General features: G+C 40.0%; 3 protein-coding genes and 9 gene segments (V, D, J or C); all 12 read right to left on the bottom strand.

Moving 5' to 3' along the window:
* Positions 1–775: 775 nt before the first annotated feature.
* On the bottom strand, positions 776–20,212 carry LOC117493846 (M1-specific T cell receptor beta chain-like). Its single transcript, XM_034144414.1, is given in 9 exon segments — positions 776–1,052; positions 1,711–1,817; positions 2,427–2,450; positions 2,535–2,730; positions 2,732–2,883; positions 5,733–5,782; positions 19,538–19,547; positions 19,656–19,949; positions 20,068–20,212. Coding segments are annotated over 9 exon segments (990 nt in total). The 5' UTR covers positions 20,198–20,212; the 3' UTR covers positions 776–1,025.
* Positions 16,383–19,006, bottom strand: LOC117493838. The segment is given in 4 exon segments: positions 16,383–16,970; positions 17,328–17,778; positions 18,123–18,571; positions 18,916–19,006. Coding segments are annotated over 3 exon segments (606 nt in total).
* A 501-nt stretch (positions 20,213–20,713) lies between the features above and the next one.
* Positions 20,714–21,604, bottom strand: LOC117493839. The segment is given in 2 exon segments: positions 20,714–21,276; positions 21,400–21,604. Coding segments are annotated over 2 exon segments (504 nt in total).
* Positions 21,605–25,205: 3,601 nt separating this feature from the next.
* LOC117493842 lies at positions 25,206–26,264 on the bottom strand. The segment is given in 2 exon segments: positions 25,206–25,796; positions 26,154–26,264. Coding segments are annotated over 2 exon segments (411 nt in total).
* A 2,683-nt stretch (positions 26,265–28,947) lies between these two features.
* On the bottom strand, positions 28,948–29,741 carry LOC117493840. The segment is given in 2 exon segments: positions 28,948–29,507; positions 29,631–29,741. Coding segments are annotated over 2 exon segments (492 nt in total).
* A 6,879-nt stretch (positions 29,742–36,620) lies between these two features.
* Positions 36,621–38,168, bottom strand: LOC117493841. The segment is given in 2 exon segments: positions 36,621–37,093; positions 37,449–38,168. Coding segments are annotated over 2 exon segments (456 nt in total).
* A 1,729-nt stretch (positions 38,169–39,897) lies between these two features.
* LOC117493807 lies at positions 39,898–40,544 on the bottom strand. The segment is given in 2 exon segments: positions 39,898–40,388; positions 40,468–40,544. Coding segments are annotated over 2 exon segments (537 nt in total).
* Positions 40,545–42,362: 1,818 nt separating this feature from the next.
* Positions 42,363–43,027, bottom strand: LOC117493806. The segment is given in 2 exon segments: positions 42,363–42,853; positions 42,933–43,027. Coding segments are annotated over 2 exon segments (537 nt in total).
* Positions 43,028–47,815: 4,788 nt separating this feature from the next.
* On the bottom strand, positions 47,816–48,381 carry LOC117493805. The segment is given in 2 exon segments: positions 47,816–48,195; positions 48,277–48,381. Coding segments are annotated over 2 exon segments (453 nt in total).
* Positions 48,382–48,538: 157 nt separating this feature from the next.
* On the bottom strand, positions 48,539–49,781 carry LOC117493843. The segment is given in 2 exon segments: positions 48,539–49,378; positions 49,700–49,781. Coding segments are annotated over 2 exon segments (402 nt in total).
* A 3,391-nt stretch (positions 49,782–53,172) lies between these two features.
* LOC117493879 (solute carrier family 2, facilitated glucose transporter member 1) lies at positions 53,173–59,942 on the bottom strand. Its single transcript, XM_034144460.1, has 10 exons — positions 59,928–59,942; positions 59,461–59,559; positions 58,285–58,445; positions 57,818–58,058; positions 56,772–56,934; positions 56,260–56,444; positions 55,822–55,923; positions 55,122–55,223; positions 54,026–54,229; positions 53,173–53,352 (listed from the first exon to the last, which is right to left on the bottom strand). The coding sequence occupies exons 1-10, from the start codon at positions 59,940–59,942 to the stop codon at positions 53,173–53,175; spliced, it is 1,452 nt and encodes a 483-aa protein (XP_034000351.1).
* Positions 59,943–66,459: 6,517 nt separating this feature from the next.
* smoc1 (SPARC related modular calcium binding 1) lies at positions 66,460–118,226 on the bottom strand. Of its 5 annotated transcripts, none has more exons than XM_034144449.1 (14): positions 117,982–118,226; positions 99,690–99,855; positions 99,380–99,463; positions 96,702–96,814; positions 96,438–96,537; positions 92,831–92,878; positions 90,043–90,132; positions 89,178–89,258; positions 83,410–83,602; positions 81,644–81,762; positions 79,201–79,306; positions 77,819–78,063; positions 77,255–77,308; positions 66,460–68,818 (listed from the first exon to the last, which is right to left on the bottom strand). In XM_034144449.1, the coding sequence occupies exons 1-14, from the start codon at positions 118,063–118,065 to the stop codon at positions 68,802–68,804; spliced, it is 1,500 nt and encodes a 499-aa protein (XP_034000340.1). In that variant the 5' UTR covers positions 118,066–118,226; the 3' UTR covers positions 66,460–68,801. The 5 variants fall into 5 exon arrangements, with proteins under 5 accessions (XP_034000340.1, XP_034000343.1, XP_034000341.1 ...); XM_034144452.1 differs by having other exon boundaries at positions 81,644–81,726; XM_034144450.1 differs by having other exon boundaries at positions 83,410–83,596.
* Positions 118,227–121,896: the final 3,670 nt, after the last annotated feature.

Below are 121,896 nucleotides of genomic sequence, written 5' to 3'. Positions count from 1 at the left end.
CTTGTACAAAGTAAAAACAAAACATATGATCAGGATTGTCTTCACACTAATATCACGATGAAACTTCCTCAGTCCATAACTGACATTAACAAAGTTGTAAATAAATATCCCCAGTTTGCTGAAATGTTATGTTGAAATATGCAAATGAGACATTGATGCTAACTGTTGGTGAACTTAGGACGAATCTACAGAATCATAGAGACAACGTTTGTAAGAAAATGTGTGTTTTTAACTCTTTCTTTCCCCTATCTAAAAAAAGATGTTGAAGCAAAATCTTAAAAAATATAAAATCTTAAAATATAAAAGTTAGTTAATCAAGAGATTTTAAAACGTCATAAACGTCTCTCGCTTGTGCAAAGGGGAAAACATAGATATGACTTCAATTAAAAGACTTAAAAAAGTGAAATGATTTGATCAGAAAGATGTTACCATGCAGATTATGACCTCAGGCACCTCTCAGGTCGATCAATGGAAACACGTCAGACACAAAAGACATGTTTCCACCGGATGACACACGAGTGGCTTCTCAGAAAAGAGGCGAGCAGCTAAAAATACTTCACCCTGTCTGTGGAAAAAGTGATGTGTGAGATGTGAGGAGAGATGTGTGCACCATTTGGAGCAACTGACTTTAGATAAGACCTTAATCCATTCACGTTTAACACTTGAGTCTAAAGTTAGTGCATAAACTCTTGTGCTTCAGAAACATACTGTATGTAAACCTGATCATCATTTTAAGAACAGATCGTCGACGACATTAAAGGACCAATAAACAATATAGTTGACATACTTTTATTTGAAAGGAATTAAGCATCAAGTACATAACAACCAGAGACATAAAAGGTTTTCCTATTGCCATGCTAGCTTTAATATCGTCATAAGAATAATGTTGGTCTAATGGAAGCAGAATTTAATTTGCTTGGTTATATATAAAAATGCAAATATGCTGTGACATACAGAGCTTTGTGAATATAACCACATTAGGCTCCACAGATCCTTTTTACAGACGCAGACACGGAGCGGTCGGATCAGTGGCTCTGCTTTCCGGCTGAACTCTGCAACAGACAGAAAGGACACGTCGTCAGAACAGTGTTTTATTACTCGTTCATCCCCAAATGGAGATGTATGAAACCTGTTGATTTGTAAACAGCACCAGTATAATAGTGATGAGTTAGATCACATGTGTCAAACTCAAGGCCCGGGGGCCAAATCAGGCCCTTGGTGGATTAAATTCGGCCCGCAGGATAATTTCTAATTACTATTCGATCTGGCCCGCCGGTATATTGCACGCACACCTTCACTCAATCCTGAGGGTCTCCTCAGCTCAGAGCCTGACCCCAAACATTGATGAACTTGCACCCAAGATGAGATGCCAAGTATCTGAACTAGCATCACAGAGCAGCACACTGAGTTTCAATGGATGTTTCCTTCTGCACTTTTTTTCTCACGACAACAGGGCATGTTTGGTTTTTCTTTGAGGGAAATAGTTTTTTTGAAGCTGTTAAAAATGTAATCATAAGAAATGAATGCAGCTGATTATTTAATGTTGTTTTTATAGGCAATAATTTAAGCTTTGTTAGTTCTAGGTTTAATATGTGCAATAAGTTCATTTCAATAAGTTCAGCAAGAAACATTGAACCAGTCCGGCCCTCGACTAGTACCGATTTTTTAACACTGTGTATTTGAGTTTGACACCCCTGAGTTAGAGCTCACCTGCAGCCTCCACAGCAGGAAGGCCACGCCGGCGCCGTAGATGCTGCTCTTCACGATGAACACAACGTACGACAGTTTGGCCGCCTGGGTCGTCTTCAAGTATTTCTCTGCAGAAGATCAAACACTGACATTAGTGACATGTAGAGGAAACATCCAGTGGGGTTATAAGAGAGCAAATACATAAGGGCTGGGGAAATTGCTCCTGAGTGAATAATCCTAGACACAGACTCAAAGTTGTGTCTGGTATAATTAGGATTTCATAAAAGATCTCACTAAATACCAGTTTTTCATGCTTGTTGGGTACAATTTAAATTAAAAGAATCGCAAGTTTGTGAAATAAAAAGGCAGCTAGCCAAGCCTCATTTATATAACGGGCAGCATTTGTGAGAGAAAAAAAAACTGGAACTTGTTATTCTTGGAGTGGTGCACATTTGTTTGTTGTTCTAAAAATTGTTTATTTGTGCAAGTTAAGCACGAGTTAATATGAACTTTTGTCTTAGGTTTGCTTTTGTGTTTTCACATTACTTCAATTAGTTGATAAAACTTCTAATAATCTTTACACTTCACTCAGCTTCCATGTTATCATTTTCCACAACGCCTTATCAGCGCACTGGAGTAGGTCCTGAATATAGCTCTTCTGCGAACCCCTAAAAAACACACCAAATTGAATTTATTGATACATTGATGTTTCAAGAAATACAACATAATATATTCACCTCTTGTCATGACTCCTTCTTTACCTGATAAAAGAAATGATGGATTAGACGAGGACAGATGATCACTTTCCCTTAAATGAAACATTGAGATTTCCCAAATGAACTTACCTTCGACCCCAACCACCGTGTCTTCATAGTGGTTGGTTTGTGTCCCGTTGAAGAAGCTGACCCTGCAGGTGAACTTCCTGCCCGGTGTGAACCAGTCTGAGGCCGAGACCCTCAGCCTGCTGCTGATCCTGTAGGTCTTGTCTTCCCGCAGGGCGCTGCTGTCGGTGGCCACCCCGCTGCTTTCGGCCCCCCCCTGCCACCTGCCAGGACACACTGACGTGGTCCGGGTAGAATCCGCTGGCCACACACACCAGGGTCTTCCTCCTCTTATGGTCTTTCTGGTTCATGCACTCCTTTGTTGACGGAGGGAACACTTTGACTGTCGGTTTAGTGACAGCATGGTCTGGTTCTGCAGAGACAAAGGACCGACATCATTCTGTATTCATGGAGCCGACTGTTACAGGACTCAGCCTGTGTTTATGCGTCTTCTTAATTATTTGAATACATGCACCAAACACCAGGGCAAATTCCTTATAAGTGAAAACAAATTAGCATTAAACCTTATTCTGATTGACTAAATGTTAAGGTGTCAGAACCCTGGAGGTCTGCAGTGAGACACAAACATTTGTTCATCTAAAAACAACGTGGTTTCTGAGGGTTTTTCTACACAGATCTCCAGTTTCAGCTTTTGCATAACGTTTTAGTAAACAGTTAGTATGCAGTATTGCTCATGTGGACCATAATCACCATTTAGCTCAGTGTTTTTTGTACTAAAAGTTGTTACCCCCCCCCTCACTTCTTCACTAATACAAGTAAAGACGTTTAGTTTTGCAATTGAGAAAATGTTGCCTGTTGTAAATACTTTTAGTGCAAATGCATTTAACAGAACGAACACATGACAAAGCCTGGCGTTAGGACCAAAGGCTTACCGTACGACTTCGAGATATCATTTTGACAACACACCTACTCTGCATTCACTCAACAAAAATAATATTTTCTTTTTTTGCAGATTTAGGTTGAATGAAGCTCAGGAACAAACATTAATGCATATTCTTTAAAAATAATAGTCTTACCGAGCACTGTGAGTTTGGTGCCTCTGCCAAAGTAAGCAGGGTCGTAGTTGTTCACACAAAACAAGGCTTCAGGAAAACTGCTGCGCTGAAGCCTCGCTACTGTCTGTGCTGTTTTTACTTCAACTGTGTGCACAAACTCTCAAAGAAAAGCTTTGCCAAATGAAATCTAAACATTATCAACTGCTGATTTAAACTACTCAGGAGAATAAGATTAAAAAACTACTAAAACAAAGTTGTCCTGTTATATATTTTCATATATTACATCAATTTATTTGGCATCATTTTTCCTGTTTTAAGACGGTGAGTTTAGTTGCCGCTCCAGAGAAAGCTCCTGACTGAACTCAGAGCTGATCAGAAGTCGCCGTGAGAGAAATAATCTGGAGCTCAGCCAGAAGATTTACTGATGTGCTGTTTTACTGCTAAACAAAGACGAGGCTAGTTTTTTACAGCACAAACTAACTATTAACACGGTTTTAACGTACAGTTTTTTTCACAACTATCAAATGAAATTCCTACTTAACATATTTGTATCATTGCCTATTATTTTAAAGTCAAATTAAAGTGCTCTGAGAGACGTTTCTCCTGCAGCGTTTCTTACCTAAAACAGTGAGTTTAGTCCCAGCTCCAAAGTAAGCCTCGGAGTATGAGCACAGAGACTTTCCACTGTCACAAAAACTCTCCCTGGTGTCTCTCTGTCTCACTCCCTTTCACTTGTTTCTCTGACATGTGAACACTTTGACTTTAACATACTCTACTGTGCTAAAGAGAAAACATTCCTAAATTAACTTTCACCCCTAAAACATCAACAAACTTGCTTTAGGAATAATTACGAATCTATCGAACAAAATGTAATAAACTTTTAACATTTTCTTACCTAAGACTGTTAGCTTAGTTCCTCCACCAAAGTAAGCCTCTGAGCTCTGGGTCACAGTGAACCTGATCAGTGTCTAAAACTGCTCCACATGCTGCTCTACTCAAATATAGTATTATTATCTAGTATTATATCTAGTATTATTATCTATTATTATTTATAATAAATGCACCTTTCTTGTAATCTAAAAACCAACAGCTCCTGCCTCACACGCTGTCGTTTTTTACACAATGTATGCAATTCAAAACGGTCTCTCAGTGACCAACCTGTCAGGCTTTTGAATGTTTTACTAAGTTAATGTTTGAAAGAAACGTAGAGCTTTTACTCACCGAGAACAGTCAGTTTAGTTCCCTGCCCGAAATAAGCCTCGTACTGACACAGCGTTTGAGCTCGAGAACAAAAAGCTCTGAGCAACTTAAACTTTAAAACATTTAAAGATTTCCAGTACAGTATGATTATTAAATTACCACACCATGAACAGCACTTTGAACATTTCCCATCTCATCATAGACTTTATATACAATATATATATTATGTCTTACCTAAAACAGTTAGCTTAGTTCCTCCACCGAAGTAAGCTTCACTAAAACCAGTGTCACAGTGAACCTGATCCGTGTCTAAAACTGCAGAACACTCTGCTTTTAGATGAAGTTACCTTTAAAACTACTTTACCGTGTTAACATTGTTATTTCTTAATTTTTTTTACTGCATTGCACTCAAGTTTTTAATTGTAACACACAACTTATGAACGTAGAGCTCTTACTCACCGAGGACAGTCAGTTTAGTTCCCTGTCCGAAATAGGCTTCGTAATTGGCACAGAGCTGAAGCTTGATATCAAAAAGCTCTGAGCACAACTCGGACTATAAAAACCCAAATACTTTGCTTAATGCACCGAGTTATTTACAAAACTTTACTAAATACATGTGAGCCATCCTTACCCAAAACAGTCAGTTTGGTTCCTTTTCCAAAGTAAGCCTCGCTTGCTGTGTCACAGTGCAGAAACACTGAGCATCAAACTATTTCTCTATCAGAATTATCTTTGGAAAGTTTTTACTGATACTTCCGTTCATAATGGAACTTTAAAGCACTATAAGATTAATCAAAACGCAGTAATAAAGTTAAATATTTACCTAAAACTGTCAGTTTGGTTCCTTTTCCAAAGTAGGCCTCGTTTCCCAAGTCACAGTGCAGAAATACTGAGCATGAAACTCTCAAGTATTTCTCTAGAACTATCTTTACTGATAACTCTGTTTGAAATAATATTTTAAGGAAATGTGACATTTACCAAAACATAGTGTTAGTGAAATATTTACCTAAAACTGTGAGTCTGGTTCCTTGTCCAAAGTAAGCAGGTTGAGTGTTGCTCACAGTGTTCTCCCTTCAGGTCAATATATAGACTCTTTCACAACAACAGTTTTTTCCTTCATCCTCATGCACACGTATACTTTGTAAAGTTTGTAGCATGACACTGAAGCAGGGAGAGAAGCTACTTACCTAAAACAGTGACTTTCGTTCCCTTTCCAAAGTAAGCTTCAGCTCCAGAGTCACACTGAGAGTCTCCTCTACCAAAAAGTCTCCAAACTCTCCAGAATCAGCATGTTGAGACTCAGAGTGATAATCCAGAGGAGGAGGAAGGCAGACATGCAGGACAGGATTCATAATGTCATAAAGTTCAAGGTTTCTGTCGAGACGAGAAAGAGAGGCATCCAAATGCTTCACATATAAATAATAAGATAATTATTATATAAAACTGTCCACATGAATTGTCTTTGTACTGCCAAAGTGTGCAGTGAGTTTGAACCCTTGATATCCGTCCTGTCCCCCCCCCCCCCCCCCCACAGGGAGCCTGCAGCAGGAACACGGGCTGTTAATGGAGGAGGTTTTTGTACAGCGGCTCTATAGGATTGTATCACCGTGGCCCCCTGTCCCCACGGTGAAAAAGCATCAGACAAAAACCTGAAGTCTCTCTGCTTCTCTCCCCCCACCCTCCCCCCAGCGCCTCCATATCTCAGCCTCCATCTCTCTGTGTGGTGCGAGTGTGTGTGTGTGTGTGTGTGTGTGTGTGTGTTTGTCTACTGCTGCTATTTCTGTGACAGCTAAGAAAAGAAGAAGGAGGAAGGAGAAGGGAGAGAGGTGTTTGTGTTCAGAGGGAGGGACATCTCTGCTGCCCACCTCTTCATCCTGAAGCGTCAGAGACACGTCACTGAGACACACACACAGATGTGATGTCACTGAGATAAACACATTCACCTATAATGTGAAATATTTCGCTTGTTTTGATGAATTCATAGATAATTGTTATATAAACCAGCTGTATGTGACATCTTAGCATCTTTAAGATCATAATGTTTTGCTTTTTCATCTCTGCTCTCAGCGGGGCGGTAAAAAAAACCTGGATAAATGCAAAGTGTGCGACTAGCTCTTAAAAGTGTAGCTGAACAAACGGATCGTTTCCGTGGATGAAACCGAAACAGAAAAGTGAATATTAAATAATCTTTTATTTTGCAAATGAATGCAAATGTTGCTCCGTCTGTCGCAGCTGGATGTGTAAACGTGTGTTCTGCCCCCCAGTGGTCAAAACATCTGTCAACATCTGCAAGATTACCAAGTTAAGTATAAGTTGTATGAGCTGTATAATATTATGATTTGACACAACATTTATTTTGTAATGGAAATATATAATTTATTGAATACCTTTCTAACAATATTGTGACCATGCATCATTAACCAAAATGTGTTTATAAAATCACAACACTAAACATCATTGTACACTCTATTATTCTTATGAAATCAAATCAAAAATTCTATTAATATGTAACAAATATATTCCATTTCAGAGCAGAAGAAACAGCCTTCAAGGGTCAACTCTGCACATCAATTGATTGGTCAGCCGGCTGTCCGGTTATCACCACCACCTCCTGGTGACGGCCACATGGTCTGAGGGGTCGTGGGCGGCCCCATGGTCTGAGGGGTCGTGGGCGGCATGGTTATAGGGGCTGTAGATCTCACTTAAAAGAATAAAAAAGAGATAAAAAAGCTGCTTCATATCACCAAGTAGAATACACTTATATTATATAATTACATACATAATTCATGCATACATTGTTTAACCTTTTATCACCCACTGCACAGTTTGCTGGACATTAGCACTAAACAGAACTGCTTGTACACTGAAGTGTTACATATGAACCTGTAATATATGTACCAATAAACTGTATTATAAGACACGTGATCAAACGTTTGTAATTTTTTTAAAGTAGTCCAGTTTGTGCAAACACTTCAATGCAGTCAAGCATTCAATGAAAATATTTATGTCCACATTTCAAAGGGATTAATGATCGTCATATTTGAACAATTTGGTGAATATACCCCAAAAGCCAAAAAGATTACTCTGTGGACTAAATCATTACATTAATACAGTGTAAAATGTACAATAATACAGTCATCATATGTCTTGTTCCTCTGGGGATACATTCACTTAATCTTAAAAGAATGTTATATATAACAGAGAAAAAAGTTCAGACTTACGGTTGTTGTTCATATTGTAAATCAGCCCTCCAAGTAGCATAATACACAGCAACACAAGACCCACTGTAGTAATCCTGAGGAAAACTAGTCAGAGGAAAATAAAATGTTATTATAATTGACCAGTATGATAGTGTTCCTGTTCATGAAATTTTGTATTTATATTAATTGAAGTATACCTTACCTAATTGAGATACCCTTAATCCTCCATTCATTGGAGGGCGTCTGATAGTGATGTATCTGTCGGTAAGAGGAATGGAAGGTGGAGCAGTGGTCGGGCTTCTGGTGTTTTGATGCGGTTTGACAATTACAGGTTTCTCTTTTTTCAACTCTTCTCTCTTCTGTCCTCTTGAATCTGGGCCTGAGTCATGCTGGCTTGAATCCTCTTTTCCGTTAAAACCAACAACAGGTGTTTCTCCATTTTCATAAATGTCTAGTTCCAACCATTCATCTGCATCCATTGTCATGTATTCATCGAAAGCGGTGTCTGCTGTTTCAGGCCCCTCGTTTGTTAGTTGCATCTCCATCTAATGTTGTAGTATGTATGCACAGAAGACCTCACAGAACAGATAGCTGTGGATATACTAACACATTTTGAGACCAATTTGAATGAGATTCATTGGAAAGAATGACACAGAACTGTCACCTGCCTAAAGAAAACTCTTCCTCTTTCCACCCTTATCTTATGACCATGATTTACATTTGTAATAGACCCGATCACCAGGGGAGAAAGGGAAAATGCATGATTCAACTTTTTGGCAATTATTTTGGGTAAATAGGAGGCTTGTTTATAATCTGAAATAGTTGGATAAATACAAATATTAATAGATGATTAAAAACACTTTAAAAACCATACACACTTGCACAATATAGGTTGTACATGCTACACATTGATAATATTAGCTGGAAAATATGTAATGAAAGAAAAAGAAAATACATTGGAACAGCCATAAAGGCATGGAGATGATTTGCCTTCAATTTGTATAAAGAAAATATGTCAGCATGGTCGATCTAGGTGTTGATAAGAAGCAGGGCCGTCCCTCCCTACAGGCCGATCATGCAGACTGCGTGGGGCCTCACCTTGCGGAGGGGGCCTCATCTTGCAGAGGGTGCCTCAACTGAGCCGAAAATGCGGCGCACCTATGCGCTTATGCCGCGCAATTAGTGTGGCGCTCGCGACACAGAGGGCCTCATCATATAATTTTGCCTCATGTTGGCCAGGGACAGCCCTGATAAGATATAGATTAGGTTTCATAAGTTAAAATATCCTTGTAGTTACTGTAATGATTGTATGTAAATGAGACCTACAGTATTCACATGACATGGCTATCTTTATAGTCGGGTTGTTACCAGAGGTGGGAGAAGTACTTATATATTGTACTTGAGTAAAAGTAGAAGTACTCAGATCTTGTACTTGAGTAGAAGTAGAAGTACTCAGATCTTGTACTTGAGTAGAAGTGCTCAGATCTTGTACTTGAGTAAAAGTAGAAGTAATCAGATCTTGTACTTGAGTAGAAGTAGAAGTACTCAGATCTTGTACTTGAGTGAAAGTAGAAGTACTCAGATCTTGTACTTGAGTAGAAGTACTCAGATCTTGTACTTGAGTAAAAGTAGAAGTAATCAGATCTTGTACTTGAGTTAAAGTAGAAGTACTCAGATCTTGTACTTGAGTGAAAGTAGAAGTACTCAGATCTTGTACTTGAGTAAAAGTAGAAGTACTCAGATCTTGTACTTGAGTAAAAGTAGAAGTACTCAGATCTTGTACTTGAGTAAAAGTAGAAGTACTCAGATCTTGTACTTGAGTAAAAGGACTCAGATCTTGTACTTGAGTAAAAGTAGAAGTAATCAGAGTGTAGGAATACTCTGTTACAGTAAAAGTCCTGCATTCAAAATGTTACTTAAGTAAAAGTAGAAAAGTATCTCTGTCCTTTTATTAATATCTTTCATTTTCAAGAAAGAAATCCGCAGGTTTTTCTATATTATCGCCCTGAGGGGAGCAGGGAGGAGGTTATGTTTTTAATTTTTAATTCATACATGACATTCACAGTTTTTAACTTTAATATAAATACCACCATATTCAGACCACTTCATAAATGTGTTGCTCAGTTTAAAAACATTTAAAAGTCATTACAGCCCAGATAAACTACCCGGTCTCAGTGTAGTCCCACACGCACCCTGCAGAGGTCAGTGTGTGCAAACCTCTGGAACCTCTCTCATCTTTCCCTCCTGGCTGCACACACACTTAAACCTTATACTAAAGTGCAGCCCTGAGCCCAGAGGGACTCAGAGGAGACTCTGTACAGAGCACTCATGTTGTAGGAAGGTTCAAATCCTCCAGTATTAACACCTGCTGACTTATCAAACACCATCAGCTCTGTGGCTTTGTGGACTTCCTGTTCATTTAATAATCTACTCACTTTTTCATCTTTTTTATAGGTTTTGGAGGAAATTGCTGACATCTCTGCGCATGTGTCCTCCTTTTTAAGGACATGCATGGACACTGACAAAGAACAGGCATTAGTTAAAAACTTCATTAGAGCTAAAATAGAATAGAGACCTTTGTTGTCCAATAATGTGTGTACATTTGGCTTTGGCTTCACAGATATACATACACGGTAACACATCCTCTGCCATGCGTTAGACTAAAGATGACACTTTCTACATAAATGAAAGCCAACCATTGTACCATCGTGTGTCTTACCCTACTTTCAGATCTGAATAATGTCTTCATTTTCTTTGGTACCATTTCAGTACAAAACCAGATAAGCCCAGCTCCAGCTGCAGCGGCCTGTTATCTGTACGGGTTTCTGCTCTGAGTGCAGCACTGTGTTTGGCAGCACAGTAGTAAGTGCTGCTGTCGTTCAGCTGCAGCCCACTGATGTGCAGAGAGAAGATGTTTTTGGACGAATCGATAGAGGACACTAAGTTCCCTGCAGCCTGGTCGTACTCTTTAGTGAGGAACAGCAGTGCAGCTCCAGGGCGGTCCTGCCGGTACCAGAGCATGGTGTTGCTGCTCATACCCAGCCCATCACCCATCCTGCACTCAAAGGTCACATTCGACCCAGGCTGGGACATCTGATCTCCAGACTGAAGGACCATCGCAGTGAGACCTGCAGCACATGGAGGGTGACGTGTTATTGACGAACTTAAACAAAAGTATACGATGTGTGAATGCGAGAGAGGTAAACCCACCTGAGTGTAAAAGAAGCGACAAGTGAAGGACTGTGAGAAACATTTCAGTGTCATCGATGAGCCTTCCTCCAGCTGAATGAGGCTCACATCACTGCTCAGCACACACACACACACACACACACACACACACACACACACACACACACACACACACACACACACACACACACACACACACACACACACACACACACACACACACACACACCAGAAGGTCACATGATCACATAATTAAATATGAATCATCATTCACTGATAAGGAGTTCTTCTGTCCTTTTTATTTTTAAGGTGGATGTTGTCAGAACTTTGCGGTGTTATTCAATCAATACATTTGATTTTTTTTTTACCATTTAACATCATAGAAATAAAAACCAATGGTTAAATTACAACATTTTCAAAATCATTTTTTCTGTGAATTGTCAAATGAATTGCAGTCTCTTAATTAATCCATGATTGACACCTGCTGACCCTTGCTGGAACGTGATTGGTCAATCAAGTCGTTTTATGTCGCATTTCATGAAACCAGTTCACTGCCAACAGTTCATTATTTCCTGTTTTAGGGACGCCATGAACTACAGTTTACTCTGCTCGGAGCTGCTCCTGTTGCTAGGCTACGGATTGGCGGTTGGTCCTCCTCACATCAACGGTTGGACACTTGAAGACTGAACTTAGGTTTCCTGTCCTTTTGTGACTCTTCCTAAGGACTTAACTCCTCTCTACAATGCTGGAAGATACTGCTTACATCGACCAAGGTAAGACTTTTGTTTGCTATGCTAAATATGTAACCTTAGTTGATTTGTAAGCTTTGTTTACATTGTGTATGTATGCTAGGCTAGGCTAGGCTAGCGTATGGCTAAGCTAACGGTCTAGTTAGCTAACTTCCTGCTCTGCCGCTGAGTTGTGTTTCATGTTCTGATGTTGGCTGCTGAGTTGTGATGGCTGTGAGATTGTTGACACTGATGAACATTATCTTTCATTTGGGTTGGATGGTTTGGTGAAAGCTAAATAATCATCTGTACATTAGGGCTGCTCAATTAATCGTTTTTAATCGCAATTACGATTTTGGCTTGCAACGATTATGAAAACAACATAATCGAAATAAAACGATTTTTTTTAAATGTATGTTTAAATTTATTTTATTTTTTATTATTGTTTTTTCAGTTGAATTATACTTAAAGTTCAGGGTAATCAACTGTTAAAAACATACTGTTCACATTTTTTTTTTCAATAAATGGATGTTTTCAAAGTAAATGGATAATCGTTTTTAATAATCGTGATATCAATTATTGACCCAAATAATCGAGATTATGATTTTTGCCATAATCGAGCAGCCCTACTGTACATGCATGCAGTGGTGTAAAGTAGATTTACTCAAGTACTGGACTTAAGTTCAGGTACTTATTTAATACCTTTAATCAACTTTAATCAGACTTTAGTTCCACCTGGAGTAAATTCACAAGCTACCCTGCAGTATACAAAGTCATTCAAACTAGCTGCACCTTTACCAGCTTTGAGAACACTTTAATGATCAATCATTATAAAACATATCATATATATTATTCTGAAATGGACCAATCTGCACAATGACTACTTTCACTTTTGCTACTTTAAGTTTCATATTTATTGCGATATATTGTAGTGCAATGCACATCATTTTACATACATTACCTTCTTATTTGTTTTTTTCTTTTCTTTTTTATGTTCAGCTATGTCTTGTAAAAAACAACATTGTAGAATTTGTCTATATCTGTTCAGCCCAATGTCTTAATATTATGATCTCTCTGCATGCAGATATAGGCAGTGTCAGGATCTTGAACATAAACACACCAGAGAAAAATGAGAGCAGGGTTTTAGTGAGGGAGAGGCATTAAACCACATCACTGTGTACTGGCAGCGCAGAAATACACAGCCGAGTCTGATAGATTTAGACTTTGAATAATCAGAGCTCCTCTCAGCTTGTCTGGTCTTGTTATCTCAAACCGCTTTTCAAACTCCTTCTCATAGCTGGGATCACTACCAGAGTAGCTGTATCCAATTAATTTCATCAGACCTCTCTCTGTTTGTTGGTACCACAGCATTACATTCATGCCGTTATCATTGTGACTGCATTTAATTTCTTCCCTGGCTTTGTCGTTGACTATTCTGGGATGAGTCGGCTCAAACTCCACACTCTCAGCTCCATCTGTGGGGAAAACAATAGCAAATAGAGAAGCTGCTTTTAAAAAAACATCACTATAATCGCTGTAAAAATACACTTTGAAATAGCTATTTTTGCAGTTAATTACATAACATTAGGGCTGCAACTAATTATACATTTCATTTTCGTTTAAACCACAGATTAATTTCTCGAATAATCTTTTGGTCTATTAAATGTCAGTAAATAGTGAAACATGTCCAATCCAAGTTTCTCAAAGTCCAAGATGATGTCTTTAAAGGTCTTGTTCCCTCAGTCCAAAACACATAGGTGTTCACTGTACTTAATGAACAGCCATGTGTTATATTGTTGCATCGAAAGTTACTCAAATAATAGTTACATTACATGATAGTGAGATGAGAAGCAATGCGATGACAGCTGGAGACATGGTCCAGGTTCTCTGTGCTGCAGGAGGAACTGTCTTCACTGAGAGTCTGTATGAAGAGACCATGTGAGAGAGTTTTAGTGAGGGAGTGGCTCTAAACCACATCACTGTGTACCCTGGCAGCGCAGAAATACACAGCCGAGTCTGATCGATTCACACTGGGAATAATCAGAGCTCCTCTCATCTTGTCTTGTCTTGTTATTTTAAATCCATTTTCAAACTCCTTCTCATAGTTGGGCTCACTGCCATAGCTGTATCCAATTAATTTCAGACCTCTCTCAGTTTGTTGGTACCAGAGCATTACATCCAGGTTGCCATCATTGTGACTACATTTAATTTCTACCCTGGCTTTGTCGTTGACTATTTTTGGATGAGTTGGCTCAAACTCCACACTCTCAGCTCCATCTGTGGGGAAAACACAGAATAAAAATGTAGTTAATACAGAAGTGACGTGTAAAACATTCTTAAAAATTGTACTGTCAAGAAATCTTCAAATTTAAATAGTTACTTAGGCAGTAAATTGCATTTCCAATCAATCTGCTGATTACTCTCTTAATTAATATTTTGGTCTATAATATAGAAAAATGTCCATCCAAGTTTCTCGAAGTCCAAGAATATGTCATTAAATGTCTTGTTTCCTCATCCAAAGCACATAGATGTTCACTATATATAATGAACAGCACTGTGGGATATTCCTGCATGAAAAGTTCCTTTAATGATAAATTGGTCATCATAGTTACATTACATGATAGTGAGAGGAGAAGCAATGCAATCACAGCTGGAGACATGGTCCAGGTTCTCTGTGCTGCAGGAGGAACTGTCTTCACTGAGAGTCTGTATGCAGAGACCATGTGAGAGAGTTTTAGTGAGGGAGTGGCTCTAAACCACATCACTGTGTACTGGCAGCGCAGAAATACACAGCCGAGTCTGATGGAGTCACACTGGGAATAATCAGAGCTCCTCTCAGGATGCCTTCTCTTGTTATCTCAAATCCATTTTCAAACTCCTTCTCATAGTTGGGCTCACTGCCATAGCTGTATCCAATGAAATTCATCAGACCTCTCTCTGTTTGTTGGTACCAGAGCATTCTAACCAGATTGGTATCATTATGACTGCATTTAATTTCTACCCTGGCTTTGTCGTTGACAATTTTTGGATGAGTTGGCTCAAACTCCACACTCTCAGCTCCATCTGTGGGGAAAACACAGAATCAAAAAGTAGTTGATACAGAACAAACTGTGAAAACGCATTCTTAGAAATAGCTTTTTCTGCAGCATATATTTTTTTTACATGAAAGCAAGAAGAGGAGAAATGCTATCACAGCTGGAGACATCCTTCAGGTTTGTGCTGTAGCAGGAGAAACACTGCTGCCTCTGATGGTGTGTAGAGACACGCCTCCTGTGAGAAACATTTCAGTGTCATCGATGAGCCTTCCTCCAGCTGAATGAGGCTCACATCACTGCTCAGCACACACACACACACACACACACACACACACACACACACACACACACACACACACACACACACACACACACACACACACACACACACACACACACACACACACACACACACACACACACACACACACACACACACACACACACACACCAGAAGGTCTTATGAAAAAACTCTCAAAATCATTTTACTGTGAATTCAATTGACAAATGAATTGCAGTGAATTCTCGCTTAATTAATCCATGACTGACACCTGCTGACCCTTGCTGGAACGTGATTGGTCAATCAAGTCGTTTTAAACTGACGTCTCCCTGCCCACTTTGTTAAGTTTCCCAGCTGAAGGTGTTGACCGTTAAACTCCTCACTAGGTCAACTTAGGTTTTCATTGTTTTTTTACGTCAACAAAAACCCGTTTAAACAGTTACTACAGTTTATGTCGCATTTCATGAAACCAGTTCACTGCCAACAGTTCATTATTTCCTGTTTTAGGGACGCCATGAACTACAGTTTACTCTGCTCGGAGCTGCTGTTGCTAGGCTACGGATTGGCCGTTGGTCCACCTCACATCAACGGTTGGACACTTGAAGACTGAACTTGGGTTTCCTGTCCTTTTGTGACTCTTCCTAAGGACTTAACTCCTCTCTAAAATGCTGGAAGATACTGCTTACATCGACCAAGGTAAGACTTTAGTTTGTTGTGCTAAATATGTAACCTTAGTTGATTTGTAAGCTTTGTTTACATTGTGTATGTACCTAGGCTAGGCTAGCGTATGGCTAAGCTAACGGTCTAGTTAGCTAACTTCCTGCTCTGCCGCTGAGTTGTGGTTCATGTTCTGATGTTGGCTGCTGAGTTGTGATGGCTGTGAGATTGTTGACACTGATGAACATTATGTTTCATTTGGGTTGGATGCTGATGGTTTGGTGAAAGCTAAATAATCATCTGTACATGTAGTGGTGTAAAGTAACTAAGTAGATTTACTCAAGTACTGGACTTAAGTACAATTTCCAGGTACTTATTTAAAACCTTTAATCAACTCTTAAATCAGACTTTAGTTCCACCTGAGTAAATTCACAAGCTACTGTACCCTGCAGTATACAAAGTCATTAAAACTAGCTGCCTTTACCAGCTTTGATAACACTTTAATACATCAATAATTATAAAACATATTATATATTATTCTGAAATGGACCAATCTGCACAATGACTACTTTTACTGTCGCTACTTTAAGTTTCATATTTATTGCTATATATTGTAGTGCAATGCACATCATTTTACATACGTTACCTTCTTATTTGTTTTTTAATTTTATTTTATGTTCAGCTATGTCTACAACATTGTAGAATTTGCCTATATCTGTTCAGCCCAATGTCCTTAACATTATGATCTCTCTGTGCATGCTGAGATCTGTTAGGCAGTCTCAGGATCTTGAACATGAACACACCAGAGAAAAATGAGAGCAGGGTTTTAGTGAGGGAGAGGCATTAAACCACATCACTGTGTACTGGCAGCGCAGAAATACACAGCCGAGTCTGATAGATTTAGACTTTTAATAATCAGAGCTCCTCTCATTGTGTCTTCTCTTGTTATCTCAAACCGCTTTTCAAACTCCTTCTCATAGCTGGGATCACTACCGTAGCTGTATCCAATGAATTTCATCAGACCTCTCTCTGTTTGTTGGTACCACAGCATTACATTCATGCCGTTATCATTGTGACTGCATTTAATTTCTTCCCTGGCTTTGTCGTTGACTATTCTGGGATGAGTCGGGTCAAACTCCACACTCTCAGCTCCATCTGTGGGGAAAACAATAGCAAATAGAGAAGCTGCTTTTAAAAAAACATCACTATAATCGCTGTAAAAATACACTTTGAAATAGCTATTTTTGCAGTTAATTACATAACATTAGGGCTGCAACTTATCATACATTTCATTTTCGTTTAAACCGCAGATACAGTTCTCGAATAATCTTTTGGTTTATTAAATGTCAGTAAATAGTGAAACATGTCCAATCCAAGTTTCTCAAAGTCCAAGATTATGTCTTTAAAGGTCTTGTTTCCTCAGTCCAAAACACATAGGTGTTCACTGTACTTAATGAACAGCCATGTGTGATATTGTTGCATCGAAAGTTACTCAAATAATAGTTACATTACATGATAGTGAGATGAGAAGCAATGTGATGACAGCTGGAGACATGGTCCAGGTTCTCTGTGCTGCAGGAGGAACTGTCTTCACTGAGAGTCTGTATGCAGAGACCATGTGAGAGAGTTTTAGTGAGGGAGTGGCTCCAAACCACATCACTGTGTACTCTGGCAGCGCAGAAATACACAGCCGAGTCTGATGGAGTCACACTGGGAATAATCAGAGCTCCTCTCAGGATGTCTTCTCTTGTTATCTCAAATCCATTTTCAAACTCCTTCTCATAGTTGGGCTCACTGCCAGTATAGCTGTATCCAATTAAATTCATCAGACCTCTCTCAGTTTTTTGATACCAGAGCATTATATCCAGGTTGCCATCATTGTGACTGCATTTAATTTCTACCCTGGCTTTCTCGTTGTATATTTTTGGATGAGTTGGCTCAAACTCCACACTCTCAGCTCCATCTGCCGAGAAAACACAGAATAAAAAAGTAGTTAATACAGAAGCGACGGTGTAAAACATTCTTAAAAATTGTACTGTCAAGAAATCTTCAAATTTAAATAGTTACTTAGGCAGTAAATTGCATTTCCAATCAATCTCCTGATTACTCTCTTAATTAATATTTTGGTCTATAATATAGAAAAATGTCCATCCAAGTTTCTCGAAGTCCAAGAATATGTCATTAAATGTCTTGTTTCCTCATCCAAAGCACATAGATGTTCACTATATATAATGAACAGCACTGTGGGATATTCCTGCATGAAAAGTTCCTTTAATGATAAATTGATCATCATAATAGTTGCATTACATGATAGTGAGAGGAGAAGCAATGCGATCACAGCTGGAGACATGGTCCAGGTTCTCTGTGCTGCAGGAGGAACTGTCTTCACTGAGAGTCTGTATGCAGAGACCATGTGAGAGAGTTTTAGTGAGGGAGTGGCTCTAAACCACATCACTGTGTACTGGCAGCGCAGAAATACACAGCCGAGTCTGATGGAGTCACACTGGGAATAATCAGAGCTCCTCTCAGGATGTCTTCTCTTGTTATCTCAAATCCATTTTCAAACTCCTTCTCATAGTTCGGCTCTATACCAGAGTAGCCATATCCAATTAAATTCATCAGACCTCTCTCAGTTTGTTGGTACCAGAGCATTACATCCAGGTTGCCATCATTGTGACTACATTTAATTTCTACCCTGGCTTTGTCGTTGACTATTTTTGGATGAGTTGGCTCAAACTCCACACTCTCAGCTCCATCTGTGGGGAAAACACAGAATAAAAATGTAGTTAATACAGAAGCGACGGTGTAAAACATTCTTAAAAATTGTACTGTCAAGAAATCTTCAAATTTAAATAGTTACTTAGGCAGTAAATTGCATTTCCAATCAATCTGCTGATTACTCTCTTAATTAATATTTTGGTCTATAATATAGAAAAATGTCCATCCAAGTTCTCGAAGTCCAAGAATATGTCATTAAATGTCTTGTTTCCTCATCCAAAGCACATAGATGTTCACTATATATAATGAACAGCACTGTGGGATATTCCTGCATGAAAAGTTCCTTTTAATGATAAATTGATCATCATAATAGTTGCATTACATGATAGTGAGAGGAGAAGCAATGCAATGACAGCTGGAGACATGGTGCAGGTTCTCTGTGCTGCAGGAGGAACTGTCTTCACTGAGAGTCTGTATGCAGAGACCATGTGAGAGAGTTTTAGTGAGGGAGTGGCTCTAAACCACATCACTGTGTACTGGCAGCGCAGAAATACACAGCCGAGTCTGATGGAGTCACACTGGGAATAATCAGAGCTCCTCTCAGGATGCCTTCTCTTGTTATCTCAAATCCATTTTCAAACTCCTTCTCATAGATGGGCTCACTGCCAGTATAGCTGTATCCAATGAAATTCATCAGACCTCTCTCTGTTTGTTGGTACCAGAGCATTCTAACCAGATTGGTATCATTGTGACTGCATTTAATTTCTACCCTGGCTTTGTCGTTGACAATCTTTGGATGAGTTGGCTCAAACTCCACACTCTCAGCTCCATCTGTGGGGAAAACACAGAATCAAAAAGTAGTTGATACAGAACAAACTGTGAAAACGCATTCTTAGAAATAGCTTTTTCTGCAGCATATTTTTTTTTTTACATGAAAGCAAGAAGAGGATAAATGCTATCACAGCTGGAGACATCCTTCAGGGTTGTGCTGTAGCAGGAGAAACACTGCTGCCTCTGATGGTGTGTAGAGACACCGCCTCCTGTGAAAATACACAGATCTCGTGTTCAGGAAAGAGAGGAGGGTTTTGGTAAGGGAGTGGCATTCACCACATCACTGTGTACTGGCAGCGCAGAAATACACAGCCGAGTCTGACAGGTTTGCTGAGCGTATAATCAGAGCTCCGCTCAGCGTGCCTTCTCTCGTCAGCTCAAACTCTTTTTCAAACTGACCCTCGTAGGTTTGGCCGGTTGCATATCCATACCCAATGAGGGTCATAGAGAGACTGTCTTTTCTCTGCTGATACCAGAGCATTATGGCAAGGGAAGAATCATCATGGCTGCATTTAATCTGGACCTCAGTGCTCTCCTTCACTACCTGAGCAGGAGATTGTTTAAATGTAGCAGCGCTCGCCTGACCTGTGGAGTAAACAGATTTTAGTTTACACTCATATTGAAGCAACCGACCAGAAGATAATACGTTATTTATAGCTTTCAAACACTAGTTTCATATTCAGGTTGAGATACAAAGTCTTACATGGAAACCAGATGAAGAGTAACCAGAATGTGTGCACATGTGGAGACATGGTGAGGCACTGATGTGAGGAGGAAGAGGGGAGGCTTTGTGCTCGTTCATCATCATCATCATCTTCATCATAAAGCCTCATGCCACGTGCTGTGCCTCCACCTGTTGGTTCAATTTAAACATCTTTCTTTATGCTTTACATTCACACGTGCATAATTCAATTGGGACTGCATCTCTGTAAATATTTACAGAAGTTATATAGGTTTTTTTAATAGTATTTTTAATATTTGTAACCCAGTTCCTCTATACACATTTTTATTCAGACACATTTTACATGTTGTTAATGACATTTTTATATGTTAAATATTATTAGCAATAATTTTGTGCAAATTAAATTATATTGTAACTTTTCTTCTAAGCTTTCCTTTTAATACCGAATTGTTTTCATATTTATCGTGTCATTTTATCTTTTTGACATCTTTTAATTTTAATTCAGAAACATTGGTTCTGTTTTTCGTTATATAATTGTATTTTTCTTCATTTGTTTTCAGATCTATAGAAGATATTTTTTGTTCATATTTATATATATATATAATTATATTCCTCATACGCTAAAGAAAACTTGTACGTAATAATATAATAAACTGATTTCTGATTCTGAAGATTCTGGACAGTAATTTGCACAACCTCAGTTAGTCGGGAAAACACAAAACAATCAATAATCCTTTTATTTTAAACAGTTTTTTCCCTTTCCTTCACACATTCCTCACTTCCATTTAACACATGCGTCTAGTCCCTGATATGTTCTCCTCCACAGTGTGTGTGAGTTCCTGTATGTGAACATGATGGCTGTTCGTCGGGCAGCCTCTCGTGTGGCAGTGAGTTTTTGTGCAGGCCTGAGGTCTGTGGCAGCACTGTGCAGACTGGCAGCGCACAGATAAACAGCCTCGTCTTCCTCCTGAACGCTGCTGATGCTCAGGGACCACAGCTGCTTCTCCTTCACTTTCACTGCCTGGTAACCAGATTTAAACCCTTCTTCATAGTTTTCAAAGCCAGCTACTACATACGCCATTAACTGGAAACCCTGTCCTCTCTGCTGCCGGTACCAGTACACATAATCATAGTTGGTTTCGTTCTGGTAGCAGTGCATTTCTGCTGAACCGTTGGGAAGCCTGGAGATGTAGTGAGGCCACTGAGTGATGAGCACCGACTGACACACATCTGGATCAGAAAACAGACAAACTATTACTAAATCACTCTATTATTATTTAGTCATTAAAAGGGCGTGTATTTCACCCTAGAAACATATTCACAATGTATGTTGTAATCGTTTAAACACTTTACCTGCAGCCAAAAGCACAAAGAGCGTGAAGCAGGAGAAGCCTGGGATCATTGTGATTCAGGAGGGGGAAGTGAACTGAAGGAAAATACAAACGGCCACCTCTTTAGTTCTTTGTGGAGGAAATGACGTCAGAGTCTCTGCCGTGTTAGCTGGAAGTGAGACGTACAGAAAGATGTTGATGAAGCTGAGTTATGTTTGCAGTCTTTAGGTGCGCAACAACGTGTAACAGTCTGTCTCGTTTGTTTTCAGTTCATCTCACGTATTACTTATTTAGATTTGTATTCAGTACTGCTTGCAGAAAATAAACATTTGTAGGTTAGGCTAGCGTTATGGTGCACATACATATAAACATATACCCTAATTATGAACATGTACTGTATGCATCTGTACACACCTACACACAAAAAAATCATCATATTTATTACATTTTTTCAAATATTGTTCATTTCTGATTATAAAGGCTTATTTCTAAAATGCTGTTTACATTGACTTGAAGTCGTTGAATGAAGTTGGAGTTGGTTTGACACACTGATTATTTTTGAAAGAATATTTTTGATATGTTTTCTGTATTATAGCTGCAATTCTACCCTCTATCTCCCTTACCTGGACCATGTTAATGTGATTCAGTATGTTGTCAACCTAGAATAATTCATTGGGTTTGGTTCATGATAGAGATTATAATGTGTTCCTAGAATGTTTTTAGCTACACATGACTTTGTCTGTCCTCTCAGAGCAGGGATATAACCCTCCAGCAGCTGAGATATTCCCTCATGTCTTTAGGATCAGCTTATGTCTGATGCAGGTGTTTTCACTGCAGCTTTTTGTAAAGCAGGCGGAGGAGGTGACACACTGTGCTCCTCGCTGCGCAGAAATACTCTGCACTGTCTGCCGGCTTCATGTTGGAGATTGTGAGCTGAGCTCGGCCCTTTGAGTGACCTGTGATGTTGAAACGTTCCGTTGCAAAGGTCTTCTCTACGTCTGCGTTTTCATAATGAAGCAGTCCGATCAGATCCATGTCTCTCGGCCGACCTCCGGCTGCTGACCTGTGCCGGTACCAGAGCATGTAGGGGAAGCTGTTATCGCCGTGAAAACACTCCAGACGGGCTTCCTGTTGTCCAGGCTTTATCAGCAGGTTCTCAGGTGATTGTTGGATCTTAAGTGATGATAACACAACGTCTGGAGGACGAAAAATAAAAAGTGTGAATAGGCCTTTCTTTTATTAATCTGAAATAAGGCCTTAATTGTTATTATAAAGTGTTTAATCAATGATTTAAAAGTCTTATTATGCTAAAACATGGGATTAGGATGATAATTAGTTTATCTGATTTAGCATTGTAATGCAGATCAGGATAACGGTAAAATTGCATTTAAGAATTGTTCTTAAATAAAATTCAAACAGTCTTTATCTTAATGTCTTAAAATCTAACTTGCCCTGAATCTGATTTTTGTTTTGTTTAACAACAAATACAATCCTGTGACTCTTACCTGTGAGCAAAGACATAGAAAAAACCAAAATGAGGAACATTTTAAAATGTACACTCAAATCTGAACTCAGAGACGTGCAAAGACATGAATGAAAACACACTGTTGTGAAATCTTCCTTTTATTGTACATTATGATGAGGAAGGAGGAGGAGCTTCCAGCCCTCTTCATGTCGGTGTGATTTCACTGCTCCCTGCTGTTCACTGCTTTCATTCTGAGCTCATTACTAGAACTCGAAATATATATATTCTTGTAACTATTTATGACCCATGAAGAGAGCTGAGCAACTGATCGAAACATTCATCGATGACTGATGAGTAAAACATGTACATATCCCAGGGTTTGTGCAGCACAGGACTACAGGAGATGTCTTTCAACATTACATCTACACAACCACTTGTGCAAACCAATGATTTTTAATATTTGAAACATAACAACCCCCAGTCAAAGTTAAAAACAACAGCTGGTCAAATATAAAAGAGACCGTGTACATGTATTGCTCTGGGTATGATGGAATTCTGTAAAACGTGTTTTGTTTGATGTCATTTATCTGACATTAGGTTGAATGGTAAAGGCTTTGATATAGTTTTTTAAAAAAGTGCTTGAATTTACTAGTTGTACAAACCCTGATATCACTCTTAAGATTCTCAGGATTTAAAAAATGATTTCTAGTGCTTTAAAATAAAAGGAAAATGTTACTTGAATAATTTTATTTGTATTTGACTGTAAAAATGCTTCGATGCAGCATCTTTACACTTAGAGGGATATTAACATACAGCAACTGAACACACAGATAGCTTCAGATTAGGGCTGTGCAATTAATCGTATTTTAATCGCAATTACGATTTTGGCCTGCCACAATTACGAAAACATAATCGAAAAAAACGATTATTTTTAGGTAAACCCACCTGAGTGTAAAAGAAGCGACAAGTGAAAGACTGTGAGAAACATTTCAGTGTCATCGATGAGCCTTCCTCCAGCTGAATGAGGCTCACATCACTGCTCAGCACACACACACACACACACACACACACACACACACACACACACACACACACACACACACACACACACACACACACACACACACACACACACACACACACACACACACACACACACCAGAAGGTCATATGAAAAAAAAAGGCCAAACAATAATTATTCAATTTTGTCAGTCAATAAACAAATGCATTAACTTTTATAAATTAAAAAACTGAAAAAACAAGAAATCTAATTTTCTTTTTACCATTTAACATCATAGAAATAAAAAACATTGGTTAAATTACAAAACTCTCAAAATCATTTTACTGTGAATTCAATTGACAAATGAATTGCAGTGAATTCTCGCTCAATTAATCCATGACTGACACCTGCTGACCCTTGCTGGAACGTGATTGGTCAATCGAGTCGTTTTAAACTGACGTCTCCCTGCCCACTTTGTTAAGTTTCCCAGCTGAAGGTGTTGACCGTTAAACTCCTCACTAGGTCAAATTAGGTTTTCATTGTTTTTTTTTACGTCAACAAAAACCCGTTTAAACAGTTACTACAGTTTATGTCGCATTTCATGAAACCAGTTCACTGCCAACAGTTCATTATTTCCTGTTTTAGGGACGCCATGAACTACAGTTTACTCTGCTCGGAGCTGCTGTTGCTAGGCTACGGATTGGCCGTTGGTCCACCTCACATCAACGGTTGGACACTTGAAGACTGCACTTGGGTTTCCTGTCCTTTTGTGACTCTTCCTAAGGACTTAACTCCTCTCTAAAATGCTGGAAGATACTGCTTACATCGACCAAGGTAAGACTTTAGTTTGTTGTGCTAAATATGTAACCTTAGTTGATTTGTAAGCTTTGTTTACATTGTGTATGTACCTAGGCTAGGCTAGCGTATGGCTAAGCTAACGGTCTAGTTAGCTAACTTCCTGCTCTGCCGCTGAGTTGTGGTTCATGTTCTGATGTTGGCTGCTGAGTTGTGATGGCTGTGAGATTGTTGACACTGATGAACATTATGTTTCATTTGGGTTGGATGCTGATGGTTTGGTGAAAGCTAAATAATCATCTGTACATGTAGTGGTGTAAAGTAACTAAGTAGATTTACTCAAGTACTGGACTTAAGTACAATTTCCAGGTACTTATTTAAAACCTTTAATCAACTCTTAAATCAGACTTTAGTTCCACCTGGAGTAAATTCACAAGCTACTGTACCCTGCAGTATACAAAGTCATTAAAACTAGCTGCCTTTACCAGCTTTGATAACACTTTAATACATCAATAATTATAAAACATATTATATATTATTCTGAAATGGACCAATCTGCACAATGACTACTTTTACTGTCGCTACTTTAAGTTTCATATTTATTGCTATATATTGTAGTGCAATGCACATCATTTTACATACGTTACCTTCTTATTTGTTTTTTAATTTTATTTTATGTTCAGCTATGTCTACAACATTGTAGAATTTGCCTATATCTGTTCAGCCCAATGTCCTTAACATTATGATCTCTCTGTGCATGCTGAGATCTGTTAGGCAGTCTCAGGATCTTGAACATGAACACACCAGAGAAAAATGAGAGCAGGGTTTTAGTGAGGGAGAGGCATTAAACCACATCACTGTGTACTGGCAGCGCAGAAATACACAGCCGAGTCTGATAGATTTAGACTTTTAATAATCAGAGCTCCTCTCATTGTGTCTTCTCTTGTTATCTCAAACCGCTTTTCAAACTCCTTCTCATAGCTGGGATCACTACCAGAGTAGCTGTATCCAATTAATTTCATCAGACCTCTCTCTGTTTGTTGGTACCACAGCATTACATTCATGCCGTTATCATTGTGACTGCATTTAATTTCTTCCCTGGCTTTGTCGTTGACTATTCTGGGATGAGTCGGCTCAAACTCCACACTCTCAGCTCCATCTGTGGGGAAAACAATAGCAAATAGAGAAGCTGCTTTTAAAAAAACATCACTATAATCGCTGTAAAAATACACTTTGAAATTGCTATTTTTGCAGTTAATTACATAACATTAGGGCTGCAACTTATCATACATTTCATTTTCGTTTAAACCGCAGATACATTTCTCGAATAATCTTTTGGTTTATTAAATGTCAGTAAATAGTGAAACATGTCCAATCCAAGTTTCTCAAAGTCCAAGATGATGTCTTTAAAGGTCTTGTTCCCTCAGTCCAAAACACATAGGTGTTCACTGTACTTAATGAATAGCCATGTGTTATATTGTTGCATCGAAAGTTACTCAAATAATAGTTACATTACATGATAGTGAGAGGAGAAGCAATGTGATGACAGCTGGAGACATGGTCCAGGTTCTCTGTGCTGCAGGAGGAACTGTCTTCACTGAGAGTCTGTATGAAGAGACCATGTGAGAGAGTTTTAGTGAGGGAGTGGCTCTAAACCACATCACTGTGTACCTTGGCAGCGCAGAAATACACAGCCGAGTCTGATATATTCACACTGGGAATAATCAGAGCTCCTCTCATCTTGTCTTCTCTTGTTATTTTAAATCCATTTTCAAACTCCTTCTCATAGTTGGGCTCACTGCCATAGCTGTATCCAATTAATTTCAGACCTCTCTCTGTTTGTTGGTACCAGAGCATTATATCCAGGTTGCTATCATTGTGACTACATTTAATTTCTACCCTGGCTTTCTCGTTGTATATTTTTGGATGAGTTGGCTCAAACTCCACACTCTCAGCTCCATCTGTGGGGAAAACACAGAATAAAAATGTAGTTAATACAGAAGCGACGGTGTAAAACATTCTTAAAAATTGTACTGTCAAGAAATCTTCAAATTTTAAATAGTTATTTAGGCAGTAAATTGCATTTCCAATCAATCTGCTGATTACTCTCTTAATGAATCTTTTGGTCTATAATATAGAAAAATGTCCATCCAAGTTCTCGAAGTCCAAGAATATGTCATTAAATGTCTTGTTTCCTCATCCAAAGCACATAGATGTTCACTATATATAATGAACAGCACTGTGGGATATTCCTGCATGAAAAGTTCCTTTAATGATAAATTGGTCATCAAAATAGTTGCATTACATGATAGTGAGAGGAGAAGCAATGCTATGACAGCTGGAGACATGGTCCAGGCTCTCTGTGCTGCAGGAGGAACTGTCTTCACTGAGAGTCTGTATGCAGAGACCATGTGAGAGAGTTTTAGTGAGGGAGTGGCTCTAAACCACATCACTGTGTACTGGCAGCGCAGAAATACACAGCCGAGTCTGATGGAGTCACACTGGGAATAATCAGAGCTCCTCTCAGGATGTCTTCTCTTGTTATCTCAAATCCATTTTCAAACTCCTTCTCATAGATGGGCTCACTGCCAGTATAGCTGTATCCAATGAAATTCATCAGACCTCTCTCTGTTTGTTGGTACCAGAGCATTCTAACCAGATTGGTATCATTGTGACTGCATTTAATTTCTACCCTGGCTTTGTCGTTGACAATTTTTGGATGAGTTGGCTCAAACTCCACACTCTCAGCTCCATCTGTGGGGAAAACACAGAATCAAAAAGTAGTTGATACAGAACAAACTGTGAAAACGCATTCTTAGAAATAGCTTTTTCTGCAGCATATTTTTTTTTTTACATGAAAGCAAGAAGAGGAGAAATGCTATCACAGCTGGAGACATCCTTCAGGTTTGTGCTGTAGCAGGAGAAACACTGCTGCCTCTGATGGTGTGTAGAGACACCGCCTCCTGTGAAAATACACAGATCTCGTGTTCAGGAAAGAGAGGAGGGTTTTGGTAAGGGAGTGGCATTCACCACATCACTGTGTACTGGCAGCGCAGAAATACACAGCCGAGTCTGACAGGTTTGCTGAGCGTATAATCAGAGTTCCTCTCAGCGTGCCTTCTCTCGTCAGCTCAAACTCTTTTTCAAACTGACCCTCGTAGGTTTGGCCGGTTGCATATCCATACCCAATGAGGGTCATAGAGAGACTGTCTTTTCTCTGCTGATACCAGAGCATTACTACAAGGGAAGAATCGTCATGGCTGCATATAATCTGGACCTCAGTGCTCTCCTTCACTACCTGAGCAGGAGATTGTTTAAATGTAGCAGCGCTCGCCTGACCTGTGGAGAAAACAGATTTTAGTTTACACTCATATTGAAGCAACCGACCAGAAGATAATACATTATTTATAGCTTTCAAACACTAGTTTCATATTCAGGTTGAGATACAAAGTCTTACATGGAAACCAGATGAAGAGTAACCAGAATGTGTGCACATGTGGAGACATGGTGAGGCACTGATGTGAGGAGGAAGAGGGGAGGCTTTGTGCTCGTTCATCATCATCATCATCATCATCATCATCATCATCATCATCATCATCATCATCATCATCATCATCATCATCATCATCATCATCATCATCATCATCATCATCATCATCATCATCATCATCATCATCATCATCATCATCATCATCATCATCATCATCATCATCATCATCATCATCAAGCCTCATGCCACGTGCTGTGCCTCCACCTGTTGGTTCAATTTAAACATCTTTCTTTATGCTTTACATTCACACGTGCATAATTCAATTGGGACTGCATCTCTGTAAATATTTACAGAAGTTATATAGGTTTTTTTAATAGTATTTTTAATATTTGTAACCCAGTTCCTCTATACACATTTTTATTCAGACACATTTGAAATGTTTTTAATGACATATGTATATATTCAATATTATTAGCAATAATTTTGTGCAAATCAAATGATATTGTAACTTTCTTTTACACAGCTTTTCATATTTATGGTTGTTTTTTCAATTTTGTATTATCATTCTTTCTATACACCCATTTTAATTCAGACACATTGCACCTATTTTATAACTTCAAATGTTCTTTTTGACATCTTTTCATTTTAATTCAGAAACATTGGTTCTGTTTTTCGTTATATAATTGTATTTTTCTTCATTTGTTTTCAAATCTATAGAAGATATTTTTTGTTCATATTTATATATATATATAATTATATTCCTCATACGCTAAAGAAAACTTGTACGTAATAATAATATAATAAACTGATTTCTGATTCTGAAGATTCTGGACAGTAATTTGCACAACCTCAGTTAGTCGGGAAAACACAAAACAATCAATAATCCTTTTATTTTAAACAGTTTTTTCCCTTTCCTTCACACATTCCTCACTTCCATTTAACACATGCGTCTAGTCCCTGATATGTTCTCCTCCACAGTGTGTGAGTGCCTGTATGTGAACATGATGGCTGTTCGTCGGGCAGCCTCTCGTGTGGCAGTGAGTTTTTGTGCAGGCCTGAGGTCTGTGGCAGCACTGTGCAGACTGGCAGCGCACAGATAAACAGCCTCGTCTTCCTCCTGAACGCTGCTGATGCTCAGGGACCACAGCTGCTTCTCCTTCACTTTCACTGCCTGGTAACCAGATTTAAACCCTTCTTCATAGTTTTCAAAGCCAGCTACTACATACGCCATTAACTGAAAACCCTGTCCTCTCTGCTGCCGGTACCAGTACACATAATCATAGTTGGTTTCGTTCTGGTAGCAGTGCATTTCTGCCGAACCGTTGGGAAGCCTGGAGATGTAGTGAGGCCACTGAGTGATGAGCACCGACTGACACACATCTGGAATAGAAAACAGACAAACTATTACTAAATCACTCTATTATTATTTAGTCATTAAAAGGGTGTGTATTTCACCCTAGAAACATATTCACAATGTATGTTGTAATCGTTTAAACACTTTACCTGCAGCCCAAAGCACAAAGAGCGTGAAGCAGGAGAAGCCTGGGATCATTGTGATTCAGCAGAGGGAAGTGAACTGAAGGAAAATACAAACGGCCACCTCTTTAGTTCTTTGTGGAGGAAATGACGTCAGAGTCTCTGCCGTGTTAGCTGGAAGTGAGACGTACAGAAAGATGTTGATGAAGCTGAGTTATGTTTGCAGTCTTTAGGTGCGCAACAACGTGTAACAGTCTGTCTCGTTTGTTTTCAGTTCATCTCACGTATTACTTATTTAGATTTGTATTCAGTACTGCTTGCAGAAAATAAACATTTGTAGGTTAGGCTAGCATTATGGTGCACATACATATAAACATATACCCTAATTATGAACATGTACTGTATGCATCTGTACACACCTACACACAAAAAAATCATCATATTTATTAAATGTTTTCAAATATTGTTCATTTCTGATTATAAAGGCTTATTTCTAAAATGCTGTTTACATTGACTTGAAGTCGTTGAATGAAGTTGGAGTTGGTTTGACACACTGATTATTTTTGAAAGAATATTTTTGATATGTTTTCTGTATTATAGCTGCAATTCTACCCTCTATCTCCCTTACCTGGACCATGTTAATGTGATTCAGTATGTTGTCAACCTAGAATAATTCATTGGGTTTGGTTCATGATAGAGATTATAATGTGTTCCTAGAATGTATTTAGCTACACATGACTTTGTCTGTCCTCTCAGAGCAGGGATATAACCCTCCAGCAGCTGAGATATTCCCTCATGTCTTTAGGATCAGCTTATGTCTGATGCAGGTGTTTGTCACTGCAGCTTTTTGTAAAGCAGGCGGAGGAGGTGACACACTGTGCTCCTCGCTGCGCAGAAATACTCTGCACTGTCTGCCGGCTTCATGTTGGAGATTGTGAGCTGAGCTCGGCCCTTTGAGTGACCTGTGATGTTGAAACGTTCCGTTGCAAAGGTCTTCTCTACGTCTGCGTTTTCATAATGAAGCAGTCCGATCAGATCCATGTCTCTCGGCCGACCTCCGGCTGCTGACCTGTGCCGGTACCTGTGCCGGTACCAGAGCATGTAGGGGAAGCTGTTATCGCCGTGAAAACACTCCAGACGGGCTTCCTGTTGTCCAGGCTTTATCAGCAGGTTCTCAGGTGATTGTTGGATCTTAAGTGATGATAACACAACGTCTGGAGGACGAAAAATAAAAAGTGTGAATAGGCCTTTCTTTTATTAATCTGAAATAAGGCCTTAATTGTTATTATAAAGTGTTTAATCAATGATTTAAAAGTCTTATTATGCTAAAACATGGGATTAGGATGATAATTAGTTTATCTGATTTAGCATTGTAATGCAGATCAGGATAACGGTAAAATTGCATTTAAGAATTGTTCTTAAATAAAATTCAAACAGTCTTTATCTTAATGTCTTAAAATCTAACTTGCCCTGAATCTGATTTTTGTTTTGTTTAACAACAAATACAATCCTGTGACTCTTACCTGTGAGCAAAGACATAGAAAAAACCAAAATGAGGAACATTTTAAAAAGTACACTCAAATCTGAACTCAAACAGAGACGTGCAAAGACATGAATGAAAACACATTGTTACTGTATGAAATCTTCCTTTTATTGTACATTATGATGAGGAAGGAGGAGGAGCTTCCAGCCCTCTTCATGTCGGTGTGATTTCACTGCTCCCTGCTGTTCACTGCTTTCATTCTGAGCTCATTACTAGAACTCGAAATATATATATTCTTGTAACTATTTATGAACCATGAAGAGAGCTGAGCAACTGATCGAAACATTCATCGATGACTGATGAGTAAAACATGTACATATCCCAGGGTTTGTGCAGCACAGGACTACAGGAGATGTCTTTCAACGTTACATCTACACAACCACTTGTGCAAACCAATGATATTTAATATTTGAAACATAACAACCCCCAGTCAAAGTTAAAAACAACAGCTGGTAAAATATAAAAGAGACCGTGTACATGTATTGCTCTGGGTATGATGGAATTCTGTAAAATGTGTTTTGTTTGATGTCATTTATCTGACATTAGGTTGAATGGTAAAGGCTTTGATATAGTTTTTTAAAAAAGTGCTTGAATTTACTAGTTGTACAAACCCTGATATCACTCTTAAGATTCTCAGGATTTAAAAAATGATTTCTAGTGCTTTAAAATAAAAATAAAATGTTACTTGAATTATTTTATTTGTATTTGACTGTAAAAATGCTTCGATGCAGCATCTTTACACTTAGAGGGATATTAACATACAGCAACTGAACACACAGATAGCTTCATAGTAGGGCTGTGCAATTAATCGTATTTTAATCGCAATTACGATTTTGGCCTGCCACAATTACGAAAACAACATAATCGAAAAAAACGATTATTTTGCTTTGCTTGGTTGTGACAGTGCAACATATTTGATCTAATTTATTTTGGTCTAATTTATTTGTATTTATCATATTTATATATGTTTAGTAGCTTGTGGAAGTGCGCTCTAAAATATTTGTTGATCTTGTTTATTGGTATTTATTATTTTGATATTTATTTAAATGTATCATTTATTTTATTTATTTTTGTATTGGTTTTTCAGTTTAACTATACGTTCAGGGTAATCAACAGTTAAAAAGATACTGTTCAAATTATTATTTGTATTTGTTTTAAAGTTCAATAAATGGATGTTTTCAAAGTCAATGAATAATCGTATTTAATAATCGTGATATCAATTATTGACCAAAATAATCATGATTATGATTTTTGCCATAATCGCACATCCCTACTTCAGATATACATAATGCAACCTCCGTGATGTGAGAGAGAGGGAAATCCATTCAAGTGCTCTGTATCTCTGATCTAGGGATGCTCCGATCGATCGGCCGCCGATTGTTATTGGCCGATATTCACTCTTAATAGTGTGATCGGTGCTCTCTATAAAGGCCGATCAGGAGAGCCGATCACATGATGCAAAATACATGAATACACTTTTCTCTGTGCGGCAAAACAAGCTCGCCAAAATGGCTTCACCGGTCTGGCAGTATTTTAAGGTGTCCGGAAAAGACAATAAAATAGCGCTATGCAACGTGTGTGAAGCAGAAATCCTGCAGCTCCACCCGCTGTGACGGACCGGTGAGCGGAGCAACACACACACTAAGAGTTAGACCTAACACACTTAGCTATTGTATCTACCTCTGGAACAAGCTAAACTAGTTATAAATATATTTATTCTTCACTGTCGGGTCACTCATTACTGGATCAGTGAGCTGCATGAGATACTGACGGGAGAGAGAGAGAGAGGAAAAAAGAGCCCTTCCGCTCATTTCTCCCGTGTTATTATCCAAAGTTAATGTAAACTTGAATTATGTACTTCATTTGAATGTAATAATTATGTTGTTTGTGGAAGCGCATCATTTATTGAAAAATGTATCTGAACTTTTCGATCCGTTACGATTATAAACTGAAGCAATATAAAACTGAGCCCCATTAACTGAGTTTTAAACATCACTTTAAATGGAAGATCCCCATAGCCCCCACCCACCCTATGATCGGATGAGTACTGTTAAATGTTGGGGAGTTATAAGTGTCAGTTGATATTCTGAGGGCTATATACTGGTTTCAGTGGTTTGTTATCTTCTGGATCCTCCTGCAGGTTTTTGTCTGAGAGCCTCACTGTCTTTATGACTGTGCCTACTTGCCGCTCCAAAATACTCTGCGCTGTGTTCAGGGTGTCCCAACTTCAGGATGTGGAGATAAACTCTTGTCTGTCCATTCCCACTCACGTTAAAGTGGCTTTTGAACGACGGCTCCACGTTAACAGTTCCATAATACATGTAGGCGATGAGCTTCAGAGACGTGTCTCCTGCTGAGCGCTGATACCACAGAATAGTGTCGTAGCTTGGGATCTGATGCTCCAGACTCAGCGTGGCTTCACTGTTTGGTTCCTTTATCAGTTCAGAGGGAGTCTGAAACACTTTGTCATTACTGAGGGAAACTCCTGGAAAGAGATCAAGATGCCATTAAGTTATCTGGCACTTGGAGCTGTTACATTTACTGGAAAATCAAGAGCTTTGATATCTTTCACCTTGACTGGTGAACTTGTGCCTAAGTAAGACAAAATGGCTTTATTAATGTGCAATACCTTTAACCCAGAAGACGATGATGATGGAAACGATGCATTGAGATGGCTTCATGTTGAATGTGAAGAAGCAGCTACAGTCTCTCAGCTTTGTGGATCAGGAGGAGGGACAGGAAGTGATGTAAAGAAATCAGAGAATAAGTTGACACTAAAACACTTTCTATCATTCAGTCAGTTTGTTCTTTGGGGAGGAAGAGTCTGCCTGTCTTTTTGTTTTGTCTCCTCTTCCTGAACAATGGGAGGTGGATTAACCTGTGACAGTAAAGCCTTAATTATGCTTGACCGAACCCAGTCTGCTCTGATTGGTTAGCTGGCCCGCTATGATGTGATTGGTCAACCGTTTGGAGATGTCCCGCCCCTTAGCCTATTATGTACGATGTGTTGAAGCGCTTGCCAATAGAAGCGTGAGTGTTGCATTGTGATGTCACTATGATCCTGAAGTAAACAAAGGTTTCCAATGGTATCAGAAAGCTCCCAGCAGGCAGAAAACGTAACTGGTGTTTAACTATTTCGTACTATAACGCTTAGTTATTGTCTTTTCTGTTTTTGTGGCTTTGCTCCATAAATAATTATATATTTCTGCCAAAAATAACAGCAAAGGAGGAAATGGATTCATTAGTTCAAGAAAGAATACTAAGGGTGGTGGTTCTCTTTGATTACTATTCACTCATATGACATTAATATACGCTTTTAACAAGATAAATTCATCTGCATCTAACGTGGAACTCAACAGCTTTAGATGATGGTGTGCTCCAAACGGTTCATCAACTTCACTTCTAAAATAGAAACAGAATCCGCTGATGATGAAATGATTGCATCAAACCAAAAATAATACCACAAATGCAGGTGTGTCTGTGAGCAGTTTATTCCACGTCTTATTAAAAAGCTCATGAGTGAAGATAGTTCAGAGTTTTTGTAAAGTTCAGAGGGGATTCCTCTTCAAATGGCTGCTCCATTGTGACAGCTTGGTAATTCAAATACCCGATGAGTTTCAGAGCTGTGTCTCCAGGTGAGCGCTGGTACCAGAGAATCACCCTGTAGTCCGTTCTGTCATGGCTGCAGGAGATCTGCACTTTGTCTCCAGGTGATTTGATGAGATCAGAGGGAGACTGACGCACATCAAGACCCAGACTAACACCTGGAAGAGAGAGAACATGTATTTAAATCCTGACTGATTATAAACTAAACCATTTTGACAGGAGGAGGTAATTGTCTTTAAGTTATTACCTGACAGGCAACAACAAAAGAGAAAACGGATCATTTTGACTTCCTCGAAGTACAGTAGATACTCAAATGCTTTTTCCAAAGTTTGTGTCAAAGACTTTTACAGATTCATAATACTGACATCAGGTCAACCTAACTACTGATGATGTCTGCAGGAGATAAGGGTATCAAGTCAGAAGAAGTTTTAGAAAGGAAACACCATTTGCTGTTTCTGTGTCACATGGTTTCTTGTTGCCACGCCCCTTTAGCAACTAGCAGCAGTCTGAGTCCTTTATCTCCAACCAGAGATGTGAAACACAGATTATTGCACATTTGTTTTCTTTATAGTCAATAAAATAAACACTTGACCCATTTTTCACAAGCCACATAGAGAGGCGAAGTCCCGCCCATCTACTTCCGACCCATGGGACCTTATTTCGGAAAAATGATGTATTGAAGTCAATGGGGAGAGAAAGATTATCTTTCGATCCCGTTTGAATTGTGCCACGAATTACACATATGATGTTTGTCAATCTTAAAAAATCATTTCCATGTCAAAAAAGTCACAGTTTGTCGTAAAACTGTTGAAATATAAGACTATGAAAAATACGCAACTACAAAGACTACAAATCCCAGAATCCCGGTCCCGCATGCTGGCTCTTACGGAACCGACTAACTCCCCTTGTGTGTATGTACAGCTCTCAACATGCCCAGACTTGGAGTGATTTTCACCTCTTTTACTACTTTCCGCCTCATTCTGAAAGAAAGAAGTGAAATGTGCCAACGTGACGGCCGTCTTGGTGTGTGGTGCGAGACGGGAGATGTAGTTCATTGAGCGGTTTCACACAAAAAAATGTGTTACTTCACAGTTTTACGACACATTTTTATTTGTTTGACTTGTAAAATTATCTTTTAAATTGACAAACATCATATGTGTAATTCGTGGCACAATTCAAACGGGATCGAAAGATAATCTTTCTCTCCCCATTGACTTCAATACATACTTTTTCCGAAATAAGGTCTCATGGAGGTCCACCGGAAAGGGAGGGACTTCGCCTCTCAATACTGTCAGAACATTTTGACACTAAATGGCATTTTTATGAACAACAAATCAGGAGAAAATGTCTGAACTGTTTCATCACGTAATGTGGGTCAAAATCAACTAACGTTTGCAAACAATGTAAGTTAACGACTTTGGTAATGCTTAACATTTTGGTTAGCTGTATTGATATCTGATGTTAGCAAAATATGATATAAATATAATGTAAGCAGATGAAAGTGTGCATGCAAGGTTTTTTATATTTGACAAAGTTGTTTAGTTATAACGGTTTGAGTATTTCTTAATTTTCACTGACGTAGATAACAAATCCTGCCTGATAATAATACATTGGTCAAAAATAAAATGTAGAAGTTGGATTTATTTTGACCAAGTCACACAAATAATGCTTGATGAAACTTAGACTTGGTGTTTAAAATCAGAATACTTTATTCAGCCCAGGGGAAATTGTTTTTAGACAGATTTAATGAAATAAAATTAAAGATAAAAATATAATAACATTTATACAAACCTTAAGATTAAAGCAAGAATGTGCAATAAAAAGTTAAAATAAAATAAATATATGCTTACTGTATAAAACCAATAAAGTAACATTGGAATATACAAAATTAAATAAAATAGAACTTAGAAATAGAAATGTGCTAAAGTAACATGTTTATTGTATTGATTCTGGCTCTTACTTGAATGACTCCCAACAGTAACGGTAGTTTTTGTGTGAGCAGGGGGTCTGTGCAGTCAGTGTGCGTAGCTGGCAGCGCAGAAATACACGGCACTGTGCTCCTCTGCCTTCAGCGTGTCTATGAACAGAGACGCGTTCTTCGCTTCGTCTCCACTCAGGTCTCCAGACATTTTAAAATGTTCTTTGAAAGGCTCCTCGTATTCTTTGTTGCCAAAGTTCAAGTGTCCGATGCGTTTCAGAGCTCTCTCTCCGGGGGGTTGTTGGTACCACTGCATGAAGGTGAAGTCGGCCTGCTCATGGCTGCAGACCAGCTGCACCTTGTCTCCTGGACTCATCAGGAGCTCTGCAGGGGTCTGCCTCACCTCAACACCCAGACAAACACCTAGAAAAAAGGGAATTAATCAACTAGAATCTATATATACAGCTGTTTTCATTATCGGTGAATCTGCAGATTATTCCCTGGATTTATCGATCAATCAGTTGGTCTAAAAAATGTAAAAAAACACTTTCAATTCCAGTTTCTCAATTTCCGAGGTCTTTAAATGTCTTGTTCTGTCAGTACAAAGAGATTAGTCTGATACAAAACAGAGAAAAGCAAGACTTCTGCATGTGAGAGAGACTGAACATTTTCCCTTACTTTTGCAGGAAAAATTACTCAAACGATGCATCAATTATCAAAATCAAAATGTCAATCATTATTTGGTAGATTCAAACTGTACTCCTAAAAATGTGATTACCAATGATCGATGATAGAAAGAGTAATGTTGGCATGTTGTCCTCCTCTCTGAATGAACACAGAACGCTGCAGAAACTCGACTGAACTACAGACCCCTGCAGACTCTCATTAATGCCCCCTCCCCTCATCATATCCCATAGTTCTGCATCTATGTAGCTACAGCTCCACCTGCTGGGATGATTAAAAAAAAATAATAATTCAAGTTACAGTTTTAAGGGAAAGCTTAATGGAGCACTTTAACATGAGAAGCAGCCACAGCAGACGGGATGAATATCTGCGTAATAATCTCCCATCGCTCTCAGAACCACCACTGTTCTGAGCGGGTTATTCCAGGTGCACAGAGCTGTTGCACAGAGATAAAGGCAGCTTATGTTGAGGAGGTTTTTGCACTGAGGAGCAGTGACATGCAGCAGTGTGTCCCAGACTGACAGCACAGAAGAACTCTGCACTGCTGCTCTCACTCAGCCCTTCAATGGTTAACGTGCAGTTGTATCCCGCGTGTGCTCTCCCCCCGATCCTCACACCCAGGCCAGGCTCCGGCGTTCCCGCTTGAGCTGCTATCAGGTACCCGAGGAACTGCAGTTTTGTATCCTTTGACAATTTGTACCAGAGGACTAAGTTGTAGTTGTCAATACTGTGAGTACAGCTGATTGTGGCTGTTCCTTCGTGGCCGATGATCATCTCAGCTGGAGTCTGGTGGACTCTGTCACTGTAAGAGGAATCTGTGATGTGAAAGACTCTGTGTCATTGCAATGAATGAAGCAGCTATTTGAACCCCCCTTTTTTAGGTTAACCCTCCCTAGTCATAGGTGGGCGGTGACATTGTGCACGACACATCTTACCCCTCAACGAGATACTCACCCCGTGTTACCATGAGTTATTGGTAAAGTAAGTCAATTACAGATCTAAGAAAGGTCTTGTCGATTGGATTATCCAAGTGGCTTTCAACAACAATATTTTTCACAAACTCACACAATTCATGCAGTAAAATACCAGTCCGTCAATTCTCAGTCCTGCAACTGTGATTATGTTCATGTTCATTGATATGCAAATTAATCTCCAGATTAGTTAATGAATCATTTGGTCTCTAATTCCTTCTATACTGTAAACATTAAGAGAACTATCTTACGATTATAACAGGAAGTTACATTTCTCTGCAGGAAGGACGACCTCCTGTTATTATAATCTCTGATGGTAATCAGCAGGAACATAGACATTGGTTGGAAGTGATGTTCCAGGTGCACACAGAGCTGTAAATGAACCGTGTTGAGGAGGTTTTTGTACAGGAGGTGCAGAGACCTGCAGCACTGTGTTGACGGGCAGCACAGAAATAAAGTGCACTGCTGTTCTCACTCAGCCTTTCAACTGTCAGTGTGCAGTTCTTATTTATATTTGCATCTCCATCCATCTTCACCCCCAGGCCAGGCTCTGGGTTTTTATGAGTTGCTAAGATGTACCCGAGGAACTGCAGTTGTCTGTCCTTCATTTGTTTGTACCACAGGATTCTGTCGTAGTTTTCAATACTGTGAGAACAGCTGATGACGGCTTCTTCTCCGAGGTTTTTGTACATATAAGCTGGAGTCTGTGAGACGAGGTCACTCAGAGAGGAACCTGTGGAAAAACAATATGCTATCATGGGGTTTTACATCAAAAACTGTGATTATTGATAAGAAATCTTTAGTTCTATTACCTGAAACCAGTATGACATGAAGGGCTGTGCAGAAGAGGAGGATCATCTTGTGTGTTTTATGACTGACTCTAAGAACACGTTACGCTGTGTGTTCATCACTGTATGTGCTGTTCTATCTATGGTTCTACTGAAGAGCCTCCCATCAGGAAACCTTTCTTCCTGGGGTCATACTCTCACTACACACCACAGAGATGCTGTACTGCCCCCTGTTGGCAGGAGACCAGACAACACAGACCTGAAATGAACCCTGGAACTCAGTTTGACCATACAGTAATATTATATAGCGAACATGTTTCGGTTTGACTTGACTTCATCAAGATTTTTAGACTTATATTTTATTGAAAATGTTTATTTCAAATTATGAACTCCTGTCAATAGCTTTGTCAATAATTAAAGAAATAACCAAATATACGTAACGTAAGCCTACGCAGTTACTCTTACAAAGACTTTCCCTCAGATTTAGGCCCACATGTTCCCATATGAAATGTAACAGAATAAAAACTATTTGTAAACAAACCAAAATATACGAACAAGACTGAAAACATAATTTCTTGGTATTTTTGCACAAACACAATATGATAGAATTGAATAGCTTATCAAAATAGACAGCTTTTTTTTCTGTCGATCTACTAATCGATTAACCACAAATCGTTGCAGCTCTAAAACTGCAATATATTCAATTATACTCGACTGCATGTAGGACAACTAAAGTAATATAATTATATTTAGTCTCGATGGTGATCCTGTTAATCCTGAGTCTCTAATGCCGCTTGTTATAACAGGAAGTTACATTTCTCTGCAGGAAGGACGACCTCCTGTTATTATAATCTGTGATGGTAATCAGCAGGAACATAGACATTGGTTGGAAGTGATGTTCCAGGTGCACAGAGCTGTAAATGAACCGTGTTGAGGAGGTTTTTGTACAGGAGGTGCAGAGACCTGCAGCACTGTGTTGACTGGCAGCACAGAAATAAATTGCACTGCTGTTCTCACTCAGCCTTTCAACTGTCAGTGTGCAGTTCTTATTTATATTTGCATCTCCATCCATCTTCACCCCCAGGCCAGGCTCTGGGTTTTTCTGAGTTGCGAAGATGTACCCGAGGAACTGCAGTTGTCTGTCCTTCATTTGTTTGTACCACAGGATTCTGTCGTAGTTTTCAATACTGTGAGAACAGCTGATGACGGCTTCTTCTCCGAGGTTTTTGTACATATAAGCTGGAGTCTGTGAGACGAGGTCACTCAGAGAGGAACCTGTGGAAAAACAATATGCTATCATGGGGTTTTACATCAAAAACTGTGATTATTGATAAGAAATCTTTAGTTCTATTACCTGAAACCAGTATGACACGAAGGGCTGTGCAGAAGAGGAGGATCATCTTGTGTGTTTTATGACTGACTCTAAGAACACGTTACTCTGTGTGTTCATCACTGTATGTGCTGTTCTATCTATGGTTCTACTGAAGAGCCTCCCATCAGGAAACCTTTCTTCCTGGGGTCATACTCTTACTACACACCACAGAGATGCTGTACTGCCCCCTGTTGGCAGGAGACCAGACAACACAGACCTGAAATGAACCCTGGAACTCAGTTTGACCATACAGTAATATTATACAGAGAACATGTTTCGGTTTGACTTCATCAAGATTTTTAGACTTATATTTTATTGATAATGTTTATTTCAAATGATGAACTCCTGTCAATAGCTTTGTCAATAATTAAAGAAATAACTAAATATACATAACTTAAGCCTATGCAGTTACTCTTACAAAGACTTTCCCTCAGATTTAGGCCCACATGTTCCCATATGAAATGCAACAGAATAAAAACGATTTGTAAACAAACCAAAATATACGAACAAGACTGAAAACATCATTTCCTGGTATTTTTGCACAAACACAATAGAGTGGCGAAGTCACGCCCATCTACTTCCGCCCCATGGGACCTTATTTCGGAAAAATAATGTATTGAAGTCAATGGAGAGAGAAAACTTATCTTTCGATCCCGTTTGAATTGTGCCATGAATTACACATATGATGTTTGTCAATCTTAAAAAATAATTTCCATGTCAGAAAAGTCACAGTTTGTCGTAAAACTGTTGAAATATAAGACTATGAAAAATACGTAACTAGAAAGACTACAAATCCCAGAGTCGCGTAAGTGATGTCACAATTGTTTTCCTCCACTAAGAGATAGCTAAGATCAGCGCCATATAGATATAATCTATCTATATGGCGCTGGCTACGATAAGATAACTTTAACAAGATGCCTGTGTGCTTAGTACCAGGTTGTTATTACACCAGCAATGGGTCTTGCTCGTTCTTTTGCTTCCCGTCTGATGAAAGGACCAGGAGTGGCTTGATCAAGTTAGCTACCTAGCTAGTAGCTAGCACGTTAGTTAGCATTACAGCCTTGTCATTTGTATTAGCCTTAACATGAAGTAACATTAAGTAACCCAAAATGTTAAACAGTAAGAGTAGTAGTCATATTTCGTGAACCCTTTGAATAGTACTGTCACCGGTGTGATCATTCTATAATACACCATTTAAGCCCGGGGGAGAAATGCTAACGTTAGCATCGGCGATCTTCTCTACTTCATGCTATCTGCACAAATGGTTGACATTAAACATTAAAACGACCAGGCAGTTCAGAGAGAATCAAAGGAAGGCAGGCAGGCAGCTTTGCATGACATTCTTCTGGACGTGTTTCATTGTGGTGATAGTGAGGGTAGTCAATCGTTTTGTTGACAAGACAGTAGTGACGGCCATCTTGGTGACATGTGTTATTCTGTGAGACCAGAGATGTAGTTCATTGAGCGTTTCACACAAACAAATGTGTTACTTCACAGGTTTACCACACATTTTTTTTTTTTTGACTTGCAAAATTATCTTTTAAATTGACAAACATCATATGTGTAATTCGTGGCACAATTCAAACGGGATCGAAAGATAATCTTTCTCTCTCCATTGACTTCAATGCATCATTTTTCCGAAATAAGGTCCCATGGAGGTCCACCGGAAGGGGAGAGACTTCGCCACTCTATATGATAGAATTGAATAGCTTATCAAAATAGACGGCTTTTTTTTCTGTCGATCTACTAATCGATTAACCACAAATCGTTGCAGCTCTAAAACTGCAATATATTCAATTATACTCGACTGCATGTAGGACAACTAAAGTAATATAATTATATTTAGTCTCGATGGTGATCCTGTTAATCCTGAGTCTCTAATGCCGCTTGTTATAACAGGAAGTTACATTTCTCTGCAGGAAGGACGACCTCCTGTTATTATAATCTCTGATGGTAATCAGCAGGAACATAGACATTGGTTGGAAGTGATGTTCCAGGTGCACAGAGCTGTAAATGAACCGTGTTGAGGAGGTTTTTGTACAGGAGGTGCAGAGACCTGCAGCACTGTGTAGACTGGCAGCACAGAAATAAAGTGCACTGCTGTTCTCACTCAGCCTTTCAACTGTCAGTGTGCAGTTCTTATTTATATTTGCATCTCCATCCATCTTCACCCCCAGGCCAGGCTCTGGGTTTTTATGAGTTGCTAAGATGTACCCGAGGAACTGCAGTTGTCTGTCCTTCATTTGTTTGTACCACAGAATCTGGTTGTAGTTTTTAATACTGTGAGAACAGCTGATGACGGCTTCTTCTCCGAGGTTTTTGTACATATTAGCTGGAGTCTGTGAGACGAGGTCACTCAGAGAGGAACCTGTGGAAAAACAATATGCTATCAGGGGGTTTTACATCAAAAACTGTGATTATTGATAAGAAATCTTTAGTTCTATTACCTGAAACCAGTATGACATGAAGGGCTGTGCAGAAGAGGAGGATCATCTTGTGTGTTTTATGACTGACTCTAAGAACACGTTACTCTGTGTGTTCATCACTGTATGTGCTGTTCTATCTATGGTTCTACTGAAGAGCCTCCCATCAGGAAACCTTTCTTCCTGGGGTCATACTCTTACTACACACCACAGAGATGCTGTACTGCCCCCTGTTGGCACAGACCTGAAATGAACCCTGGAACTCAGTTTGACCATACAGTAATATTATACAGAGAACATGTTTCGGTTTGACTTCATCAAGATTTGTAGATTTACATAGTGAACGTCCCGCTCTCAGCGTCAGGCTTTGTGGCTGAGAACTTGTCTTTGCTACTGAATTCTCCAAAATCATGATGATTGACCCCAGATCTTGTGAACACGATTAGCTCCATAGTTTCTCCTGGCAGCTGTCTGTACCAGTACATCTGGAAGTAGCTAGCATCCTTTGTGTGTCTGCAGCTCATGGTTGCATCTTCACCTTTGTTCCAGTATCTTAGTCTGGTAGACATCATTCCCATCAACAAGACCTGTGTTTAATAATAACAAACCTTCATTCATTGCTCTGTTACCTGGTTCAACTCCCAATAGAACCATTTGTTATAGCAAAATGTAATGTACATTCTTTGATATTAACAGTTGATGTTATTGTGATTTACCTGTCGTCCACAGCAAGAACACTGACAGTATGAGGAGGGTGTGTTTGATGAGCATGTCCATGTTGTCAGACAGAGTGTGTGAGTGTGTGTGTGTGTGTGTGTGTGTGTGTGTGTGTGTGTGTGTGTGTGTGTGTGTGTGTGTGTGTGTGTGTGTGTGTGTGTGTGTGTGTGTGTGTGTGTGTGTGTGTGTGTGTGTGTGTGTGTGTGTGTGTGTGTGTGTGTGTGTGTGTGTGTGTGTGTGTGTGTGTGTGTGTGTGTGTGTGTGTGTGTGTGTGTGTGTGTGTGTGTGTGTGTGTGTGTGTGTGTGTGTGTGTGTGTGTGTGTGTGTGTGTGTGTGTGTGTGGCCATGAAGAGCTGTAGGGGAGGGCCATGAAGAGCTGTAGGGGAGGGCCTCTGCTTTAAAATGATCAGTATAAATGATAGTGAAGGTCCCCCTGCTGTTCATCATGAACGTAGTCTCAGACAGATTTTGTGATGATCTTCAAAGGGACTATGGAAAATGGTTCTTTACCATGGCGTCGCAGTGTAATTAAACTTAAGTTCAAATCTGTTAATATAATCCTTGATGGAGAGGTTTGTGTGTTTTCTACCAAAAATTTGAAATCTAAACAGACTGTAGGAAACAGAGTGGTTTGGGTGTCCAGCTTTTTGCCTGTTACTCTTTTCAGACACCATTAGTCCTATTATAATTATGACCCACACATGTTCTGTAACAAGATGCATAAGTCATACTCACAATATTTGGAGTAACGAAGTAGAAAGGAGAGCCTGATTTTAATGTTTTTTAAATACAGGAATTATCATGAACATTTTCACACAATGTCCTTTTCACACGAATACTGTATCTGTGCGGCTGGCCTAAATGTTATGTTTGTGGATTAAAAAAGGCATGTGACCTCTGTGGGATCCAATGAGAATATTATTTATATTAAAGTGGACCTATCATGGTATATTTAAATGATATATTATAGGGCCATACCTATATAAGGTATATGTATACGTTTCTGTTTTCAAAATACCAAACAGATCATGCATTTTAGCCATGCCTCATTTCGCTCAATTTGCACTTTTTTTTAGCTCTGCTCTGCAAGGGCAGATTCAGTGAGAACAGCACCATCTACAGGCCTGGCATATGTACTACAGCGTCTCCAGAGCTTTCGAACGGCAATGGCCGTGGCTGTCTCCTCCTGATTGGTGGAGTTGGCCCAATAGCCGTAGCGCCACCGTCCTGACGTCAGGACAGTGTTCAAATCTGGATCAGTTTTTATCAGATCCGTTGCAGCCCCTTTTTTAGAGATTTGGGTATGGAGGAAAATAGAGAGGGTTGTGTTTTCTGACACTTGGTGAGTTCCCTGGAACACCGGGGACACATATTCATGTATAAAAGACGTACAAAAGTGCATTTTGCATGATAGGTCCCCTTTAACATAAAGCAATTACAATATGTTTAAGCGGAACTATGATGTATTTTTTGTGATAATTACCATAGAAAAGGTACATAAGAAAACAGTAATACAAAAGCCCACATTTTAATGATCAAACATATATCATATGTAACGATTATATACTATATCATATTCATAATATTAGGAATGTATATAGGAAGAGCCCTCGTGAAAATACAACCATATTTTATTTTAGATACAATTATTTGATACTCTTGATGTTATCGTGAATGTCGATAACTGTGGTAACTGTGACATGACAGTTTCACAACACTTTTATACATCAAATAACTACATAACAAACCAGGAAAAGAGAGAGGAAAACAAATACACAAATTGATAATAACCTTTAGGGTGTAGCTCACACATAATGGATACTATATTAAAGCTCCCATGTCATGCTTTTCCGGTTATTACCCGTCCCCTTGTGTGTTATGAAGGTTTTTATGCATGTAAACGGTGTGCAGAGTCAAAACCCTCAAAGTACACCCTGTAGCGAGTAAAACTCTAACACAGAAAATACCTCCCCAAAACGCCTCGTTGGAGATACGTCACTGCCCATTTGATTCTTCCGGGTACCGCATGATGTCATGCGGTACCCGGAACGAAATGGACCAATCCCGAAGAGCTATGGCCACACCAGCAGCGGCGTGTTCCTCCTCCAGAGGTTCGAAGAACCGGCATTTCACAGACGAAAGCTTCCAAAACATTGCCCAGTTTGAGGCCGGATATGCACAGCTTGTTTGGACCGTTTGGAGCAGGGGAAGATCTGGGTATACAACCTGTAAGTTTGCATTGTTATTTGTGTATTTATCAAACAAGACTGTTTAAATGTGTAAACTGTGTTGGACTGCTAAGCCATTGACACAGTGCTAACTGTGCTAACTAAGTTGCTAGAGTTTCCATATATCAACTCTAATATCAGCAGATGGCCTTGCATACATGTATCTCATAGCAGGAGAATGTCTGCATTCACACACAAAATACCTATTGACAGTATACTGCGGGTGATTTGCCGGTCAGTCGCGAAACGTAATTACATTATAGCTGGCGTAGCGATCTAACACACGGAGCTAGAGCTAGTTTTGGTCAGAAAAAACATTTTTGTGATGCTACGTTGCTAGCGTTTAAATATATCAACTACAATGTCAGCAGATGGCCTTACATGTTTGTCATGGCAGGAGAATGTCTGCAGTCACACACACGGAATACTCATACAGTATACTCCGGTTTACCGTACATTGTGACCGTACATATACTGCATGTAGCTAACGAGGCTAGCTGTATGCTAGCGCAAAACAATGTATTCATGCAAGTTACATTGTATGGTAGCAGAATACCCGTATACGATTGCAATTATAAACACGTTATTGCTAGCCTATTATGAACCACTAGCTTTTGTTCATAGTAGTTTTATTACACTGCATTATAGTTGCCTTTCCTCCAAGCTAACGTTCATATCGTGTTAGCTACCAAGGTAAACAAAGCTAGGTTAGCATATTAGCAGGCAAGCTGTTCATTACACAACTACTACTAACGAATCTAAAACAACTAAGTTTCTCTAATATTTTGTGATTTGCATTTGATTTCGTCCAGCCAGATCCTGGCGGACAATCCATGACGGGGAAGGGATTCTACTACTACTGAGGCCTCGTGCTAAAAGGCACCGCACCGCACCGGCTGTGCGCAGGCAAGAGGAGGAGGAATGGATGATATACCGTGTATATATGTATATTTATGTTCATTTTGTACATTTCTAAAAATAAAGTTTAATGGAAATACTTAGTAGGCCTATCCTTTCTTCCCTGAATTCATATATAGCAAACCATGATTTGATTTCTCATCAAACAGTAGTAGTTTATAACGGGTAAAAATAACTTACTCTTTGTTATGAGAGTAGCTCGTAGGCCACAACGGAAAGACAAGGAGACATACACGAGTTTACAAAACCACGGCACATTTATTGTGGTAAATGCAGAGACAGGTGGTTGAGAGGATCGCAGAGTTAGTCTTCCTGCAGCCGCTTTGGAGAGAGACTGGGGCCGTAGTGTCCGGAGGTGTCCGTGATCGTGCTGATTAGCCTCTTCAGCTCCACCCCATCGTAAGACAAAGGCCCTGGGGCCGTCACACTCTTCTATAACAACAGTTAAAAATATATATGTATATAAAATATACCGCTGTACCGACGCCATGATAAGACTGATGTTACGCTGAGAGCAGCCGGGAAAAGCACTGACATGGGTGCAGCCTCTCTGGTGGTTGACTAATCAGAACGAGTGGCCGAGCTGACCAATCGGAGCACACTAGGCTCACAGGGAGGGGGGGGCAAGAGCTCCAACGAGTCGTTTAGTGGAGAAAGTGAATACTGCTGAATACACATGCTTGACAGAGATGCTGTATGCGAAACCAATGTGAGTTTGGAAAATTGCACAGTATAAATCTATTTTAGTATACCTCAACAATGTAATTATGATCAGTGGAAATGGCCATGACATGGGCCCTTTAATACGTACATTGATTGTCACATCTTACCACCTGGTTATTATACATGTTTTCGGTTCTATTCTTTCCCCCTTTTCCCCCATCTTCATCATGGATATTTTTTCCATTCCCTAAAATTCCTGTTGTTTCATACCCAGACTAATTATTAAACTGTTGCACTACAGCGTGACCACAGAAGAGGTGAAAGCAGGCGATAATATCTTTGGCAGTGGGGTTGATGCAGCCGGTGTGCAGGTGCTGAGCCTCAGCTTGTTGTCTCTGACAGACGGAGGAGAGTTCTTGTATTGAGCTGAGGGGAATCTGCAGCACTGTGCTGACTGGCTGCACAGAAATACACACCGCTGTCCTCTGATGACAGACTAGAGACACTGAGGCGAGACTGAGAGTGTTCACTGGCATCTCCATCAAAGCTGATTTTTCCTTTCACGTCGTCCTCTAGAAACGGGTACTTCACATTCAGATATCCCAGTAACTTCATATTTTGATGTTGGTCTTGTTTGTACCAGAGAATGCGATCATAGCTTGGTATGCTGTGTGAACAGTTGATCTCCCGGTCCACAGACTCTCCACTTCTCTTCATGATGAACGGAGGCGTTTGGAAGACGCTGTCGCTGTAAGAGGCACCTGTGGAAGAAGCAGGAAACATTTTAAATTATGAGCCGTTCCAGCTTCTTTGTTTCTTTTTTATATTCTTGTGTGTCTCACCAGTACTTCCCTGCAGTTGAAGGAATATACAAACGATAAATATCATGATAAGTTGGTTTGTATTGGACACCATAGTACTTTGTCAGCTCAGCTCCTGTGGACGAGAAGCCGTCACTCTTAGAGTCTAATAAAGAAGGGGGTGCGGGGGTGCACAGAAGAGTCTACATCGTCAGCAGGGAGGGGTCTTAAAAAAGTCATCTCAGAACTGGCAAAATCCTTTAGCTCTAACCCGAATGCATTTATTCTAAGCCCCACCAAAACCTAATTTGTATTGCATTCAGTTGAGTTTTGTACTGAACATAAAAGAAAACCTCAGAATTTGCAATGTTTTTAAATCTTGTAAAGACCTATTTTCTTTGTTGAATTCTTGTAGATACAGTTTTTATGAATTGATATTCACCACACGAGCCGTATAACATCAAGCCAGCCACACACACATCCCAGGTCATCACAAACAAGAGTGGAAACTAATAACTTGAAAGATAACGCGTTCAAAATGTCTGTTTTTAAAAGGCGTCTAAAGTGGCCTATAGAGGAGGGAAGCCGTGACACTGTGTTCAAATTTAGTTTAGTACTTTGAGTAGAGCGAGACCTTGTTCAGAAAGTCAGAAGACACCACTGATAGTGTAAAAACAGAGAGAGTTACAGGCGACATAAAAGATGTGTGGGGTAGTCAGAGTGTAGCTGAGTGTTTGCTGTCCTCCAGCCCCCCCTACAGTCTGAGCTGCAGGATGGAGAGGTGTAGCAGCAGTGAGGGTTTTTGTTCAGCCTCCTCCTGTGTGTGTGTCACTGTGTTGACTCACAGCACAGAAGTACAAGCCTTTGTCTCCTGGCTGCAGATCCTTCACTGTGAACGTCCCGCTCTCAGCGTCAGGCTTTGTGGCTGAGAACTTGTCTTTGCTACCGAATTCTCCAAAATCATGATTATTGACCCCAGATCTTGTGAACACGATTAGCTCCATAGTTTCTCCTGGCAGCTGTCTGTACCAGTACATCTGGAAGTGGCTAGCATCCTTTGTGTGTCTGCAGCTCATGGTTGCATTGTCTCCCTGTGTTTTCCACAGGATGTCAGTCTGGTTGACATCGCTGCCATCAGTTAGACCTGTGTGTGTGTTAAATCAGATATACAAACATTAACATAACTTCAATGTACAGTGGTTAACTTGTTTCCAGCGCCAAGCACTTGAAAGTTGAAGTTCAGTGTCATATTTAACATAAAGCAATGTTTAGAGATACCATAAGATATGATGATGCATCACAGCGTCTCCATTTACAACATCAACAAATACTTTAAACTTAGCATCACAATCACTGAGGACAACACAGTAAAGACCCTTTAACAGACATTTGATCAAGTACATGTTTACATTATTGAACTAGGCTTGGTCATATTTAGATGTATTTCTTTGTAATTGTAACTTACTTGTAGTCCACAGCAGAACAACTAATAGTCTGAGGAGCTGTACCATGTTTGTACCACTACCCATGTTTAGTTGCACACTAACGGTCAGTCTCGTAGCACAGAGATATGCAGCTGCAGGGGGAGGGTCTCCTCGTTGTGTGATGTGGTGTTTGAGCTTCCGTGTGCACGTCTCCTCTGTAATGAAGGTAAAAGCAGAGCTGGAGGTCCCTCTACAGTCGATCAGGATCCACTGCATTCATCGGGTTTCAGACAGGCTGTTTGTGTGCGACGTTCAAAACATGAATGATTTCTGAACGTCCAATAATAGAAGATGCTTTTGAGGTTTTTGAGTTTTATCACCATAATCTTGGTTAAATTCTTTAAATCTTGTAGCCTAAAATAGAAGTTTGTAACATTGATCAGAAAGCCATAGTCGATTTGAGCCCTTGAGCCTTACAAACATGTTGATATCTTTAGAAGAAAATAGTGTAATAAAACTGCCATCAAATTAGATATTAATATGAACAAACTTCAGTTCTGATCCAAACTCCCAAATATTCATCAATATTTAGAGTTTTAACCCTTAAAGGTGGGGTAGGTAATTTTGGAGAAACCAGCTCGAGATCGCTAGAATTTGAAAATACACAGCCGGAAAAAATCTGCCACTTCCTTACAGAGCCCCTCCTCCAACACACACGAACGCGCACATGACCAATGAGGGCACGAGATAAGTTTGTGCACAGATGGAAGGCTGACAGGCAGGTAGGCCATCCAGTTATTTTAGCCGGGCCGGCTAAAATGATTGGTCGTGCTTTTTACAGTATTACGGCTTCCACAGATGACATTTATGTATGGATTTTTTGTCAAAGCACTTAAGATATTTATTGCTATCGGGATGTTAAGAGCATTCCATGGAATATAACAAAAAGTGTATCTCGAGCCGGTTTCTCAAACTTACCTACCCCACCTTTAAATGCCAGTTTGGCTACATAAATCTACAATGTTATGAAAAAAATCCCCACAAAAATATTAAAAAAATTCTGTTTACTAAATGCTAAGGTACTTTTACTTTTACATGTCAGTTATTAGCATTGACATTGTTATTCATGCAAGTTTTTCCTTATTTTCACTAAGTTTTGGAGTCTTAAATTGGTTGTCTCAATGCTATAGTCAGATACAACCAGTTACAAATAACAAAATAGATGCGAGTTCATGGCTACTATAGACAACGTTCTTGTTGCTCTGTGTTGCGTTGTTAATGAGTGAGACACACCGGAGTTGAGGATCATTGGGGTTTATTCTCCCAAAAATATAATTTACAATTTACAATTTAGGCATTTAGCAGACGCCTTATTCCAAAGCGACTTACAATGACCAATTACAGGGACATTCTCCCTGGAGTAACAGAGGGCTAAGTGCCTTACTCAAGGGCACACTAGTGGTGGTGTTCCAGGCGGGATTTGAACTCGCAACCTTCCGATCATCAACATTTTTAAACACTGAAGTGTACATCATGTCTAGATAAGAATATCCCAATTAAGAAAAATGTAAGAAGGTTGTTTTGTTTGAAATTCTCCAAATAAGTCTTTATATGACAAACGTGTTGCCAATGCAAAAAAGCTGAAAGCTTCAGTTACACTTTTATGTTTTAACATGAAGCAACATGAAGATGACGGTAATGTAAACAAAGTTGGTGTATAATGTTTTGATTATGAGGCTTGATGAACCAGTAGGTGGAGATTGATTTTTTTTTTGTACTCAATTTTGCTGTACATAGTAACATTTAGAAGTAGTGCCCGCAAGACGACTCCAAAACTCCCCCCAAACACACAGAGCTGTAGTTTAATAGATGTGTATCCTCTCCTACACTAGGGTGCACTGTTTTCATACTTTTGCAGAGAGTCAGAATTCAGAGTTTTAAAACAGTACATTTTGCTCATTTCAAAGAAACACATTTAGACCATAATGAGTTATTTGGTGCTGCCTTGCATCACCACAGTCAAAAGGACAACCCCCCACCCCCCACCCCCCACTCCCATTGCCCCCCGGGCACTGTACAATAGCTGCCCACTGCTCCTGGTACTAGGATGGGTTAAATGCAGAGGCCAAATTTCAGATTTCCCTCCTGATCTCTGGCTCCTCTTCCTCTGAGCTTCCTGCAGGTCATCGTGTTGGATGAAATATGTATTCTCACAGCCGGGGTTAGTTTTCACGTCGTACATGTGTACACAGTTCAGAGATATGTGAGATTTCACAGACCAATAATGAACTAGGAGGCTGCTGGCAACTTAACATTCAAGGAAAGAATGTTCGATGCGGGCACTGCTGTACTGCTGCTGTGTCATTCAGTCTAGTCATTATTACATACTGTACACTATGGTAGGGCTCTTTAAAAGTGCTCTGTTCATTATTATTATTATTTAAATCATTTTTTCCCTTTTTTCAAAAATCTAAATCTAATTAAAGACACCACAGTAGCATGAATCCAACTTATTGTTAGCAAAGATACATCAACCTTTTTGTAAAAGAAACCCATTATATTTACATCCCATGCTAAATCACTAGTGTTCAATGCACCTTAAAAAGGTACGTGTATCCTTGGTGCTTCAAGTCCCCGACACATATTGTAGCCCCAGCAATCTATACATGCTCAGCAGGAGTCCATTTCTGAAATTGAAGACCCCTGCACTTTGGCATTTATCGTTTTTAATTTGATAGTCTGATAAATCACCCAAAAGAGCAATTCCAAACAAATCATTTTGTATATAAAAAGTGTAACCACAGTCCATGTCGAAACCTTCCTCTACTCTAAGATGATTCAGTTAATGAACAAGAGCTCACATGATATTACATTATGTTTATTTACACAAACAACATCAAGTAATGGACACACAGAGTAGAATGTCTGGAACCTTCTTCAAATCAGCTTTTCAGTGCTGACATGAACTAACAACGTGAGTTTTTCATGAACGTCGTAATAGTTCAGCTACAAAATAAACCTCCGAAAACTAATCCAGTCGATCATTGTCTTTCGTAGGTTTTCTTCACGCTACGTAACTCATCTTGTCTGCCTCTCCATTTTTACAAAATAACAATACATTGTTTACAAAATGCCTCAAAACATACGTTAGAAATATCATTCAGACACACTTTCAATTCTTATAATAAGAACCATATTTATCGATGAACAAACAACTGAGACCACGGCAGCTTCTTCAACACTCTTTGGTTTTTGGTGCACTTGATTTTTAAGGATGTCTTTCCAGATGTAATATTGTTGTCAATTACGATAACTCCCGTACATTTTTTGCCTTTGGAATTTGTAGTGAGATGTGAGGATTGTCCCGAGTAACTAGGACATTGTGAATTAGATAACTATTCTTAGTTTAACAACAAAAATACAACTTTTGCTCTCGTACCACTAATATTTGGTGATAAAATGATGGTACATTGGTGAACTGACCCAGTATGACCAGCTAGCTGACAGAGGTGCATCAGGGGAACGTGTTGAACCCAGCCTTGTTGTGCAGAGGGATTTCCTCCGCTCCTCTGAACTCCTCCGCGATATCATCGAACGTCCGTCCTTTGGTCTCCGGGAGGCGAAACCACGTGAAGGCGAAGGCCACCAGAGCCACGACCATGAAGAGCAGGTAGACGTACGCCCCGCACACTTTCTATGGGAGGGGGAAACGAGGGCATTATTATATACAGGGTATTTTATCTGTAGTTACCTATATGGTCTCTTAAAGTCAAAACCTTGTTCCAGAAAAGGCAACATATAAAACAGTATCATTTAAAAAGATAAGAAGATACAAGAACATCAAAAAAGCAAATGTACACGCTTACTTTAAAAAAAAAAAAAAAAAAAGTATTATTTGGGTAATTTTTTTCATAAATTGTAATTTTTTTCTTTTTTTTTTCTTTTCTTATGTTCTATTTTCTTTTTTGTTCTTTCTTTAGTTAAACTATGTAGATACAGCTATATTGCAAAAAAACACGATAAAACAGAAGCCAAAAGTATGAAAATGTTTGTATAAACTGAAATAAGTAAAAAGTAGAACAATAAAAAAGATGTTTGATTTAGTTCGTTGCTCGTTGCTCGTTGCTCGTTTCCGGTCGGCTGCCATCTCTGCAGCGCTATAAGGTTCCGGTGCTTCCCAGGCTAACTATTCATTTAATTACTATTATTTCAACCTGACGTTAAAGGATTTAGCAACAGATTCATACATTTAACATTTCAGATGAATGTCTGTTACAGTACATGTTGTTTAAACCAGATGTACAGCCTGTATTTAATGTGTCGGAGATGAACTGGCTCACACAGCAGCAGGCAGACAGTAAACCCACCAGTAAGGGAGGGAAGAGCAGCGCCAGGACAAACTTCCCCCCCCAGTTGAGCATGCTGGTGAAGGCCATGGCGATGGGTCTGGCCGGCTGGTCGAACAGCTCGGCGCCGATGAACCAGGAGATGGGTCCGGGGCCCAGCTCGTAGGCGGAGATCAGGCAGAACACCAGCAGCACCTGCAGGCTGCCCAGCTCCGGCACCAGGTGCTGCAGGAGTTAAGGGCGTAGTTAGTGTTGGGGAAATATTTTCCTAGGCCCATAACTTTGACCCAGTTTATCATCAGTTTCCTCATTGAGCAGAACCTTGGGCTGCTCTCAGTGTTTTTGCCTGTTTGCGTCAGCTGATAGAGGTGTTATTATAGTGCTTTATCTTGCTATGCACTATGTTGATTATTCTCTCAGAACCAGCTAAATACATGGGTCTGGGGTAGAGATTTTCCGAAACAGAACACATGTCTTGGGAATTCTCCGGCCGAAGCTCGAAATAAACCATCAGTGTTTGCCATCAAAGTTCCTGCTCTTCCCGTGTCTCTCTGAGTCTCCATTGCTTCAGAAGTTTCCATCACAGTTAGCAATGAAAATCTTTAATTCCAGCCTCCTCAAACAATCAGACACTATATGTGCTTACATTATTCTCTTTGTTGTAGATGTGGAAACCAGGTAAGCGTGAAGCTATGTGAACATTTCCCTTTTATTTTGGCCAAACAATTGCAAATCCCGATATCATGGCATGGCAATATTCATAAAAATTAGCTTATACATTTTGAAATGGCACAAAAACATACCGTACATTTAGTTAATGTGAGGTCTTTGACTGAGCATGATGCCAGGAACTCATCTAAAAGTCATCATAAATAATTTACCCCAGCAACTATTTTTTAAATCTGCTCCACTTCTCACTTCTCTAACATGATGTTGAGCTTTTTCAGACACAACTCATGAGGCTATAAACGGTTATACTGATAATATAGATTCATTTATCGTCCCCTCCCTCTTACCAGGTTTGTCAAACATTAGCTTTCCTGGTAATATGCAATCATTGAAATACATTTTTTGGGCACAAATGAAAAATACGAAATCACACTAAGGTTCATCTCACCACCACAGAATCCACGATGGTCAGGAGCAGGTTGCACACGGCGATAGAGATGAAACCCGTCAGGAGCAATCTCCTCCGCCCGGCCCGCTCCATCAGGAAGAACTTAAAGGAAAAACAACACAGTGGTATCTCTGCTCACAGTCACCCTTTTTTTGGCTGCAACATTTTAACATTTTATAAGGAAATGGAACCTTATAATCCAAGATGTTTGTACATTTTGCCAGATATTGGACCAAGTGACACAATTTGCTGAATAATGTCCTTCAAATAAATTTCACCCGTAGTATCTTCGCCCTAATTTGCTTCATTTTTAAAGACATTTTCATTCCATATTTTCTGAGAATTATTTAAATTACCTTTAAAATTCAAGGTGTTAATATTCATTGCCAATCAATATATAAAATATAATATAAATACCAAATATGAATCAATTACATTTGAGTCTTTTATCATCCTTACTATTATTATTAATTATTATAAATAGCTGCTTCCACTTTAAAACTTTTACATGTTCTTCTAAATGTTTGTTATATCTATAGCCCCACAGCCCCAGAGGCACTGTATTTTTTTTTTTTTAAACATGCCTCTAACGGGGAGTCATGACATTATAAGTAATTTTAATCATTTCGTATTTTAGGAATATTTCAGACATGTTTTTGTTAATCAAATATGAGCTAAGACTCGAGGTTTTTGCACTCACCGCCACCAGAGTGAAGGTCAGATTGACGGCCCCCACCCCCAGCGTCAGGTATTTGGCCTGATCGAACTTGGCCTGGAACACTCTGGTGGAATAATTGATGATCTGAAATAAAGAGCAGAGATGTATTTTAGTTTAGTGGGTTATGGGACTTCTCTTTGTGTTATGGGACGGGGTATTGTCCCGACACACTGCCCCAGAATCTGAGTCAGAGTGCTGATCCTGAATAATGCATTTTATAAATACTACAGCGCTGCAAGTGAAATATTCATCAGACTGTGAGCAAGCCACGCTAAAATAGAATACAGTATGAGAAAATAACAACAGTTGGCAGTGTCATGAATTAAAACATATTGCTAGGAGACTTCAAATTCATTTTTTACGAGTATCTTCGTCCTATTTTTATTATTTGTAATCTAATTGCGTTTTTTGGACACTGACCGCGTTGAACCCGGACAGCTGGCTGCCCAGATTGATGATGAAGACGATGATGATGGGCTGCTTGTATCGGCCCTTCTTGAAGAACTCGTGGACGGTGACTCCGGTCTGAGTGTGTGCCGCCTCGTACTTCATCTCCTCCAGCTCAGAGGACACTTTCTCCGAGGATCCTCTGAGCCTCAGCAGCGCTGCACAGGTACAACATATTCATACTCATTCATATAGGAGCTGTGATACTCAAGCGCATTGAAAGCATTGTTTGTTTTTGATTCCTTGAATTCAGCCATGCATCTAAAAACTGATGAAATAAGTTCTTTAGCTCAACTCTCTCTCTAAACTGTGGCTGCAGTCTTCGTTAGGATCATTTTCTGCAGCTTCATAAACAATGCCATTAAGTCATTGGTAATGAATCTAAAGTGCCAGCACGTTGCTCAGAACTTGGAAATTCTGCCCTGTTGGATATCTCTTTGCTATAACTTCAGCTTAATGACTAAAGTATTAAAGCGTGTTCCCACCCGCCTCCGCTCTGCTCTCCTCCCCCCGGTTGAAGAGCAGGTAGCGGGGGCTCTCGGGGCAGAACGGCAGCACCATGTACTGCAGCAGGGCCGGGACCACGGACAGGGACAGCATCATGGCCCAGTGGTGCTCCGTGCCCAGAGCCGTCTCCAGACCGGCCACCTGCACACACAGGAACATCAGTTTCACTAAATATCCAGGTGTTAAAGGTCCCCTATTATACTGTTTTTCATCAATATATTATAGGTCTCAGATATATACAAAACATGTCTCTGAAGTGTTTGGCTCCAAATACCAAACAGATCATTGCAGCATCCCATAATCCCCTCTGTTTCAGCCCTGTTTCCAAAGTGCTGATTCTCTGTCTGTTACTTTAGATGAAAATAAGGAGCCACTTCAGGTGATAAGGTGGGGGGGGTTACCTTGGTTGGTGATTGGCTAATGGATACACAAGCCAAAAAAATCGTTATGACATCATAAAGTGGCCAAAATCTGATCAGCTCATTTTCAGACAGGTTTTTATAAAAATGGATCAGGACAAAAAGAGAGAGAATCTTTTTTCCTGAAACTTTCAGAGTCTCTTTACACAGAGGGGACACATGTTGATGTAGAAGAGACATGAAGAAGAGGGGACACATGTTGATGTAGAAGAGACATGAAGAAGAGGGGACACATGTTGATGTAGAAGAGACATGAAGAAGAGGGGACACATGTTGATGTAGAAGAGACATGAAGAAGAGGGGACACATGTTGATGTAGAAGAGACATGAAGAAGAGGGGACACATGTTGATGTAGAAGAGACATGAAGAAGAGGGGACACATGTTGATGTAGAAGAGACATGAAGAAGAGGGGACACATGTTGATGTAGAAGAGACATGAAGAAGTGGATTTTGCATAATAGCTGACCTTTAATACATCTTATCACTCCATTTGGTCAAATGAAAGTATCAATCGACATAATGTCCGATTGTCCGTACAGAAAACCACCATTTTGTAACAAACCCTGGACAAGCATCGTCATATTTCTCCTTCTCCGTCCTCACCATTCCCACCAGGATGCCCGAGGCGAAGGACACCTGGTTGAGCGTGGCGAAGGCCCCCCTCAGGTTGGTGGGCGACACTTCCTGTATGTAGAGCGGGTTCAGACTCATCACCAGGCCGCAGAACAACCCGAACACCAGGCGCCCCAGGATCAGAACCTCGAAGGAGCGGCAGGCTTTGGAGGCCGACATCAGAGCCGCCCCTGCCACCGAGAGGCAGTTCACGATCAGGATGGAGTTACGCCTGCAGGGGGGGGGAGAGTATCACAAAGACAGAACAGCGCTGGAAATTAAGGCTGTTTAGAAAGATTTGTTTTGGAGCTGCACAGATTTCGCGCCACAGCCTCCCTCATAATAATGACGCAAATATCATATTAGCAATATCATTCAAAAATAATCATCATCAATTATTTTTTCCAATTCTCGCAGCCATAATGGAAAATATAGGAACAAAGTGTATTTTTTGTAACCTTCCGTAAGAGTCTGCCAGGTATTTGACTCCCAGTGATCCCAGTAAGGCTCCGAAGTCTTTGATGCTGACGGAGAGCGACCACAGCAGCGTCAGGCTGTGATCTGGCATCGACTGGTTGTGCCTGGCTCTCCATGTGTGGTTGAAAAACTCTTCGATGATCTAAAGAAAAACACATTCGACATTAGAAAACATTGTAACAATTCATTTTCATGTCATTTTCTGCAGCTAGGGGTCCTTTTTAATAAAAATGATAACAAAATAAGTCATTTGGTTGCTTGCACATAAGTAAACTATAGTAAACAAGCATGGTATGTCATGTATGTTGTCCCTTTAAATGCACAATCTGTATTTTTTGCCACTAGGGGTCTCTCAGTCTAAACAAAAAAAAAGCTGGAGTTTGCTGGTGTTGTCAAGAAGTGTGGGATCATGGGAGTTGTAGTCTTTCGCTCCTCTTGGTGAGGATTCCTTCAGTGTTCATGGTTCAGGAGGTTTTGATACAGAGCAGTAAATACAGTGAATAAAGTTTCAGTTTGACGTTAAAAAACAGCCTTTCTCCTGAACGTTGAACGGCTGCCGCTAACGTTAGCTCAGCTTGTTTTTCTCTAGATTTAGTTGTTTTTAGACATTGGTAACTTGGTTAAAAAGTATTTAAGTATTCTGTGGAATTTGACAGTAGTTCTGCCTCACTTGCAGACATGTAGTGTAGTGCGGTGTAGCTGTGAGATAGTAAACTCTGGCAGAGCTGGAGCAGAGCCGCACAGTTTCAGGTTGTTACATTTATTCAGTGTTTTATTGAGAGAGTGAGATATTTGTTTAACGCTCACTCACCCCTGCATCAACCTCAGCAAGATATTCAGAGTGTTTTCATACGGAGAAGAAACCAGGACTCGCTTGTCCACTGTCTTTATGCAAAAGTTTAATCAAATGTCATTTTTCTTTTTCTCTATACTTCATTTGTGGCCTTTCTGCAAAGCTTTGTAGAATGCATATTTTGTTTTAAATGTTTCTTATTGGAGGCATTTGTGCTAAATACCACTACAGGGGTCCTGTGATAACTAAATAAAAGTATTGATTTCATAATAAAAGGCTCTAAGCAGGAAGATTTCACAACATCTCTGTGTTAAAAATCTGATTTCTGATAACATAATGTCTTTATTCCCCCCCAGCTGCTCACCTTGGCCGGAGCGTTAACGTTCCCGGTGTGGTATCCGATCTGCAGCGACCCCAGCACCACGGCCAGGATGGAGGTCAGGAGGGTGGCTGTCAGACGGGTCTGAAACAATGGAGGTCAGTCACATTCAGTTCTTTGTTAAAGGAATATATCACCTTCGCCATGACTATTTATATATCTGTTACTCACCCCATGCTATCTTTAATTTGTATAAAGACTTCAAGGTAACATGGGGTGAGTACATTTACAAATGTCAATTTTTCTAATTATATTTAGTTATAATTTAGTTATGTGAGCTCAGTGGTTTCTGCAGACATAAGCCACCCTACGACTGCTTGTAAAGGTCAAAGGTTACCTCAGTATTTTCACACACTGGCAACATGTACAATGTTAATGAGTACACGTGGTTGATGGAGCTCCTTCTGTCAGACTATGTTCATTTGTTATAAAGTGTATTAAAACAAACAAACCTCCTGCGACGCCATTGGTGGATCTGAGACGTTAAATCACTCCCTCCAGATGTTTGTGCATTTATCCTCGGACTTCTGTCGCTGATGAGACAAAAATATTTCACCAGTATTCAGAGTAGTAAAGGATTTTGTCATTGATATTTGATGAAATTAAATATCAACGCATATAGCAAGGAGACTATTCTCACACACATTGTATTAAAATGTGTAGACTTTCACTTCTAAACAAATATGTAAAAAAAAAACGGGTTATGATTGAAGCATTAAATAAAAACTTGTCAATTTATTTGATCAGATCCCGAAGAAAACATAATATATTTGAATCAGAAATAATTAAACAAATCAAAACAAATGTTATACTTGCAATGTACAGTTTGTTTCAATACCTGTGCTGCTGTGGAGGTGAGCAGATCGTCTCCAAAATACAAATCCAAAAAGTGAGAGAAAAATGTAAATCCAGTTAGTGGTCGCTGGGAGATGAACAACCACGCTTAAAACCCTTCACGTAGCTTGCTGTCATTAAAAACCAAATAGTATACCCGTTGTTTCACATATTGAATATTAATTTGAAATGTGAATGAACTTGGAGGGTTTTTTCTTTCTTAACAGTTTCATCTGTATTTTTTAAAAACAAGATTAATACTGTACAGTACATGGCGACACCTTTGCAAAATGCAGACTATGCAGCGATATACTGTAATGTCGGAAAAGTTAAAAACCAAGACTTTGAAGAGACATCACTGTAGACTTATTTTAAAGACAATTGATTAATCTGAAAATGATCTCCAGATGAATCGATATGATTTTCTTTCAAGTTCTCACCACTGATCCGTAGTGTCGTACGTTGATCCCTTCTTCATCCCTGAGTGTCAGATATGACCGTGTAAATGTTCCTCAGTGAACACACACACACACACACACACACACACACACACACACACACACACACACACACACACACACACACACACACACACACACACACACACACACACACACACACACACACACACACACACACACACACACACACTCCCAGTGATGAAGTCTCACCCAGCTGGTGAATTTGTTGCCGTCCTGACAGGAAGGCCTCTGGTTCTCAGGATCAGCTGATCCCTGTCCTGAAACTGACTGAGGATCAGTTCCTCTGCTGCACACACACATCATATTATCGCTCAAAGAAACAAGGCGACTGGTCCCAGGTCAGTGCTAACAGGCAGCTCATCTGCATGTAGAACACTGAGTTGGCATTTTGGCAATCGCACAGACACGTGCTTTGTGTGTGTGTGTGTGTGTGTGTGTGTGTGTGTGTGTGTGTGTGTGTGTGTGTGTGTGTGTGTGTGTGTGTGTGTGTGTGTGTGTGTGTGTGTGTGTGTGTGTGTGTGTGTGTGTGTGTGTGTGTGTGTGTGTGTGTGTGTGTGTGTGTGTGTGTGTGTGTGTGTGTGTGTGTGTGTGTGTGTGTGTGTGTGTGTGTGTGTGTGTGTGTGTGTGATCACTTCAATGGAAATGTCACGAGTGTCTGATGAACGTGCGTCTCATTAAGCCTTTCTAGGGACTGTAACACATGTCTGATGTCATCTATGGAATACTCCAACAACAGCTTTCGGTCTCATAGGATTTTCCAAAACACCCTACAGTAACTGATCTCCTCTACATTTGTAGGATAATTTGAGTGACCTATACTTAATATTACAGCAAATATGATGAACAAATAATATATTATTATAGATTACGCTTCACCTTGCTGTCACAGGACTTTATGTTCACCACCAATCTGTAGCACAGAAAAAGAGAGTAAAACATAATTAGCACGGGGGGGTAAAATGCGTCGTCCACCTGTGAGCAGCTGTGTTCCTGCAGCTCTGCATCACCGTGACGATACGCCTGTCTGCAGCGTGAACTCTGACCCCTGACCCCCCCCTGCAGGCAGACCCCTGACCCTGCACAGGCCCGGCTGCAGGGCAGGTGCTGGGCATCACCCCCCCCCCCCCCCCCCCTCTACTGCTAATGTTTAGCTATCACAGGCTAATTGCCCTCTGATTACCTGTAATGGTGTTTGATTTGTTTCTAAGTGTTTCAATGCAACCAAAGGAGAAACTACTGAATACAATCACATCCAAAACATGTGGAGATGTGAAATATAAGGTGTGCTCTGATGCAACTCTAACATGTACAGATATCCTGTGTTCCTCCATGTTCTTTGTTCAAATTCAAGACTGTATCCCCTCCATTTAAATATGCAAAATTAGTAAACATTTTCTAGTAGTAGTTCTGAGTAGAATCTGTTAAAAGTACTTTTTAAACGTACAAAATTGATTGTTTTTCCAGGAGGGATACAAACAGTTTTGAAGGGAAAATGTGATGTTAAAAATCTGAGTTTGTCCTTCACGCTGTTCGGCTGCCGCTATCGTTAGCTCAACGTGTTTCTCTGATGACTTCAGATCCAAAAGTGGAGGAAGATTTAACTGGCAGCCCAATTATACACAGATGTCTCCTTTTTACCGAAACACACAGACTCAAAACAATTGAATAAATAAGTTTCACCTTAAAAATCTGGGTTCTTCTGATGCAGTTTGGTGGATTTAGGATGGAGAGTTTACGAGCTTACCGCTAACATTAGCTCAGCTTGTTCTTCTGATAACTTCAAATCCAGATGTAGGTAAGTATATGATACAAATGTGGATTAAAACTTGATAAACAGTGCAACAAATGAATACTCAAAACAGACATGACAGGAGAACAGAGGAACTTTACTCTATTACAATGATACTGATTTCTCTGAAACTACACAACTCTACTAAATATATAGCATAGGTTTAGGTGTTTTAATGCAGAAATGCTACATTTTATACCTTATAAATATCCCCACGTCAGTTAGGTAAGCTAAATGTTAGAAACACAGCTTGTCGACCTCCTGAAACATGACTGCAGCACCTGTACTGCACGCACGTCACTTTCTCTCAAAACCCCAAATTCCAGTCCTCACCTATGAAACCCCTTCCCTCCACCCCACCTCCAACAAAGGAGAGAACACACACTCTCTAAAAACACACACACACACTCTTACATCCCTAAGCAGCTGCGTCATTACAGACTCTTTTGAACTTCACACTGGAAGTCAAAAGCCACATGTGTCGGTACAAGACAGATGTACTGCAGCTGCCTGTGGCTCCAGTTTCATCTGTGATACAACCCCCCGCCTCCCCCATTCAGAAACCCCCCCCATCACCAGAGCCCCCATCCCCCCCCCCCCCCCAATGCCTCCCATCATGCACTGACAACATCCGCACCTTTGAAGTCCCATCACTAAATCAGCGAATCCATGTAATCAAATGTTTATTAAAACAGGTTAATTTCAGAAAATGGAAATTGTTTTCACGTTTAAGTCGTTATTTAAATGTTTTCTTGACTAAATATATATTTTCTCTAGTTCTTTTCTCACACATATGTTGTTCTTTCATAAGACTGTTGTCTTCTGATTGGTTCGTTTTGTATCTTAGTGTCTGTGTGCTTCTTGCTCTTATTAATTTTTCTAAATTATTTGACCTTTTTTACAATTTCTTCTAATTTCTTCTTAGTTTTTTAGTTATGGTTTGTTTGACCCACTACATTAAGGGTAGTTTCGTTTATATAAGACACATTTATTATGTGTATTCATCGGTTTTTTATGCCTTCTTAAAATATCCTCCATCTATTTTCTAGTCAGCTTTAGTGCTAGGTCTCCAATAAAAAGTTACACATGAGTCCCCATTAAAGTTCGAAATATTGCAAGACATATAACATCACATTCTGTAAAGATATTTATTGTCAGTTCCAGGAATTCAATGTGTTGACTGTAGCATGTGTTGAATACCTGCAAACAGAGGTCAATATGTGCAGTCTGCAGGGAAGCATTTGAACCTCTAGGGGGCAGCAGTCAACGCTTTCTTCAGCTGCACAGGACTGAGTGTAAACCCAGTGCAGTGTGATTAGATGTGGTAAAAAACATCTATGAAAAGTCAAGTGGGAAGAGAAGAGAAACATTGTAGTTCTTGAAAAAAGAAAGGGGGAAATAACTTCATCATTTATAAACGTATTGTTAAATAACCGCATGTTAAAGGTAGGGTAGGTAAGAATGGAGAAACCAGCTCGAGTGCACTAGAATTTGAAACTACGCAGCCGAAAAAAATCTGCCCCTTCCTTCAGACTTCCTTACAGAGCCCCTCCTCCAACACACACGAACGCGCACATGACCAATGAGGGCACGAGATAAGTTTGTGCACGAGATGGAAGGCTGACAGGCAGGTAGGCCATCCAGTTATTTTAGCCGGGCCGGCTCAGATGATTGGTCGTGCTTTTTACAGCGACACGGCTTCCACAGATGATATTTCTTTATGTATTTATTGTCAAAGCATTTAATGTTTTCATTGCTATCGGGATGTTAAGAGCATTCCATGGAATATAACAAAAAGTGTTTCTGAAGTGAATTACCTACCCCACCTTTAAGTAAAAATAATCCCTGGTATGTTTGTGTTTCAGATGTCCTGATGAAGGGCATCTGCAGACCTTTTTCTCGTTATGGACACTTCAAATGTGTGTTTCAGTTCAGAAAATTCCCAGAAAAGTTTTACAAACCCAGGTGTCTGCAGCTGCTGTGTGCCAGGATGCACTTCATAAAAGGGTTTTATTTTTACTCTTCTTTTGTTCTTTTATCAGTGTATTGGTTCACAAAGATCAGGCCATAATGCGGCCTATGATAAAGCAGTAAAGTATTGTTTGTGCACAGCCATACATCTGCACCTCAAGCCACTTAATGTGCATCGACCCAAAGACAACACGCCTCCGAGTAGATCTCACTTTTAGATGCTTCTCAGTGGAAAAGTTACCAAGAAGCTCAGCAAGACAGTATTCTAATAATTCTGCTTTGAATTGTTGTACTTTTACTCCACTATATTTCTTAACAGCTGTAGTTACTGTAGTCACACATTTAGATTATTAGTTAAAGGTCCCATGTCATGCTTTTCTGGTTATTACCCGTCCCCTTGTGTGTTATGAAGGTTTTTCTGCATGTAAACGGTTTGCAGAGTCAAAAACCCTCAAAGTACACCCTGTAGCGAGTAAAACTCTAACACAGAAAAGACCTGTCTATGCTGCCCCAGAACGCCTCGTTGGAGATTTCTCTTTTTCCATTTGTTTCTTCCGGGAACCGCATGACGTCATGCCAAAATGGACCAATCCGCGGAGCTCCTCACACACCAGGACCTTTAGCGTAAATGTTCAACTAACAGGGAGTCCCATTGACTTGCATAGAGCTCCCTGCTTGGTAATAGACGAGTTGGGATGGCGGAGAAATGCTCTCCGCAGACCCATTCTCACAGCGTTTATAAACCTTTTTCTTACTCAATATCAAGCCACACTTATTGTTTTTACTTCGGCTGTGAGTGTCCCGACCAATCAGAGCACACTGGGCTCACAGGGAGGGGGGGGGCTGGAGCTCCAACAAGCCGTTTAGGACAGAGAGTGAATACACATACTATACAGAGATGCTGTATGAGAAACCAATGTGAGTTTGGAAAATTGCACAATATACATCTATTCTAGTATACCTCAACAATGGAATTATGATCAGTAGAAATGGCCATAAAATGGGACCTTTAATACAAAATATAACTGACCAATAAACTTTAATTATAAGTTAAAAATATCCAGCATGTAAAGTCATTTAAATGAGTGGGAGAGAAATATCCTCTGGAGGGAACACAGGGATTTTAGCCTTTGCAGACCATTTACATGCACACAAACCTATATTACACACTGCAGGAGAGGGAAACCACTTAAAAAATAATAAAAGGTCTTCTTTGAGTGAGATTTTCAATGCAGGATATTTTCTTACTGAGTATTCTTTCAGTTCAGTTTTGCTACTTTGACATCTGAAATCTTCTTTCACCACTGCTCCCCGTCAGACTGACAGTCATCTGTAGGCCACATTCGCTTCAACCCCCCCCCCATGATTAGCAGTGATTACTAGCCTGTTAGCATGTGCTCTGCTGCTGGTCTGGAAACGTTCAGCAGACACAGCGCTCAGTGTTCGCCCTCCAGCAGGAACACGTTTCTCTTCTCTACTTCTTGGCAAAACCGTCCGCTTCCAATGAGACGTGACTGGATTTGTGATTGTAGTGGATTAAGCAGCAGATAGACACTGTGTGCATTCTGCAGAGAGTGTCGTGATGACAGGAGTCGTAAAACACCAGCTGAAATAGTCAAATAACCCCGGCGCACATTAAATAAACAGCGCTCAGAGAACATTAAACACAGACTGGGCTAAGCATTTCACGTGAATTAGCTACTGTAATGTTTGACTCGATGTAAACACACAGGAATTATTTTCTTACAATAAGTCAGACTGACAAAGAAGTAAGTGACATATAGCCCATAGTAACATTTAGTTAAACAATCATTATGTACAATGGATTTACTCTTGGAGGTATGCAGATGAACACACAACTTCAAAAACAGGACATTTAAACCACAAACTCACCAATATTAAAAACTCAATTGTTCCCAAATGTGAGGAAGATTTTTTTTTATTTACATTCCAAAACATGTTTATAAGGTTATTTTCAACTTTCATTTCTTCCTCTGTCTTTTCCCTCTTATTCAGACACTCTGGGGTGGCACATCTAAGTATGTTTTACACAGACAATAAATGAGCTTACATACACAAAATATACTCCGGTGTTTCTTGGGACACTCAAATATTTATTTTAGGACCGGGCTTTTAGTGAAGGCCACATCTTGTTTACAATAACGGGAGAACATGACGGCAGATATTAACGGGACACTGAGACGTGTAAACATCTTACTACATTTACTGTCTGGGGTTAGTCATCTGAAACACCTCATTTTTCCCGGTACTTAAAAGAAAAAGTCTCTGCATCGTAACCTGTTTTGGAAAATCTAATCCCCACCAGGGGGTCTGCGTCACGGTTTGTTGACGTTGTTGCGATTTGTAATGGGAAGACTGAGTCAGATGATAAAAACAAACAAACACGACATGCAGAATCCACCACTAACACATTTAAAATAGTCAGGTTTGATTGTGTAGAAAATGCACATTAACTAATTAAAGTAGCCACATTGACGTAACTACACATAAACAACAGAGTGACAAAAGATTTCCTTCATTGTGGTTTGACCTTAAAGCTGCATTAGTCGATATTATTTTATTATTAATAACACATTTTACAAATTAGTTGTTTATTGGATGTATGTAGGAACTCTTTGCCTGATGAAAATGAACTAAATTAACCTTTATTTTGTATATAGACAGTAGAGCAGTGATGTAATGAATAGTGTTAGCTCAAACTTGATACAAAAGTACAAAAACAATGAAGCCCTTGATGCATCTGTGCAGACAACATGCTAATAACATACAACATAATGGTCCTGCATTGCTTTCTGGTTGCACACAAGTACTTCATGTATCTGTGTGGTAAGAAATTAAGTGCTTACATCTTTGCAAAAACAGTCTGTGATGAACAAAAACAAACACATGTTTAAGTCAATTTCCTTCATTGTGGTTTGAACTTAAAGCCATCTTAATGAATACGATTGTTAGTATTAATAACACACTTTACAACGTGGTCTCTGATTGCCTGATTTATGAACTTAAATTGTATTTTATTCCTATAAAAATAGAGACAGTAGGACAGTGATGTGTATCCGGACATCATTTAACACCAGCTACTGTAGAAAGACTATTTCTTGTTAGCACAAACTTTATACAAAAGTACAAAAATAACAAAGGCGTTTTTTGCAGACAACATGCTGGTTACACACTGATCTGGTTGCACTAACACCTTTAAGTATATGTGTGGTAAGTTATTAATGAAGTTATTTCATTGAGCTTTTCCCCAAAGCGATAGGTACTGAACAAAAACACCTTGTTGACAAATCTGATTTTTAGGCATCTTTTTCATGATGGTTTGAACTTTTAGTATTAATAACACATTTTGTATTTGATGAACACGGGCGCTGATTGAAAATGAACTTTTAGAGGGACAGTAGAGAAGTTGCATCAATAAAACCAGCTACTCTAAAAAGCCTATTTCTCAATTGCCCAGACTTTATACACAAGTACAAAAACAATGAAGTCCTCGAGGCATTTTGTGCAGACAACACACCAACATGTGGATGACACACCACATGTTGGTGTTGCATTGCTTTCTGCCTGCACAAAAAGTACACCTTTACTAACTGTGTTCTAAGATTATAATTTTTTCAGCTAACTTTTCCCGACACAGGTATAAACTGAGCAAAAACACATTTGCCAAAATGTTAATTTATCTGTACAGTGCAAGGGGATTCAGACAGCTTTCTCTGTGCTGACACATTAGACTTCATGGTCACAGTTTAATTATCATACTCATTAATGCTCACACACAACATTCCTCTGAATTGTTCTACATTATCTTAGCTCCTCCTTCTGAGTGTCGAGCATCATTCTGACTCACTGTATGAGTTACCGCTGGGCTCATATATGTAACGGGGGAAATGTAAATTTAATAGCCACAAAATGTGCCTGTTGTGAGGCAGACTAAACACGAGGGGAAACGTGGAAACATCCTCCAGTGGTCTTCTTTTTACAAATATATCCTCATTCTTACCTAGGCCTTTTTCAGTCACTTCCAGAGAAAAACAACACGTACAAACAGAAAAATGTCAAACATAGGGAGGAGAAAGTGCAAATATTTTGGCGCCGCTTGTTTTTTTTCTTGTGTTTTTCTGGAACTTGTAAATTTTTCTGCTCCATCTTTCTCTTTCCTGTCAGCAAGCGTACAGATGCCTTCCCTCTGTGCCCTCTGCTCTCGTCTCAGCTCTGGGATCCTCCTCTGCTCACACCAGACGACCTACTGGGAAAACACAAAGAGGGGGGGGGGGGTCACTCGTCTGGTTTTTAGTTTCCGGCGTCCAGATGCAGACACACATCGCGTGACAAGACAATGACAGGAGCTCAAAGACTCACACACACACATTTAGTAATTTATGTTACAAACATAAACCATATCTAGTAATGCAGTAAAACCATCATGGTGCGCATGTTGCTTATTTTGAATGACAATATGTAAAGCAGATCTGCCATCTGCAACTAAACTATAGCTGGAAAAACGGATCTATAATTGTCAACAAATAAATGAACCCCAAACTGTTTTGAACATTTATTTATCTATTTGGGTTTTCAGTATTCTCGGATTTCAGCTTCTCAAATGTGAATCATTTCTAGTTTCTTTACTCGTACACATGAGAGCAACCCATCAGGTACTCTCCCTTTACCTTTATGGCCCCGCCCCTTTTTTGGTAAACATATCTGTTATGATTTCACTGGCGGTAAATACAAATGCTGAGGTCTTCAGATCAAAACTAATGTACAAAATCTTGCATGTTTTTTTCTACAAGGTGCCCAGATATGATGGTCAGTTAGGCATACAGTTACAGCATATCATTGGAGATCAATGAGCGGCGTTGATAAGCTGAAATGAAAGGCATTAAGGAATGGATGCAGGCAGCAGCTAACACTGAAACTGGGATTTGACTGTTTACTGTGACGATTGACATTAACTGACAGAAAGGAGAGGAGGCCTTGGAGTGGAGCAGATGGGTAAAGAGTTTAGATTGCTTTCAGATGACTGTCAGAAGGGTGTGTGTGTGTGTGTGTGTGTGTGTGTGTGTGTGTGTGTGTGTGTGTGTGTGTGTGTGTGTGTGTGTGTGTGTGTGTGTGTGTGTGTGTGTGTGTGTGTGTGTGTGTGTGTGTGTGTGTGCTGCACGATTTGACAGATATTGCGATTTGTTTTGCGATATTTGTTTTTAAGCGACCCAACGGAAGTTTATTGTAATCAACGTGCTCCCGTCTCTAGCACCCGAGCTACGAGTGGAAGAACTAAACTAAACTTACATGAAACTTCCGTTGGGTTGCTTTAAAGTCAAGCTTCAGTTTAAGATTCACCCTGTAATAGATGTGAAACATGTGATGGAGCATTACTAACCTGACTCAGATGGTTTGTTTCACCAAACCCTCTAGGAAAGCTCCATTGGAAGCCATTTGGAAAAGTATTTCAAAAACACTTGGCAGGTGATTGGATCAATCACCTTCTATCATGGGCCACTTCTGATTGGTTAACAATGGCTGGTACATGTGGAGCACAGCACTTCTGATTGGTGTGGATGACTGACATACAATAAAAAAAATAAAATGTAATAAAAAAATAAAATCGCAGGCTTTGCGATTTTATAATCGCATAATTTCAAATTTCGATTTAAAATCGATTAATCGTTCAGCCCTAGTGTGTGTGTGTGTGCTCTTTCTGTCAGCAGTGAAACAGTCCGGCTGATCCCTGAGTCTCAGACCGTGCAGAGTTTCTGTTCAGACTTTAAAGCTTCACCTCTCCTCCGTGGCTCCATAAATCACAGATTAGCTTCCAGATGAGCGAGTCCTGCTCTGAATGCTTTACCTATACTTTAAGTGTTTTAAATAAATATTATGACCTCTTCTGTCTTCCATGACGAGGGGGATCCACATGGCTCCTGACTTCGCTGTCTCAGCCGTGACATTTTCATATAAATAAATGTTCATTTTTGTTACCGTCTAATACACTGAAACAACTTGTATCCACCCAGTTCATAAAATATTTAGCTTCTCTAAACGTACACATATGAACGACATTACCTGTAAACGATATAAAAGGAAGGTTTCTTTCACAATATCTTTTATAAACACAAAAAACGTAATCCATGGGGCTATGTTGCTACGTATAATAAGCATCGACTGTATGTTATAAAGTCATGATTAGTAAATCCATCGACCCACTGATTATGAACAGTTTGTATAAAAGTAAGAAAATGGGACTAAGGGGAACTTATTCTGCTTTTTGGGGTAAATATTGGATTTGATATCATTATGTCTTCTTGTGATAATATGTTAAACATTAATCGAGCAAGTATTCTAGATTGTTTGCTTGGTTTGGACCCTATCATCGGGAGGAAGAGTGAAAACAAACATTGCTATCCTTTGTTCTGACAACTTTAATTTAGGTGAAAACCGGAATTGTAGAAAACATGGAGATATTTTAATACTAAAATATCTTGTTCCAGGATTCACACCAGCTGTTTTTTCTACTGCAGTTTTTCCTAATTTTTTTTAAGGCGATATATAAACAAGATTATGCGACGGATTAAAAATAATTCGGTGCATTAACTGTCATAAACTTCAAATGTTACAAAGAAAAATGATCATACTTTTTGCAGATAATCTTTCAATCCGACTCTGTATCTGCATAACGTTTGACGTGAGATATTTTACATTAGCGAAGGGTCTGAATATGCTCCCCCAGCTGATTGTTCCACCTGTTAAACTGCAGAGATACATTTCCCTCTCCTCTCTCGGTGAAGTCATGCCGCTCCTCTCTTCAGCTCAGATAAATGTCTCTGTTGTACGGAGCCTCAGGAGCGCTGATGAATCGCCTTTGCAATTACGAGGCTCCAGAGCCGCTCCCCCCCCCCCCCAGTCACTGAGGACACTGTCTGCTGCATTAACAACACAAAGCCCCCCGGCCTCTCCCTGGACACCTTGGCCCCACTCGTGATAAAGAGCTGAAAGCAGAGCCTGTCTGCTGGAGAATCGCCTCGCCTCACCTGGGACCGCACGATACAGACGCTTGGCCCGAGAGCTGGGAATCATGGTAAACCTGAACATGTGGAATCTGGGAGAGAAGGCTGAAGAGAGACCGAGTCACAGCAGTAGTGATGGTGAGGAAAACACTGTTTCCCTTTGCTCTGCAACCCTCAATAATCTAAGATAGTGTTTTTCAATAAAGTAATCCCTTTGAAACTTTCTGACCAGCACACAAATATTTTTGGTAGCCAAAAGAATCCTAAACAGAGAGGATCAGTACATCCCTGCTCCATCAGTGTTTCATTTACTAAACTAAAACCTTCCCTAACTACACTCACACACATTTCCCTCATAATAATATTCCTACAACAACTTTCTACTCTCCATCGTACTCGCCATCAACTGTTGTTGCTCACTTTCACCCCGGAGCAACCCCTTGCCTTAAAGGGGACCTATCATGCAAAATGCAATTTTTGATGTCTTTTATACATAAATATATGTCCCCGGTGTGTCGGGGAACTCACGCAGCGTCAGAAAATAAAACCCTCTCTCTTTTCCTCCGTACCCAAATCTCTAAAAACGGGGCTACAACGGAGCTGATCCAGATTTGCGTCCGATATGACGTAATATCGGAAATGTAGGCTGGCTTTACACCCACGGCCCTATCAGAAACGTTGCTATCAGAAACAATGCCGGACTGTTTTGGACGTAATATGGTCGGTGTTGACATTAGCATCGCTAACACTCAGAGCTAACCTGTACTGGAGAGCATGTGTGTGAAGAAGCAGGAAATAAAAAGGAACTCACCTTGTGGTATAACCGGCAAGAGAGAAAGCCTTTGAGCTCCATACTGTTTCAGAAATAATCCTTGATAATCCATGATATGGCGTTTCATCACGGCAGTATTTAGTTTAGACAGTAGCTGCCGGGTCCCGCATGAGCTCAGCCCCCTCTTTTTTTTTTTATCAATTTTTTTAAAGCTTTATACCCCAAATCAGCACTTTTGAAACAGGAAGTGAAATAGAGGGATATGAGGCATGGCTAGAATGGGTGATCTGTTTGGTATTTTGAACAAAACACTTCATAGACATGTTTTTTATATATTTTTTTATTCTTTATATATCTGAGACCTATGCTATTGCCTAAAAATAGCATGATAGGTGACCTTTAAACAAAGAGTATATTTCCAGTAGGTGAGAAGCGCTTCTGACATCGACAAACTCCTGTTGTGTGCTCCATGTGTAAAAGGAAAAGACTGGACAACCTCTTCAGACATTACCGGAGTTCATAATGAGCAAACGTCTCCAGTGTCACAGCTCTCTCTGTTGACATCTTTACCTTCACCACAGCACAGTGTGGGCAGCTGATGTCACAGTAATTAAAACACTGGTGGAGAGGAGTCATTACTGTTGGCTCTCAGAGGACAAACCTCTAATGGTCCTGCAGCTCCACAGCCAGCTCTGCCCCATAATGCCTCCTTTCATTAACTGCTAATGATGGACAGAGCCAGGACAAACAGGAGAGGAGAGAGGAAGAGGGGATGAGAAGACGAGTTTGACAGAAAACAGCAGACGGGAAACAAGAAGCAGAACATGTCTACCATCTGATGATGTTGTCAATGCAAATGTCCCTTAAGAAAAGAGCAGAAAGACTTAAATGGTCTTTGTCAAGTTAAGTCAGTGTGGAAAAGGTATCCAGGTCATTTACTTTATAGTAGTAGTGTGAAGAAATGCTTCTTCAACTGAAAGTCCTGCATTCAAACTTTTGCATAAAAGTATGAAAAGTTAACTCGGAGCTGATTTATTTGACTTACAGCTGGGTTTTAAAGTGTTAGTTTGAAGAGACTCAACAGTCAAGGCAGTGTAGACCATAAACTATATTACATTAAAACAATTTCAATGGAGTCTGGTGTCTTTAAAGAGAGCAATGATAACAGCTTTGATTCCCCGTTAGAAAGGACTATCTGAATGCACGGTTAATAGGTAAACATATTAAAAATAAAGCAGTCCCCTTAGCTTACATTGATTCTTTTTTTGGTTTCTGTCCACAGCAGTTTATTGTTAGCTTCCTGCTGGTACTCCTGTTTCTACAAACTGCATCTACAGGGGGCGTGCTAGTGGAGCACGCTCATGTACTGTCAAGTCGCATAAAGCAGACTCTTCACGTTAACGAAGGATCACTTCTTCGTCAGGGCAGGGAAGGCTACTGTCCCGCAGCTGCTGCCTCTCTGTTGGACTCCGGTACTGCACATTACTCACGAGAGGTTGTAAAAAAAAAACGAGTGGGGGGCGAACGCACTAACCACTCCGCCAGCGCCACAGCGCGTGCCGGATGAGAATGTCTGGCGTGCCAAATTTGGCCCGCGGGCCGCCAGTTGATGGTCACTGTCATACAACCTCACTTCAAAACATCCAAACTATTCCTTTTATGTTCAAATACGTGTGAAGCGGTGCATTATAATGATTATCGGACTGTTTTGCATAGCAGCACGTTCTGTATTTTCTCCGCAAAATACGCAACAGCTGATGCATCCTCACACAAAAAACATTTGTAAGCCCTCACAATAAACTCTCTAATATCTTTATAATTATGTTTGGGTTTTTTGTTTGTCTATGCAAGCATTCCTGCATGTGTTTTAACTTATTCAATAGTCTGTTTTTGTCTCTAAATGGGTTTAAGACCTTTAAAAAAGAACATTGTGAACCGTCGTGTCAGGACCCATTGCAACAGATGTATTCGTTAAACTGTTTGTGTTTTGTTTGTTACAGTGAAGGAGACAACATGCTGGACTTCCAGTGCTCTCTCCGGAGGATGGATGCCACCCTCTGCAGCACCTCAACCCTCACACAAGGTATTCACATGTTTTTCTCCTGCCCACATGTGCAGATTCTCGTACAGATGTGCTCCCCTGCTCCTCACATCTTTCAGCAAAAAGCACGTTCTGTAAACTGTAAATATGTCCAACAACAGTCCAGTGACGCTCCTAAGCTGCGACAGAGCATGATAAGATTTAACGTCTGGCAGCGGCAGCTTGACTTAAAGGGATCCAGGCCATTGAGGATCAGCATACCTGAACACAATGAACGTCTATCTTAGTCAGGGCAGAATGCTACCATATGTTCCAGCACACTCTTCACACAGCTTCCTCTGCTGTTCTTGGCTACGGTCGAATTGTCAAAAAAAATCTGCTCCTATGTCTTTTCCTAACCGTTTTTTCGCTTAAGGAAACGTCATAGGCTTAAGGAAAGATGTGAAGGAGAATTCATGCGTTCTTAGTGTTGTTTCATGGGGGATAAATAAACGTGGACAAGATTGCAGAATGAAAGGAAATGTTGCTCACGCTCCTGTCCACATGAATTAGGATGACTGTATGAAATGATTTAAATAAATAATAGGTAATACAATATATGCATTACTTGTTGGTAGGGCTGCTCGATTATGGCAAAAATCATAATCTCGATTATTTGGGTCAATATCACGATTATTAAAAACGATTATCCATTTACTTTGAAAACATCCATTTATTTAAAAAAAGAATGTGAACAGTATGTTTTTAACAGTTGATTACCCTGAACTTTAAGTATAATTCAACTGAAAAACCAATAAAAAAATCAATAAAAAAAATCAATACAAATATTTTGATTATGTTGTTTTCATAATCGTTGCAAGCCAAAATCGTAATTGCGATTAAAATACGATTAATTGAGCAGCCCTACTTGTTGGCCTGCACATCTATCGCTGAGCATTTCACCATTCAAACATGTTGAATAAACGATTTCCTGTTTACAAACCTCTATCTACCCCAAGCCCCCCATGAAGTGCGCCGGACATTGACGCAAATGTTCATAGTAGCCAAGCGGTGGTACTACTTTTGTGCCCAAAAATACTTTCCCCATTGACTTACTTTGGGAAAGCACGGTCTCTCCTCCATCCTCTATCCAGTTCTCTTGACAAATCAATGATCTACTCCCTCACTCGCTCCCAGTGTTAGCATGAGGATCTGCAGCTCTCAGCATGAAGGTGAGAGATTCAGAAACGCTCCTCTGCTCTTCCTCGCTGTTGACCCTGGCAGCGCTGCCGGGTCATGATGTCATGCAGCCTCTGTTCTGCAGGCTGCTGGGTAAACACATGACCTCAGAGCGATGCTGAACCCACCGGGCCAGAGTCAACAGCACCACCAGGACCGATGATCACTCAGAGAGGGATGGATCAAAAATACCTCAAATGTTTCAAAGGCTTGGTTCCTTTTTAAAGAGTCTTGAAAGGACTCAAACATGACAAATGTTTTTAAAGATGTATTCTTACGATGCTATTTGAAATCTCGAAATAGTTGGTAGCATCTTTTTTTGTTTTTTTATACTTGTCACGCTGATAGTAGGGATTTTATTTTTTATTTATTTTTATTTTTAAACCTTTATTTAACCAGGTGGTCCCATTGAGATCATAAATCTCTTTTTCAAGGGAGACTTGTCCAACATGGCAGCAAGTAGGTTACAACATGAACATAAAACAACAGATAACACAAAAGGACATTGTATTTACAGGGCTACATTTACATACCTAGAGACAAGTACCAACAGTATATGTATATCTCGCCCTGTCAATAAGCCTCACCTTCTTGGCAAAAAACGGTATTGTTTTTGAAGTGGTGGAGAGACAATGCACAGTTTGACCCACTGCTGTCACCCATGGCCAAAGCATATCTCTCTGTCCCAGCAACATCAGTACCAAGTGAGACAGTTTTTTCCACAGCAGGGGATATTGTAAACGCCCAAACATCCCAGCTTCTACCTGGAAATGTGGACATGCTCATATTCCTAAAAATAACCTGTCTGATGATGCTGAGTGAGTGAGTGAGTGAGTTTGAGTTGAGTTACTTGAAAAACTAAAGTGAAACTTGATTTATTTTATTGCAGGGTCTGATTATTATATTTTTGACACTTTAAAATACTACTATCCTACTAAAATGCTGTACAAATCAGATTTATTATTTAATAAAGAAAATTTTTTCAAGTAAAAAAAAAATAATGTCAAAGAAAATTTGTCAACATTTCTTTTTTGAAAATGTTTTTTTTTCTTTATTTTTCAATATCGCGATAAATATCATACCGTGGACTTGTTATCGCGACATTATCGTACCGTGAGTTTTTGGTATCGTTACATCCCTAGCAGATAGTTTTGATTAATGTAGACTTCAATTTAATTCCAAATGGTGTTAAAAAAGTCCTAACTTGCCCAAACTTAAATGATTAAGATGAAAAGGAGACAGACTCAGAGATAAAGAGACCATCAGCATAAAAGCATGATCACTTTTCTTTGTAACATTGTCGTTTTTTGTTCATTTTCAAACATTATTGGCCAATTTCTTGTTGCCAAAGAAGTGTAACTATGAATTACAACCATAATAAAGTATACTTAAGATCTGAGTCTAAAACTGCAGCAGGACAGATGACAATACACCAGAGTAGCCATGGACACACACACCTCACATGACTGCACATCCATGCTGATACAGAAGGACAAACACCTCACACTCACTCTACTCATGTAAAGCTCTGCATGCTGTGTCCACTATCTGTATCTGCATTTCCCCAGCATGCACTGTGTGTTCATATGTTACACCATATCCAATCCCCAGCGTTTAAAGACAAAGTTAGTGAAAGTGTTTAGTTTGTCTTACTGAACACTTTGGTCCCTTGCCTCGACCCTTGGCTGCCGCTTGTCGTTGAGCTTCCTGCAGAAGAGGAAAACAAAGATTCAACTCCATGAAGGTGGACTTTTTTCATTAAGGCAATGAAAATTAATTAATGCTAGGATACAAAATATTCCCAGCACACTTTAAATCGATTTTATTTTTTTTCAATGGATCAGTACAGCTACCTGTTTTCAAACTGTGACATGATTAAAAAAATAGTAAAAAAAACTAATGTGAGAACAAATAGAAATAGTTATCTATGTTGTGGTTTACACAACACCACTTTTTAAACAAAAGACAAATGATCATCTTAGCACAACCATGTTCCTCTTTCCCTCTCGTAAATCTTCAATCTGACGTTTATAGGAAGGTTTTATTGACCTTGAAGTAGGCGTTTAACTGTAAAACATTAGTTATTCACGCCAAAGAGCATCTCCAACTAGATGTTAAAGGAGGGAAGGTTTTTCCCAGCTGGCTTTAGGTTCACACCGGGGTCGTGACCTCTCTCTGTAACCTTTACTCTCTCCCCTTGTTCCCTCTCCTTCTCACCCTCCTTGCTGACGCCCAGGCAGCCCTTCAGCTCCGACAGGGAGATGGCCCGGTCCTTGTTCAGGTCGCAGTAGTCGGTGAACTTGCGGGCGCACTTCTTGGGTTTGGCTTTCTTCTTCAGGTACCTCTTAAAGGGCTTCATCTCCTTCTTGTTGATGTCCTGGCTGCCGTTGTTGTCCAGCTGGGCGAAGTACCAGTGCACCACCCGCTCCTCCAGAGTCTGGCTGGGGTCCGGCTCCACAAACCTGGGGAGGGAAGAGGAACAGAGGGGAAAACATGGAGGTTTAAAAAGCTGGCATGATGAGGGAGGTAGCACGATAACTCTAGTGAAAACTAAACTAACTAATAACTAAAAACCTTTTCACCATAAGTTATAGCAACAGCACTACTATAAAGCATATGCACAAGAATTAACTGGAAATACAAAGGTGAAAGTTAACATAAATAGACCAAAGATAACAATTTCATGTGCATTTTAGAAGGGCTAATCATGTTGTATTAATCCTGCATGACACAATTTGACATTTTACATAAAATAACTTGACCTTGGCCCTTAATTAATATACATGAAATGACAAAATCTTAAATCTTGACTTTTCATGGCAGTTTATGTTAGAAGCTGAATGTCGTTTGTTACAGTAATACAATAACATCATTTTGAAATCAAGAGTTCATTGGCATCCCAAATACCTTCAAGTCCCATCTGTTTCCAGTTTGTGTTATCCCCTAGAAAATTGTTGTAAATCTGACATATTTTAAATCTATCCGGTCATAGTGTCCCGTGAAAAGAATTCCCTCCAACCACAAATTGAATTGTAGCTTATCAAAAGCATCTTAAATGAAATCTCTCTATCTCCTTCTGTTTATTGTTCTTTTTGAACACACTGGTTGCATTAAGCGTGATAAACTGGGTCCATGTTTCAAAACGAGTGTGGTGAATTGCCTGCAAAGCTAATATCACTAAAATGAAAATGATGACGATGATCCTTCTGAGTCTGAGGTCTGAAAGATCAGCATTATTCTTTCTATAACCAGCCTATTCTTTGTTATTAAGTTCAATAAACCCAAATAATTAAACTAGAATTCCTCCCATTTCTCCAGAAGCTTAAAATAATCTTCGGGACATGCGGACAGATACTGATTATTTATAAGGGAGACTGTGGAGTATAAAGTTGTATTATAATATTAGGTGAACACAAACCCTGTTAGTCTGTGCCAAGAGCTGTGCATGCCAGAGTTAAAACATAAGCATTACATTCAGAAAATCCGAGGGGAAAGATTTTTGGAGGAAAACCCAAAAGCAGTTAAACAATCACCCATAATGCTTCATGTTTTGGTACAATATTCACACTAATTCAGGGCTACATCATGAAACTACTTACCTCCCACCACCAGAGGGGGCCGGTGAGTTTATGGCTTGCACCATGTCTGTGGTGAGGGCATCTAACAAGCTTGTAATGAATTCCACTTTCTTCCCCTCTGGGCAGCCTGGCACAAATCAAAGACACAAAAAAAACAGCAAAATTACCTTCCACGAGTAATTGGAGTCATTACGGCTCCGCGAGGCCGAAGTGCCTCTAAAGCCTCGACGCCGGGAACCAGCGTGACAGATGTTGGCTGTTACTCAGTGAAAGAAAGCAAACCTTGTGCGCAGCTTAGCGACAGACCAGGTGTATCTGTTAATTGGCTTACGCTTACAATTACCGGTGAATCATTTCCAATGGAGGTGGAATACATAGTTTGGCTGTTTTGTAAGAAAGCAGAGCCGCGGCACATGGCGGGAGGCGGGCCGAAGTGTGCGGTGATGAGAGAGTTCTGTTGAGCAGTGCAGACCTGTTAACTTTTATGACACAACTCTGAACACCTTGGGTAGCTATGTTTAATTGCCCAGATGTATGGCTTTAATGGCACGCTAAACCAGTGCAAATGTTTTCCTCCTAATTGTGTCTCTTAAAGGGAAACTTCAAACGCAGCTGCGTAGTAAACTAATCTTCTCATTCTTTTAGTTTTTTAAGTCTCATTTTGCTCCAGTCTCTCCCCTCCTCCCCTTCCTCTCGGCCTCCTTGTTCTGCGCTCTGCTCACGTCTTTCTGTTCTGTGGGAGGTGGTCTGCTGCCCCTCCAGGTGAATCCAATTAGCATTTCCTAGGACATGACAAGCAGGGAGAAGCACTGCCTTGCTGCGCCTTAATCCAAGTGTTAAATTGGGGGGTTATGGAGCGCAGAATGGTTGTATGCTGTGGCGAGGTGTCAAGGCACGGTGTGGTCCAACGTATGAAAACACACTCAAGCTGCACCAAGCAAACTTGATTTAGCTTAAAAACGTTAGAAATAAGCAAAGTTTAACTGTGGCACATCTTCACAGGTTGCATTCGCTCCTTACCTCTGAGTAATTTAAGCCAAGAGATATTTCAGTTTCTACCACTTTAATTATCTTTAGTGATTTATGAGTATTGACTAAATATCAATAACAGACAACATTCTGATATTTTGTTTTTGCTTTTTTAAAGACACAATGAGTAGGATTTGGTGGTTATTGTTTGTAAACCCCGCCTCAACGAGGGTTACGGTGTGAAATCCAACTTCAGATTCCCTCTTGTTTTGGTCTGATTGCCATATACCCTTGTTTCCTGTGCTTGCCATTTTCATAGCTTACTCTTGGATTCGTACTTATGATATTTCATTTTTCCCAACTTCCAACTATTTTCCTTAGTCTTTGCCGACCATTTACATGCACACAAACCTTTATAACACACTACAGGAAAGGGTAAATCCCAAAAAGCATTAGGGCCCCTTTAAGCTGCATCTTTTTTTTATGAGTTTAAACTCTTAAAAAAAAAAAAAATCTCTTTGCTAACGTGCTGCTAACGTGCTACTAACACGCTGCTAACGTGCTGCTAATGTACTGCTAATGTGCTGCTAACGTGCTGCTAACACGCTGCTAACGTGCTGCTAATGTGCTCCTAACGTGCTGCTAACGCGCTGCTAACGTGCTGCTAATGTGCTGCTAACATGCTGCTAACGTGCTGCTAACACGCTGCTAACACGCTGCCATCTCCAGCATTCTTCTCTCCTCTGGCCTTGACAGATGTGACGACCACGAAATATTGAGCTTTTTGTTGTGGCGGTTCAGAACGTCCCTCTACAACAGTACATAAAGAAATCTCCACTCAGCACCCTGTGGTCTCCCAACACCCCCCCCCCCCCCCACACACACACACGGCCTCGGCAGCACCACACCCCCAACACTCACACCTTCCATAAAACATGCCACACATCTGCTGCACAGTCAGGAGTCATGCTCCACTCTGTAAACTCACCAGATGGGGAATTAAATAAGAGTTACAATGCAGTGATGGGGAAACAGAGGGGCAACAAAAGTAAGTGAGCAGCGCAGGAACGAGGGCAGAGGAGGTTACAACCTCTGCTTCAGAAGAGCCTCTCTGATCTCTGCTGCCTGGGAACCCTACACCACAAAGTGTGACTTGGTCCTTTCCCAATAAAAACCCTCTATCTGGTCAGTTAGTGTGAAGTCTCTGAGCTTCAACGCTTTTCATTTATCTTTTTCTAAAGCCATCTTCTGGTCAGCGAGTTGTGCAGGAATGAGTCCTAAAACCCCAAAAGACTTATCCAGTTCCCTCGTCTCGAAGTCAATCGTTTTTTGTTATGTGACACAACATTTTTACAGACTTGGAAGGGAATATTTCAACTTCATCATTTTTCAGAACATGGGTTGAGCAAGTACAATTATTCCAAGAATCTTTCTGATACTCCCTAAAAACCCCAAAAGATGAATATAACTAGAGTGAAAAGTGAGAACCACAAACCTGGCAGGTCTTTGACCAGGAAGGGGTCTTCAGCGTCTGAGACGTGAGAGCGGGCCGTGCTGTCACACTCCGGCGTCTGGTACCTGTTACACAGAGAGGAGAGGACAGCGGGAACATGGCTGCATGAGACACAAGAAGGAAAGAATAAACCCGTCTTAGTAACGTGTGAAAAACCCCAGATATCAAAGGAGACGCTGACACATTGAATCAGAGAAAAATAAATGAACAAAGCGTCAAACTGAAGATAGAAACCCCAACAAAAAAAATATAGGAGAATATATTGTGAAAGCACTCTCCCTAATCTTTTCCCAGCATGCATTTGTTTTATGGCTTCTTAAAACTGCACCTTATTACTATAATCGATGACAGTGAATGATTACCCTTTGTTTCTATATGCGCCGAATACATTAATTTGATGTGACGTGCACACAGCTTTGTTTTCGGAGCCATAACAAACTGTTGGGCATTATGCGTTGCATGACTCGTTTTTTTCCTGGCTATTGTATCAGTTCTCCATGAATAGGATGGAAAATTGAGCATGTGCGTCTCATTTGGCTTTTTTTCTTCAATTTCAAAGTAAAAGCAAGTTGTCATTTCTTTTTTCTGCAAGGCCACTGATCCAAGAACGGATGTCTGATGCATGACTCTGCACGTTGCTGTCTAGAGGAAAGAAATTGAGGTCTAGTCCAAAACACAATAAATTCTTATGTGAGGAAATAATCGCCTCGAGGGTGTCATTCAATACCTCAGAAATGCAGATGAGAATTTGGTCTGTTAGTGATCTCTTTTAGCTTTTTTTGGGGGCTGTGGATATGCTCTTATTAAATTGATTTAAAACAAATCCTGCGTTCTCTTGCATTCAAGCTTTAATAAGGCCACCAACTAACTCTTTCTGATGGTCTGCAGCTCAGACTGTAAAACATAAACCCTCTTTAGAGAGAGCGATGATGCCCCTTCAGAAACAAAAACATCTCATCTATTCACCGGTGCACACTGACAGATTTTTTTAAACATTCAATCTCTCTCCCTATTTCGAACGCTGTGTTTCAAGTTGTAATATTCCTATTTTTAAACAACCAAAACATGAGCAATGAGGATCATTTATTCAACATTGCATCATCTCCATTCCTTTGACTTTCAGCTCTGGCAAAAAACCATTGTGCCTCCACCATTTCCCTGAAATCAAGATAAACAGAAAGCTGCACTGGGAACCAACGTCATACCAAGCGCTGTGTTTATGGTCAGTTATATGATTTTCCCATCAGGACTCGAAGTTAATTGTTCAAGTGAATCAGCAGCAGCAGCTGAATTTCTCAAGAAATGTAAGGTCTTAACAGTTAAATTAGCTGTTAGCCGTTAGCTCTAGGGATTTCCATATTGGTCTGCTGTTTGGTTGGTCCAACACTTTTGTCCAAATCTTTTTCATAGATCGCTCTGAAATACTTTACCATACTTCATGATTAGTTCTAATTAGATAATGTTAGCATGCTACCAGCTAAACAAAGATGGACAACATGGTAAACATTATACTTAAAAAGAACAAGCGTTAGCATTATAATTGTGACCATATTAGCGTTCTAATACGCATTTTGCTTGAAGAAACGTTCAAGCTATGACAACATCAAATAGTCATTCCCACTGGCCATTTTCTGATAAAATATATAGCCTTGTTGTCAGATGTTTTGATCTACATCTATTCAAAGAGCAACTCGAATCAAACTTGTCTTAAGCACTCGTTACCGAAGATCTTTTTGAATTGATATTACCTGGTGGATGTTCCAGGGATGGGCCGGCCCGTGTCCACCATAACGCACCAGCAGTAGCCCGTGGACTGGTGGCACTGAACCGCTTTGTAAATACCCTCAGGGCCACAGTCCGGGATGAAAATGGCCTCTCGAGGATTCTGCCGAGCCTCGTCCAGCGCACTCTCTCGCTCCTGGTCACAAGAGGGAACTTTCTCTAAAACCGTGAGAAACACACTCAATACCACAACTGGAAATATACACACACAGAATTAGTATCAGTCACAAGAATAACGAGGAAGCTGACAACACATTGTTGACTTTCTGGTAACTAATATTTCGTAAAACCTGATTCAGGATTATCTACATCATGATTGGCGGAGAACTAACCCCCACTTACTCCCTACTTTATTTCTAGTGGGAAAGGTTATCACTGGAATTCAAACTCTACAGTAGTTACTGCATTTGTCGGAAACATGACACACGTGTAGACAATTATTATCATTTATTTATGTATTAAACATACAATAAGTACGTTCTCCTCCATTGTCAGAAACTATCATTTCACCTTGCTGATTATAGAAAAAAAACCTTTGTAAGAGAGTTGAATTACACCAGGGGTCTCCTATTCAATACTTGTGTACCCAAACAAACCTCATCAAGACGCATCTACCTTTCTGTTTCCACTATAAACTATTAAACCTTTACAAGTCCTCCTCAGGTTGTATAACTTTACCCAGCACAATCTGTCATATCTGTCTTTTGTACAACAGCCCTCAAGTTTTGCTCCTGCTACACCTTGATTCACCACATTTGTGTTTACATTCACATCCATTTAGCCCATCACTCACTCTTAAAACAAGTACAACAGAGCTGCATGTTAAACTTGTAACCATGGGGATGAAGTGTGCTTTTACCACTCCCGATCCATCCTTCATTTTACATTCAAGTGTCCTGTAATGCAGCGAGGAATGACGTTATATTTTCACATTGTGCCGCCTATTAGATCCAAAGCGTCGCTGCTATTTTCACACAATTCTAGTAACCAAAGAATAATGAGAACAATACGGCGTAGTGACCGCCTGAGAAAACACGGGAAGGAGCTTGTGAAATAAAATATGGCACTAGGTATATTCTGTACCCAGCAACAATGGTGGGGGAAGTGTCAGATCCTTACAAAAATGGTTTGATCAATATGTCCTTATTAACACTGGAATACATGACTACTTATATGTGCGGTCTTCTTGCTTACGAACCCACAATTATCTACCGAATCTGTATTGTTCCACCCAGTTCTACGGGTAGTTTCAGTGTCTTTTAGCCCCATTTCTTGGTTCTACGGCCGGTTAAGTCTCACTGCTCGTATCAAATAGTTTTTAGACCCAGCAAGAAAGTTCAGGAAAGTAAAAAAACCCAGCAGCTAAAGAGTTAGTAGGGACCAGAAACAGCTAAAAGTAGTAGCAAGTTTTGTTTTCCCCTTTTAATAGCTATTATAAAAAACAACCAATGCAAAGTATAGAGTACACAACGTTTTTAGGGATCACTGGATGCAATACATTCTTTGTGAATTGGCCCCTAAGTCTCAGGCCTATTCATAGGCCTGGGCTCTTTAGGTCCTAATTTATATTGACCCCAGTATAAAGACTATACATGCTGGACAAAAATAAGTAGACACACCCTTCACATGGCACACATTACACGTTGCTTGTTAGACGCTTTTATCCAAAGTGACTTACATACTCAATACTGTGGACAATCCCCACAGGAGCAATTTGGGGTGAAGTGTCTCAGGGACACAACGACATGCTGACTGCAGTGGGGTTTGAACCTGTGACCCCCTGATCCGAACACCAACGCACAACCCACTGCGCCACACACCTCCAAACAAAACCTTTTAAACTTAAAATCTGTCTCTTAATGTCAAGAAGTCCTGGGGGGTTTCATAAGGAATTGGTCATTTACTAGTTTTCTTAAAGACAATCATGATTTGTTAAACACAACAGTCCTTTGTCATCCTCCATAATGTTAATACTGATTGGAGATGGCAGTAGAGACCTGAGGAGTGTGTGTTGGTGTGTGTACGCACCAATAGGTTTTCCCCTGCACAGACTCACTCTCAAGTGTTGTGAGCGCTGCACCGCGGCTCTGCTGCTCGCCAAGCTTCCTTCACATCCAAATTATTTAGCACTGTTTATTATACAGAGGTTATGCTGGCGCCAGGCACTAGGGTTCCCAAAAGAAAATTGTTTTTATACATATTAATGGAAAAAGGCTGGACCCTTGCAATGCAATCCTCTCAGTTGTGTTTGGAGTTGAAATGTAATCTACGCCTCCTCTGCCTGCTTTTGATATCTGCATCTCTGCTCTTTATGTTCTATTTGTGTTTCTTTTTCCCTTTCATTTCTCTTCCCTTCGCAGGAAGCGAATGATGAGAAACAAAAACCTTCGGAAAACAAATATTGTCCTGAAAAAAAGGAAAGAAACCCACACAAGTGGATGAATGTCTCTTCTTGTTGTTGTGGTCATTCCTTCTTCAAGGCAAACTGATAACTTCAAAACATCTGCTGTACAGGCTCGGTGTTTTAAACCTTCCTCATCCTCCAGGCTCTGAGCCAAATGAATTTTTAATCGCCTTCTCTTTTCTATATTCTCACTTTCTTCTTTTATCATTTTGTAACTCTTCCCATCCCTTCCTCCTGCCTCTCTCAGCCTTTGTCTGTCACTTCTTTACTTTCCTTTTTCTTTCTCTCCCTCTCTGGACCCCCACCCAGCTCCCTCTCCTCTTCACTTCCCTCCAATGGCTTTCAGCTGTCGGGTAATCACTGCAATATTGTCTCTAGCAAGCCTCCTCTGCAGTTAAAATACCGGAAGTCTTAGTAATGGGGGAGCACTGTGAGTAGGTCTGTAGGTGCATCTGTGTGTGTTTATGATTTAGGGTAAAACAAAACCAGAGATGATGGAGAAATGACTCATAAAATAGATATTGAACGCATCATTCGTTAGCAAATTTGTTCCGGTCGTGTTACTGTCATTGCTAATAGAGCTGAAGAGTCAAACCCAAGTTCATGCTGCTTCAAGCAACACATGCAAACAGGACTGATATAACCAAGATCCCTCTGCCTGCATCGTTTATTATGTAGGATCAGTAGACGCGATCATGTTATATTCCTGCAACCTTTTTTGTTATCCTCTCTGCGTCCAGACACTTTCACAAATGAGCTGCATGTCTGAACTCTTCCCCTCCTTACAGCATTGAAACAACAGCATGTCAAAGTCTGGCAGCAGAGCATCTTTTTGAAAAATTGCCTCTGCATTGCTTTGCCTAAGCAAACACGTTTCACTAACACAATCTCAGCTATGCTCTAAATGATAATTACGGGGTATCCATCCACAGACAGAGGGCCAGAAACTGAAAAACACAAATGTTTCCTGGTTTTAAAGGCTGCTTCACAGTACTGGATGTACTTTTCTGATCTTAACAGACTGCTCTTGTTTGTACTTTTATTTGCTTTTAGCCACTCAGCCATCATTGCTGAATATTATTTATCAAAATGTGTGTTAGCATCAACAGTCAAATCTACAGTATCCTCACAATCTCAGCACTACTTTAAAGGTCACCTATCATGCTATTTTTAGGCAATAGCATAGGTCTCAGATATATAAATATATATAAAAAACATGTCTATGAAGTGTTTTGCTCAAAATACCAAACAGATCACCCATTCTAGCCATGCCTCATATCCCTCTATTTCACTTCCTGTTTCAAAAGTGCTGATTTTGGGTATAAAGCTTATTTTTTTTTTAAAGGAGGGGTCTGAGCTCATGCGGGACCCGGCAGCTACTGTCTAAACTAAATACTGCCGTGATGAAACGCCATATCATGGATTATCAAGGATTATTTCTGAAACAGTATGGAGCTCAAAGGCTTTCTCTCTTGCCGGTTATACCACAAGGTGAGTTCCTTTTTATTTCCTGCTTCTTCACACACATGCTCTCCAGTACAGGTTAGCTCTGAGTGTTAGCGATGCTAATGTAAACATGCACCGACCATATTACGTCCAAAACAGTCGGCATTGTTTCTGATAGCAACGTTTCTGATAGGGCCGTGGGTCCACATTTCAGATATTACGTCATATTAGACGCAAATCTGAATCAGCTCCGTTGTAGCGCCGTTTTTAGAGATTTGGGTACGGAGGAAAAGAGAGGGTTTTATTTTTACGCTGCGTGAGTTCCCCGACACACCGGGGACACATATTTATGTATACAAGACATCAAAAAGTGCATTTTACATGATAGGTCCCCTTTAAAGTATCTACTGTCTAAAATGTATAACATCGGTCAAACAAAATAAAAATGCAGAACATTTCCATGCACACATACATCTTCACACACATTCTTTCACTAACACACAGATATTCATAGACACACACACACGCACATGGAACATACTGTATGCAATCACATGCAGATGCAGACACACACATCGCTCATGTCTCAAGAGTGATGACATCTCCCTGCAGTCGGCCTTGTCGCTCAGTCTTTGAGGACACCGGATGCTAATTGGAAACAGGAAGCTATGTTTCAAAGAGCTGTCAGAGTGAATCTCTCTCATCTGAAATACAGTCTCTCTCTCCCTGACCACAGCTCCCCCCTCCCCCCCGCACCGTCATTCAGGAGAGAGACCCCCGTATTACAATCAACTAGGAGGGAGCTCACTGCATCCTGAATTATAATGCACACGTGTAGGAAGCCGTGTATTTAAGTAAACATCTGTAAAATCAAAATTGATCAGCCTTTGCTTTAGGAATATAAAACTTGATAATTGCTCCATCAGAGTGGCAAGCTAAAAGACATTACTAAAGCAAAACATAACAACGGCATTAGTAAAGACTTCATTAAATGCCCTTTCTGCAGAATATTGAATAGAAAGCAAACATCCGTTCAACATGTTAGCTAACCAATAAGACCTTTCACACACAGACACACACTTCCCCCTGAACACATTCACTCATTGATCGCTGCAGAAGCGTGAAAGGCGTCCCGCTGCCCAGAGGGAAGAGAACATGACGAGGTGTAATTGAAAAGGAGACAGAGAAAGCCAAACAAATTACACCAAAGGAAAGCAACCAGGAAACATTATCCCAGTGACGAAGGGCTGTTTTCAGAATGGAAACCAGTGGCTTTGAAAACCAGTTACAGCGGAGACAAGTTGATACTTTCCGAGTGTTCCTATTTATCCTTTGCTCTGTGCTACTTCACTGGTATAAGATTTATCTTAATATTTATATTTCTCATAATTGTGTCCTGAAAACAGTGCACTGGTGATCTTTAAGAGGGTGTACTTTCTTTAAGGAGAGGTGGGTTTAACATTGGATACTCGCAAAAAAAGCCAGTAATTTTATTTTAGTTATCGATTTTTCTGCGCATAGTTTAGTAGATTGATTTATTAAATGTGCAAAAATAGTGAAAAATGTCCATCTTAGTTCCTCAAAGTCCAAGAACATGTCTTTAAATGTCTTGTTTTGTCAAAGATATTCAGTTTATTATAATACAAAGCAGAGAAAAGCAAGACATTTAAATATTCCAGAGGCTTAAAACAGCATTTTCTTCCATATTCGCAAAAATAATGACTTTAATAATTAATCCATAATTGATATGGCTTTAAATTGGCAATCTATAGGATCTGTGTTGATAGTGGCTGAACATAGTGACCTACTGTAGTAACAATGAAGTAGTAGTAGTAGTAACAAAGTTCATTTACGATGAATATTACAGAATATATGAATTCTCACCTTGTCTCTTGGAGCTGGAGCTGTTCTGTTTATTCTCCTTATAACCCAGCTGTTTTATCCACAGCGTTGGAGCAGTTATCTCTGCAATGACCAAAAGAAACAGAGTACAGTCAATAAACTCCATGCTGTGAGATGATTTCCACACAATTACCCACAGCTAGGCTTTGTTTAACCTCCTCAGTGAACCTGATCCTTCAGTAGCTGCATATTCAAAACATCTGCACAGCCAAGTTTGCCCACCAAACCACACATTCAAACTGCATCCAAGATTCCAGTGTTTCCAAAAATATCAAATATGTGATGTGATATTTCTGACAGCTGGATTTTTCCATTCAGTATAACGGTGCATACTTAAGAAATGGCATCTTAGGTTTGACTAACATTAAACTCAAGTATCAACATAAAATAGATATCTTAACTGCACTGTAATGTTTACATGCTAGGCGCCTCAGCTTACTAAAGTTTCTTAGCCAATGAAGAAAAAACATGAACTCAAATTCTGAATTTTCCCTTCTGGGAAAGGTTCCAATTGGCATTTATTCCTGGGACAAATGACTCTGCAGTGTATATTCAGTATACTTAAGAGACAAAACAAACTCATCTTTGTTAGACTTTCAACTATTCCAACTATCACCAATTATGGTTTGTGAGTTTGAGAGAAAATGTTGTGAATAAAACATATAAAAAACAAGTTACCACAGTTTGTGATTTCAAAAGTCATAAACCCGAAAAGATAACAGAAAATTAGTTTGGCCTTTTTTTGCGTGTTTTCCCATATTAAAACCCCTGCATATATGCGATAATATTGGTGCGTGACAAATAAAAGTGACGATCTCAGCAGGTGTTACAGATGTAGGAGACTTACCGTCACCCTCGGGGGGGACGTGGGTCTCCATGGTGGGCGTGGGCTTGGAGCCATCATCTGGGTTGAGAGTGAGAAAGAAACGGAAAGAGACTACCATTATTGAGGTTAATACAATCTACTCTCCAGAACTGTTGAATGGTTTGGATTTGCACATGGCCCGGCCAAGACAGATAGAAAATCAGAGGGAGAGATAGATGGAATAAAAACAAAAAAAAACACAAAGGACAACCTCACACACATCTCACACACATCAATGAATCAAACTCCTCACACTCTCACACCAACGCACTGCACACACTCCCTCATCATCATCATCATGTAAACCACACACACATTCACATATACCATCACACAAGGGGACCACCATCCCTATCAGGACTCGCATGATTGCAGTGCAAATTATCCATACTGAGCTGACTGACTGAAACTGTATTTCCAAAATAAGACGTAATAAGTTTCTTGGTTCATCCGTATCTAAAACCTCTGGTCCAGTTTACGAACGCTCAAAAAGTAGCCAGACTGCATAAGAATTTGGTAATGACACTGATTGTCTCCTGAGGAAATATCTTTTCACTTTGTTGATGGTCTAATAATCTTTCTGGCTCAATAGTCAAAATCAAAAATCACCACGGAACTCGCATCTTGGATCATACGTTAAGGATTCTGAAAAACAACTATTTTGACAAGATTTGCCCCAAACAATTGTTTGTATTTGAAAAAATCGAAGTTACTAAATTTATTTTACATTAAAGTCATGCACATGCGGAAAAAGCTGAAAATGTGTGCTAAGAATTGATCTTACATTTATTCTTTCAGTAGCTCTAAATAAGTATTAAGTATCTTCTTTGCTGTTTATAAAAATGACCCGAACATCACATCTCGCAGAGTGACACATGCTAATGAAAATACTCTCTCAGGCCTAAAGAGCCAATGTTCTGTTATAGATAATAGATACGTTGTAATTGTTCTTACTGTTTATAATGCTGTGAATTTAACAACCTAGAATACTCACCCATGTGCAGTTTTGTAGCGTCTGGATCACTCCTTAGGAAATAATTTGATTAAAAGCAAACCACAGAGAACTGGATTCATTCCACAAACACTAAAGTCAATCAGATGGCTCGTCAGCAAATACAAACTGACCTGATCGGGTCAAACTGTGAATAAAATACAACAGTTAACATGTTTGTCTCAGAAAACTGGACTGTGAGCTACACAGTGTATAGATGGGGAAAAAACAATTATTGGACACGGACTGTAAACTCCTAACTCGACTATCACCTAGAGTAGGGCTGTGCAATTAATCGTATTTTAATCGCAATTACGATTTTGGCCTGCCACAATTACGAAAACAACATAATCGAAAAAAGCAATTATTTTGCTTTGCTAGGTTCTGACAGTGCACTGCAACATATTTGATCTAATTAATTTTAGTCTAATTTATTTGTATTTATCATATTTATATATGTTTAGTAGCTTGGGGAAGTGCGCTGCAAAATATGTGTTGATCTTGTTTATAGGTATTTATTATTTTGATATTATTTATTTAAATGTATCATTTATTTTTGTATTGGTTTTTCAGTTGAATTATACGTTCAGGGTAATCAACAGTTAAAAAGATACTGTTCAAATTATTATTTGTATTTGTTTTAAAGTTCAATAAATGGATTTTTTCAAAGTCAATGAATAATCGTATTTAATAATCGTGATATCAATTATTGACCCAAATAATCGTGATTATGATTTTTGCCATAATCGCACAGCCCTAACCTATAGAGTAACTCTCAGTGGGGAAACTAAAACTAAAATGCTTTATAAAAGAGATTCACAGAAAGACTGCCCATCTTTTCTCAGTTTAAAAACACCTTGAACTTTATTTGTATTTCTGCGGCAGACCCATGCAAGAAATCTTTGCATTGATCTTACTTCAGTTATCTTGATATTGATTGTATAACTTTTTTTGAAACTAGTAGGAAAACTGTAGAGTTACAATACAGTCATGCTTCATAATTTTTAAACCATTCTCAATCCCAGCTCGTCGAATATTGACGCTTGTTAAGGAACCGTTGGATGCACTTTCATTAGATCGCCTTACATGTCAAATTGTGATGCTCCACTAAGGTTGAAGTAAAATGTTGTTAGTTTGTTTGAATTCAAACGGAAACACTTGGTCAGATTTAAAAAAAAAGTGTGGCTTGGGTCAAATTTAAGTTCCATAACTTTAATAAAACTTAAATAACTCGATTTTCAGTTTTGTTAGGGTTAGGGTTTACATTGTCGTTAATGGTGCAGCTCCTACAGACACTTAAAGAAGCTGTAATTGTTGGTATAAAAATGTGAGGGGCAGTGACTAAACATTGGTATATAGTGCACTGGGAATGAGACAGCGTGGATATCTTACAGTTTCAACAGAAACATAACGAAGAAATGCCTAAAGGGGTAAAACCAGGGAGGTTTTTGTAGCATCCATTACTGTCACTGATGCAACTACTGAAGGAATACCTTATAGCTATACCTCAGCTTCAGTTGAACTGTAGTATTGGTATACTCGTTTAAAGAGCCGAGCATCATGCAAACATGCAAAGATTATTTCATCCTAATCCTCTTAACGCCTCTTAAATCAAAGTGCAGTCCTGTACCTTTGCACTCTGCACCAATATGGACTTTGCACAGGAACAAGATCGCCTCAAAAGACATTTTGAACTCATGCTCTCTTTCTGTCTCTTGCATACAAATAGAAACAGTCCCTTGCATGCACACACACAACCTACAGCAGATCTCTGCTCACCTTTTCTACCAGAGTGCGGCGGCCCCGGTGGTCTGTCGGTTACTGACCCTGCAGAAAAAAGAAAAACATTACATGGACAAAGCAAAGACTAGACGGCAGTGACAACTCCTGGGAACATTTCAAGATTCCAAAATGCTTCCTTATGATTCAGAATTAAATTGGATTGTTCCGCCTTAACATGGACCAATAGAGCAACGTCCCACAGATTACCCAACTCACTGCCTTCTTAGAGTTAAACGCTGAGGTTTATCAAAGTTGGATGAGTTCATTTTGTTAGTAATTAATAGCAGGCACATTGAAAGCCTCTGCATTATCCTCACTCTGATCAATGCAACCCTAAGAGATCTGCAACATTTGTGGAGATCTTATTAAATAAAGTTGTACATTTGCAAATATCATTCTTGATCTTTGCATGCAGGTTTCATGCATGGATGCACCGAGGGAAATTAGACAACCAATTACAATAGAAAGACAAAGAGGAGAAACTTTGAGGGAAGGCAACTGGAAGGAAATGTACTACCTGACAATCCACTTGTCCCAGCATGAGTTCCCATAAATTCACGGAAGTTTCCTGCAAATGTATGTGAGATGATTGATTTGGGTCAGGGCGTCTGAGCAGGTCAGTGGAGGTTATTTGTTCTCAGTTAAGAGAGGGGGGGGAGTTGTAGCTGAATACTGTTCCAGCTTCACTGTACCCAGATTCTCAGGGCCATACATACCTTTGCAAGAAACGATGAAGATATTGGATCTTATGCAGGACAGAAGGGAGACAGGTAGAGACTGTGCCGTGCAATAAACGACATCTCAGGATTTCATTTATGCTTTATTTAATCCTGAGCCAAAAGCATTTCTTGCATTGAGCGCTGGAAGAGTTATTCTTCATTTCTGCGAAAAATATGTCACTTTTTACGGTTTTCCTTCTTAGTGAATTAGGCGTCTTACTGGTCCATTTTCTCTCAGTCAGTTTAGGATTGTTAACATTACATTTAGCTGACACTTTAATCCAAAGCAATTTAGAATAAGTGCAATAAACTGTTAAGAAACTAATGAAGAACAACATGAAAAATGCAGCTCCTTAGCTTCAAATAAGCCAAACCCTCGTAAGTGCTGATGTAATGTTCAGATTTTCTAAATATACTCAACATTCCTTTGCAGTCAGGGTCTTTTAGAAGTTTAAGTTCACTTATTTAGTCCATTATATTTTTTAAATGTTTTTTTTCATGCTAAATTACTTAAAGGTCCCATGTCATGCTTTTCTGGTTATTACCCGTCCCCTTGTGTGTTATGTAGGTTTTGTAACCGGTCTGCAGAGTCACAAACCCTCAAAGTACACCCTGTAGTGAGTAAAACTCTAACACAGAAAAGACCTGTCTATGCTGCCCCAGAACGCCTCGTTGGACATTTCTCTTTTTCAATTTTTTCCTTCCGGGAACCAAGTGACGTAACGACGACCCCTCCGTGGATTTGTCAAAATGGACCAATCCGTGGATCCGTTAAGTCCGTGGATTGGTCCAAATTGACCAATCTGCGGACTTCCTCACACACACACACACACACTCAATCTTTTCTCAGCTGCAGCTCCGCCGATTTCTCCTCCCTGAGACGGCGGGACGCGGCGAGGTTTTGAGTCGGTGTGTGAGCACACACACAAACTCCCAGCCAGGCTGCGGGTGTGTGTGTGTGTGTTCGGGCTGGTTTCGGGCTGGGTTTCGCTGTGTCTTGCTGTCTCGCAGACGGCCACTGGGCTCATAGGGGGGGGGGGGGGGGGGGCAGGAGCTCCAACAAGCCGTTTAGGACAGAGAGTGAATACACATACTATACAGAGATGCTGTATGAGAAACCAATGTGAGTTTGGAAAATTGCACAATATAAATCTATTCTAGTAGACCTCAACAATGGAATTATGATCAGTAGAAATGGCCATGACATGGGACCTTTAATTCCTGTGTAGAGACTTAGTTTACAGATTAACTCTTTCAATCAACTTCTGTCATGAGGCAAATTAGACGATGCCTGGTTCCAAAGGATGCAAACAGTGGTTCATTTGTTCCCAGGAATAAATACATTTCATTTTATTTGCCTCCACTTACAGAGATGAAAGAAATCCCCATAAAGCATTGCCATTTACAGAAGGCCAAGTATGGTTACTTCAGACAGAAGAGTTGTTCTCTAGATGCACAATTCCTTTTTTTGTCCAAAAAGTTAATATATCTGCTACAAAAATAAAACATAACTTTGTCTACACTGTATCATGCGTCTGTTACGGGGAAAGCAGCATTGTATTCTTTCTCCATTTGCAAACTCTACTGATCTACCCAAATGACTGAAACTCAGCAGGTGCGTCAGTGGTGATAAGTGGGAAAAAGAGAAAGGCAGATATGTTGAGGCAGAGGAGGAAGATAAGGAGACGGAGAGCAGGAAGCCTCTGGCGGTCTGCAGCAGCTTCACCATGCAGCGACCGCTCTCTAAACTAAATGTGCTCCATGTGCTCCGGTGGCTGAGCAATCCAGATCTGGCAGAGACCCCGTGTATTAACTTCAGGGGGAAAATGATGGTGATTATCATAAAGTGTTCCCATCCAGGATGAGTGTGCAGAGCTCTCCCTCCACCGGCCTGCTGAGAGCAGTTAGATGAGGGGGGGGGAGGGGCTTGATGTATGGCCATTAGCCTTCTGGTGGACCTTGCACCTGCTAAACGCCACATGACATGCAGTACACATGGACCATCAGCAGGCCAAGAAGGACCCTCTTTAACTGCAACCCAAAGGCTGTGTTCACTCGTTATCATTCATCAGAAAAGCCTTTTGGTTTAGATTTAATGTGTTCTACTCCGAATGTTCTGCATCCATCCTCAATCTTGTTATTTCATCAGGAAGTCCTCAAATGAAAACTGTTTCCAGTTGTTCAAAGAACATCCAAATCCTAAAGGGACCATCAATTCATTTGTCCAAACCCCAGTGACTTGGCTAAAAGGCGTTCTTGGCTCCAATGCAATGACCATTGGACACTTACAATGCTCCTAAGGCTGCTTTTCCACCCTTATAAAGAATAATCGGGAATCAACCCTTCTACTAGAGTTCTAGTCATACAACCTGTAAAACCTGATGTTGAGCTGACTTTAATGAGCATAGCATTGTGCAGTGGCCCAGTCAGTAGGGGCTTGGACTGGGAGCTGTAGGGTCGCCGGTTCAAGTCCCTGACCAGACATAAAATATGGAGTGTGGACTGCTACTTGGAGAGGTCCCAGTTCACCTCCTGCCCTGCCGTGGTGCCCTTGAGCAAGGCACCGGACACCCCCCTTCCCCCCTCACTCCCATTGCTCCCCGGGCGCTGTACAATAGCTGCCCACTGCTCCTAGTACTAGACTCCTGGTACTAGGATGGGTTAAAAGCAGAGAACACATTTCACTGTGTGCTGTGTGCTCTGCATGTGAGACCATTAAAGAAGGGGTTCATCCCTCCATATTCTATTCTATTAAGAGAAGGACAGATGCAATCTTTGTTGGCAACATCAGTAACCGTATATGGGAAAAATGTTTTAAGATTTCTTTAAAAAAACCTCTTGGCATTTCATCCATAGGTTGCCGGGCTCTCCCCCTCCCCCAGTACCTGAACACACCGGGGTCCTGTTGTGGGCAGAGGAGCCACTCACTGGCTTTCCATCACTGGTGACACACCAGCAGTAACCTGTCAGAGTATGGCACTGGACCTGCAGAGACAGAAAGGTCAATCACACCAATAACTTCATTTCATTAGTGTGTCTGTGGGCCTTTAGTCAATGTGAGTAGTTCATAAGAGACTGAGCGAAAGGAAAATAAGATAAAGAATATCAAGCATGAAGGATATTAAATCTGTGGAGGGAGAGAGTCAGACCTGTGCAAACGTCCCGTCCTCGTTGCATTCTGGGATAAAAATGGACTCCTGAGGTCTCCGGGATTGTTCAAGAGCCTGGTTCCTCTCAACGCGACACTTGGACTGACCCGCATCTGAAACACATCCACAGGACTCAGAGGCAAACCCTCCAGCATGCTGAGGGTTTTATTGAAGTGTTCTTTGTCAACAACACCCTGTTCACACCTGGAGGCCGACCAGAGCAACAGCACTTTACTACCGAGGGCCAGGTGACGTTTAAGTGCTTTGTTCAAGGGTTACTTTTGAAAGCTTTACAAGGAGATTGTCTTTCTTAGAGTTATGAGCTTTATTTCTACGAGCAGCATTAAAGAGGCCTTATTATGCTTTTTCTGGTGTTCCCTCTCCTGTAGTGTTTTCTATAGGTTTGATGCACGTAAATGGTTTGCAGAGGCGAAAATCCCTGTGTCCCCTCCAGGGAGTTTTAACATTTCTGAAAAAATCCCTTTAAAAACCCTTTTGCACTGCAGATGCAGAAAGCCCAGACAAGTCAAATAACTTCTTATTACACTATTCGAAAAAGTGGTAAAACAACACATTCCTCGACACTTACCATTACCATCGAGACTATGAGCAGTGCGTTGTGAGCAGTGCGTCATGTTCTCTAACTTCAGTGGAAACTGCAGCTCTGATGATCCGGATCTCAAGGGGAAGGTCAGAGTCTGCAGCTGGTCACCGGTTCAAATCCCCGTCAGAAACTACTGTTTTTACTGCACTCGGAGCTCCTGTGGAGAGGAGCTCCATATTCTGTGTACACATTCACACCGGGGAGCTAACCAGAGCCACCGCAGCCCTCCACTCCTGGCAAACATCCCCCCCGGATAAATATAATATGAGTTTATAAAACTTTTCTCTGGACCTGAGAGCAGACAGACATGTTGTCTCCTCCAGAGAAAGAGACTGACGGAGCCAGAACTGAAGTCACCCAGAAGCTCAGACATGGATACATGGATTTATAACTCACTTCAGAAACAAGGCTCATAAAAAAACAATAGTGTTGGGTCGTGAGGAAAAGGGGAAACAGTCAAATGCCCTACAGAAGACCCCAACAAATCATTCAAGTCTGATTGAGTTTGATTTATTGACATTTTAGCAGCAAGTTACCTCTGCTAAAGGATCAGATCGGTTTGTTTATCTGGATTTTGCTTATACTACGGGCCCGATTCTCTTAAAGCTTGGTGGAGAGGTGAAGCATTGACCAAGGGAGAACCTGTAACATTTTAGAGTCAATCTGAATTACAGGGTGGGAAGTGGGAACACACATTTGTCAGAATACTAGATAAAAGGTAGCTCCCTAATGGGACAAAACATGTGAACCATCCCTCGACTAGTAACAACTACTGTGTCGTTGAAAATGTTGGTACACATTTCATGGCACATCTGATACTCTACTTTGCTCTTTGTTGTCACGCAATAATTGGGAAACAACCAAAAAAACGCCTACAACACGTCTTTTTTATCATCCATGGTTGCATCCACACTACGACCTAAAGCTCGTGAACACATCGGTTTCAGAAAAACAACTTCCCAGTTTGGGAAATGGGACCATCCAGTTCAGCATCTATTTCTGTCTATCTGTGCACAAGGCATCCACATAAACATCTAAAGGCTTGTTTCTACGTTGTATTTACGTTTTAAGGCAAGTTTTTATTGACACATTGTACAAAACCTGGCTGTAAATAGGAACAATTACCATTACCATAATGAGCTGGTTTACGACGTGTTGATTTTACTCAGTTATTTTCACAGATAAAAAACTAACAAACAGTTCTGCCTGTTTTTATTAGGCTCAGTTATGAGTTTTTTGTTGTTTGTGGAACATGGTAGTCATCTACGTCTCTCGTAGTGAAATGTATCTGTTGTTTTTAATCTGAATCTCACGTAAATAAGCCTTTGCCAAGCTTTGCCTTTGTTAACAAGCATTGGTTCATCATCAGCGGTAGCGTTACAACACACCCGTCCTCTGCGTCTACAGAGACGGTGATCTCTGCCCGGCTCTCCTTTGCGTGGCACACCACTATGAAACTAACCCACATATTACACACAGCGAGTATACACCCACTCCAAATGGATTTCGTTGGGAATGCTGTTTTCCTAATGGACAGTGCGGCTGAAAAAATAAATAGAGGGAGGGGGGGAATGCCAAGTTCCAACCTTGACTTCAGACCTATCAATCTCTGCTGTTGTTGAGGGGCTGCCATCCACACAGAGAGGAAGTGTGTGATCCTGGTCTGCAAAAACTTACACGCCTACACAGAGGCGGAAAATCAAAGACATCTTCGGTTCGGTTCCACTTTTCCCAAACTAAGGCTGCAACATCTTAAACATACTCCCGGAGGCTGAGAGTAAATCACAGTGTACTGCTTTCCAAGTTTACAGTATGAAGTCTCAGAGGGAAGAATTGGGTTACAATTAGGTACAAAAATAATCCAGCAAAGAGTTCCAGTGGATCTTTACAACTTCTAGGAACCAACGCAATTTTACTCTCTTTTACATTTGTTTCAATTGCTATCTTATTTTTTTGTTCATGCTATCTTGGCTCTTGGTAACGCAGATCAATCTTTCATTAGAACTTCATCTCCTCATATTCTGTCTCTGTTTATAGGACTGTTGATCAGAGTCAAAGTGTTTAGAGTTCTCACCTTTGACCTCCAGGTCTCTCGTCTCAGATGAAGAAGTCGGTGATGGAGCCACCGGCAACTGATCGTTTTTAACCCAGTTTTTACCTGAAACACAAAAAGTCACAATAATGCTAAGGCATAGTAGAGTTACTTACTGTAAAGTTATGAGTAGGACCTCGTTTCACTTGTTTAATCATGTACGGATGATGCGGGTTTATAGTTTCTTATCTTTAAAACCTATTTGGAAAATGACTGATTGTCCTTGAATGCAGCTTAACATATTCTTTTCTTAGAACACCAGCATAGATTGAATGCAAAGTTTGATGCTCACCTCGACAGCGGCCGCGGTGTGCGAGTGTCAGAGTTTTATCTTTGCAGCGCGCTCTCTGCAGCTCGCAGCCCGTCTCGTAGCTCCGCCCGTCCGAGCCGCACACCGGCTTCCCCTGCGTCCGCGAGCAGATCACCCCACAGTGACTGTCCCTGTCCCCGATCAGCCACTGCAACCACCAACAGCAACAAGTTAGAGGGATTCAAGCGTAAAAAACATTTGCCAACGTTAAAAGTTAATGTTGGGCTATAAAGGAACTACAGCACGGTCACATGACTTCATGTCACCACTGCTAAGCTAAATGCTGCTAATGTTGGGCTATAAAGGAACTACAGCACGGTCACATGACTTCATCTCACCACTGCTAAGCTAAATGCTGCTAATGTTGGGCTGTAAAGGAACTACAGCATGGTCACATGACTTCATGTCACCACCGCTAAGCTAAAGGTGGCTAATGTTGGGCTATAAAGGAACTACAGCACGGTCACACGACTTCACGCCACCACCGCTAAGCTAAAGGTGGCTAATGTTGGGCGTGATGACGTTTAGTCGTCTCATTTAGACACTTGTTAGCAACCGCCATATTTGTCGTAGAGTACGACTAAAAATGCTGACTCATTTACAGGTTTTAAGACTCATTCCTGCACCACTTCACCAAGTAACATTTTAAGAATAAATGCAGTGTGTCCTGTGTAGTGTAGCCAACTGTTTTGCATTACAGGAGCTATCACTAGCTCCAAAAACCCGATAACATCATGATCTCATTTGCATATGAAGTCCATCAGCATGAATTCTTTACATAAGCTGAGGGTTGTGTTGTTTCAGTGGAGAAACTGCCAACTTGAGGTAGAAGCTCTGTGAATTTGGCACTCAGAGCAGCATTGGGAATTAGTTACAATACAATAAATGTGAATATATTTCTCCTTTTTCCCCAACGGTCTAAATGAGTTTTCTACATTTTGCAAGTAGCAGCTCTGTGGAAAACAGAAATCAATCCGGTTGTCTTTGTTACAGTGGCGCCTACAATAATACCACTTGGAATCGCCAGAGCGGGAAAGTTGTTTTTCTAAAAGTATTGAGCTTTTTGCTCAATGCTTAAATAATACGTTTCTTTTTGGCTCTTTTTCTCTCCTTTCTTTCTTGTTTCACTGTGTTTGAACAAAGGCTGCATTCAGCTGGATCTGAGAAGAAGCCAAACAAACGAACAAATGCACTGAAAACCTTTCTCTTCTCTTTAAACACTTGACGCTCGCTGCCTCTCTGTGTCAGGCTTCTGCAGCACAGCAGTGAGCCGCTCCGCTCTGCAGCCCAACAGAGAGGCTAATTTATCTAATTGATCTTTGGCTGACGACAAGTTCAACCTTCATTACGGTTCAACGTAGTCAAACCACATTAAGAGCAATGGGAATGCCCCCCCCCCCCCCCAGTCCCAGATCTTTACTCATGATGTATTAGTGAGGCGATTCTACTCTCCTGTTGGACGCCGGCCTTCTCTCTGACAGAATAAATGTTTCTTGGCTTTGCAGCTGCCTTAAATATAATTAAGGCCTGAAGGATTACAGTGAAGGGTAGACTTTGCCAAATAAATATGGAGTTTTGGGTCTGTGGGTAAAGAGTAGGTGCACTGAGCAGCAGCAGAATACCTGAGGAAACTCTTGTTGAAAAACACAACAACCTCTTGATTAAATCTTATCTTACAAGCAATTAGGGTTAGGGGGAGCTGCATGCTTTATTACAGACCAAAAACTGATAATTAGGATATTCTCAAGTAGCAAAAAGCATGTGAAAAACGTTCTTAAAATGCATTGTTCACTCAAAGTTGCTTGAACATTACAGGAGTGCTGGATGAAGCTTTAGATCTGACACATGAGATCTCATTAGAGAAAGGTACGGCAGGGAGAAGGTGGTGGAAAATGAAACTCAGCCAGAAACAGAAAGGCACAGTTTCCGTCCTTTCCCTCGCCAACTCCTATCAGACGATCTTTTAAAAAATGATCCGCATTACAAATACTTGTGTCGAGCTCGCATGTATACAAGCACAAGTTTATCCTCCCTGTCCCTCCTCTTCCAAATGCTGTATTTTGTTTTGAATAACATCACAATTGTTGCTTGGAGACAGATTTAGCAAAGTATAAAGAGCAATCACACGGACCTGAACAAAGTGTAGAGGGTAACAAGCCAAAACGCTGATGTCATGAATGAGCTGGTGTACAACTGGATCTCATATACAAAATATTCAGCAGGAGTCTTTGTCTAATGTGCTCTAAACAGATGAACTGAAGGGCTGTCTGAGCAGCACTGCACGTCCATCTGAGTCTCTGCATTTATATCCATGTTATTCTAAAGAAGTCTCCAGAAATCGTCACACTCATCCTCTCTGAATTCTCTTCTTCCCCGCTCGTCCTGCCAACAAAATCAAGCCTTAAGTATCCGCCAGTGAACAGTGTCTTTTCTGGACAATTTCACTTTCATAGATCAGTGGACACTTACACAGATCACAATATAGACTGCTTTTACTATAGAAGTTTGTGAAATCTTTGTTCTTGAATTTGTTTATAAGGCATATATTTACATATAGAAAACGTTGTCCATCCATCTTCTCCCGCTTATCCGTGGTCGGGTCGCGGAGGTAGCAGAAAACGTTGTATGTTGTAGAATATAAATGAACAAAACTATGTATGTATGACATGGCACTTTGAAATGAATGCTAAGCTACCCACTTTAGCATAGCCTGTGTTATAAGCAGAACATCAAATATGTTTATATTTTGTGTGCCTACAACCTTAATACTCAAACAAAAATGTAGGGTGGACTATTGGTGCTTTCACTAAATATTTAACCGTGAGATAGTGATAAACAATCACCGGTAATGTGGATTGAATGGCTAGGTGTGTAAAGGTAAATAATAGGAAAGCTACAAGTCTGGTAAACTGAGGAAATGACATCACTTTAATGTAATGCAGCCTTCAAACCAGTAAGAAACAACACTTACAATACTCTAAAAGCCCAAATCTAAAACAATATCTAATCTCATATCATAAGATATACATTGGGTAAAGGGAATGCCGTTAATGTTGCATGTATTTGGTATGTGATTGCGCTAGACAAACAGTCAAAAGATTAACGTTTCTATAATTCCTCTTGAGGGGGTCATAAATGTGTGTATCAAATTTCATAGCAATCGATTCCCTAAATGTTGAGATATTTCACTCAAAGCCACACATGTGAACCTCGTTGTGATGGCTCTTTAGATGAAAAGTCATTTTGATTCATCCTTTGGGAAACATACATCTTAATAAAAGTGTCTGCCAAACCATTGCATAGCAGTTGAGATATTTAACACCAAAGGATTGGATCGACCAGCCATCCCTTTGGGCAACGCTGCTACTGAGGCTCAAAAACTCCTACTACTTAAATAGAATCATTATTATTATTCTTTGTCATATTCTGGCTAATATCTGTCTCTACGACCTGGAAACAGCACAGGAGTTTAAACTTGTAATTGCACAAATTACAAATACAAAATGTGGTGAAGAAAATTAGACGCCGGTCAGAAAATAATCCTTTAATGTTTTTTCACTCCGTTTGTAGCAGAGAGTATCTGCCAGCGCTGACAGCTATGACGGTCATGGACATTCATTTCTTAATATTAAATAAAAACTGAGTCCTAAATTCATGAGGTGGAAAATCTTGCCATATTGTGAGCTAATATCACCCGACCTGTCCAATGCAAATTAACCGGTTTGGATCATTTTCATTATATTAGTGAGGAGAACTGGCTTCAATACTGAAACAGATTAAGCTGCAATGGAAAAAAAGTGGAATTATTTCATCCCACGGGCCATATTTCCTTACAACTTCATAAAACACAATCCCCTGTAGGGAAGCGTTTTGCAGTGGAGACGTTTGTATTGCTTTCACTGTATCACGGCAGCTCAGGCAGATCAACCATTATCTGGAATGATAAGACTTTTTTCTTGAAATAGAAAAAGATACGGCAGCTTATTAACTTCCAGATAAAATCAGGAGGGGAGCAAATGGGTGGTCCAAAAAATACTAACTAGAGCTCCAAGAAACAAATATTGTCCTTCCTTTGATTAGATCTTTAGTTACAGTATATGTCAGGAAAAAAGTCAAAGATAGCCATAATAAGTCTCTGAGCTTGTTTATTTTCAACATACAATAACGCAAAACAACTGACAAAACAACTGACAAAACAAATGGGGTTTTTTTTATTGAAAAATGTTACGGAAGAGGATTAGGGCCACATGTATAAAAAAAAAGATGAGATCTGCCCAAAGTAAATTCTGAGAAGAAAGAATACTGACTTTTTCAGTAAATCGTAAAGAAATAATTTAATTTTTTAGGAAAATCATTAAAAAATAATTGACTTTTTTCAGAAAATCTCAGAATTCAGATTTTTTTTCAGAAAATCTCAGAATTCTGACTTTTTTCAGAAAATCTCAGAATTCTGACCTTTATCTGAAAGTTGCTAAATTCTAACTTTTTTCCAAAATGTCTGAATTCTGACCTATTTCAGAATATCTCAAAATTCTGACTATTTTCTGAAAATCGCAAAAAAATCTCGGAATTCAATTTATTTTTTGAAACTCAATTTCATTTTCAAATCCTGAGATTTCCAAAAAAAAAAAAAAGGTTTTGGTCAGATCTGAGAACAAAAAAAATTCACTCGTGGCCCGACTTCTCTTCTGTAGTAACTGAAGGATTACATTTGCAAAGTGTGTTGTTCTGAGTACTGAAATGGATCGATATAGTATACCAAAGTGAAAGTGTATTTAAACAAACAGTGAATGATAATAAACAATGGGACACAACTCATCTCTCCATGACAAAATGTCCAGAACAAGCCAGACATTTCAAAAGATTCCAGCCTTGGTTCATTGAAGAATAGTAAAAGCTGTCTTCAGAAATGTCAGGGTGAAACTAAATCATGATGCCTATTCCTATGAGAAGGAGCCGACAAAGAGGAAAACATGGCTCATAGTTTTATTTGAAATATCATGTCCTCACGCAGCAGGATATAACTAATTCAGTAGTTGGAAAACAACGTGTATCCGCATTGAGTCTTGTTAAATTACCCCCGGGAATAAAGACACATAATGCTATGTTTATGTGCTAGAGAACCATCAATATAACTATGAAAACATGTTTTATACCACAGTAGTAGTGGTTAAAAGTTTTGAGCCAAAGTACTATGGATTGAAAGCAGATTGTCTACGTGATGAAATGTTAAATGAGTGTCCAATTCCAGTTATTCTAAATAAAAAGAGATGTATCCAGAGCCACAGAGTCCTCCCCCTCCCTGAGTCACAGTCCTAATGGATTCAGCCCTTCTACCTTTCTGTCAAAATAAAACTTTAAATCACGGAATTTGAAACGGCATTGTCCGGTAAGTGGAAATAAAAGTCTCCCACAGAGTCTCCCACACTTAGTCACACTGTCCCAGCCACAGACACGTATCCCGTAAATGTCAAACCAGAGACTCAACAGATCAGAAGAAGTTTCCCAATACATGGATGGGAGTTATTCTTCATTGTGTTCAAGTGTGTTCTTGCATTTTATTTAATTGCTGAGGTTTTGAGATGCTTTGGTTGTTTGATGAATTGATAAACATTGATTGGTTGTTCGCTGTTCATGCAGAACCTGCAGGTCACTCACTAGCAACAAACTCTTGTGTATACAAGAAGCCTTAAATCAATGTCAATTAGGTTAATGCTTCCTTTTGTATAAAGCTGCCAAACAGGTTTTAAATACATTGTCATTGTTGGTCCTTACACATCCGGCAAAGTGATCGTTGCGCACATACACCAAACCATACTGAGACTGAAAGAATACTGTATTTTGTGCAACCTTAGCATCTGATCTTCTCATCAAATCCTGATGAGGAGATGTTTAATGTACTGTATGTAATTCAAAATAAGGAAAATACATAATTTCCAAAACCATTAATTGCTTTTGCAAATCCATATTTGCAAAAATAACTGTTTCAGATTAAAGCAGCTGAGGTAAAAACCTCTAAATGGGAAAATATAATGGCAAGCCTCCTGGAGAGAATATCAAACAGTAGACAGAACACTATAAACCCTAATATAATATAATCCAATATATTATAATCTAATCTTCTGTCTCTGCTCTGTTTCACAGTCACCTCTGATCCAGTCTCGCTGCTTTACATAATCTCCTCTACAGTTAATGCTCATGTGGTTCACATTTCAATCCTGCCAAAAATAAAGTCCTCTCACTAAAGCAGTGAATGACTGATCTGAGATCAGAGTAAAACAACTCTGTTAACCAGCCGAACAGACAGATAACTGAGGATTGTCTTTTTAGTGCCAAGATTACCAATCTGTATTGTCCTGGTGGTTTAAACTCCACCCATCAGGCGGCTTCAGGTGGTTGAAACAAACGCTTCTCAGTCTGTGTGTTTGACGGGGATCAGCTGTTACAGAGTTAGACTGCCCTTTATCTGAGTTAAAACAGCCCCTCCTGTTCGGCCAACAACGGCTCGGGTTGACAACCGCCCGACATCCCATAATCAAATCCAAACAAACACAACCATTAAACAGACTAACGTGTAACAGGAGCTTTTGCTGGATCTGCTGAGGAACACAAGCTGCCTAAAATAATACCAACTACCTCCACCTGTGGCGCTCACATTTCACGCAGACCACCACGTAAAGTTTAACGTCATCGCCGCACCAAAGAGAGGCCGAATACGCAAAATAACTTACCACATACAACGTTAGACACTGATACTAATGAACCATTATCCTAAAATACAAGTCAAAGTTGGGTAAAAAAAACATTACGTGATTTGTTTTATTGATGATGGTTAGGTCCGACAAAATCCCGGTTTTGTCATTTTGTGTAAAAATCCGTTTTGAAATCTTCAAGTCAGTGAGAAATAAAAAGGCAGCTATCTGTAGTTTACCAACACGTACGTCATAATCTTTGACACTCTTTACTCGACCATCACACCATTATTTTTCCACACCAGCAGAATGGAGTAAATCCTAAAATGTGCACCCCTATGTGCTGAATCCAAAATCAGGGATGAATTGAGATCGGATCTTGACATCAAGAAATGATAATTGAGTTGTGACTGACTGAAAGATTCACCTCCCTACATTAAACGCACCTTTGAGGAAATAATCACACTTTAAAAGCCTCTATTTTTTAAGTTTCTTTATACTGTAGGTGAACAACAAGGAAAATGCATATTTGTGTAATCTTTGATCAAGAGTTGAATTAGAAATTCCCTGAATGTAAAGTTTCTTCAAGTAAAGAGTTCAGGTAAAGATGAATCAAAGGTTACACAATGGTTTGTTTCTGATATCTTGATCGGGAAACAATGAGTCCTGAGATTCTCACATTTAACAAGCCAAATTCCCCTTACACACACACACACTCACACACACACACACACACACACACACACACACACACTCACACACACACACACACACACACACACACACACTCACACTCACACTCACACACCCACACACTCACTCACACACCCACACACACACACACACTCACACTCACACACTCACACACTCACACACACACCCACACACTCACACACACACACACACACACACCGCGCTCTCTCTCCACTACTCGTAAAATAAGTGAAATGCAACCCCCATTGTGCAACAGTTACAGCATTAGCAAAGTGGTGTTTTTTTTCCCGTCACTGGCAGGGAGTCTGCTCCTGCCCCGGGCCGCAGAGCGAGAAGAAAGAATATGATTTGAAAATAATAATATTTGTATGCATGCACGCAGCATGCTTAAAGGGTTGCTGGGGGAAAACTGAACAAAGGAGGTAAATAAACAAGTCTGAGGATTACGTCACCTGAATAAACGTAACATTTCCAAATATAGACATCATTTCTGTGGACAGATTCTCATTGTAAAAAGAAACATATACACAATATACTCTCTATATCCCATACTCACCTTCATTACACTTTTCATATATACATATAAGCTGAATATATTCCAGATACGCCCGAGCTGTGGTGACAGGAATAAGTCCTCTTTCTGGAGTGAACACTACGCAAGCGTCGGATGTATTTAAGTCAAACAACACTTTATGTGTCTTTGAGAACTCAACAATTTAGCTTTGACTCCTAAAACGTTGCCGAAATCATAAAGCACCAAATTCTAGGTATCTTCTTCACTCCATATAGTCTTCCATTTAATGGTTTACAGTTGATTAGTTAAACTTGCAAACCCAATGTTTTGGTCCTCTTGATTTAGCAATGAATGATGTTCCTAAATAAAGTTCAGTCAGACAACTCACGTGTTTCTTTGATATGTTTATTAGAAGCAGCATATAGGCTTTTGTTACATATGGAAATCATCGCTGCCTGTCACTGTTAAAACTCAAAGTTATAATACACAAGTCCACGCCCAAAAAATTATATTTCATGCTTCTGGTTAGGTTAAAAAAGTACTGCCAGAAATAAGTTTTCATCTCCAAATGAAGCTGGATCATCATAATTACTTAATACCACACGTATTGGCATCATTTTTGTAATGAATCCGTGTTTCCCAGTATAGCTTTTCTCTGGTAATAAGACATATTGAAAAATGGTTGCCTGTCACAGAGGAAATAAGGTAGTTGTGTGGCTGTAAAAAATACATCTTAAAGGCATAGTTTGGTTGTATGAGGTACTTTTCCACAGTATATGCAGTTTGTTGAAACAGACAGTACCAGCCGGAAGCTAACTTGTACTGCTGTGGACTTTTAAAAGAAAAAATTCAATATCAGTCCAAGTGTGCGCTATATTTAGAACATTTTCACTGCTTCACCTTGCTCTCAGATATCCCTTTCTGAAGGGAACTGGAGCCATCATCTCTGCTCTCTTCAAACCTACAGAACTCCATTGACAACAACAGTGATTTTACCTCCCAGGATACAGGTGTTTCTGGTCTACCTCTGCCTTGATCGGATAGTCAGTTTGTGTAATTGTGTGGCTTTGGTGTTTCAAAGGGCTAATTTTGGATTCCCTAAAGTCACACAAGAACACAAACAAATAACCGATTGAGTCGGCTTAAGAAAAACATCTCCCGTGTACTGCGAGGTAAAAATGAATGTTTTTCAATGGAGTCTGGTGGCTATAGAAAATGACCACAGTTCCCAATTACAGGACTGTGACAGCAAGGTAAAGGGGTGAACATAGTCAAACTACTATAGCATGCACTTAAACTGATATTGATTTTATGAGGTGTCTAAAATCTGTCGACAGCGGTTCATTGCTTAGCTTCCTGCTTCCTGTCTGTTTCTTCAAACAGCATCTTCTGTATCTACTGACTCTGACTTCATACAAACCCATTTCAAACAATTCCAACTAACGCTTTACAGAATTCACTCTGATGTGAGCCATTATTCCTGCGCTAAAAAAACAATATGAGTATTTTGCTGCCGTGTTAACTGGAGGCAGAACGAATACAGGCTGCAAATGTGGTCGTTATTAAATTGCGCAATGGTCCAATTTCTTCTCCTGATTGGATCTCCATTTAGTTGGAGAAGCCCTCTGCAGCGACAACCCTCTCCACTTCGCTGTAACGCGGGGCGACTGGATATCACCAGGGATGGTTGGATCAGATCCTACGGAGCGGAACAAATGTCTGTTCTGTTTTACTAACAGGGACACGCTCCTGACACGGATGACATCACCGCTCCGACAGAAACCGCTTTGCATGCACAGATGGAGTGTGTGTGTGTGTGTGTGTGTGTGTGTGTGTGTGGTGTGTGTGTGTGTGTGTGTGTGTGTGTGTGTGTGTGTGTGTGATGTGTGTGTGTGTGTGTGTGTGTGTGTGTGTGTGTTGTGTGTGTGTGTGTGTGTGTGTGTGTGTGTGTGTGTGTGTGTGTGTGTGTGTGTGTGTGTGTGTGTGTGTGTGTGTGTGTGTGTGTGTGTGTGTGTGTGTGTGTGTGTGTGTGTGTGTGTCAGCTCGACGCTAACGTGTGATGGTCTCATTATCCCCTCTGGGCACAACAACAACAAACGCAATAACACTAACGCATACATAAATAAATATATATACGACTTCCCTGTGTCATAAATACTTTATTTTTTGGCTAACCCTCGCTGGCCAACACTTGGATTAAACAAATACAGGAAAAGGAGAATAAAAAGTGAGCAAACCACATAATAAATGAAAGTTATCCACCTAAATCCGGGCTAATTGTGTTCTGTTGTGTGCTTTTAACAGGCCCAAGTAATTACTTTTGTCCATTAATTAGCATTAAGTATTCAGGGAATCTATAAAGCAAATGCCATCCCTCACGCTGTTTCCATTAACACACTTTACTTAAACCGTGTTATAAAAAGAAAGTGGAGGACATAAAAAGGAATGTACAAAAAGCTGCGCCCTTCTTCTCCTCCCCCTTATTCCTCTTAAATGTCTAATTGGGGTTTGTCTTGAAAAGGAAACCTTGTGATGTAACATTTTCAAAGTAACTCTTTAAAACACAGTTTCTAACATGTTGTGAAACTTTCACACAGGAGCTGCAAAGTGTGTGTGCCGCTCGCTGCAGGAGGGTGGAGATCGGGCTTAAAACATTAAAGTGTGGTCCTCTACTCCACCGTTTCTTTAATTTGACCTCTTTATGTAATAAGTGGGTAAAGATTTAGCCAAGAAGACGAATCTAGAGGATGCACAGAACTGAGCGTCAATTATTAAGCTGTTTTAGTTAAAGCGGTATCAAAGATTTAGGTAAACAAACCATTAGAGCAATATTGCCTGTTGTCATCTAATTCTCATTCCTTTAAAACCTTAATTATCCGATTCATGACCATTTTGGGCAACAAGTTGGAAACACATTGTAACAGTTGACATGTTGGCAAACTGTTACGAGCATAATCCAGGGTTCTTACGGTCATTAAAAACCTGGAAAAGTCATGGAAATTCAAAATGCTAATTCCAGGCCCTGGAAAAGTTATAGAAAACAATATTTTTCCCAAAGTTTTGGAAAAGTCATGGAAATCTAACTAAAGTTGCATCAAATCTAATTTATATTTTAGCTAATCGCCGAAATAGTGATACTATAATGATAATAAATACTGTATTGTATAGTAATGAAACATAAAATGGCATTTAACTGTCGAGGTATTTTGCTGGTGAGAGATTTTAGTGGCTTTAGCGTGTAGGAGCTAGTAAGCCTATTTGATTTGTTTTAGATAGGCACAACATGTTTCATATGCAGACCTTATTTTCCTGTTCCATGTGGTACCGCTGAGAAAGAGTAATATTTTTGGTCATGGAAAATTAGGTAAAGGTCATGGAAAAGTCATTGAAAATCATTGGTGAAAAAGTGTATGAACCCTGATAATCAATGTCTTGTTTCTGGAAACATAGCAATTTAAAGTCAATTATTCTCTGTCTTTTAGCTCCATTGTTGGTCTCCACCGGCTCCTGAGGAAAATGTCTGGCCTTTTAGCGGCAAAATGCTCCACTATGTTCACTAGCTAGTTTCTAACTTCAGTTGGTGAGAGCAGTTAAGACTACATTTAAAAAGTAAAGTTGCTATTTTATAAACCAAAACAATGAGATTAAAGACACCATAATGCTGTAAAGCAAAAGGAACTGCGGAGATTTGATTTGTTGTTGACATAATATTGATTTTATGGGCCTTAATGTATTGGTATGATTATACACTCAAACAGACTGAAAACATCTGATACAGAGATGTTACAGAAACCGTTTCACACCATGCTGGAATCCCATTTACCCATTTGATTAATGAGAAAGAACACTTCCTTATTTTGCTTTTGAAGTGGTTTTAAGCCATCAGAATTCAAGTGTGAGCGAGGGGACAGAGGGAGGCGCTCCTTCTTTTGGGAAGTGGCTTTAAATCTGATTAACAGCATTCCATGTTTGTCACTAATTCTACATCTTGGCTACAGAACAGTCAGCTGCCTCTGCTGTTCCCAGGAAGTGTGTGTGTGTGTGTGTGTGTGTGTGTGTGTGTGTGTGTGTGTGTGTGTGTGTGTGTGTGTGTGTGTGTGTGTGTGTGTGTGTGTGTGTGTGTGTGTGTGTGTGTGTGTGTGTGTGTGTGTGTGTGTGTGTGTGTGTGTGTGTGTGTGTGTGTGTGTGTGTGTGTGTGTGTGTGTGGCTCATTTCAATAGATTCAACGTCCCCATTGCATACTCAAAGTAAGACCACACATCCGCTCATATCAAAGGAAACGATTAAATATGTGGCTGAGCAGAGGCTAATCTGCTGAGCTCGTTTGATAGCAAAGAGGAAGTGTTTCTGCCGTCCTGATAATCTGAAGGCTTACACAGAGCCACGACTCCTACAGCAGGCGCTTTTCCTCTTAAATAATAGTTCCTTTTGTGGACCAGACAGTTGCGTAGAAGCAAACCGTAAACCACAACTATCAGGAAGATGTTTGGAGGGAAAGGGCTGAGTGAAGTTGTGATGATCCGTGCGAGGAGCTCACTGGCCTCAAATCCCAGAGCTGGACTTCATTACGCTGATTATAAACCCCCCAAATTGAGCATGAAATGCGTTTTCTGATTACGCAGTTATCGGAGGGAATCGACATGTGTAAGCAATTTCATTGGTCGCTGGTGGAGTCGCCCTTCTGTCAGCGGCGTATGAAATATAACTGGAGCCTAGGTGTCTGTTGGCATGAAGCTGAAGTTTTAGTCATAATTCTTTCTTAATGTACCTTATTTCCCTCAGCTTCTTGAGTTTGTTCTAAATTCAGTAAGATTCCCTACATTTTCCAGTAAGACTTGTAACAACTCCCGCAGAAAAGATGGATTGTTTTCCATTCTCCTTTAATATGATTTCTTCATATTTGATTGTGTAGTTCTTCTGCAATAGACTGAGACTACACTACAGGCATTTTTTGCGTGATTAATTCGTACATCAATACTTTGATCTTTTGTTTTTGCTGTACTATGCGGCTAAAAAGCATATTTTTTCCCATTTTTCCCAGATACGTTTAATTTGTTTAACTTTTGCACTGCGAATAAAGCCATCAACCAATCAGTTGTTGAGTACGGACACAATCAGGGCGTAGTGTAGATAAAAACCCAGAGGGCTACATATATTTTTTCTCCTTTCAACCTTGACTAAGCGCATACCATATTGAGTCCTTCCTTTCTTACCTTTCACAATAAAAGCTCTAGACAAACACACCGGTAACCATAATCCCATCCAGGGATCGTCTACCGTAGTTTAGGGTCAACCTTTAACTCAGGCAAATTCTTTTCAAACCCTTTTTGAACAAGGGTTGCAATCGTCCCAAATTCACTGCCAATATGAATGGTTTTGATTTCCGTGTAGTTAGTTCTTCACGAACTCCATTTCTAAAGACCTTTTTTAGATACTTATTGTAAAGCCATTTTGGCGAAACCAAAGTGGTTCTCAAAGACGATGAATGTGTGTTTGGTATTCCATCCAATAGCTGGCAAGAGTTTTTACCATAAACCCCAAAGTGCCAATTTATGTTTCAAATATACAGCAGAGACATTCCACTGGATAAGTGATATAACCTACTGATGGCACAGAATGAAAACTATTTTTTCATTTAATCGTTTATTTGAACCGGGACAATGCACACTGATGAACATTTTAAACAAAATAATGCTTTCAAATGTAAATGAGCCGGATTTTTTATCTTTGAGCTAATTCCATCCGTAGTCCCGTCACATACAACATTTATGAACATGACAGTTATATACATGGCAAAAATAAATACATGATATGCAGAAAGAACAAGAGCAGCATGCAAGTATTTATGACATGGCAGTACAATGTAGCAGCTACGACATATAAAGTGCAAGAGGAGATACAAGAGATCCCTAAAGTGCAAGAGGAGATACCCCTGTGTTAAAGTGCAGTTAGCGGTGATTGCACGTCTGTTTGTTTCTCAACCATTCTTTGAGTTGACCTTTGAAGCTGTTGAGAGTGGGACAATCCCGTATCTCAGTTGGGAGGCTATTCCAGAATGAGCTGCCTTTAATGGAGAGGACATTTTGTCCAAAAGTGGTCCATCTATGGTGGACCTCACAGTCTCCTCTGGTTTCTGACCTAGTGCAGCGTCCAGTGTGTTTTTTGTGGATGAATTTAAACATTTATAAATAAAACACATTCTTTTAAAAGACTTGAAATTGTCAAAACTCAAGAAATTGTGTTTCTCAAGGATGATACAGACCAGCTGACTTTTCATGAAAAGAAACGTCAAAATCTAAAATATGTAAAACCTCCTCTTTATGTCCCTAAACCCAACTTTATACACAACACGCATCAAAGTACTACAAGTAGATACATGCGGAAATTTCCCTGAGTATATATAGTTCCCAGAGGATGAGTTTTGTCCACATACAACCACAACATGTTATAATGAAACACAGGAATCTACTCAAGAACATCAGAACCATGCATATGCTGCTGTGTCAGTACATTTTAAATCTTACCACCATACAACAAAAGAACTCAAAAGCACGAGCTTCATCACCAATAACTTTTCTTAGGGGTTTTCCTTTAAGTGCTTAATGAGAACCTGCTGCTGAACAAAGACTTTAATCTGAAAGGTTTCTATTTCATGACTTCTCTTAAGAGAGACGGTGATGCCAAACTATGACCTTATCGCTTTGCCAAGAATGTTTTCCCCATAAAGACTAAACGGAGAAATGTGCACGGCACATCTGCGTGATTACTGCCAACAGCTCTTCTTCTAGAATACCAGCGGTTTCTATGGCTGCCCCCTTCTACTCAATTAGCCCCATAATACACAATATGATCCTGAATTGAGCATGCTATGTCCTCGTTGATGTCTGGATAACACTGTTGCATACACAAAACAGTATCAAAACAGGTCTAATTCCTTTTAATTGCAAACTGACACATTCAAAGCCCAATATTTACATTATTATGTCATGAGTTTTTCCAGATGAGAAAATGCGTTATATTCAGCTATGCTTTACTCATATCAAACGTCCACATCAGTTAAAATGATGAGCCTATAAAGATTCTCTCGATTTTTCCCACCAAAACCATTTTTGGGTGAATTTGACCACATTGTTCTCTCTTACAAAAATGACTCAGTTATTGACCTGCATTCCTTTGAGCACTGTCAGCATATTTAGGTCATCGGCTGACCATGCAACAATCACACACACACACACACACACACACACACACACACACACACACACACACACACACACACACACACACACACACACACACACACACACACACACACACACACACACACACACACACACACACACACCCACCTGCACTGTGATCTACCTCACTCTAATAAGGAGGCTTTCCTGCTCTAGCCGAGGGCCTGTATTCTTGGCTTTTCTCCGCTCAGCTCTCTCTGTTTCCCTTTCTTTTTAAATCATTTTATGAGTTCATCTCTGATGCCCTCACCAAAGTATGCAGGTCGACAGCTCCTCACATCCCATCCCTGGCACTATCAGGTGGATATGATAAAGGGGATTAAGGGTACGTAGGTGAGAGTGTATTATTTATGAGGTCTACAGTATATCCGAATAAATCCCTGCCTCCGGGCTGCACATTTCTTAGTGATAATTATTTCTAGGAGGCCAGACTTTGCCTTCCTGCCCACCACCTGCCTCTCCTGGTGCTGAGAACCAGAACACCTACAACATATCTCGTTTCCTTCATTACAACCTGCAATTACATTAAAAAAAACTTGAATAACGTTGAAATGAATGTTGACACGGCTGGATGCTCAATATGAATGTGGGTGTTTCTCAATGTCGAGGACGCTTCCTTGGTAGGACAAGTCTTCCGAGTCAGGTCCTTCAGAAGCGAGGCAAGAATCCTTCCTGGCATTCGGAGAACGAAGAATGGAACAGGCTAGCAAGTGTGCAGGTGTGCGTCATATGAGAGGCCCCGCCTTACATTTTCCGCCACAGATTTTGGAGATTGGTCCGTGCGCAAAGCATTGTGGGGATTTTAAGACCGCGGAGGATACACATGTGCAGCCTCGAAATGTCTCGCTACGAAGGACGCCGGGTTCGGTAGAATTCAGAAGGAGCCTGGACATTGGAACAGTCCTTCGGCGGGACTCGATGACGTAGCATCCTTGAAATAGTGGCTCTGGAGCATCCTTCCTTGACATTGAGAAACACCCTGTGTTTGCGTCATGGGAAGAAGAGTGAAAGTCCGATTGTAAGAGTTACTTCGTCTTGTCAGTACTTCTCCTCATGGGAAAATGTGTGATCACCCTCCTTTACCATCATCTCACATCCTTATCAAGTGAGTGCAGGAGACATCAAAGTTACAAAACAGTCAAAGTGAAATATGTCTGAAGCCTTGTTAGCGTCCCGTCTCTCGTATTGTGAGACATGTTGGACACATTGCATCATGTTGGCTCCGGGGGAATGAGGAAGGAGCCGTGCCCAGGCTTCACTCCTGATATCAGCGAGGAGAGGGGGTGTGAATCATGGTATTACTGTGAGCAATGGGAAAGGTATCTACTGTGGTGTGAGGAGGAGGGGGGGGGGGGGGGGGGGGGTGCAGGCCGAGGAGGAAGGAGATGCAGAGAAAGTGGATGATTTGTGGGGAGAAAGTTGTTTGTACAACAAACTTTGGATATGTTTTCAGGACTAAAGTTTCAGCTTTACAGGATTAAGAAGCAGTGTTGTTTTAAAATTGACATCATCCTGTATTTTGGAGTTTATCCATCATGGATTTGCAAAGGTTTCCTCGTGATTCTCAGCCTGCAGAGGAGCCTGAAATCCTTTAACTAAAGTTTTAAATAAGAAGAAAGCATTATGATTTAAGCTCAGAGAGGTTGTCAGTCACAGAAAACTCTCATAACTCGGCTTTTTCTGGGTTTCCAACATCCCATCTCTTGTATTTTCCCCTGTGGCTCACCACAAACCTGAGTCTGCCACAAAGTAAATACATTAAACACTCAAGTGAAAACCAGTCTCTCCACCCGCAAGAAAACAATTATCTAGTGACTAATAACGACGTGATTACACAAAGGATCATTCACTAAAGGTGGGGGGCTTTACAACATGTGGTGAAATAGTTCCAATATGTGATTATTACATATTCACCCCCCCCCCCCCCCCCCCCCCCCTGACCACAAACATTACACTGCATCTGTAACTGAAACACTGCTGTTCTCCATCACTCACTCCCTCTCTGCCTGGACCGTGCAACCAGTAAATGAAACAAGCTTCAACAAAAGAGGGACAAATACAACTGTGAGAAAAAGAGGGCAAGAGCAGGGAGCTGTGGTGAAGTACATGCAGGTTAAAAAATACCCTGTTTACACTCTTATTGCATTATCATAGGTCAAACACACATTCAGTGTTGGTTGTTTTAAGCATTGCTAAGACACATTGACAGCAAATGAGATCAGGGCTAGAGTTTTTTCCTCAAATTACTCAAAGAAACGTTTTAGGAACAGGTATCAAAATGACAGCCATCAACAGCCAATACTATATTTACCCCAGTACCAAAGCACAAAGACCCTTTCCTTACACAATAGATACAACAAGGCCTTACAAAGTGTTGAACTGTCATTAGATCTGCACTATAAATACCTCTCATAAGTTATTGCACCAGTAACAAATTAGGTAGGCCTACTTTATTTGTACATAAGCCTACTTTATTTACGTTTACCCCCAAAACATGTCCTTAACTTTCAGTTTGAAAGGTCCTTGAATTTGAGCCAACGATTGACTTTATTGATTGTTTTGTGGGACTCTTTATACATCTTGACTTATACCCTTTCAACGTGTGCACAAAAACGCAGTTATCAATGACTACACACCAGCACTATATTTCCAATAATAACGTGTACTGCTGTCTTCTTAGTCGACCAACAGTCAAATGATTTCTATTCACTATAATCGACATAAAGGAACATGCCAAAGCACCACTTTAAATACTGTGTGTACCTGCTTATAGGTTTCATGGAAATAAGTCGTCAAGCATAATAATAATACGACTAAAATGATCAATATGTTTGACTAATTGACTGATATGTAGCAGACCCAATACTTCTAATGGTTTCTCTCACTGCAATATTTCAATTTAAACATATACGGATTGTCTAAAGTGCTGAAAATATTGAATAGTGATAAACCATGCCCTCTTAAAACGGTATATAAAATTACGCGCTACAGTTACGCACTACATTTGGCACAGTCTTCCTCTATCTCGCCATGTCCCCTCTCCTCCCGGTATTATCCCAGTAGTATCCCAGTTTCCTCCCAGTATTATCCCAGTAGTAACCCAGCAGACTCACCCTGGAGCCCGGCTTCTGGCTTGAGGCTTGCGGCAGGTAGCAGAGGACCAGAGAGAAGGAGAACAGCAGCAGAGACACCAACATGATGAAGCGTCGCTCCGAGGTCCAGAAACACGCTCCAAAATAAACTTCTACTACTTTCCTCAAAGTTATTTTTTACTTCTCCAATAAAACTATTCACATAGTGCCGCGCAGCGATGATAGGGACCATAAAGCATGACTCAGGGGTGTATCCACTGCGGGGATCAGCTGTTCATCGCGGCTGCCACAGGTTGAGTCGCGCTTGGATCCATTGCAACTTCATTTAAAAAGCAGGGGAGGGAGAAGCGGTTTGATTGACAGCAAAATTGACCAATAGGAGGTAATGGCTGGCGATATAGGCCACGCCCCCTGTGCAGCTGCAGTGTATTATCAGCAGCAACAATGGCTGAAGTTAGATTTAAAGTTCTCCCTCCTTTCAGGGACACAAAGGTCTCCAACAGCCGAGCATCGTGTGTGTGTGTGTGTGTGTGTGTGTGTGTGTGTGTGTGTGTGTGTGTGTGTGTGTGTGTGTGTGTGTGTGTGTGTGTGTGTGTGTGTGTGTGTGTGTGTGTGTGTGTGTGTGTGTGTGTGTGTGTGTTGTGTGTGTGTGTGTGTGTGTGTGTGTGTGTGTGTGTGTGCCACTTAATCCCTCATTATTGTTGATGATTTAACTTTTTTAATCTTCTTTTTACACAAATGTAACGTTTTTATTAATTTAAATATATGTATATATTGTATATTTTGTATTTATCTATATTGAGGTTAGGGTTAAGGAATCTAACATATATATTTCTGTAAACAAATAACAAAATGAAATCATATGGTCAAAAATAACTTTATGATCTTGTTCGTTGGTCAAATATAATACATATAATGTAAGTACATTTATTTACACATTGACAGTTGTAATTTACAGTTATATTCCAGATTAAGATTTTGCTCTTAAAAAATATGATGTGCTATATATACTGTATACATATATTAGATAAACATAGTAATTACACACGTACCCATGCATAACAATAATCCAATAGAAGGATGTAATTTATAATAGTATAACATATAGTTTAGTATAGTGTAACTTCAAAACAAACTTTTACTTTTGTTACCTCAAGAACCTTTTTTAATACTTTAACTTAAGGTACATTTTTGATTGTGTGCGTGCGTGCGTGCGTGCGATTATTACCAGGTTTACACGTACGAGGAATTTGGAAAAGGAAAAACAATTGCTAATGGGGAAGACCAAGATACTAATGGAGTATTTTATACTGCAGTATTGCCGCTGCATTACTGTCCATCCTGAGACAAAATCACACTAAATGAACTCATAAACCTCTCCCACACTCTCCTCTTCTGTCTCCCACCTCCTCTCCCTCTTTCTCCATCTTCCCCCTTTCAGATGAATTGTGAGGCCCATTGAGAGCGAGTTAAAAAGAAGGAGGAGAGACGAGTGTTGAGTGCAGGTGTCCAGCTTCAGAGCGGGGCTTTAAAGAGCTGAAAAGGGCCATCCGGTCACCCTTTACTGAAGTGGGTAACCCCCCCCCCCCCCTCCTCCTCTTCTATCCCCTTCTCTCAGTCTTTGTCCCTATAGATATTTTTTAATTGTTGGCTATGACAGTTCAGCGGCTTTTTGAGGGCCTCACTGAAGAACCTTGTAATTAGAGCTATTGAGCTGCTGGAATTGGCACAATTAGGGTCAACATTAATGATTTCTGTGAGCACCGGCGCTTCACTGAAGAGACAGTTTCTCAGAAAGGATGGAGAGGAACTGTGAAGAGGGTCAGGCAAAGAGATGAAAAGAAAGTGAAGCTGGACATAAAGGAAGAGAGATTTAGGCCTAAAACATGGACTGTATATAGAAGTTCACCGAGGACCTGTGACGTCACCTATCGGTTTGGAGGCGTCAGTTTTTGGTCGTCCCCATCTTGGTTATTTGCAACTCGACATGAAGACACGAGAGGATGGAGCAAAGTACAGCCACGTGTGCTTTAAGACATTTGTATGGACGTTTCTTTAAATGTTCAAATGAACTTTTGTTAAGATAAAACACAATGGGAAAGGATTATTATTATGTCACCAAAACGGACCTTTTCAATGTGCCAAGTCCAAACATACAAATAATTGTTATTTAATTTAATTATGAAATGCTTTTGTGTCATGCATTAACACAGGTGGAGGAATTATATTGTATAAAAAATAAGCAAATATAGAATTCTTAGTTTTTCCCTTAAGAACGAAGACCCTTAAAGCCTTGCTGTCGTCGGATTGGACGACACCAAGGCTTGGACTCCAGTCCCGGTGTGTTTTATAAAACCCTGAGGGAGGTGAAGAAGAGGGAGGTGAGGAAGAGGAGCAGGAGTGTCTCTTGGAATGTTAACGAGATCACTTTTCTCTGCTCGTCCCTCTCCCTTCGACCCCTAACAAAGCAGACTTTTCGGGGGTGTAAAGCTGTGTTAGGGGAAGCATGGCTCGACACTTTAATTCTGTTGTCATTTGGCCGAGCATGAAAGAAAACCTCTGACAACAAAAACAAAAAAAAGGGGAATGAATGGGCACGCTGAAAGGAAATGTATTTCCCAATTACTGCAGTGGCCTTTCCAAAGAACACCCCCCCCCCCCCCCCCTCCCCTACAGCCGCTGCCCCCCCGCCGGCTTACACCAAATACATACGGCCAAAAATTAGCAGGTGTGTGTAGACAGAGAAACAGACGGAGGCCACCCAGAGAGGGGGGGGGGCACAGATGTTCAGCCATGATGTCAGAAAAGTACACAGAGTTCACACATGGGAGGGTTAGATTAAGGGTAAAAAATACCTTAAATTAAAGGATCAAACTTCCTAAGTTGTCCCATTTTCTAAATAAAGCTCCACTTGTTCATTTTTGCCAATGTTTGAGAAGTTTCTGACTGGAACATTTCCATTTTGTTCAACTTGATACTTTAACCACATATTATAAAAGGCAGAGTAGTCAAATGGACTTGTGCTGATAGTTCTTCTAGCACCCCTAAGAAATATCCCTGAAACCACACTTGGTAGTATTTGTCCAGTAGTTCACAAGTAAATGCATCAAATATGTAATTTTGAATTATAAATGTATACTTGTGATATTGCAATTTAGTAAGTATTTATTTACTTAAAGTAGACCAATTATGCTATATTGGAAACATATATTGTAGGGCCATACCTATAAAAAACATGTCTGTGAAGTTTATCACAAGGTTAGTTCTTTTTTGATGTCCTGCTTTTTAAACACATGTGCTCTCCAGTACAGGTTAGCTCTGAGTGTTAGCGAGGCTTGCTAATGTAAACAAAGACGAGATCACGTCCAAAACACGTCAGGCATTGTTTCAGATAGCAACTCTCTGTGGGTCCGCCGCCGATTTGACGTCATATCGGCAGCAAATCTGTATCCGCTCGTTGTACCCCCGTTTTTTAAAAGATTTGGGTACGGAAGAAAAGAGAGAGGGTTTTATTTTCTGACGCTGCGTGAGTTCCCCGACACACCGGGGACACATAGTTATGTATAAAAGACATCAAAAAGTGCATTTTGCATGATCCTTTAGGATCTGAGACCGCCCTCCTCCCCTGGAGCTATACAGTATTGAGGTACCTGTACTCCAAGTTATACAACGCTCTAATTCTACTACATTACATTTAATTTATTAATGTTTTCACACATCACATTTCTACATGCCAAACATATGATCCGTTATTATATCAAAAGTATTCTGCCACATCTTAAATGCTGCTTACAGCACATGTTTAGGGGAAATTAATAGTTTTAATTTTGATATTTGAACATACCGTTTGCTGATGATACCTCTGTATATTTAGCTCATAAGAAGCGTATTTATTGTAATTAATTACAGGTCTGACAACCTCTTGTTAGAATACAG

The sequence above is a fragment of the Trematomus bernacchii genome, unplaced genomic scaffold, assembly GCF_902827165.1.
Source record: "Trematomus bernacchii unplaced genomic scaffold, fTreBer1.1, whole genome shotgun sequence".
NCBI classification, from domain to species: domain Eukaryota; kingdom Metazoa; phylum Chordata; class Actinopteri; order Perciformes; family Nototheniidae; genus Trematomus; species Trematomus bernacchii.
This window is presented reverse-complemented; position numbering and strand designations above follow the sequence as displayed.

Excerpts from the sequence above, each read along its gene's own strand:
- LOC117493879 (XM_034144460.1), bottom strand. Across the intron at positions 55,224-55,821 it reads TGACCTTCACTCTGGTGGCG|TTCTTCCTGATGGAGCGGGC; the intron begins GTGAGTGCAAAA and ends TTTTCCTTTAAG. Across the intron at positions 53,353-54,025 it reads TGCTCTTCCCTCCCTTACTG|AAAGTGTGCGGGGCGTACGT; the intron begins GTGGGTTTACTG and ends CCCCTCCCATAG.
- smoc1 (XM_034144449.1), bottom strand. The coding sequence starts at position 118,065 with ATGTTGGTGTCTCTGCTGCTGTTCTCCTTCTCTCTGGTCCTCTGCTAC. Across the intron at positions 83,603-89,177 it reads CTCCAGCTCCAAGAGACAAG|AGAAAGTTCCCTCTTGTGAC; the intron begins GTGAGAATTCAT and ends TCACGGTTTTAG. Across the intron at positions 78,064-79,200 it reads GCCCCCTCTGGTGGTGGGAG|GTTTGTGGAGCCGGACCCCA; the intron begins GTAAGTAGTTTC and ends TTCCCTCCCCAG.